Genomic DNA, 144,179 nt, shown 5'->3' with positions numbered 1-144,179 from the left:
AGAGGAGGACTCCTCTCCTGTCAGTCAGCGGGTTTACGTTGAGGAGGGGAGGGGCCACCCAGACCTCCCCCTGGGAGTACGGGTGCATGTGTAAGGTGCACGTGGGTAAATTATTTTTGTATGCATGTATGGATTGTATGTATGTCAGCGTTTGTTTTTGTGAATGGGTGCAAGCAAGGAGTTGCATGAATGATGTGTGGGTGAAAGCTTTGGTTTGTGTGTCATTCCCCACCCTTAACCCCGTAAGTGCCAAGTGTGATTATGCTCGTTGTTTTTGCATAGACTTGCATAATAGCCTGGCACTTAAAGTTTAGGGCAAGTAGCCCTTACCTAAGTCACTTGCCTCCTTTAGGCAATACCCAGTACAATTTGGCTGCACCCCATTTCCAGTCCCTCCTAATTTCCGATCTCACTTAAATCACTGCAGTAAATCACTTTCAGTATCTGCCGCAACTGCGTGCCTCTACGCACTACATTTTAATGACAATGTCACCTCTGCATGCTGAATGTGTATGTGATGTTTTTAAACATCACATACACATTCAGCATGCAGAGGTGACATTGTCATTCTTCAAAGGTTATCTTTTAAATGCTTCTGTTGGATGTAGGTTTTATTGAGGAAGGCACTGATCATGTTTGGTTGGAATGGTGAGTAGACATGAATTTGTCTTAACTTTCTTCTGCCTAGTGAAATATGGGGTGGTGGGATTTCCCTTGTTCATGTTCGCCTGGAAAGCCACTAACAGGGTAAGGGTGGTCTGGATGGAGAGTACAGCAATTACCGTATTCCTAAACCCCTATGAAACTTCACACCTAAATTACCTAGTTATCTAGCTAGTAAGTAGTAGTCCCACCACTGCTGTGCACCAGCCACTTAATTTAGTTACATTTGCTGTTGTGTCCCCATTTTAGGCATTCATATGTATCCCAAAACCTAGGTGTTACTGCATTTACTGTTGTGTCCATTGGTCGAAGTGGGGGAAAAATAGTAGTGGAGTTATGGATTTTGTTTACAAACAGATTTCTAGAGTAAGGGCCTGATCATGACTTTGGCGGTAACACCAGCGGTATTACCGCCAGCGGTATTAGCCCTACCGCCGAACTCCCCTGCGCTAATAGCGCCGGATCACGAGTTTGGTGGTAATGTTAATCCCCATTCCCCATTGAGCCCATTCGGGAATGCCCCATTCCCCATTGGGATCAATGGGGAATTTTCACGCTCTTACCGCCGGCGGATTTCCCACCGGCGGTAATAGCACGAATTTTCGGCAGATTTCCCCCCAGCTCAGAGCTGGGCAAAATCCGCCGAAGTCCTGATTTGGCAGACACTTAAATCCGGCAGTAATAGCGCGACCACCGGATTTAAGGGTTACCGCTAAAGTCGTGATGAGGCCCTAAGTCATGAAAAATCAATCTGATGCTGAGTCACCAACAGTGCACAATAGCATTTCCCAACACATTTTCATGACGCCTTTTCCCACTAAAATGCAATTTTATACCATTGTAAAAAAAAGTTCTTTCATGCTGAGTGCGCCCATACATGTCCAGGCTGGTTAAACCAATACATGCTCGTTTTTTCACGTAAGAATGTACCAGTGTTTGCTTTGACCATATTACCAGTAAAGGTACTTTAGGAAAATATGTCCATAATGGTAATTGAAACATGTCTTGACTGGCTGCATAGTGTTGGCTGAGGAGGCCACGTAGAAAACGGTCATCATGTTGGCTCTGCCCTTAACGTTAGTTTAAAGTGGCATGTCACAGTAATTAAACATGTCCATGCTGGAAGAACAAATTACAAATGCCCACACCACCCACATTATGAATACACTTAAAGATGGCGTTGCCCTCTCAACACAGTTCAAAATGCCATGCCATGCCATAGTAAGAAAACCTTTCCAGATTTGCCACGTACGAACACTTAATTTGGCTTTGCGCCAGTATAAAATGCAATTCATAAGAAATGTTTCATCTTGATGCATAAATCTTATTTGCTTTGCCCGCCATGCCACCTGAGAAAACATTTCAGTGCACCAATACCGCCTTAAGCCCCAACCTTCCACGCAAACACATATTCATCCACATTCACACTAGCAGGCATGTGCACATTTTAAGCGCTAGAATGAAAATAGCATAATGAATATATTGCAGTGTTACAAAACTGATGACTGGAAACATGGGGGCTGTTGCTGGGGGCCCACTTGATACAAAAGGGTTGAAAGGCCCTGACGCTGTCCCTGTCACAGCTCAATGCATTTTATTTAGGAACTCCAATGTGCAACCACAAATATTTCCCTCCACTAAACTTTGTTTTTCTGCATTAGGGTAGGAAACTGGTGAAATACCAACAAATGACTGCTTCAAAAGCTCAGCAACTTGAAAAGAAATATGTTTTAAGGTAACAAAAATAATACTGCTTTTTTATAGACTGTTGAAACCTAGGGTGTTTCCAGATCCTACAATAATGGATGACATTAATATTACTGTACTCAAAAATACTCATTAGTTTTAACTTTAGAAGGATATAAGTGTGTGCAGGTCATATTGGGAAGCTATCCTTTGATTACAAAACATTATCTGCAGTCGCCACATTACCCTCTTTTGACCTTTTGTCAATTCAGATTGCATCGCCCATCCAATACATTCTCTCCCAAATAATCAACCCCAGAAACTCTCCCTTCTCCCAGCAATCCACTCTGGAGCAACACAATGCATGAAGTGTGTTACAAAAAAACGAATAAATAAATGAAATAAGCATCAGCTGAAATCCCATATCTAAATTGTACATGTAAATTACTTTCGACTGTGCAGGTCCCAATAAAGTACCAAGAAGTTCTGGATAAAAGAGGGTGCCCATTAGCTTCCAGTTTGGGGTAGCTCTTAAGTAATGGGCTGCCCTGCTGCAATGGGGACGATGCAACATATTCTGCTTGCACGTTGATGAGACTCACATTGGCACATCACGACAGTCATCCATTTTCAATGATGGGTTCTTTCATTATTTAGGCAAGTACTCAGTTTTGTAGGCTGCTGTCCTTTTAGAATGGGTTGTGTGAGAGTGCTATAGGGGTGCAACTGGACTAACATCTCGGGCAGGGCTAACCCTTCAAATGTTGGATTATATTCCCAGGATCACACACTTACGCTAAACAGTGAAGCAGGGATTTTAACCCACTCTGCAATTTGGGCACGGCCACCTTCTTCCATGCTTTACTTGGAACAAATATGGAACAAATATGTATGTTTTGGGTGTCAAGACCTACAATAATACCATCCTATAGAGTTTACTTGCAAAATACACAAAGTGCATAGTAAATCATCACACAAGCATGTAAATGCTTTTAGCAGCAGATTGGGACAAAATAATATCAGTGTATCTTTTATTTTCCATATCCTGAATGAAAAAGGAAAAATATCTATTTACCCACTTTATTTTCAGCGCTTTAAGACACACTCACAATAAACTCCCTTAGGTTTGGGGATTCGTCACAAACCTCCAGCGTGTTATGATGTATAGTTTTAAGAACATTCAACTAAGGACATCAAAGCAAACTTTACTTTTTAGCATATCAAGCTATTAGAATTTATGGGTGTGAAGGCACATTTTCAAAGGGTGCTTTATTGTGTTGCTCACTTTAAAATGTCAGTCACAGATTTGCAAGGTAACTGGTGGTCTTGCAGTTGGAAATTGACCATCATGCATAAGGCTTTGCTGCTGATGACAAAGTTCCCTAAGGCACTGGCTGCAGAGCGTGTCTCAGGGTGACTGTGAGTGTGACTCTGGGAAACAGAGCAATGAAAGGCAGCCACAGCCAGGCTGATATTATAAATTGTTCTTTTGACTTGCAAAGTCAAGAATAACTAGAACATTGTTGGTGCCAATAACAAGGCGAGGGCCTGTCTTCCGTTTTTTAGTGCAGAAGACAGGCCCTAATTACTGCCATGTGTGGTAGTTGGGGAGGACCATGTCTGTATTCTGACAGCTACTAAACCGGAGAAAGATTTACAAGAAATGCTGTTACAAAATTCAGAATGGGTTATGCATGACGAATGAAACAAGAGAATTAAAATCCATGTATACATCGTGCACCACATTTGAAGCAATAGCACATGGACAATTGCCAAAGGTCTTATCAGCAAAAGTGGCTGAACTAGTTACAAAAACACGAATGTACTACAGCAGAAGACAGGCGGGTAAACATTTCTACACTTTCCCGCGATGCATTTGAGGTAGTATATAATAGTTGAAGGCCTGGGGAGGGGGAGAGGTTTTCTGAGAGCACCAGTGGGGCCAATCTGTAAATGCCAACTAGGATCAATAACACTGCCTAAGGAAATAGCAATAACAAAGTGCAGTGCTGCACTGCAATCCCCCAGAGGTGACGTCTGGAAAGGGATTGGACTCAGAAATGAAACTGAAAAGGAACAGCCTTTCCCTTGACAGAGAAAATGATGCAACACAAGCAAGTGTAGTGTGAAAATCCACCATATGATGCACTCCAACAGTTAAGAGACATACAGGAGCAGGCTCCAAGTGCAGGAAAGAATGTATGCAGCAGAGCAGGATGTTCCTTCTTTAGAGCAATACGCATTGGGGATTGTGTGAAGGAAGGCCAGTCAGTGGTTTCCAACAAGGTGCACCAATAATGCACTAATGCTGCACGGCACAGCACTGTGATATGCTCAGGTTTTTTTTTTACATATGATAGCAGAATAGTTAGTCTGCCAGACAGTGTTTGATTTGTAACAGTAAAATGTAGGAAAATCAGTGAATCGTGGAGCAAGGGGCATACCCCGGCAGCATATGGCACCATTTACACCACTCCAGAGCAATTTCTTTGCAGATGTGGTAGGTGGCAGGTCTGCAGTGTGTTTTGGTTTTGGCAATGTGTTCTGAAAATGGATCGAAGCTTGTCCAACCCATAAGGCAGGATGTGGCAGAGGTGCAAATATTTAATTTTAATTATCATTACGTTCGGGCGCCAGTGAGCCTTATTGCTCGAGGTTGGGAGAAAGGGACGGTTTAGTGGACTGAATAGTCAACTGAACCATCCCTCTCAGTCCCTGACCTTGGAAAATCTGCGGCAGTCCGCATTCATAGCTCTCAACCTTTTTTGTCAGCAAGGCGGGTGAAAACCCCCGATTTTCTTTTTGGCGGGTGAGAGGCCCATAGAAGTGAATGGGCGTATGAGGGACTTGGCGGGTGATTCCACTGCTTTCAAGGCGGGTGACACCCGCCAAAAGCGGGTGAGTTGAGAGCTATGCCGCATTCCCTGCAAAAATGAAATGCTCTGGTTGGGATAAAGGGACGCATTGAACCGTCCCTCTCTCCCGACCCACACTAGTCACTTGGCTCCCTTACCGGGCTCCCGCCTGCATTCATCCCGGCCTGCCCTGCAGAATAAATATGCTCGCTCGGGGTCGGGAGAGAAGGGCGGCACTGAACTATCCCTCTGTCCCGAGCCACTCCGCCTCGCACCACTCGTCGGACCACCTCATTACCTACCTGCTGGCAGCGGCGGCAGGAGGTAACAAAGAAATGCCTGGAGTCCAACAAGACTCGAGAGCCTGGCTGGTCACTGCACTGCTTGGCGGGCGCTTGCGCATACTGAGGGCACGTGCAGAAATGAACAGCACTGCTGCTCAATGCGCAGGCGTGGGCCAAGGCTCTGCCTGCCTTCCAGTCTGCCATCTAGTTTACTGCAGCAGCAGCCTGCGTGCAGACCACCTGTCCTGTGATCGATTGACTTCTCCCTACGCAGCCGTACCTACACTTTTAATATAAAAAAAGAGCGCTCCGGAGCGGTTACTTTTTAAAATAAAAGTTCAGGAATGGTAAGAGGCAAAAAAAAGTAGAGGAGCACTGCTCCCATCCGCCTCCCCTCTCTTCGATCACTGGTTGTGTACCCGTTTTAGGCATTTCTTCCTCTATCCTGGTATCTCAAACCTAGGTGTTACTGCATTCACTGTTGTGTCCCTGTTTAGATGTTTCTCCCTCCATCCAGGTATCACAGACCTGGGTGTCTCTGCATTAGCTATTCTGTGTCTCAAACTGTAGGGGTTTCTCCCACCTGCCAGCTGTCTCAATCCTAGGTGTTTTTACTTTCAGCTGTGTCCTAATCTTAGACGTTCCTATTCAAACCTAGCTGCACCACCCCCACTGACTAGTGATAGAAGTGTAGCAGAAAAGTAGTGGAACTGTGACTCAGGTGGTTGACAGAGTAGGAAGGAAAGGAGCAACATGCAACACATTTTACAAGGACTGCAGTCATGCTGGTCGACAGCCGATTGAGTTGAAATAGATTTCAGTTTAGCTGTAACTGATATCAGGTGGAAAAATGGGGAAGTGTGCTTAAACTTCATAAAGAACAGTTCCGGAATGGGGAAAATGGTTGCAAAAAGTAGTGGAGCTGTTAACAGTAAAAAATAAAAGTTGTGGATCACTGCTCCCGACTGTTCCTGCTCACTCTGACCACTGCCACTAACCCTTGAGCCCAAAGTACTTGAGCCCAGTAGAGCCCTAGTCATCAGGCCGCTCCCCTTGCTACCTCGCCACTCCAGCTGCACCATCCATACATGTGTGATCGCTCAATTGAGGGTGCATCCTACACACCGGATAGACACCATGCCCCACATCCCCCAAATCAGATCTGCACACTGGCGCGCCAGTATGCCAGTGATACCCACCACACCCAACCCTCTCCCATTCACAGCCCATCCCTCAACCCCCTACCTTGTCACGCAGTCCCCTCCTCCCCCGCCAAAACCTTGAATGCCCCACCCTTGTCCAATCCCTCCTCTAGCCCCAAGCTCCCACCTCCACGTAGATCTTGCTCCGGCCAAGCCAGAGCGACATGTTGGATTGCTAGAGTTGAAAACAGTGACCCCCTTAGGGTCCTGCTACATCCACCAACCCAGTCCCACCAACCCTTCTACTCCACCCCCACCGTGGGCACTTCACCTGCACCAGCACGTTTCACCTCTCCCAAATGACATTACCCTACACCCACTTCCCTTCTCTGAGTGCAGCAAAGGCAGCCCTGGCCAAAACTCCAACCTCAACAGACCCCCGCCCCCCACTCTCACCCGCACCCCATTGGCCGAACAAAAGACACAAAAAGGCCTAGGCCTTTAGGTATCTAGGTTTAATAGATATCTAGTTTTTTCTATGACCCTGGAACATTCATTGTCATAATCAGAAGAAATACATATTAGAAACAAGAAATCTCCAATGAATGAGGATTTTCTTTTGAAGTTTGGGTAGCCCTTTAGCCCCTCCTGTTTCCAATTGTTTCGAATTTTTCAATTTTGGATTGTTTTTACAAAAAACATTCACAGTTCTATAAGGACTTACATACTGTCTTACAACAATGGAATTGTTGAACTCTACCTGTATACTCAACATGTAGGTCTCCATTCTCACCAAGTTGTACATATTACATTTTTTCTGTTATTTAATGTCATTCTGTAATATTATTGCTTTTGCATCTGTATGTTGTATTTCACAGTATTGTTTTATAATTTATGCACTATATGTTAGTCTGTATGAGCAAATAAATCTTTGCTTTTGAATTTTGTGAATTTTTTGTACATAATTCCTTTGAACACAGTGAGCACTTTGTACATTTCTTTGACTCCTTGTTTGGACCTGCCAGTAAGCAGACCGACCTCCTTTATTGAACCGTTTGGACCAGCCCAAATACCTGAACTGGTCCAATCATGTATTTGTCTTTGAGCATTGTTCTCTAGCAAGGGTATTCTAATTTTTGCCCAGGCCTCAGCCACGTCAGGCCCAACTTAGCATCACCTGTGCTCCACCCTAGATCCCAATTCTTGTCCCCTTGCTATATAGCGTCCAAATGTCCCATCCGGCTCCCAACCCGGTTGTAGTACTATCTCACTTCCCCTCCATCCCCCGCTATTGACCTCCCTGGTCTCCCCATCCCTCACCCCGCCGCCACCACTCTCCCCACCATCCCACCCCTTCAACAATCCCCACCATGACCCGGGCAAGCTCATGCCACTCAACACATTCCACCAAATCCCACCAAATCACTTGTATTGTCATCAACGCTGGGTCAGTCTCTAGAAACAAATGTAACATCTTCGACCTTATCTCAGATGAAAACACAGACATCCTTTTCATGGCAGAGAACTAGTTTGCTGATGACTATGAACCCATTGCACCCAAGGCCTTCCCCCATGGCTACAACCTGACAGTTCAGAATAGATCAAGAAGAGGTGGGAGACTAGCAGTCCTACACAAGCACCAATTTCCCCTGCTGATCAAGGACACCTTACCAACACCACAGATTATGAATCCCTCCTTGTAAAATTCCAACACTCACCCACCATCCCCGCAGCTTACTACTTGTTTATAGACCCACTAGCTACAACACAAACTTTGCAGACACACTCAGCAACACTCTATCAACTACCTTCAACCTACATCCAGCACTCACCATTCTAGGCGACTTCAATATCTGGTTTGACGCCCCTTGAACCCATGACTCTCACAAATAACCTAGACGCCTTCAATCTGACGCAACACATTTCACTGCCCACCCACACTGCAGGCCACACCCGTGATGCAGTCTTTAGTGCCACAAACATCATATCCACTTTATCCCCACGCTCCCTAACATGGACAGATCAGTGGGCAGTCTTCTTCTCCATACCATCTTCACCACCGCCCCCCAGCCCAAGACCCTGCCTAGCCAACAACAACCTATGCACCTCTCATCCGACTCTGGAACAAAGTAATTGTCACCCAAGATCTAGCCAACTCCCTCCTCAACTCACAGCACTTTCCCACCAGGACGGTCCCCAACATCAAACTCTTTGACCACTGGCTCTCCAACACCCCCACACCCCTCACCCAACAAAACAGACCTCTCAGAGATCAGGCCCCACGCCCAAGTGGTACACCATCCAGCTCAAATCTCGGAAAACCTTCAAGCACAGTCTGAAACGGACCTGGAGAACCAACCTGACCCACCAAAAAAAAAAACCTGTGGTAAGACTAACAAGGGCCTGCAGATCGGAAATCATTAAAAGCAAAAAAAGCATTCTATGGGAACAGAATCTTGCACTCTGGCAACCCAAGCAAGGAACTGCATAGAATCATCTCTGAATTCAAATCACCAGGTTGCTCAACCCCTCCTCTACCTAACTCCAAATCCCTATGCGCAATGCCTTATCAGAACACTTTCATAACATTGCTATCGACAGACATTCTACCATCATCTCTAAAATACAAATAATGCCCCAGACTGTTGACCACCCACTTCCCATGCCCTGTTCCAACTCCCTGCCATTGTAAACCTTCACCTCTTTGTACTCGATCTCACACCAGGAGTTCCTCCCGCTCCTAGCACAAAGTCACCCGTCAGGATCCCCTGAGGACACTTGCCCGCCCACCCTCCTCAAAAACATCCTAACGTCAACATGTGCAGACAGTATTAGATGGTCAATCCTTAACCAACCCCTTGCATTAGCGATCTTCCCGGAAGCCTTAAAAACCTTTCACATCAAACCCCTCCCCAAAAAAACCTACTCTCGACCCACTCCTTCTGCAGAAATACCGGTCCATCTACAACACCCACTTAATGGCCAAACTCATGGACCTCAGAGTATACAAGCAACTTGGTCATTTCACTGAAGCCAACAACCTTCTTGACTGTGCCCAATCCGGCTTCAGACCACTCACAGGAACGGAGTTCTCCCTGGTGTCCATTTGGGACAATCTAAAAAGAATTGTGGATGTGGAAGGATGCACTGTACTCATTCTCCTTGAACTCTGCTGCCTTCAATACCATTGACCACACCATCCTACTAGACAGGCTACATTCTCTAGGAATCAAAGATATTGCCCTCACTTAGATCTCCTCCTTCATCTCTAATAGCTCACAAATCATGCTGCTCCACTGTTTCCCCTTTGCATCCTGCCCAGTGCCAAAAGGGGCCCCAAAGGGAGCATCCCTAGCTCCCGTCCTCTTCAATATCTATCTGTGTCCACTTCCCACAGTCAACCGCTCCCACAATCTCACATGCTACAACTACACAGACGATACGCAGATAATCCTTAAAATACCATAATCGATAGGCTCGACCCATCCTGATTTGTCATGACTCTTGGATATTAACCACCTCATCCTCAACCCTGGAAAAACAGAAATCCTAGTCTGCAGAAAAACCGTGCTCCTTCCCCAACCTATCCCCTGGCCTCACTCTCTAGCCCCCCCCCCCAGCAACCTCCAACTCAGTGAAAAATCCCACTCCCAACACATCAACTCTGTATCAAGAGCATTTTTCTTCCACCTATGCATCCTCAGGGGTATCTTCCCCCACCTCACTGAAATCTATGCAATCCTCACTGTCATCCTCTCTCGCCGAGATAACATAAACTGCCTTTATCTAGGCGTACCAGCGTTCCAACTTAGGAAAATACAAAGAGTCCAAAATGCTGTGGCCTGCCTTGTAATTGGCCCCTCTCCCAGAGAACACATCAGCCCCTCACTGAGAGTCTGCTACTGGCTCCCCATTGGATGACAAACTACCTTTAAAGCCATGTGTATCACGCACTGTGTCATCCACAACGCAGGCACGGAATTCCTCCAAGACAAACTAACACTTTTCTGACCCTCCAGAACACTCAGATCTGGTGCAGCCTTTCTCCTAGTTATCCCCCTAATATAACTACACTGGACTGGGCGGATTCTCTTTCGCCATCCAAGCTCCCACCATCTGGAACTCTATGCCCCTTCGTATCCGCAGCATTGACATTCATCTCGCATTCAGAAAGGCCCTCAAAACCTGCCTTTTTCTTTCCTCCTCTTGAAACTCGCCCACTCTATACTGTGATTGTCGAGCACACCTGTACTGACCCAGACCCAACTAAATACCTACTTTCCAAACAACTGCGGGTGCTGGCAGCGTTCACAATGGAACTCTGTGGAAACATGCACATAAGTACTGTCCGAGACCGAACTAAACACCTACTTTCCAAACCATTGCAGTTGCCAGCAGCGTTTGTGACGGCACACTGTGAGAAACTTGCACTCTCTCCCTGCCCCACACACACAAGTACTAGTCTAGACGCAACGAAACACCTACTCTTCCAAACCATTGGGGAGGCCGGCAGCGTTCATAGCAGCACACCGCAAGATACCTGCACTCTCTTCTTCCTCCCCCCAACACCCACGGACGATCATATTTCACCCCGTTCCTCAGGGCTCTCCCCATCCATTGCCGGTACCACCAACACTATAATCGGTGCAATCTGATCAGTAAACAACACTGATAAACCTGATGCAATTTCGATGTGGCAACTTAAAGATTGAGAGACAGACCACTTGAGCCAGTAATGGTAGCAGGAGCAGTTGAAACAGAGGACAGGTATGATTTGCACACTCAACTGGAGGCAGTGGCGTAATACAAAATGTGGGGGCCCCCCTGCGAGCCATGTTGAGGGCCCCCCAACTTGGCAACAAATCACAGGTTGTGCCAAACTCTGGGCGGCCTAGATTATCACGCTTGCACAATACGCACAAACGTGCTGCTGAAGGGGTATGACGCACACTGTACTAGGAGAAAGATATAAATATGTGTTTTAATGCAATATACAGCACACTTTCTGAGATAAATTGGCTAAAAAAGCCAGAGTGTTTGCAATTGTTTTGAAGGGTAACACCAATCCAATACATGCAAGTCACCAACAGTGCACAGGAACATTAAAGTTTTGCTATTAAAGATACCATGTCACATTGAAAACATGTTCCACTGGCTGCACAATGTAGACCGGTGTAGACACGTGATACCATTACAGTAAAGCATGCCAAGCCACATTTAGGATTACCTAGACTAGTTGCACCAAAATCCCAGTCGAAGCAATTACACTCATCAAGAAGAGAGCACACATTCAAGCCCGGGTCTCTCCGGCCTCTAACAACACGGCTGAACTCTTTAAAATTTTAAAATCTGCAAGGAACTGGTCAATCCTATTGCGGTCTCTACCTCTCCTGTTCCCTCCCAGACCCTCTCTATGGCTCTGGCCTCTCACTTCTCTGTTAAAACTCAGGACATCCTGTCCTCTATCTCCTCTTCCTCTCTTGGCCCACCTTTGCCCATCTCTACCTCTCCTCCTCCTTTCTCTCTGACAACACCTGACAAGGTTTCTAGACAAGTCTGATCTATGAAAGTGTCATCCAAACATATTGACACCCTCGCTCCAGCCTTGGCCGATTTCTGTAATCACTCTTTCGCCACTGGAATGTTCCCCTCTCCTCTTAAGTACTCCCTTGTGCACCCCCTCCTCAAGAAGCCGTCTGCCGATCATACCTGCCCGGCAAACTATCGCCCAATCTCCATCACCCCTTTCCTAGGCAAACTCTTGGAAAAGCTGGCCATCTCCCAGCTTACTCTCCACACTGAATCTGTTGGTTGTCTCCATGACCATCAGTCTGGCTTCAGAGGTGCCAGAGGCATGGAAAGTACTCTCCTGAACACCCGTGAAGATCAACTCCCTAACCTTGATTCCAGCATTCCTTCTGTACTAATCTTCCTTGATCTCTCCTCTACTTTTGACACAGTCAACCACGCCATCCTGATCAATCGACTATGTGAGAACCTGGGCATCACGGATCAGGCCCTGGAGCGGCTGAACTCCTTTCTCTTGGACTGCCCCTCCCAAGTCCAACTTGGTCCCTTTCTGTCCACCACCTCTCTACATGTGGCGATCCCCAGGGCTCCATCATCTCACCCCGGTTTTTTACCTCTACTTGGCCCATTTGGCCAATCTGTTCTCTACCTTCTCCTCTAACTTTCAGTGTTATGCAGATGACACTCAGCTTTCCTTCAGGCTCCTCCCCTTTCACGCGGTCTATCCATGATTCAGGATCTGTGCACCTCCAACAATCTCTACATTAATGCCAGTACAACAGTGATCCTTCTCATTGGGACCCCTGCTTTCCCTCTCTCACACTGGCCACTTACCTTAGGCCCTCTTCCTTCGCCTTCCTGCGAGGCAAAAAACCTTGGTTTCATCTTCGACTTCACTCTCTCTTTCTCTCCTCACTTCTCGGACGTCACCAAGAAGTCCCAGTACCAGCTGCAGGGACACTGGTTTTTAATTACAGTACATATATTCAACCAATTTTAAAAGGTCTAAAAGTAGCACAGCTAGACAAGAGCACAATAGCATGGACAGCTGAGATGACTGAGGGGTTTGAAGAATTAAATAGAGCAATCAGTACAGCCCCTGTGTTGGGAATCCCAGAATGCAATGAAGAGTTCTATTTATTCTCCCATTCAAATGGAGAAGTCATAACTGCAGTTCTTACACTGCAGACGACATTAGGACATGGACATACACCATTGGCATATTATAGTGGGATTCTAGATCCAGTAATGAAGGGACACTATCCCTGTGAGCAATCCTTAACTGCTGCATTTGCAATAGAAAAAGCTTCAATTATAATGATGGGGTGCCCATTGATGTTGTTTGTAGAGCATGCATTATTTGCAATTTATAGAAATCCAAAAGTACATTGACCACACAAAGGGGATCCGTGTATGAGGTAATTATTTCTAAACCATCTGTTAACATTGTTAGATGTAAAACAGTTCATCCTGCAACATTTATAGCAGACCCATTGAGAGTGGATGATTATGTACATGATTGTACAATGTATGTTGAGAATTATAATGAAATGCCCCAAGTTAGACAGAATGCCATTGGTAGGGGAGAAGTTGTTTTTATTGATGGGTCTTCCAAAATTTACCAGACGACTGGTGAAAGCTATTTGGGATCTGTACTAGTGAAACTGAATAGAGATGGTGAATTTGAGGTTGTAACAAGTCTGAGGTTGACTATGAGCTATTCAGCACAGGCTGCAGAATTAGTGGCACTTGCCGAAGCCTTGCAAAGCTTTGAGGATGAGGAAGTGACGTGGTACTCTGACTCTGCCTATTTGACATCAACTGTGCATGCAGGCCTGTCATGCTGGAAAAGGAGGGGCTTCCTCTGCACAGACGGAACTCCAGTGCAACATGCAGCCCTATTGGATAGGCTTATTGAAGCATTGAGTCTCCCATTAATCCTAGCAGTCATAAAATTTCAGCACATTCTAATCGAGCAGATTTAATTTACAGCAGATATGAATCCGCAGACCTAGAGGCCAAAAAAGCAGCCTATTACCCATTCACATCTAGCTTAGAAGAAGGAGATGTTAAATAAATGACAGGATGATGCATGTTGGTAAAGGAGGGCTTTAACATGCTGTCTATTGGTCAGTTAATTGAAATACAAGGTTGAGCTTCACAAGAAGAACAGGATGTGTGGAGGAAACTTTATCCCCCAAGTTGCAATTTGGATGCAGGATAGCACTGGAAAGCCAGTTATTCCTCTAGCATTATTAAGGGTAGTGCTCAAGCAGCTTCACTACCCAGCACACATGGCTTGAGAGAGTCTAGCTGCAGCAATCGCAGAAGAAGGGTTCTCACCCAATCTCCTGGAACATGTGGCACAGTTCCTTGTCAATTGCATAGTGTGCCAGAAATGTACTGCGGGGCACACTTTGTGAATAGTGAGAGGAGCAATCCCTAGACTCAATGGCCCATTTCAGCATCTGCATATAGATTATCTACATATGCTACAGGTATGCAACGGCTACAGATATATGCTGGTTGCAGTATGCCCGTTTTCTAGATGGATTGAGGCGGGTCCATGCACACACGCTGATGCCTCGTGTGCTGCCAAGTTCTTGGTACGCAAGGCGCTCCTCAGGTGGGGGGTGGGCGAGGTCTTGCGGTCTGACAATGGAACGCATTTTCTAAATGCTCGTTTTGAACAGATATCACTTCTATTAGGTATAAAACACTTATTTATGTCTGCTTACCATCCACAGGCCAATGGCATCTGCGAGAGGCTAAACAGACTTCCTAAAGAGAGAATAGCCATGAGCAAAATCACTCTAAAGAAGGGGTGGCTGCATTGTCTGGCCCTAACATTGTATGCCCTGAGAAATCAGCCTGGTTCAGATCACCATTTGACTCCTTATGAGTTGGTGACTGGACCCTAGATGAGAGCACCATGGAATCCCCAAACTAGAGTAAGAACTGATGTAGACAGTATAGCAAGGGTGTTAGGTAACAAGGTGCATGATTATTTAACAACAATTATTACAAGTGTTTCCTTTGTGTCTCAACAGATCAGAAAAAGAAGGGAGGAATCAAAAGAAGAAATAAAGACAATTCATTTCATGAAACAGAAGATCTGCTAAAACCTCCAAAACTGTATCCAGGAGACCAGGTGCTAGTGTGAAAATGCATACATACCTGGAGCATACCCGTTTTGAGGGTCACCATGAGGTCGAGGAAGCTAGCCCCACCGCAGTAAAATTGAAGGGGTGAAGAGCGTGGCTGCATCTGTACAATGTCAAACTATATACAGGTGAAATATCGCCATCTTCCCAAAGACATCCCAAGGGAAGCAAGAGATGTAGTTCTGCATGTGCAGATCCATCCAAACGAAGCAAAATAAGTAGTTCCACACATGCAGACCCACCAAATGGCTAGGAACGTAAATAAGGAGAATGAAGTGCACTTAAGCACTATAGGATTTAACATTTTTTCAAATCAATTGAAGATTTTTGTTTTTCAAATTTCACAAAGAAAAAAGAAACATAGACTTGCAGTGACTTTGAAACATTGGTTCTTAGACAAATAACAAGGGACAATAAGAAAAGAGTCCAGACTTTAAAATGGAAAGAAGAGTGTCAACCATCGTTTATGATACCTACAACCACACTAGCACATACATTCCTATCTGTTCTTTTTACCTATATACTGCAGACTGATCCAGCTTTAATTCAGAGAGGAATAAATATCATCACCTTCTTGGAAGACCCTAAAAACAACTGTATTGTCTGGAGAGTGATAATTTCAATAATATTCCAGTTTCCCAAATAGAAGTGATTATAACGAAGATAATACAGTTGCATATTAAAAGTGAACATAAAATTCAGAGAGTTCAACATTGTAGAGGTTCATTGCCATCCAGAAGGTTAATAGGCTTTCATGGAGTATCAATGATGATTTCAATCGGCCTTATGATTTGTATTTTTCCTCATTATTATGGCAATTTCGAAATGTGCTAAAAGGTAATGCTGAGGGTATTAATGAAACATCCATTATTGTCCATACTAGAGGCACAGACAGCCTGTTTTCTAATACAACTAGGGGGTTATTTCGATTTAAAAGAGATATTGAGGAAGATCATGATTATATAAAAACATACCTTGATAATGGGTCATTTAAAAAATAATCTACGGTGCCAGCTCATGAAGGAGGTGGGAGAGAGGACGTCAGATGAAAGCTGCTATGTCTGTTCCTTAATACCTTATGCTATGATAACAGCCAGGACATGTGATGCAAAAGAAATACCTGAACAAGATGCAAGATGTCTCAGTCACTTAGCAGCATGTACAAGAGGACAATTTGAAGGGAAGTGGGCAACTCTGAGATGGAGGTCAAAAAACACATTTCCATATGAAGATGAATATATTAAAATGCAGCAAATGGAAAAGGACACAGTCTGGAAGAATAGGATGCTCCTATATTCCCTTAGTGGTATGACTGGAAACCAAATAAGAGTTGTCGAGCAGAAGAGACTAGGATGTGCCGACACATGGGAAACACCAGGATTGCCAGGATGCTGGGAAATACCTCAGCTATTGGTGTATGGACGAGTAACAACCAGCAGAGGATGGGAAGATGGAATGCTGGCCTGTAGCGCACATTTATTAATGACAGTCCAGTATGGGTAGTACAAGTGGTGAATGACGAATGCCTGAAATCAAGGGCCAAGTATGCAAAATTACTAACATGTGTAAAAAATGAAGCTGTACATGTGTCCATATTTCCAATGACGAATGCCACATTGCGCTTCAGAAATAGAGGATTGATTAAAGTGGGAGATAATAAGAAATGTAAACAGATAATTGAGGTCCAGGAATGAATGGAGGGGCTGCTGTGCTGATGGATCAATGTTGTGCTTTTGGATCCAGAGCTTATATGCAGCTGCCTAAAGATTGGGGAGGAATATGTTCAATCGTGATCATGCATGTTCCAGCATTAGTGATACCCTGAAGTGACCTCCATATTGATGAATTTATCAAAAATGGATAGACACATGAGGAAGAAGAGGTTGCTTAACCTCTACTGCGAGAATAGAGAGAATTATTTTTCAGCAAAATCAGAAGATGCATATTATGACATTCCAGATAAAATTAAGCTGTTTAGAAAGACAGCGGTGATATTTACATCTATACTTCTGCCAGGACTTCAGGTTGCAATGAATGCCAAGTGGTTGCAGATTGCAGGATGGGAGCTGTTGCAAACAATAAACACGACAATAAAAGGATTTAATGCAATTCGAGAAGAAATGAGGGCGATCGGGCTGATGACCCTCCAGAACAGGTACCTTCTGGACTGGATTACAGCAATGGAAGGACTTATATGCACCAGTATCCGGACATCTTCTGTACATTTATACCATCCCATGATGAAGAAAATGGAACCCTGACAGATGCAATAACCCTGTTGTCAACTTTGCACACAAAGATGGTCGAGGAAGTAGACAAAATTGAAGATGACAGTTGGCTTACCTCTTTGTTTTCATGGGTTCCAACCTGGCTAGCAAATGCTTTCAAAATGCTTGGAGCAATAATAGTGTTTGTGTTGCTGGGATTCAGTCTCATGAGGATCATCATGGAGCAATGCAAGAAAACAGCCAAGAAAGCTATTGAGATGAAGATAATGATTGATATTGATACTGGGACAGGTGAGCAAATGCATAAATAAGCCAGTACCTGTGAGAATATAAAGAAGTATCCATGCACATTCAGGAACCAAGTTCCATTACCCTAAGGATCAGAAAAGATATGTAGGATGATGGAAATTCTATTCACCATCTGGAGAGTGCTGTCAAGTGACCTGGAGTGTGGAGGAACACAAAGAATGCAGGACAAATGAGAGGGATGACAAAGATTTGGATCCCAAAAAGAAGCAGGATGAAGACAAAATGCTGACAAATGATGATGAAGAGATAGGGATCATGGAAGAAGAGAATCTGGTCAAACATTCGACATAGGGGGAATGTAGAGGAGCAGGTAGATGTCATCCCGCCAGTCCCCACTCCCTCGACACTGTCATTTTTTTTAATAGTCAAAGAAAAGCCATAATGGGACCCCCTGCATCATTCCTATACCGCATCGAGTGTATGAGAGACAGTGTGGAAGGATGGGAGGATGTCGCATGGAAGGATGCCACATGCCAGGGTGTCAAAATGCATTGATGGAAATCGTGGACGGACATTAAAATTAAATCTGAAAAAGATAAAGTGATTTCACAAAGAAGATATATGCACCTATGTTGAAATGATATGAAACACTATGCATACGAAGTAACTGAAGCATTAGGAGTAACATGAATCATGGTAGAAAGAAAATGTATAGAAGCTTGCTATACTACTTTCTGATCTTTTCTGATCGATTGGGAATCTAACAGCCTTATGGCCGGTGGTCGGGGATTGGTTGGTACTTTGGAATTCTGAGGCCTTGGGTTGGTGGCACCTGAGTGCTATTACTTAGAGCTGGGACCGGAGAGGGTCAGAGGCTTGTGCCCTCCATCTCATGGGATCACTTTTTACAGGGAGCTCTTAACTCCCTTGTGGCCTTGCAGGGTGCATTCCTCCTAGGATACGAATGCTGGCAACATGAAACAATGAAAGGTTTATGAATCTCTGTGACTTTGGCATTTCTCATCAGTGCCCATGATACAACCCATTCCCACATGCATACGTTTAGTTTCATGCTCGTGGCTTGGGCCTGCGATTGTGACTGAGTTAGACCTCGATTTCAATATGGCTGCTATATCTAATAGGGCGTTTGATTCCCAGTACACTCTACACCCAAAGCATGCACTGGCCTCCCCATACTGTGGCCCCTATCAACACCCCACTCCCCATGATACTCACTGTGAGCCCCTACAGCACACTTCCAGGCTTCTGTCTCATCCCACCTTCCCAACATTCCCCCTTTCTGTAAGAGTACATTAACAAACTCCCATATGAGCCTTTCCTTTTCTAAGGCAGTGATCCTTCCTTTGGTACCCATGCTCTAACCACGGACTATCAACTTTCCCCTGCATATGCATATTGCTCAGGGATATATGTCATGTTTATACATCCTCCATCCCCTGCAAAGTCTACCCAGTGTTCTATGTAATTCTCAGGGTTTGGTGGGAGAATTATGGTGGTGCCTGGGGGGTGAAGGTGTTGCTCTATCGCAACCATGCGTGGCTTATTAGGGTAATCTGTTTGGACTGCACTATCTTTTGTACCACGAGGTGCATCCTGTACCCAATTGAGACCATCATCATTGCGTTGCTAGGCACTGCTTTGGCACAGCACCGGAGCCCCAGCTGGCAGGTGCAGAAGATCACCAATACAAACACCATCACAGGAACCAGTATCTTCACGATCACACCCATCCAGGAAGGTGCCCAAGAATAAAGGTTGTCGAACCAGTTGCTCTTGTGTATGCCAGCTTCTGTTGGCATATAGGTACCAATAGTGTGCAGGGCCCCTATTATTTGTGGCAGGGAGCCATTTCCAGCATCGTTCAGAGGTATAAATGTGCAGCAAGAATCGCCAATCTTGCGGCAAACGTCTCTCTCCATTGTGGGTAGTAAGTCTAACACATAACGATTCTGCAATGTCATTAATCTGATTTTGTGCATTTCAGCTTTGATAGCATTAAGACCCTGCTCAGTGTCGTTTGCCAAGTGTATCACCTCCCAACAGACAATCTGGAGCCATTTGGCATTTGCAGCTGCTTGTATTCCAGGCACCAAAAGTGGCACAAAGAATGTCTCCCCCTTGTTATAAAGTCTACATTGATCTGGTATTTCCTTGAGCAATTGTGATTAGTCTTGAGCTTGGTAGTTGGACTTCCGCCTTCTGCACAACTTATCTTTCTTTTTTTGTTCTGGTAGGATATGGAATATGGGGGCAGCACGGGAATCATTGTGGGGGGGGCATCTGTCACTGTTGCTGTTGATGGGGCGAGCAAGCCCCGGGATCCCACTATTAGATGTTTTTCAGGGATCACAAGGAGAGTTGAGTGCAACATGGTCAGCAAGCAAGTGCCCCTGCATGATGGCAGGAGGTGCAGGAATGCCTTCTGACCACAGACCCAGTAATTGTCCATCACGACTACTGTGCCTTTATTGAGACCTTGAATGTACAGCGTTTTGTTGCACTTGCTGTTCTCCCCCACAAAAACGCTCCCTTTGTCATAAAAACAGAATTCATATTTTGCACTTTCACTGGTTTTTCCATTGCCTCCACCCATGTGAGTTTTGCCACATGCTCATACCAGTACTGACAACATACATCATTTACCCTTGCGAGAACTTCTTCCCCAAATTCCACAAGTCCTCCTGCCATGCAGATCATTGTAGTCTCCTGCCATCTGTTTGCCACAAACTTCATGCCTTCCAGCTTTAGGTACGGCTTTTGCAAACGCTGCACGCTTTTGGGGTTTTGGGCACATTGCAGTTGATCTGGATCTATTATCTTGAGTCGCACGCTTCGTGTCTGGAAAGTGCTTTGCAATCTGCATACGGTCAGATGAACTAAATTGGAGTTTCTTGTGGGATTAATACTTTGGGGACTCCCGGCGTGTTTGGTATCAAGGAACAGACATAACAGCTCTCATTAACCCTCCTTTTCACCCACTGAGCTCATGTCTGCATACCAACTATTGCTTGATTCTGGATGGTGCACATATTCTATTGTATCTAACCCGAGCCATCTGTACTCATCGTACTTTGCTCTTCTAACTTGTCTTTTAGAACGTTTCAAAACAGTAACATGTGGGACACTAGAAGAAAAACTAAAATGTGCACTAATGTCGGAGAACCCATTAGGAAATAATGCTAACGTAAGTAAATTAGCAAGGAAATAATGCTAACGTAAGTAAATTAGCAAGCTTCCCCATATGTTGCTTGGTGACAAATGTATCGTTAGAAGTTGCATAAGTCTTTGTATCAAGGGACGCGGCCGCAGTATTGTTCATTTCAGTTATTTTGCTTAGTACATTTTACATTTGTAGCATTGGCATATGTTAAAGAACCATTAGTAATGTTTACATTTCTATGTTCCCCCTTTTATACGACCACGCCATATAAAACTATACCCTAAATATATACCTAGTTCAAACATAAAAATAGCGAATAAACTAGCAACACAGTGCATAACACAGGTATATGTAGAGGAAAATACTGTTATAAGAGAATATTAATGGAAACGAAAATATTGCTTTTTATAAATGGAGTAGTTATGCCTGTATACATCCATTGCAAAAGAGGAGAGAGAGAGTACACCTTTTGTGTAAATAATGCGTAGCAGCGTTTGTGCATCGTGGAGGTAGATCAGTTGCAGGGTACTTCAAAAATAAAATTAAAAACACACCAGGGAAGAACCAGTACTCAAGGAGCAGTTGTCCAAGTTTCTTCAGGAATATGAATGAGATCAAAGGGTCAGGGTGCGTTGCTTGTTTTGCCCCTTAAATGTTTACTGAACTTGGGTGGGGGGTGCAGGCTGGGGTGCTTTGTGAACATCAGACAGATGCACCCAATACAGCAACTCTCGAACTTTCACCACAAGGGGAGTGGCATAAACAACCTGAAAGGGTCCGTTATATCCAGGCTCACTACACCAGTTATTCATATACACAAAGTCGCTGGGATATATTGGAGAGGAGGTAACGTTGCTGGTGTGTCAGACGCAGTGCTGGTTGTGGCTTCTGTCCTTGGTGGCGCGATCTGTTGAGAGATACATTTTATTGCTTTTGTTAATGCAAACAAATAGCTTCTGAATTTGTCTCCTAAAATGGACGCAGCCCTTTGAGAATCAGATGCTCTCCGGATAGGAGATAGTGGCGTGTGCATTCTCTGCCCTGTTACCACCTCATAAAGCGATAAATGGTGATCCTTCCAGGGCTGCATGCGCATGTTAAACATCGCAAGGGGCAAGCAGTGCACCCAGTTTTTCCTTAAAGTGTTTCATGGCTTGGACAATTTACTTTTTGATTGTCCGATGATCCTTTCCACAATTCCGTTGGCCTGGGGGTGGTAAATTGTGCACATTCGATGCTTGATGCCCAGCAACGCTGATACTTCCTTAAATAGCTAATTGAAAAAGTGTGTGCCTTTATCAGACCTTAATACATCGAACAGGCCCCAACAAGGGAAAACCTCCCTGACCAAAAACCTGGGTGCACACTTAGCATCTGGATGTGTACAAGGACCTGCCTCCACCCAATGGGAGAAAGGACATACAATCACGATCAAATAATGCAACCCATTACACTTTTCGCCCATGACCGAGTAGTCTATGTGTAATTCGTGGAAGAGCCTAGTAGGGCGGGGAAAGGTACCTCGGATAGTTCTTAAGGTAAGATCAGTGTTATAACTCTGACACTTGATGCAATGAATAACCATTTTAGTTAATACCTTTTGCAGATTGTGGACAAACCAGTCCTCCTGTATTATCACAGCAATATGCTGTTTTGACTAATGGGATGGATGATGCAGCCGGTCAAATGCTACCAGCTGCAATTCATGTCACATAACTGCCTTGCCTGATCTTTCCTCTCACCAGAAAAGCTCTGTGGTGGACTGCTCACATCCCCTCTTCAACCATAGGTCCTAATCTTCCTGTGGGGCACAGCCCTGTAACTCGATATGTTGCGCAATTGGTAGTGCATTATAGGAGGCTGGTAGCTGCTCCCTGCTCTCTGCTGGAACTGACTTCTGAGAAACATTTGGGACAGGGAGATACGCTACTTGCTTGGCTGCCAAGTCTGCTGCAGCGTTACTGAGTGAGACCTCATCCGTATCATTGGTATGGGTGGAGCACTTTACCACCACCGTTATGGATGGTTGAGACAGTGCTCCGATCAGTTTATCTAACAATGCTGCATGTTGTACTGGGGATCCATCAGCCCTTCTAAATCCCCTCCTTTTCCACTGTGCAAGCCATGGTTGTGACATAGGCCAAGTCGGAGTAGATTGTCACATGACACCCCTGAGATGCTTAAAGCACCCCAATAAGCGTTATGAGTTCTGCCGCTTGGGCCCAATAATGCATGGGAAACCTTTTCTGCACTAACACCAGGGAGTGTTGGCCATTGGAATGAGAAAACAGGTAAAACTCCTGTGTGTAATCAGGGGTGGCTAATACTGGGGCAGCGGAAATGACCTCTTTCAGGTCATTAAAACTGGTGAGCATGTCCTCTCTCCATGCAATCTTGTGGGCGTTCTTTTGTGCTTCTTTAAGGCCCTGCAACAGGGGCCTGGTGTAAGCCTGTCACGGTTCCAGGAGGCTGGAGGTTATGGAACCTCTGGAAAAGCAGACTCCATTGAATGTGCCATCATGTTCAGCCACGTTGTTTCATGCGCAGTCTAGTCTTTTTACAACATGGCCACCGCCGGGAACCTTTAATTCAGTACGTTCCCCGGCGGTCGGCCTGCTGCAACTTGTTAGGTGTTTTCGCTAAGCTTTGTTGCGCTCGCTCACTTTGTGTTTTCCTCTTGGTGGTGATCTGCCCCATTGCTATCCCTTCCTGTCCTTTGCCCCTCTTGCTTCTATTTCTGCCTTCCTATCCTCTTTCCCCCTTGCCTGCTGTCACCTGCGCTCTCCCCTCCGCTAGCTTGTTGTCTCTCGCAGTGTCTCTCCGCTGCCATCCAATTCCAGATTCCACTTCCTTTTTTTTTCCTACTGCTTACCTGCGCTTATTGCTGTGTCATTCTCTGCGGTACCCGGATTTACTCCTTTAGGTCCAGTGGCCCCGCAGCTTGTCTTTCTGCTGCTTGCTGAACTTCCAGTGGATCGCTTATGGGCGGTTTTGCCATGTTCCTAACCTGGTACTTATCTTTCCTCTTCTTCCTGTCCCTCTATGTTTGACCGGCACCTTTTGTTCCTTGTTCTCTTCTCATAGGAGTTCTATTTTGAGTAAACTCTTTACTCCACTGGTATTCAGACACAAGAGATCTTATTATTACAACCAGCCTCCCTCTCTGATTATTGAAGACTATCTCTCACTACGGTTTCTTTTATGCCTAACATCTTTTTCCCCTCTAAATCGGCTGCTCCAGGAACTGAGCCCCTGTCCTGCCTTTTAGGCAGTCAAGGTGGCTTCCTTTCGTGGCAGACCCTATCTCATGAAAAAAAGAGAGATACCAGTTTGGAGAAAGAAGAAGGAGCTTTCAGCAGAGCCCAGCTCATCAGGGGAGGAGGAGGAGGAGGAGGAGGAGGAGGAGGAGGAGGAGGAGGAGGAGGAGGAGGAGGGGAAATTCCTAACTGAATCTACCACTTCAGAAGAAGGGGAATTCGACTATAGTGACAAAGTCACATAATCTAAGATCCATGCTTTGCACACCCTTGGAATATTTGCATTTCCTTGACAGTCTTAGGCTGGGGTGCACTGGCACAGACGCAGCGCAGTCAGGTATACATTTTCTTTCCATTGACATATATCAAATACCCCAGATAGAGTACTTATTGGAGGCAGATTTCATCTTTGCCTTGTGTACCTTGTACCCATTGTACGCTAGTAGCTGCAAAAGGGTGACAGAGACCTTCCTGTACTGTTGCTTACTGCAACTAAACACTAGCAGATCATCTACATACCGAATGATGGTGCTGGACACATAAAAGCTCCCTAGGTCAGCTTGCAGTATTCTGTTGAAGATACTGGGGATTCGCAGTGCCCCTGGGACAATCTCATGTGCTCGAACTGCATTACCCCATGCATAAACACAGTGAGGTACTGCAAGTTGGGGTGCAAGGGTATGGAGAAGAACACATTCTTGAGATCTACCACAGTGAAGTGGGTCACCTCTTTTAGGGATGCTGCACAGAATCATCTCAGGGTTTGGAACTGCAAGAAATTCTGCTGTACAATGTCATTCAGAGGGCAGAGATCCTGTATTATCCCCCAACTCCCTCCTTTTGCCTTTCTTATCGGATAGATAGCCGTTTTGCATGTGGTGGTGGAAGGTATAATTATTCCCTGATTTATCAGCGCAAAATGGTGTCTCGTATTCCTTCCTCTGCCTCTTTGGACAGCGGATACTGTCTTGCTCGAGGCAATACTGCGCCTGGTTTGAGTGTAATCCAAACCAGGGCCATTCCCTGTAAGAGCCCTACATCATGGGCATTAGTTGTCCATATTCTCTCTGGGATCTGTTCTAAGTCTGTTACAGTGAAGGGAGGTGGGGCGACAAGGGCCATCAAGGAACATTGAACTTTGTCGACCATAAAGATTAATTGCTTATTACCTATCTAAGCACCCAGCAAGGGTACCTCATCAGGGTGGGTAATCATGGGCACACAAAAGCTTTCTTTGGGCTGTCCCAATCAGGGTATGTATTGGTGCCTGGGAATGTGAAAGGGTTGCCCCCCATGATGCTGACCCCCCCGCCCCACGGTATGGCGCTACTGTTCCATTTGGAACTGCATTAGTTGTGGGCATTTAACCTCCTTACACAGAGTTCTGCTGAGGCGCTTGTGGTTGGGCTTGGTCTATGCCTGCACGTGTGGGGGTCTCACTGGTAATTGGGTATAATCATGTTGTATCTCATTGGGTATGGAGGTGGCCATTGGGGGTGGGAAGGAATAGGGATGTGGCGGTGCAGGGCCAGGGTGATTGGATGGGTTGTATTCTGCCCCATGCCTTCTACATTCTCTTGTGAAATGCCCCCACTTCCCACAAATCCAACAATGGGAGGATCTCATACCACATTGGCGTCCAATTCCACCAAAGTCCTCCCACCCCCTTGAAACTCATCTACCCTGCTGCTGACCTCCTTGTTGCTATTCAGGATACAGTCTGCGATCCCACTGGCCCTGTCCTCCACCTGACCAAAACGCCACTATTATCACATCTGTGCACACTGCAGCCTGCTCCGCAGAATCTGTCTGTGTGTTTGTCGTTACCGCTCCTTCAACTGCTATTTTAGCAGGTCTTTTTAACGCCAGGTTTGCTTCCTCAGCCTGCAATCTCTGAGCCATTTTTCCTTTTTCTCATTCTTTAATCCTCTTACAAATGGTGTATAATTATAGTCTGAATTTCGGCCTACCCCTTTGCCTCTATGCCTCTATGCCCACTATCTTCTCGAGTGCTTGCTGAATTTCCTTGGACAATCCCCTTTTGATAACAAAATAGAAACCCCTTTTGATAACAAAATAGAAAAGAGGAACTGATTGGCCCCACTGGTCTCCTGTCTCCGCTCGCCACATCTCCTGCACTTTTAAAATGTACTGAGCATGGTCTTCATCATCCCCCATGGTGTACTGCACTATGGACTGCAAGTCCGGTGTGTCAGGGTACGCCCACCACATCGCATCCCACACTTGTGCTCTACTGTTGAAGGGTGCCGATCATGCGCATCACCATCTAACTTTACTCCTGGATACCCTGCCTTAACCCACACATCCCCAGCTCGATCTCCCACAATTGCAATAAGCAAACTTTTCATATCTCCTACTGCCAAAGGAAACCCAGCTGTCTTTTTTTCAAAAGCATATATCCATTTCCTAGCCCCTGCAGTGAGGGGTAGCAGCATTTTAATCAAATTATTCTTATCCATCTGGCCCAATAAGATAATGCGACCACCCAAGACCTTTATGCAGTAATGGCAGCTTTGTGCCCAACCCTCGCCTCTCTTTCCGTCCATCACTTCCCTTTTTCCTTGCCACTACTACCCGCCCAAATCTGCTCCTAAATCACGGTCCTTACAAGCTCACTACTCTCGGTGAAACTTCTGGTGCCTCCTGAGCGTACCCCTCCTCATCCTCAAACTGGTCCATGGTGTCCCATTTTCCTTCCCGCAAGTCTCTGTTTGCATCCCTGTCCGGCCTCATTGTCCCATTACCTACACTTTCCATGCCTCAATCAGCACCAGTCCCCTTCTCAATATGCACATCCTCTATTGCGGTGCTATCCAGTCTAAACAAAATGTCTCCATCCCTCCACTCGTCCACACCACACCCCAATTTGCTCCGCCCTTCCTTTACTGCTCTCAATCGGGCCAACTCTGCTTGTGTTGCCTCCAATGCCTCCTCTTACTCCTTCTGTGACTTGTTGTCCCGCGGCGTAATAATGTTGGGTGTCAGACGATATGGTGGTGGGGCAGTGGCGGGTGTGGGAACATATGTTGGGTTTGTGTATTCCGTGGCTGGACGGGTGGTGAGCGGGTACATCCCCCCTCTAGGTGAGGGCTGCAGCACTTCCTCTGGTGCTGTTGCATGCACTATGAATGGGGCTTGCATCTATCAGTGTCTTTTAGATCCTCTGCCATTTTCCACAGCTCTAAAATGTCCTTCCTTTTTTGAAGTGTTTACCTTTGTATTTGGCGGTTAGACACATGCTCATGTGTTCCAGTATCCTTCTGTTATTTGTGCCCTGCCCTGGCCAGGGGCGGGGCATTCCCCATAATGTCTCTGCCACCCACTGCTTGTGGTATTTCTCTAGTTTATCCAGAGGTCAAGTCCTAAAAATTAAAGTGGGGGGACTCATCAACAAACGCACTGGGATGCAACGTCAGCCAAAGTTATCATACCAAGGTGAAATATTCACATTTCATTAAATTGGCTTTGCATAACCACCCAAATTGCGCAGGACGAATGGCATTTGCCTTTCATAAAATTGGCACACACACAAAACCAAGAGAGGATATATTCTACTAATAGTGTTTTTGAAAATGTTAACAGCAGTCCATGCTTTTAACTCCAAAAACCAATACAAATGTTTTTCCTGGGACTTGCAGTACCGAAATGCGACATTTCATCTTTAGTTGTTTGATATTTTTCTTCAGGTTGTATAGTGCAGTGGTGAAGTGTCCGGCCTACAAACCTGACGACTGTGGTTTGATCCCGAGGTCATCTTTAATTCATAAATTCAAAGAGTAAATTCAATGTTTCTCATTTTAGCTGGGGGGGGGGCTGAGTCCACCCTCTGAATAAAGTGGGGGGACTACGTCCCCCCGCGTGTACGCTCGACTTGAACCTATCCCTATACAATGGCAATGTGCTATACATATACTCCAACTGAGTCATTACCCCCATATTGACAATCATCATATTCACAGAAAACCCTTTTTAATTATGTGCTGTGCACAATTTTCTTATGAGTGCCACTACCAGTCCTCCGTTGCCACCTCCCAGTTTTCCCCTGTCAACACCCCCACCCCTGCACACACTCGTACTCCTCTGTCAACACCCACACTACTTCTGCAGACCCCTCTTGGCCTCCCCCTATCACACAGTAATATTTCAACACAGGAAAACAACAAACTAAAACAATAAGCCAAAATAACAACCACTACCTTGTCTCATTCCCCCACCCAAAATATTTTGGACACAGGAATCCAAGCTCTATAATTATACAGAGCTCCTTCTTTTATATCCTCTTTTCACAATACAAATATGGCGCCACCTTCTCCCCTAACTCGGAGAGGATCCCACACTAATGTTTTCCTCCAAGTTATCCTCTTAGCAATAATAATAAGAACAAATACCATAACCGCCATGTGGTCTTTTACACTCTCCTTTCATCCACGCATACTACATCTCCCCTTTCACTCCTGCCCTCGTTGTCACCAGCAAGAGGTGTACTTACATCTGCATGTTCGCCCAAGCTCCTCCATCACAGGGTACCAATAACGGCCTGCAACCTCCTAGGAGCCGTGCCCTGCTCCAAAGAGCAGACAGGAATTCTGTAAAAACGGCTCCTATACACCGCTGTGGGTTACACGCTTGGGACTGGTTTATGCAGGTGGACGCATCCCATCTGGAGATGCGGCCTGGAAGCCTCTGTGTTCGCGGGGGTCACTGGGATCACGTTGGGGTCACCAAAAATGTAGAGAAGCCCCTCAACGCTCACACCAGAAAAAATGCAACCCACTGGGAAAAAAGGCACAGCACCCCTCTTGCAAGGAGAACAAAGTTTATTCCAACAAAAATGAAGGTGCACCAGCAAAGAACTCTGTTGCCATGGAACGTTCTGGCAAAATCAGCGCAAACAACACATTAAAAACACATACTGCATCATCAGTGACGTAAGTTACATAAGTTACAAATCCAAATGGCTAGTTGGTGCAACCCTATACATAGGCTATCTGCTCCATAGGGGATGCCAGGCCATTGGTCCTAGGCCCTTCTGTCCATCGTCTTGCACGTCATCAGGAATGAAGCTACAGTTAATTGCTCATTTTACAAAGAGAAATGCATTCTCTATCTCTAACCTAATGTGCACCTGGTATTGCAGACAAGGGCTAAGAGGATACTTTGAGGTCACCGTAACTCACAAATCCCAGCTCAATTCCTGACACATCACCTCCCTTCCAGAGCTCCCCACCCTCGTTTTAGGTTTGTTGTTTTGCCCCTCCCGGGACCTCGCAGCACAAATCACGTGCCCTATAGGTGAAGGCAGCATGTTCCCTACTTTCTGATCTTTTCTGATTGATTGGGGGTCTACCAGCTTTATGGCTGGTCGCCTGGGTTTGGCTGGTACCATGGAATGCTGGGGTCTTGGGACGGGGGCATCTGAGTGCTATTATTTAGTGCTGGGACTGGTGGGGGTCGGAGGCTCGTGCCCTCCTTCTCGTGCCCTCCTTCTTGTGGGATTGCTTTTTACAGGGAGCTCTCAACCCCCTCATGGCCTTGCAGGGCGCATTAGTCCTAGGATACGAATGCTGGCAACAGGAAACAATGAAAGGTTTATGAATCTCTGCGGCTCTGGCCTTTCTCATTAGTGCCCATGATCCAGCCCATTCCCGCTCAGAGTTAGGCCTCAATTTCAATATGGCTGCTGTTATATAAGAGGGCATTTGATTCCCAGTGTACTCTAAACCCAAAGTATGCACTGGCCTCATCATACTGCGGCCCTGACTGACATCCGCCTCCCCCTATACCCTTCTGAGCCCCTACAGCACACTTGCAGGCCTCTGCCTCATCGGAAACGGCTTGGTGGTCTGCAACGATCGTCCCCCCTTCCCAACACAACCATAGAACATCATGTCAAATTGTCCCATTTTGGGTGTAAATAAGCATCCAGTCCTCACATTTAGGCTCTGACCTCCCACTCTCCATTCCTCTGACCATTCCTCTCCTGGAGCGATCACTCCCTCCTCTCATCTCATCTCTCCCTCTCTTCCCCCCAAGCCAAGCCTACCCCTGCACTGCCACCTACCTTCTCGGACATCTGGCCCATGGTGTGAGTTGAGGCTTTTGCCACCACTTTCTCTCCCCCCTCCACCTTTGGCTGTCTCACATCCTGACAGAGCCCTGTCTCTGCTCTACTCTTCAATTTCTGATACGCTTGATGCTCTTGACCCTGTCATGAGGATCCGTTTGAAGTCCAAAGCCAAGTGCAATTCCTGGTATGACTCTGACCTAGCTACACTTAAACGTAAGTGTAGGGCAGCTGAGAGGCAACGGATAAGGCTGGCTCGTTGCGCACTTGCAATCCCATGGGTACTAAATTTGCTCTAAGGTATTCCCTTAGGAAGTGCCCATGCACTTCAGTTCTAAAGCAGCGTTTTTTGAGGTTGAGTAAGTCCTTACTCACCCTCAAAAAACGCTGCTTTAGAACTGAAGGGAATACCTTAGAGCAAATTTAGTACCCATGGGATTGCAAGTACGCAACGAGCCAGCCTTATTCTTAGAGGATAAAGACTATATACTTGGCTTTAGCAAAATTGCAACTAAATGCAGCAGGGATCTGATGGTTCTAACGATTACCACTGCCAGGAGGATACACCAAGACATCTCCAAAGAACTAAAAATACAAGAGGATAAATTCCTCAATGATGAAAGCCTAGACAACGCTAGAGACAAACTGAAAGAAAGAAATAAAACAATGGATACCTTTATGAGTGGCACGCTGGAAAAAAAGCACAAAAACTAGCCAAAGATATTAAAAATGTCCAACTAGAACTCGTATATCCTTATCTATCAGTTGACTACAAGGACAAAAAGGAAAAAGAAAGACTTCTTAACCAAGCGGGCCCAGCTAGAAATAGACGCAAAACAGTCTCTTTCTGGAACACATCAAGCTCGGGTTCATCCCACGATGACTTAGCCAATACCAGCGGTAGACTAAGCAACCATGGTGACCGCCAGCAACCACAGATGTTGCCTTTTTTAGGCCTAGGGGGGGTCCCAGGGGAGGCTACTGGGGCCCGCCCCAATTCCAGCCTATGCCTCCATACAACTACCCACGATGGAGGACACCGAACCCCAACAGGAGACGGAGGAGATATTAGAGACCATACCGATTTTTAACCTCTCAGGAAGTGCACTTACCAAAGAGGAGAAATCCGTATTATCCAAAGGACTGTCATTTGTCCCCACTAATCACACTGATTGGTTCAGACTCGACCAGGAACTTTCCTACTTTTACAGAACCATCAGAAGAAAAGTCTTCTTTCAAGACAAAGAAAGTCCCCTAGAACCTGAAGACTCAGGATTAAGGAAAAAATCGGACTTCCTTCCCAATGACAACGAAATGCCAGCATCTGTCCTTGCATTTGAAAAATGCATCAAGCAAGAAATGAAAAAAGCTCAGCGTACCCCCTCGCATAAAAGAAATAATCTCACGCAGGGGGAACAACAAGCCCTTAAAGCACTGTCAGAAAATCCTTCTATCGTTATTAAAGCGGCGGACAAAGGAGGAGGAGTTGTTGTCCAGAGCAAGAACCAATATAAAGCAATGGTAATGTCATTACTTAATGAAGAGGGCAATTATAAAAAAACGTGCAAAGATCCCACATCAGAAATCAAAAAGAAGATTAAAGATACAACCGACTTTGCCATGGAGAACAACTGGATATCGGAGAAAGAGGAAATCTTTCTCAATAACTCCGAGGGACGCATTCCAGCATTCTATGCTTTACCCAAAATCCACAAGAACCAGTTTACACCCCCAGGAAGACCTATCGTATCAGGGTGCGGTTCAGTGCTTGAACCCGTCTGCAAATGTATTGATTTTTTCCTAAAACCTTTAAGTCAGAAAACTCTGACATACCTGCGAGATACCATGGCGACTATAAACAGATTTGAACATCAACCTTTCAACCCTTCTGAAGATATACTAGTCACCATGGATATCAACAGTCTCTACACGAGCATCCCCCAAGAAGCAGCGGTCGAATGCGTCAGACACCATCTTACCCACCAAATGTCACAAACCAGAGTTCCGATCAACCTAATAGTTGAACTGCTGGAACTAGCTCTCACTAACAACTTTTTTCAATTCGAAGAAACTTTTTACCTACAAATTCGTGGTACTGCCATAGGGGCGGCTTTTTACCCGAGCATGGCAATCATATTCATGGCAGAATATGAATACAATCATGTCCTCAATTTATGTAATCCATTCCTCGACAACATTGTACTCTGGCACAGATATATCGATGGCATTATCTTTATCTGGAAAGGAGAAAACAGTACCCTGACAGACTTCTTTGGATGGATCAATAATCGTACGGATGAGATTAAATTTACGATCAACAGCAGCAACATCAGCATTAATTTTCTGGATCTCACCATCAGACCTAAGAATAACATCTTGGAATGTACCATGTTTAAAAAAGAGACAGATCACAACACAGTGCTTCATTATAAAAGCAATCACCCGCGGAACTTAAGAAATAACCTTCCTTAAGGTCAGTTTCTCAGAGTACGGAGAAATTGTACAGACACAGAAGAGTACAAAGTGAATGTGGCAGCCCTTGAAACCAAATTGAAAGCTCGTGGTTACCCCAGAAAGCTCCTTAGAGACACACAGAAGAGAGCGAGATTTACCCCTAGAGAAGTACTCCTCACACCCAAAATTCAGGACACCCAACAAGAAACCATCATGGCATGTGTAACCACTTTTGGCCCTAACACCACTAAACTCAGAGGGGCCATAAGAAAATTCTGGCCACTGATACAGCTCAGCCTACCCCAGGAACCGTTACCAAGGATGTCACTTAAAAGATCTAAGAACCTTAGAGACATGCTCACGCATGCAAGAATGATCAAAACTAGCACAAGATCTGCCTTGTGGAACCTGAGAGAGATCAACGGCCACCATCCGTGCGGTAATTGCACTGCATGTAAACAAACCAAGAAAATAAACTCCTTCATGATTGGTGACAAGGAATGGAAACTAAAGCACTTTACTAACTGTAAGACCTGCAACGTAATTTACATTATAGAATGCCCCTGCAAATTACGCTATGTGGGACAAACATCCAGGCCAGTTCACAAAAGAATTGGGGAACATCGTTCCAGAATCCGTTGCAAAACTCTGACAGCCCCACTCGTGGCACATTTCCTTGAACTGCAGCATGGCCCTGACAGTTTTACTTGGTGGGTGGCTGACAAAGTTCTTAATACCTATAACATCACCAACTCCCTCAATTTCAAAGAGAGTTGGTGGGTGTACAAACTTCAATCTACCTCTTTGGGGCTTAATGAAATAGAACCACATCACTATTTTTAGAACTGCCCCCCCCAACATTCGATTGCACTTAAAGTGCGGGGCATGTGCTCATTTGACTTTAACCCCAAGCCCACCAGTACAGCCCATTATTTGACGGTGTACTCTGGTGGCTCCAGTACTCCTGAGCCCTAGCGCTCGAGCATTTTCCAAGTTCTTGTCCATCCACATTTTTGCTGCATGTATACTAACATCTCCAGCAATTGCTGAGGTCCGCCGCCGTTGCGGAGTTATGGGTATTATTCTGCCCTCCTTACAATTAGCACTGGGTTGCTATGACGCCGTTTTTTCTCCTTTTCCCTTCCCGCGCATGCGCCGGGAAGCGGCGTCTCTTGTTTCTGTACATGCGCATTTCACCACTGTGCATACACCTTCATTCCGTACTGCTCTTCACTCACGAACGCACACGTCTGCTGCGGCTCGCGTTTACAAGGTAACAGCAGCTCATGTCCTGCATTTTTAAGCCCCTGCTTATGCTCGCAGCTTCCTCACACCTTTTTATCTATTGGGGTGTTTTTTTTTGTTTTTGTTTTTGTTTCTTTAGACTCGAGTCATTCCGGTCTTCCACTGGCTATTTCAGACCGCTTTCCATTTCCATTCGAAACCTCAAGTTACCTATCCGCGGGGAGATCAGCTCTCTTGCCAAGGTAATCAGCTCCTGCATTCCCTGGTGTTTTACCACAATTGGCTTTCACCTATTTTCCATATGATATATCACCAGGGGCATTTACCCACTTGTGCCTTACTCACTTTCCTGTTTCTTCCAGCTACCTGTTGTTAGAAGCTTCCAACTTACCTCCATGAAAGTTTTCCGTCGGAATTCTTTAAAGTCAGCCGCCTGGCTAGCACCCAGGTTCCAGTCCTGTGTAAGGTCAGTTCATGACCATCAATATGAGTTTACCAGAGCCTTTCTAATTTGTTTATCCTTTAGTATTGTGTCAATGGAATATTTGATTGTATTATACACTGCACATTGACATCACATATGGTGTATTAACCATAGTTCCCCTTCATCTTTCACAGGGGATTTCATACCTTGGCTCCATGAAGAAGGCTGTGACCCACTGTTTAGCCGAAACGTCCAGGGACCCTTCCACCTTCTGTTGTTAGCCCCCCCCCCCTTTACAATCTTGGGTTCGATTTATGTCAGGGACGTCGATCCACTTTGGTCACCCTCTAGCCTGGCTTTTGTCAGACCTATCCAAGGTCCTGTGTTTAGAGCAATAATTGTTTATGTTGCTTCTATCCGTTTGAGGTAAATGTGTAACTTACCTGGTGTTGATATTAGGTGAATCATGAGAAGAACAAGTAATGTATTAAACACAAGAAAAATCTACCTGTACATGGGTCCTTCTCAAAGAATGTCAGCATACGGCATATTCATGTATCCATTCATTCAGGTTCTGTTTTATACATGCCGCAAAAGTCTCCATGATTCATGTTTTTGAATATGCGGAACAATTGTATCAATGTATAAATGCAATTTCTGTCTTTCATATTGGAAGTGACAATCCAAGTTTTGTTTCCTTTTTAAAAAAAGTGATTTAACGACTGGGGAGAGAAAATAAAAACCACCCCCAGTTTTAATTTAATTTACACGAGTGCATGTGTATTATTACTCCTTTATTTGTACACCTATCCTTTGGATATGCATAAATAAGGCTACAATAGAGGATCAGATACACCTCAAATTTCTTTTGCATATAATCAAATTGCAATGAGCTTTGACTCCATAGACAGGACACTCCCTTGTGTTTTCCATCTCTCAGCTTAACCTTCATTCCAATTCTGTTGGCTGTCTCGATGACCACCAATCTGGCTTCAGAGCTGCCAGAAGCACGGGAACTGCTCTCCTGATTATCCGTGAAGATCTGCTCTCCAACTTTGACTCTAACATTCCCTCTGTCCTCATCCTCCTCGATCTCTCTTCTGCCTTCGACACGGTGAACCATACCATCCTGCTCAACCGTCTCTGTGAAAACCTGGGTATCACTGATGAGGCTCTGGCCTGGCTGACCTCTTTCCTCTCAGATCGACCCTCCCAGGTCCAACTTGGGTCCTTCCTTTCATCTATCTTCCTCTCTACCTGTGGTGTTCCCCAAGGGTCTAACCTCTCGCCCTGGCTTTTCAACCAATACCTGGCAACTCTCGCCCACTGCATTGCCATTTTCTGCTCAAATTTCCAGTGCTACGCTGATGACACTCAACTCATTTTCAGGCTGCCCTCTGCCACCTCCTCTCCCTCTCTCATCTCTGATTGCCTAACTGCCATTCAAGATTGGTGTGCCGCCAATGATCTTGGTCTGAATGCCAGCAAGACGGAGATCCTCCTCATCGGCACACCTTCACCATCCTTTCCCCTCACTCTCTGGCCGGCCTCCCTTGACCCTCCTCCTACCCCCACCTGCGAGGCTAAGAACCTTGGGGTCATCTTTGACTCCACCCTTTCCTTCTCTGCCCACATCTCTGAGGTCTCTAAAAAGTCAAATTTCCGACTGCACCTCCTCAGAGGTACTCTGCCTTTCCTCTCCTTCCCCCAGAAGCTCATGGTATCCCAAGCTCTGGTTCTCTCTAGCTTGGACTATTGTAACAGCCTCTTTCTAAATCTACCTGCCTCTACTCTCCGCCCTCTGCAACTAATCACAGAACAGGACTGCAAGACTTGTCCTTGGCCTCAAGCCCTGGGATCGTATCTCTCCAGCTCTGAAATCTCTCCACTGGCTCCCAGTGGATGCAAGGATTAAATTCAAAACCCCCTGCATTGTCCACAAGGCTTTCTGGGGCCTAGGTCCAAAATACCTTCAGCTATCCCTCCGCAAATACCTCCGCTCTCGAGCTCTTCGCTCCTCTACCTCCAACTCCCTAAGGGTCAGTCGTTTTTCTAAGAAACGAGCTGGAGATAGATCTCTGTCTTCAGCTGGGACCTCCCTCTGGAACAGCCTCCCTGCCACTCTAAAACTTGAGGAGAACCATCTCCGGTTCCGGAAGCACCTCAAGACCTTCCTCTTTTCTTCTACCTTCGCTCCCCCTCTCCCCTGCTGATCTGTTCTCTCTTGGCACCGTGCACCTGGCCACCCTCTGTCCTTCGGGCCCAGGTACCTGCTCATCCTGCCACCCTCCCGCACTGCCTCCGGGCCCCCCCTTGCACTGGGGTCTGTATATGTACCCATACAGCCCCCCTTTTTCTTCCTACACTTATCAGACCTACCCTGTCTGCTGCCTTAAACCTAGCACTTGCAAATTGCTGGCTGCATTACCACTGTTTGTTGCCTTTATTATTTATTTATTGTTATTTATCTGTTTCTCCTCTGCTTCGCACTTTCCACTTCTCCCCCTTCCATGCACTCCCCCCCATGCACTTGCGCGTTCTCAATGTCACTGGGCCTAGTAAGATCGCTGTTTTGTTCTCCCCTGTTCCCCTCCCTTGCCTTGTCGCGCTCTGAAACACTTGTGTACGAGCGAGATAGAAATAAAATATCAATAAAAAAAACTGATTGCATTCTGCCACTTGTAAACTTGTATTTATAATCCATACAGGAACACAAAATGACATGCACTAGAATTGCCAGGACCTATAGCACATAATTAGAGCATTGTGTTTCAGCATATGTTTAAGAGAAAAGACTGTGGTCCGATTCATGGAAAAGTGTGCAGAAATCCTGCAAAGCCCACGCTCCGAGAACATCACTGCGCCAGCCTGTGCACAGAAGTTGTTCTGCGTGCTCTGCGTATTCATGGAATTGTTTGCGCAAAGTAACTGTGTATGCAAGTTGCGGCTGGAACGCCCTTGATACGCCCCCACGCAAATCAAAAACAGCCATAAACAGCCACCTTTGTGTGGTTCCCGGGCACAAATACATGTACCCTCAAACAGTGCGTGTGGACCCTCGCAAGTAGGCCTGCATCTAGGGGACCCTGCACGGGGTCCCCCGTAACAGTATCCGGCACCCCGACAATATGCGTACAATTTATTGTAACTCAAGTATAACTCAGAAAATCTGCGTGCGAACCCCCGTAAGCCATTCCTGTACCCCGCTACACTGCGTAAGAGCACACCTAAGTTAGATCGGAACCCCGGCTGTGTTCACGCACCCCTAAATCCAACACCCAATCTTAACTCTCCGCTGTGATTCCTCTGCGCAAGTGTCTGTATGCCTGCCTTCAGGTGGTGGATAGTATGAGGGCTTTGCTTGGCCATTTCCCTGCCAGGAGGTTGCGCAGTCAGATCCCTGAATATGTATTGTGCCGCACAATAGTGGATGTGTGATGGACTACCTGCGGGCTGTCCCTCATAATGCTCACTTTTTCACATGTTCTTCCCCATTTTCGGTGTTCCGCCCTCTTCCCTGCCCTCTGCGCAAGCCACGCCCAGGCTCCGCGTGGTGTCTTGCGCAAGGCACTCGGCCGTACGCAATAGCGTGCCGGGCTGCCGCGAAATCCACGCAGGTCCAAGGAAAATTCTGTGCAATCGATTCCATGGATCAACTAACAGGATTACGTACACAGTTTGATGCGCAAGTTCCTTATTTTCGGGGTGAATAATTCCATGAATCGGGCCCTGTGAGTGCAGAAGTTATTGCGAGAATTGGGCATTGATGTGTCTGCATCACCAGCTTTACAATATTCATACTTACCAGTTGCTTAGAATGCAGATTTGTGCTATGAAGCCGAACAGAAAGCATGTATTTATGCCTATGATGCCGGGTCACGTAAGGGGCCGGGTAAATATGCATGTAAATCTCAAGAGATCTTTGCACGACCTGAATGCCTGTGTGAGTACAATGTAGTCTGATCATCATATTATCTATCATTAACAATGCAATAAAGGTATCTTATAAAAGATCAAACTTTGGTCTGGTCCATGGGACGTGCAAAAAGGTAACCAGTCTGATAAAATAATATAGGCTGTAGGTCCCTTGGTTTATGTAGAACCCTTGCACCAGGCCAGGTGTACAAGAGTACTGGTCCACTCGATGAGATATCCTAGCTCCAGCGCTGCTGCTACGGGACGACACCTCCTGAAGCTTTCTGCATTTCAGGGGTGCCAGATGAACGGATTCTGCATGAAAGAGGCGTCTGACAAACAGCCTGGCCATAAAACCTTGCGTGCTTACAAATGCAAATTGATTCGTAATAAAAGAAGACACTTTTTGCTACAAAAATGACTAGAAGATGTGTTGTAAAAAGAAGTGATTGTCCAAAAAAAGAATTATTTTTTTCCTACGAAACTATTGAAACTTTGCTTTCATTTGAATCGGAGTCGCAATCTGTGGAAATAAAACAATTCTTTCGACCGGCCATGTTTAAACCAACAGCCCTTTTCAAGCTAATTATTGTAGTGTGGCTTGTCCCATTAGCCTGGGTCTCCATTTCCCACCACACAACGTAATTCTGGCCAAAAAGCCAGTCAAGATGAAAATGTCAAGCATGACATGTGAACACCTGGCAGCGATTCAGTTCTCACTTTGCACAGCATACCTACGCCTCAGGGGCTAACACCATAGACCGCAAAGTTATTCTCTTTGTAAGCCTCTGTTTGCTGTCAGGCTCTGAGCCTCCTACACTTTATTTTCAATGTGGGGACCTGTGTACGCAGATCCGTGGCCGCTCTCTGACCAAACAAGGGAAAGTAAAGAGAGAGAAAGCAACAATGACTCTTCTTGGAAATGTTCGAGTAATCCACACACTGCAGGAAGTAGGTTTGAAAAACGTCGCACTGTAAGTAGCTGAATGTGTAATGCCCACCAGACAACGTCCTCGAGTTAAGAGTGTCCTTCTAAGTAAGGAGACGTTATCTTATCAGCCGCTGTTCTGAAACCCTTCGCACTGTGGATCATCTCAGCACACACCACTCCTTGCACAGATGAGAAGGTGGAGGAGGGCATGCTTAGTGTAGGGCTCCACTCTTGTTGTCTTTTCTTCGCTCCAGCCAAGTGTTTCACTTACTGTGGTGGTGCTCTGTAGGCAACGTTGCCTCCTCTTTCTGATTTGTTTTCTTTTGTTTTCAAATCATGGCCGATTGCAAGTGAACAGTAGACTAGAGAACTTTAGGAAAACAACCAGTTTTGAAGCCTGAAACCCTTGCTTCTTCACTTCCCCAGCACTGGTTTGAAGCCCTGAGAACATTAATCTTTTGGCATCTAAGAAGTCCCCAAAGCACAGCCTTTTTCTCCACCCCTGTCTCCATCCTGGTACAACACACATGCAACGGGTGCTGCCCTGCCACAATACTTTCCATTATATTCAGATGACATCAAAGTGGCCAAGCAGCTAGGCTTTGGTGACAAAGGGCTTGGAAAGAGGGTTGTTTGGGGCGCATACAGCAGCAAAACGCAGCACAAAATGTAGCCTGTTTTGCCTATGTAGACATCGCTGGTGAGGTCCCACCTGGTGTATTTTGCACAGTTCTGGGGGGGACACCTTTGGAATATTTGGTACACATCTTGAGTTCTATGCCGAGAGTATTTTAGCAGCTGCACCAGCCCAGGCACAGGGCGCTAGATGTGCAGCTCACATAGTGGGCCGCCCCTCTGGCCGCCCCCTCCTTGGGCTCACCTCCTAGAGGTGGGCATAATGCAAGTTACCTAGGGGGTCCGGCCGGCAACGGCCGGCACCTCTAGGGGCATAAATAGCCTGGGCTGAGAGAGCAAGGTCTCCTTTCCAGCCCAGGCAGCAGCAAGCACCCTCCCACCCAAGCTCTAAGGAAGACAAGGACAGGAATGGAAAAGAGAGGGTTCTCAGAGTGTAGAGAGAGTGTAAATATGGTACTTGTTTTGATGAAGTGTAAATATTGTACTTGTTTGGATGCATTACTTTCTCGTACTAACCCATTTCCTTCTCATAGGTGATGGCAACAAAAAATGTTCTAACTATTCTTTCTGTCGCAGGTGGAGTTACAGGGCGGTCCCAGAGAAGGAGGCACGCTGCGGTTGGTCCGTGAGCTACAACCACTGATGCTTCAGTCATGATGGGGTGACACGGGCACTGATTCCACTAGGGACGGTTGGGACTCCTCAACAACCGATGCAGTGACCTTGGGTTCGCTCAATTGTCCAAATTGGAGTGACTGAACTGGCAGTCAGATACCAGGACGGGCCGTTCTCGCCAGAACGGAATTGGTGTGAGAAGGCCCACAGATTTTGAACATGGGACTTTGTAAGATGGGATTGACTGAGTCACCTGGGAAAGGACTATGGCCCTCATTACGACCCTGGCGGAAAGTGACTGACCTGACCGCCATAGCGTAAATTGCGTTTCCGCCATTGCACGACGGAGCAAAGTGCGGCTAATTCCGACCCATCGGGCACAAGTGCAAAGTCCGCGATGGCGGAAATGTCCCCAAAACGGCCCTCACCGCCGCCGTACGGCGTCCTAGGTGCAATTCCACCACCCATCTTAGCGGTCACCGCAATGAGCGGCAATCGGAAAGTACGGTGCCCGGAAATATACGGAAACGGAAGCAAAAACATGGACCCGGAACGGGAAACAGCACGCCGTACACCTATAAAAACACAATTTCCACACAACCATTAAAAATACTACCCTGAGACTCATCCCAACCCGTCATCCACCCTAGTGAAACCAATAAAAATGGGAAAAGTAGCGAAAAAAGCGTGCGACCGCAAGCGGCAGGTCCACTTCTCCCGTGAGGAACTCACCGTGCTCACAGAGACCCTCCAGGAGAATGCTGCCGTCGTCTTCTCGACGCAAATGACCAGGACGGCACTTGCGAACAAGAAGGCCACATGGGCCCTGGTGGCACAGCGGGTAAGTGCGGTGGGGACCGCACCCCGCAACCCACAGCAATGCAGAAAGCGATGGGACGACTTGCGGATACGCGTATGGAGCATACTATCCGCCAACCGTAACATTGCCACAGCTACCGGGGGAGGATCGGAATCACCCATCAAGTTGACCGCCTGGGAAGAAATCTGTGCCTCCACCATTGGAATGGAGAGTATAGAGGGAGTCGGAGGGATGGAGAAAGGAGTGCAGACATCCGAAGAATCAGGTAGGTGTCCCAAATAAAACAATGCCAAATCCACAATGTCCAATCATGTGAAGCACCATGTGTCCACATAGTGCAACAGTAACACATGTCCAGGAGAACGTCCACATACATAGGCCTGATAGCACACTTTAAAAGTCACATTAAATACATAAATAATTAAAAATCCTAAAAACACCCTCTACACGTGCAGCAGGCACACCCTAACTGCAGGCTGCAAAACAACTGCATCCTCAATCCACACAAAAATGAAACCACCTCCAAGGCCCCGACCCAAATCACCCTCAGGTACCACCCCAATGCATGTGATACATTGCCATTCCAATTTCCACAGACCCATTAATAACGCTCGCCCTCCTTTACTCCACCACAGGGTCCGATTCAAACGACGAGCTCCAGGACACCCCTACCAGCACACCTGCAAAGAGGACCAAGACCAACGGCCAAAGACCTGCCACCTCAGCTGCACGCATCAAGACACAGCAGCAGCACAAATCAAGTGGCAGCACACAGGAGGGAACTTCAACAGGCACCCCAGCAGCCAGCATGCCCACAACAGCACCACCACAGGTCCCCCCAATGGATGCCACAGAAGGCACTGCTTCTGGTGACAGCAGCACCATAGGTGACACTGCATTAATGGCAGCATGCTCCGACACAGAAAACGGGGATGTCGAAGTAAGATCCATCCATGACCTGTCTCAATCCCCCTGTCTGTTCCATCCCGTACACCATGAGGATACCACGCAGGGGCACCCACAAGACGACGACTGGCCATCCCCCAGAAGCCCTGTGGCAAGGCAACATGAGGTGACCAGCCCCTCTGTGACACCACCGCAAATGGCCATGGCACAGCAGAGGCAACAGTCCCTCGACCAGGTGATCGTGCAACAGCAGCAACTGGCCACGCTCCTCAAGGACCATGCTGATGAATGTGGGGGTACTAAGGCAGCCATAGAAACATCAACTGAGACACTTAGGGCAGAAATGGAGAGAAGTACAGAGACACTAAGGGCACAAATGGAGAGAAGCACCGAGAGCCTGAGAGTACAAATGGAGAGAAGCACCGAGAGTCTGAGAGTACAAATGGAGAGAAGCACCGAGAGCCTGAGGGGGGAACTGCATGCGACTTCCAAAGACGTATGTGCTGAACTTGCCGCTGTGCGCCGTGTGCTCACTGAGCTCTCACAAACCCTTAGGGACATGCATGGACGTGAGCAGGCAGAGACATCATCCGTTGCAAGTTCCGTCCAGGGCAGCCCCCAACGTAGATCTGGGAGGAACCTGCGCTCCACAGGCAGGGGTGCCCCTGATACCCGGAGAGGGGGCTTGCAATAGCGACTGCCCACTGACAATGAGCATCTTTGGACACTGGTGTTCGGGGGGGAGGTAGGAGGGTGGAGGGGGTGTGTTGGGCTCACTTGGGTGGCGGGTCGATGGGGTGTGTAACATAATTTCACATATGCCATAAACAATGCACGATCATCCAATGAGATGTGTGGACATTGATCTTTGTGTACGAGGCCACTATAGGCGTACAGTCCATATTATGCATGTTCCAGACACACACAGTGCCACAAGTCCCGTGTCCATGCATCAGCCACCAGGCGTGAGTGCTAGAAGCATGCATCTATGATATGCTGACGAATGTCACGGCCCTCCTGTGCCTCGCAGACTCCTTGAGGTGCTGCCACATCCCCACCCTCATCATGACCATCTTCAGGTGCTTGCAGTTCTGCGTCAGGGGGCATGGGCACATTTCTACGTACGCACATGTTGTGTAGCATGACACATGCCATGACCATCTTTGCAACCTTCTCATGGCGGTACAGGAGTGCCCCGCCAGACCTGCTGAGGCAGCGGAAACGAGTCTTCAGTAGGCCGAATGCCTGTTCTATGACTACACGGGTACATGAGTGGGCATCGTTGTAGTCCTCCTCATGCTGGTCCTGTGGGTTCCGGAGTGGTGTAAGGAGCCATCTCTTCAGTGGATACCCGGCATCACCTGTATGTGGACAATAAAGGATGTTTGTGGAATGACATTGCTATGTACGCACCCCCCCCCTTCCTGCCAGGTCATTGCCGCATCACATACCCCACATTATCATGCTTGAAATGAGACTCACCGAGTAGCCAGGATCTGTTCCCTGCGTGTCGCTCCATGTAGCGTGGTATTGTAGAGTTCCTCAAGACCATAGAATCATGGGTTGATCCAGGAAATCGGGCACAACAATGTGTAATGATCCTGTTGGAGTCACACACCATTTGTACATTCAGAGAATGAAATTGTTTTCGGTTGCGGTACTGGGCCTCCATGGCATGTGGGACGACCAATTCCACATGGGTGCAGTCGATGGCACCAATGCAACCCGGTATGCCGCCAAGGGCATGGAATCCCACTTTTGTGTTCGTAATTTCCTGCTCCGAGCGTGGTAGAGAGATGTAGTCGTCTGCGTGCCTCAGGAGTGCATCGAGCACTTGCAATAGTGTCCGTGAGAACACTGGCTGTGAAATGCCATGCAACTGTCCGACTGTGTGCTGGTAGGTGCCTGTGGCCAGGAAGTGGAGTACAGACACCACCTTCAGTAGGGGTGGGATGGCGGTTGGGCTATCTATCATGCTGACAAGGTCAGCCTGTGTCATGTCCACAATGGCGGTTATGGTGTCCCGGTCCAAACGGTAGAGGGTGTGGATCTGCTCATCAGTGAGGTTGAACGGATGTGCTCGGAGGCGTGGGATTGTGGGCTGCCTGCGTGGTGGTAGTGGCTGTGCTGGCGGCCCTTGCTGGCCCTGCCTTGCCCTCCTCCTCCTCCTGCGTCTCCTCTGTGCGGCCGGTTGTTGTAGTAGTTGGTGTTCGTCTTCTTCTTGAAGTTGGAGTACTTGCAGTGCTATCAGGTCCCCCAGGGCCAACATCGCTAGTCCTGCCGGTAGCATTTCGGAGTGGGTGTGGTTGTGGGAGGGGGTTGGGCGTGCAATTTATGTGTTTTCAGGCTGTATAGCCTCCACCTGTGGTGATTCATTCCACCTGTGCAAGCTGCTATCCCCTTTGGGCGAGCACGTCCCGCACACAACGCTGCAATACGACGCATGGCATCTTGCTATTGCAATCACGTATTTAATCCCGATGGCAGTGAAATATTGGTTCATATGTTCATTCTGCTATGGTCCCATTGTTTCACATACTATCTTTGCAGTCGCGAACAGACTTGTGAAGGGTCAGTGGAATGTAGTACTCGATTAACGGTGGACCCTCATGCAACACTGTACTGAGGTTCACCGACGGGCGGGGTGTCCCATTTGTGAGTGAAGCCAGTTGCCATTTTCACACACTGCCGCACTAGATGGATGAATTTGTGATTTCAAGCGGTCACAGATGCCTTTTCGACGTGATGTTGCAAATGAGGAATTCGAAGGACAGCGCTTTCGGTTTTCAGCTAGCGGCGAGGAGATGCCCACAGGTCTGACTGCAAATATAACGTTCTATTGTTCAATGTCCTTGGGACAGGGGCCATGGCGAGAATGCAATGATTGATATGAATAGTATGGGATGCGCAATAGCGTAGTGGACGGTGAGGCCGGACGTTCCCAAATACATGTTACTTCACAACACTGGAATTACGGGCTGGAGCACAGTGGATTTTGCAGACTGCATAACGCACATACTCAATGGAAATTTCACATGTTATGTGAGTATGAAATCAGGCGTTTTCATTACGGGATGAGGGAATGATGTATGGATGCATGGACAGATGATTTTATACGGAGTTTGCCATGTACAGGGCTTTTTGGAATCTATCCACCTCCCCTGCGCTATGTGATGCAGAGCTGCCATAGTGGGACCATAGTCTATCTGCCCTTGTTGAACCCTCCCTGTCTCGACGCGCCTTCAAACACTTGTGTCTATGCACGTTACTAATCCCATCTAATGGATTCTGTTTTAACAGACGCATGCACAAAAACACTCGTTTGTAATAGTGTTTTCACCTCGATATATATAGTTATGATTTGCAAGTGGTTTTTGCGTGGAAATAATCCTTTGGAGTGGGCTAGCATGCATATGGCTGTGGATTTAGTGTGATCATTGAAGTGAGTAATTCAAATGAAGTTCGGATGTCCATACTATTCTTTTTCATTTCATTTGGGTGACAGGTATCTCCTCCCCTTTTGCCACTGCCATCTGTATGCCACTCCTGCAGATGGATTTTACTCCCGACACCTGCTGCTTCGTGTTAATCAGTGGAGCACCATTACGATCTTATGGGACGATCGCCAATGGGCCACATGCCCTTACGCAGTACTAGTGGCTAGGAGCAACATTTCGGCCTTTCAGCTGGACTAGTGCCTACCTAATGGGACGGCCCTGCGGTTCTAGGCGCTTCCATGTTGCCTTTTTCAACGTGAATGTAGCCCCTGTGTACCATGAAGGAACAGGGCGTCACACAAGAAGAAGCTGGTCATTTATTGCGGATGCAGCCCACAATGATGAAATATATTTTGGAGTTCATGACCTAATGGCTGTATGGGCTTGGTGATTTTGTTGTGCATTAAATTTCTATTCCGATATGAACCGTGTAGCGTTCTTCTTTGCAAGTGATGTGGCATATTCCTATTTGTGGAGCGATGTATTGTGAGGAGATCTGCATTGGGTTCCGGCTTCTGAGTATAGTTGCGTGGTACTGTGCTGGGCGCGTTTGCCTACGAAGCCCAGTGAGGTCAGGGATAGGGGCTGCCATTATGACTGTTTTAATGATGTCATGCTCAGGGGCGGGGGATTAGCTTTTGTGTAACAGATGCCGGTCAGCCAGGTGGATTGGTGGAATGATGTGATTATTAGAATATGGCTGGTCACAGGTGCCTGTGTTTGCGTGCGTTTCTTGGAGGGAGACTGAGGTCATGTCCATTTGAATGGCTTCTGTATTCGTGCCATCTGTGCCCTGCAGCTCCCATTGGCCCCTCTTGAGATGAGCCTGGCTGCTCAGTCACTCTGCCAACTTGTGTGGTACATGCTTATGCTGATGGTTGGTTTGTTTACTGGCAGGAGTACAGGGCTGGTGCAGTGTCACTCAGGATACTGCTTTGAATGTTGCCTTACACTGGTGTCAGTCGATGGGGGGGGCCTGTTTTTGTTTGTCTCATTTTTCTGTTCATGTTGCTGGACTTGACCCTTCACATGCCTGTGCTGCATCAGTGCGGCAATGGTGCCATGGCAAATATGGATGGCCACTCACAAGGCACTTGGAGCCCCTAGATTCATTTGTTCGTTGGCATGCATGGGTGACTTGTACATTTCACTGGTTGCATTGTGTGACTTCATTGCACCTACGAGGAGTTGTGCAATGTGGCCAGGGAGTGGTGTACAGGCACTCAGTAGGGCCGTTTACGGTTGGTTCGCGATGCCGTACTTCTCACCATGGCGGAATGGTACTTTCCGCCATGCTTGATGGCATTAGGTGCATGTCCGCTAGGGTCAGAATTCGCGTACCGTTGCGCCATGGTGGTAATTACGGTTTGGCATGGCGCGCGTGCGCGTACTTGGTGCAGTTAGCGTTGGCGTTCACTACGGTGTCGCTAATGGCATCGTACTTTACGGTGACGGGTCATGATCGCACCGAGCGCTATTCGATGGCGGTATTGCATTTCCGCCATCGTTTTTCGATTTCCGCCAGGGTCGTAATGAGGGCCTATGTGTTGGGCCAGGCATGCATAAGACCTGAGCGGGGCTGGCGCCGCCCGATAGGATGACTCTACTAATGCAACCAATATGTTTCCAATAAAGTGTAATATGTTTCCAACTTTCAGAAAGTCTCTGGCTCTTATCATTGGGGGTAAGCAGGGTATGGGAATTTATGCATGTTATTGTTATTATGCAAGGGGCCATAGTAGGGGTTAGCCCAGCTATGTATCCACTTCTTCAATCCATGCCTTGAGAATTGACTCTGGCATGTGGGAGGCTGCATCTTCAGAAGGATGCCGTGGAAGGTGTACATTTGAACCACCATGTAATAAAGGTGTTAGGTAGGAAGCCATGTTTGCTGGAACAGTGAAGCGGGAAAGGCCACCAGGTATTGTGATTGGAAAGCGACTGGGCCCCTAAGGCACTCAGAAGACAGGATCGAGTTTATAGGAACTCGTAATAAAGGTGTTAGGTAGGAAGCCATGTTTGCTGGCACAGTGAAGCGGGAAAGGCCACCAGGTATTGTGATTGGAAAGCGACTGGGCCCCTAAGGCACTCAGAAGACAGGATCGAGTTTATAGGCACTCGTAACACATGACCAGATGGAGCAAGGATTTTTAAGCGAGAGATGATACGCTTGACTAAATGAAGCAGAGATGTGCTAACGGAGGACTGCACCCATGTTCCTGGTGCAAGGTCATGAGAACCGCTGGCTGAGATAACAAAAAATACGTCTTGTTTGCTACAGTAATTAAAACGCTTTATGAACGGTCTGCATTATTTGCTCAGGCGTTGACTTTTTCTGTCGAGAATACTGTGGCAGTATCCTTGCATTGCAATGAAAATGAACTGACTATGTTACCTGTTGCAAAAATGACATTGCAGCGTCGAGTTTTGACTTCGATAATTTGGTGCCATGACTTGAATAGTGGCTCCCAGCAGAGACGATGGGACTTCGGACCACTCCTTTCTGAAACCTTGGTGCCACCCCAAGAGGTAAGAGACCTTTTAACATTTCTAATGGGTTATCATTAAGGTGACCAGATTTAAAAAGTAAAAAACCGGGACAGGGTAACTAACATACAAGTAGGACTAACTCTTGAAAGTGGCTGCCAAAGCACTTCACTTCAATAGCGTTTGGGAGAGAAGGGGGATAAATGTTACTGTTCAGGGAAACACATATTATAATTAATCACAAACTAACACTATCTTAAGTATTAAAATGAAGCATTTCTTCTGTGCGAGCTGTGCCTGCCAGCTATGAAGACCTACTACAAAAAACTGGGACCTCTGCAGTTTCCAATGGGAACATAATCTTGAGAAAGGGGGACAGGGTATCAAATACCAGGACAGTCTCGGCAAAACCGGGACGTCTGGGCGCCCTATTATCAGAGAGGGGCTTCTTGTAATTTGGGGCCTCTTTTTGGGCTAATGCTATACCTGATTTTTATTCAGCAACAAGGGCAGAAGCAGATGTTGGCAGAGAAAGATGCTACCACTTAAACTGGTAAAAAGACAGGTGAGCTCAGAGCAGTACTTAGTGTGCAGAGTTTCAGGAAACAGTGTGTTAAGATACATCCTGAAACTATGATGAATCAATTCAGTAAATCAGAAATAAACTCCATAGAGCAGGGTTGTCCAACTGCAGGCCACGAGGTACAGATCCATGTTGGGTTTTCAGGATACCCCTCATTAATATTCATGAGATAAATTTGCATGAACGATTCTAAATGTATGCACATATTTACTCATGAATATGAATGAGGGATATCCTGAAAACCCATCAGGATTCTGGCGCTCGATGCCCGGGGTTGGACAACCCTGCCATAGAGGGATGAACGGGTGGGGATGATGATGACTGTGTGTATAGGTTGCTCACCGGGTCTCACGCATAAACTGACTTAGGCTGCACCCGGATCTTCCCATGTGAGAAGGTTCTGAAATCATGGGGTGCCAGTGGAACTTCATAACCGAGCAATTGACTGGCAACTTTGCGACCTCGTGCCGCATCTGGCAGAGATTCCCTTTTGTGTGTCTGAAAACCTTTTCTTCTACTTCAGGTCACACTATCAGCACAGTTCCCCTTTAGTGTGAGCAAGAAATGGGGGCAGGAGAATCACACAAAGTGACAATTCCATCAAAAAGCAAACCAGCCCGTTATGTACACTTATTATAATCACGATACTTGCAGGTGTGTACATAAATAGAGCTCTTTTACGCATAATACTGGGTCTCAATAATTTCCAATTGTAGGTATATTTGCTATGAATACATTAATAAACTTAAAAGCAGTGCTCAAGTCCAAAAAGGTCAATCTTTGTCCAGAACAATCAAGATGTTATATTAAAGGGTATTGCGAAGCTAAGGGGCCTGAAATATTCTACCAACAAATTAAAATGTCAGGCTCAAAATTAAAAATCGAAATGTCAGAGTCATCTGCCTTTCTCCAGTTCATTATTGTACCCATTATATCCCAAGCTAATCCAAGAGAAAGAGGAGGAGGAAACAGAGGAAGACAATATTGACTTTATCTGCAATGATCAGGTGCCTCCTCACCAAACCCGTCCACCGCAACGGTCGGTTCTGCACGTGAGCGGTTTTACACCTCCCCGCTCCTAGTCAGTGTGCAAGAGGCTGCAGCCTTTTGCCGCACCTTTTAGGCTCTTCCTCTGCTAGAAGTGACATGCAATATGGCCCAACAGTGCTCCAACTCCAATCACCTTTAAGACAGCTACTGATGACCACTGCAGATCTAGTTACTGTGCATGGCCAATGGACACCAGGAGACCTTAGAAATCTGGCAAAAGATTTTGTAAATATAAGAGAAGAACCAGAAAGATTTATAGTGGCACTGCAGACTGTTATTCAGTGCTACAGTCCATCTTGGGCAGATATGAACCAGGATATGCATGTAATCTTGACCACTCTACAGAGAACTCCAGCAGAATGAGTGTCTTCCAGAAGTAAGCCATCAATGTCTTAAAATTAGTCACAGCTCTGCCGTGTCAGTTCAATATCACTCGAACTGTGTGAGCCGCACATCAGGAACTTGCCGGGCATAGTTTGCCCCAGCACTGTGAGCTTCCCCCAAGAGTACCCTGCCAGTACTATAGGACTATAGGACTAGAGGCCTGCCCTATACATTCTGTCGACATCCTGAAGCATGGATGTGCCTTGGCTATGGACCCATAGCAGTGTGAACCTCCTTAAGAAGTAAAGAGAAAAGATCCCAAGTTGAGACTGCGCCTTTTTCAACAAGTGTTTTATTATATTGATGCCCTTTGTGATGACACGTCTTTCGGTCCCTCTTGGACCTTTCTCAAATCAGGGCTAATTTTATATATCAATCAAAAGAGAAGGTCACAAAATTATACAGATATTTACAAATTACAGGTTTCTGGAAAGAGGTTATTCAGAACAATGTGTCAAAAGAGCATTAGAAAAAAGCTTAACACTAACTCAAGAGCATACGCTAACACCAAAGACTAAAGGGATGGAGCAACCAACGATAGGCTTTATCACCAGATACACTAGTGACCACAGAAATTTGTACAAAATACTAGCAAAACACTGGCACCTTCTTAAACTGGACGAGAACATTGCAAATAATGTGGATGACAAACCAAGGATTATATACAAAAAGGCACCAACCATAAAGAACAAATTGAGTCCATCAAATCTACCAGACCTGACTAGGGAAGAACCAATGAACTGGCTTAAAACATCTACAAATGGCTTTAGAAAGTGTGGTACATGCACAATGTGCAAATTTGCACACAACAAAACGGACACATTTACTGGTACCAATAATAAAACACAAGATTTTACAACCAATCAACTGCAGATCAAACTATGTTGTGTACGGAATTATATGTGTTTGCAATTTGGTCTGCATTGGTAGTACAATCAGAGAATTTAGGATACGAGTCAGAGAACATCTAGCCAAAATTGGTAGCCAAGATCTGAGACTACCATTGGCCTGCCATTGGCAGGAAAAACATCAGATGGCTAACAAAGCTGAATTACGATTTATTGGCTTTGAGAAGATCTCAAAAGGCAAAAGAGGTGGAAATAAAGAAAAGAAACTAAGACAAGCAGAAGCGAGAATAATTTGCAAACTGAACTCTACAGTACATGGATTAAACACGGACAATGAAACGGTGTCCTTTCTTTAGAGGACCCATTTCTCTTGCATAACTTTATTTGTCACAATGAACTATCATGAATATTTTGTAATGTATATACTTGTACTTATCTCTCTGGACAGGTTTCAGTACGGCATTCTACAATATATTTTCATATGAGAATTGTAATGCTCCTACTGGCACTCATAGGTAATGATAACAGTTGATATAATTTTATACAACTGACCTTAAGCGGTTACTTGTCTAAATAATAACCCATATAATGAGACTAGAACCCATTATTGACAAGCATGCAACCATTACATAATTGTAAAGAATACGGGCTTCTTAAAAAGTTTTGTGAGTATTTAACATTGTTAATCTATCTTCGGAATGATGTAGTACATGGCATAGTAAGTTTTAGTAATTTCAGAAAACATATTAAAAGATATGACGAATGAAATTTAATACGAAACATGTCCGAAATACACCAGAGTAACGTTATAAACACTAGCTTAAAATGGCCGCCACGAGAACATAAGAGAAGTGCTGTCATTCAATTAGAAAACGGACCAGGGCTAGGATTCGTTTCCATGACAACACAAACACAATAATGAGGGATTAGGCACTGGTAGCTGCCCTCTCAGGCGAATCTACGGCACGCGATTAGACGCGAGAATAAGGCTGTCAGGTAAGAGACCGTCCTGCAAGTGCAGCACATGCTGCGCTTGATAGAAATGCCTGCCGTCGCTTCGGGACTAAGTTATAAACGCTCGGCAGCACTACTATTGTCTTGCCGTGCGCGGCGCTATCGCGCGCACAGGTTTTACTATCAGAGCATTTATAAAAGCCAGAATACATGGTCAGTTAAGAATGATTTGTAAACCTTAACTAATACTTCTATGGAAGGAATAAGATATGGAAAGGAAATGAAAGGGCATTATTTTCTCAAAAATGTATGCATGAAATTGATGGATAACGCACAGGATTCACAATATTTTAACGCTTAAGAATTAAAAGAAACACATTTACCTTGGGGAGTTACAGAATTACTATCTTGCAATATTAGGTGATAATGATGGTGAGCCAGCACACACAATTGGAGGTGACATCTTTGATTTGTATTTTTTCGAAGGGATCTAACCCGAGACTCGAAGAGAGACTACTATTTGCTTTAACCCATAAGGGGCAGTAGATGAAAATAAGGTAAAAGAGACAACTTGAATCCTACTTTCCTTGATTTTCGATGTGACACTACATGCAGCATTGACTAACAAAAATGTGGTTTTGTCTACGTCTTGACCCCCGACATTCCTCCCTATTCCCCACTTCATTTTTTGTCTGGCATTTTGGTTTACTTTGATTTAATAACCGTTGTTATTTATTATGGTTTGCTTTAACCCATCTAATACTGTAATAATTGGTTAAACATGTGAATGAACACTTCTATTATTATTTTTTATTTTTTATATGTTAATTTGGCTTTCATATTATTTTGTAAATATCTGTATAATTTTGTGACCTTCTCTTTTGATTGATATATAAAATTAGCCCTGACTTGAGAAAGGTCCAAAAGGGACCGAAACACGTGTCATCACAAAGGGCATCAATATAATAAAACACTTGTTGAAAAAACTGGGCACAGTCTCAACTTGGGATCTTTTCTCTTTACTTAACCATTTATATGTCGTTTTCACTTGGCTAAACCACCACCCAAGGGGACGCGACCGCAGGGAATCTGTTGCAGAGAAAAGAGCATTTTTTACTCATTAAAGATGCCGCCATGTTAGACCTGACCAACATAGCCAATCTCTTCTAAAACTATATTTTTGGGTTTTTGGTCTACGGCAGACATAAAACAGCGCAACATGGCTGAATATCTTCAGAATAGGCAGGAGGAAACTGCCAATCTTTTCACACCAAAAGGGAATATGAAACATGCCTTCTTCAACCCTATTCAAAAACAGGATGACTTGGAGCACTATTCTGCAAACTAGAGAGACCATCAAAAAAGGAAATAGACAAATACTGGGAAATAGTATCCCTCGAAAACTATCTTAAGAATGAATTAATTCCGAGAGGCTTGAGGATTTTGATTTTCCTGAACTTCAGCAACGATTTGGATAATGACCTAGCAGACTAGTCGGAGAAGAATCTTAATGGAAGTTCAAACAAAATGGTGGAACTCCTGGTAGAACATGCAACACGAGAGCACAAAAGAACAATTGAACTGATAGACAAAATCAAAAAAAGAGATTGTGGAAAAAAATTCACAAGAAACAACGGAAGAAAAGAACTATAACATTATGCACAACATTCTTAAGATTTACCAGGACAAAGTGAATCTTAGAAAACTAAGAAAACACTACAGAGACGAGAGAGATTATCAGGAAGACAGGGTCTACACCTTCCAGACTAAATCTAACCAAAACACAAAATTTGGATCAAAAACAAGTACACCGAACACATCATCCGCAAGTTCGGAAACAGATTCGGAAGGAGAAGCACTTACTGCGGATGATACAACAGAGAAGACAAATGTAAGTGGGAAAACAACCTCAGGCTTCATGAATCAAATAAAAAGATACAAGAAAGGTAATAGGAACTTTCCACCCAAACAGGTCCGTTTTCAGTTACCTGGGAACACAGGAGCAACTATCCGTACACCAGGAGGAGAGGAAGGAGGGGGGGCACAAGATCTAACGAATCCAGGATTACAAGGAAACACAAACAAAAGGCTTACCAGAGCGGACACAAAAGAACTAAACAGAACCAAATAACACCAAATCTTGTCCTGGACCTATCCAGAAGAGAGATAACACCTGAAGAAAAACAGTTACTCAATAAAGGATTGTCATTCGCCCCTAAGGCGAAACATAATGAAACAGACTTACATATAGAGCTATTCAAGTTTGTACGTAAATTGAAATTGAAGAAATTCTTTGCCACCAAAGCACCAGGGAATTACCAATCACAACCTAAAATACAACGGAGCGATTTGAGTATTAAGGAAATAGAGGAGATACACCTACTCAGATCCATTGCAGAGCCCACGAACTATGATATTAATGAAGTACTAAGAGACCTTAATGTGGAATCAGATACGCTATCAACTAAAGAGCTTAGACCTGTCTCCAAATTTGTACCACAATTTGCAGCGGATAACATCATAGACACCTTCTACAAGGCGGTATCACAAGAATTGTATCAGGCGGATTGGAAAAGACAACAAACGAGAACCAAACATAACTTGACCATACAGGAACAAGAAGCTCTTCGGACTCTAGAGACTGACAGCTCAATTGTGATAAAAGAAGCAGACAAGAGGGGAAACATTGTCATTATGAATAGAGAAGACTACTTGGAAATGGCAAGAAAGCATTTGAGTACCCCAGATTGTTATGAAGTACTACTGTCTAATCCAACGAAAAAAATAGTACTTAACTTGGAGCAACAAATTAAGATCTGGCACCACAAAGGTCTACTTACGGACAATGAAAGTAGCTATCTCACAATTAAAGAACCCACGATACCAATCATGTATTTTTTGCCCAAGATACATAAGAGATACGAACATATACCAGAAGGACGACCTATCCTCAGCGTAATAGGTTGGTCAACAGAGAACATCTCTGAATATTTGGATAACATCCTAAGACCCAGAGCAATGAGATTGAAGTCATATATAAAGGACACTACTGATGTCATTCTAAAGTTGAGAAGCATAACTTGGGAAAGCAATTATCAACTTGCGACTTTGGATGTATGTGCACTTTATACATCGATCCAGCATACATGGGCCTTTAAAGCAATTGATCACACCTTTAAGGAGGATTCTGCATCGATATACCTACAAATCCAAATGGTGAAAGAAATGTTGGAATTGTCCTTTAAAAGTAATATCTTCAACTTCGACAATAACTTTTTTAGACAAACAAAGGGCGTAGCTATGGGCACTAAATATGTCCCGGCCCTAGCTAATATCTTCATGGGCCTGTTTGAAGATACAATCATCTACAAAGACAATGCATATGAGAGAGAACTTGTGCATTGGTTGAGATACATTGACGATGTATTAATAATATGGAAAGGTAAAACCTCAGACTTCATAGACTTTAAAGACAGAATCAATCAAAATCAAATGGCAATACAATTTACGGGCAAATGCAATGAGACAAGCATAGATTTTCTCGATCTCACAATATACATTGACCACAATCAGATCAGAACCTGTACATACCGGAAACCAACGGAAGTGAATTCAACTCTACATGCAGGGAGCTGCCACTATAGACCAACAATCTTGAACATACCCACAGGTGAATTTATAAGAGCAAGAAGAAATTGCCAAACAAATGAACACTTCGAGAAGGAATGCACTCTATTATCATCTAGGTTTCTTGAAAGAGGTTATTCAGAACAATGTGTCAAAAGAGCATTAGAAAAAAGCTTAACACTAACTCAAGAGCATACACTAACACCAAAGACTAAAGGGATGGAGCAACCAACGATAGGCTTTATCACCAGATGCACTAGTGACCACAGAAATGTGTACAAAATACTAGCAAAACACTGGCACCTTCTTAAACTGGACGAGAACATCGTAAATAATGTGGACGAAAAACCAAGGATTATATACAAAAAGACACCAAACATAAAGAACAAATTGAGTCCATCAAATCTACCAGATAGACTAGGGAAGAACCAACAAACTGGCTTAAAACATCTACAAATGGCTTTAGAAAGTGGGGTACATGCACAATGTGCAAATTTTCACACAACAAAACGGACACATTTACTGGTACCAATAATAAAACACAAGATTTTACAACCAATCAACTGCAGATCAAACTATGTAGTGTACGGAATTATATGTGTTTGCAATTTGGTCTGCATTGGTAGTACAATCAGAGAATTTAGGATACGAGTCAGAGAACATCTAGCCAGAATTGGTAGCCAAGATCTGAGACTACCCATTGGCAGGAAAAATATCAGATGGCTAACAAAGCTGAATTACGATTTATTGGCCTTGAGAAGATCTCAATAGGCAAAAGAGGTGGAAATAAAGAAAAGAAACTAAGACAAGCAGAAGCGAGAATAATTTGCAAACTGAACTCTACAGTACTTGGACTAAACACAGACAATGAAATGGTGTCCTTTCTTTAGAGGACCCATTTCTCTTGCATAACTTTATTTGTCACAATGAACTATCATGAATATTTTGTAATGTGTATACTTGTACTTATCTCTCTGGACAGGTTTCAGTACGGCATTCTACAATATATTTTCATATGAGAATTGTAATGCTCCTACTGGCACTCATAGGTAATGATAACAGTTAATATAAAATTATACAACTGACCTTAAGCGGTTACTTGTCTAAATAATAACCCGTATAATGAGACTAGAACCCATTATTGACAAGCATGCAACCATTATGTAATTGTAAAGAATACGGGCTTCTTAAAAGGTTTCGTGAGTGTTTAACATTGTTAATCTATCTTCGGAATGATGCAGTACATGGCGTAGTAAGTTTTAGTCATTTCAGAAAACATAATAAAAGATATGGCGAATGAAATTTAATACGAAACATGTCCGAAATACACCAGAGTAACGTTATAAACACTAGCTTAAAATGGCCGCCACGAGAACATAGGAGAAGGGCTGTCATTCAATTAGAAAACGGACCAGTGCTAGGATCCATTTCCATGACAACACGAACACAATAATGAGGGATTAGGTGCCGGTCGCTGCCCCCTCAGAAGAATTTATGGCACCCGATTAGACGCGAGAATAAGGCTGTCAGGTAAGAGACCGTCCTGCAAGTGCAGCACACGCTGCGCTTGATAGAAATGCCTGCCGTCCCTTCGGGACTAAGTTATAAACGCTCGGCAGCACTACTATTGTCTTGCCGTGCGCGGCGCTATCGCGTGCACAGGTTTTACTATCAGAGCATTTATAAAAGCCAGAATACATAGTCAGTTAAGAATGATTTGTAAACCTTAACTAATACCTCTATGGAAGGAATAAGATATGGAAAGGAAATGAAAGGGCATTATTTTCTCAAAAATGTATGCATGAAATTGATGGATAACGCACAGGATTCACAATATTTTAACGCTTAAGAGTTAAAAGAAACACATTTACCTTCGGGAGTTACAGAATTACTATCTTGCAATATTAGGTGATAATGATGGTGAGCCAGCACACACAATTGGAGGTGACATCTTTGATTTGTATTTTTTCGAAGTGATCTAACCTGAGACTCGAAGAGAGACTACTATTTGCTTTAAACCATAAGGGGTGTAGATGAAAATAAGGTAAAAGAGACAACTTGAATCCAACTTTCCTTGATTTTTGATGTGACACTACATGTAGCATTGACTAACAAAAATGTGGTTTTGTCTACCTCTTCACCCCCGACATTCCTCCCTATTCTCCACTCCATTTCTTGTCTGGCATTTTGGTTTACTTTGATTTAATAACTGTTGTTATTTATTATGGTTTGCTTTAACCCATCAAATACTGTAATAATTGGTTAAACATGTGAATGAACACTTCTATTATTATTTTTATTTTTTATATGTTAATTTGGCTTTCATATTATTTTGTAAATATCTGTATAATTGTGTGACTTTCTTTTTTGATTGATATATAAAATTAGCCCTGATTTGAGAAAGGTCCAAGAGGGACCGAAACACGTGTCATCACAAAGGGCATCAATATAATAAAACACTTGTTGAAAAAACTGGCCGCAGTCTCAACTTGGGATCTTTTCTCTTTACTTAACCGTTTATATGTGGTTTTCACTTGGCTAAACCACCACCCAAGGGGACGCGACCACAGGGAATCTGTTGCAGAGAAAAGAGCATTTTTTACTCATTAAAGATGTCGCCATGTTAGACCTGACCAACATAGCCAAGCTCTTCTAAAACTCCTTAATAAGTACACAGGGAATGCTTTCATACTCTGGCAATGTGCACATTCCTGTAGAAACACACCACCAGTCCACTATCTGTGCCCTGCCAGTTAAACAGCTGGACAGCTGTGTGAGCTTCTTCTAGCAGGTGATCGTCCAGCATGAATGCCTCCCGCAGTGCGAATTTACTCCAACAGTGTCCTGCCAGTTCCCTAAAACCAAAGCAATAATAAATATTAAAGTTGGGATGTTTTTGCTTTCTTCATTTTTATCTTCCTTATTTTCAGTTTAACTTTTCATTTGCAATTTATTTCATATTTCCAGGATCATTTGTGTCTCTATGCTGTAGGAAATTTAGTAGAACTGGCCTTCTGCAGTAGCACCCATCTTTGCTTCCATCCTGCAGACGTGCCTGCCAGCATAAGGCCTGTCACTGCCGCAACACTCTAGCAACGTGAGCTTCCCCCAGCACCGCCCTGGCACTACAGGACCTCCATCCGTCTGAGCTTCCTCCAGATGGAAACTGAGAGAGCTATAGGACCCTCACATACCCATGGACGTGCTATAGGATTCTACCAGTGTGAGGTTCCTGCGCTGTTAGTGTTACAGGATTGCATCCATGGGTTCCTCCTCAAGCAGTGCCAGTGCTATGTGGCTCAAGCCACGCGGGCATCCTCAGCATGCGTTGTCAGGGATACAGCAGCCCAGGTCTTTGAGATTCATCCACTAGCGCCCTGTAAGTTGTCTTCAGCAGTCTCCAATATGGGCTGTAGGACCGTAGCATTGCCATTCTCCCACAGCTGTGCTTTGCAATGACTGCAGGGCCCCACCACTTAGACCTTCCTCGAGTGGTGCTGTCAGTTCCACAGGACTCCAGCAGTTTGACCCTTTTCCACAGTACACCCAAAAATACATATACATTTATTAAAGGCCTTTTAAAACAAACACAAAGAAAATCTCAACAGTATTAACAAAACCAACACAACACTAACGATGAAACCTATATACAGTCTCCAATGGCCTAAAGGAATATTACACAGTACAGATCCACAACCTCCAAAGAAAGAGGCCACACAGTGTGAATATCATTTAGGCAGTCCTTCACAATTCAAACCCTAGCTAAGAGGCTGTCTAGACCCCAAGATGAATGGAACCTTGAGCTCAAAAGTACATTTGGTGCTGATCCAGGAACACTTCCGAAAAGGCTTGCTTACAGGTTAAGCAGGAGGTGCCGAGAATAGTTGGTCCCGCTATTCCAATGGGTCGAAGCGCCCTTGCAGTCCTTCTAGGTTCGATCAGAAACAGCGGGTCTGACGGGACAACAGCGAGCTTAGGGTGCCAAACCTTCCAGCAGGTCACCAGCAGTTCCACAGATCTGTTTCTTCGGTTGAGGATACTTGGCTCCTTTACTAAGTTCATTGTGAACTCAGACGATTGACCTGGAATGGGTGTAAGATGGCTTCTCTTATCCAAAATCTCCTTCGTGCCAAAACAAACAGAAACCGATGAGAGATTTGCTCCCATATGAACATACCAGACGTAGACCAATCAAGGACCACAGTGGTCCCAGTCATCCCAGAACACAAGACACCCTGGCACCCAGGATGTGTATTGGAACTAGACAGCCCCAGCCCACATCCTGGAGGCACACACACAAGGCATGCAGAAGCCCGCGAAAGCTTCGGTTTGCGTGGGGGTCTGCATGACCAAATAAGGAATGTCCTAGGTCTGCTCGAACTGGGGAAGGCAAAGGGACAAGATGGCCAAAGGACAGAACAATGGACCTTGTGGAATGGCCCTTTTAGGCACTGGCCACTGTGCTGGGCCAAATGCGGTAAACGCGGTCAACGCAGTTTGGACCATAGAAAAGAGTTGAAAACACGTAAAAAGTAACAGCTGCCACCAGCTCTGTCCAGGGCACACTTGTACATTCACAACAAATCCTTCAATTGTGTCTAGGGCCTTAAAAATGAAAAAGAGACCCCAGCACACTGTACTGGAAGGTATATTGTGCACTGATAAAATGCTACTAAAGACTAGCAACAAAGTGAAAGACTAAGGGATACAAAGTCTCCCAGTACTGACAGTCTTAAGGGCATGTCAGTTTCCCCATAACAAAATGAGCAAAGGCCCCAGTGGAGTACAGCACAAAGATGGGCTCCACAGCAAAAGTCAGGCTAGTATGGTCAGACAACAGCAAAAAGTTCACAACTGGAGGGAAAATAACACATAAATAGAAATCTTTCCTAACACTCGCCCCTCCCAGACCAAGGACAGGGGGAACTAATCCACCACTGGAAGAGCTTCAGGTCTGTTAAACATTCTGGACAACCCATCAGCATTGCTATGTTGGACACCTAGCCTATGCTCAATGGTGAAGTCAAACCCTTGCAGGTTTATGGACCACCTGAGCAACTTAGGATTCTCTCCCTTCATGTTCATGAGCCACTTTAAGGGCTTATGATCAGTTTGCACAGTGAAGTGGGTCCCATAGAGGTAGGGCCTCCGCTTCCTTAGGGCCCAAACAACAGAGAAACATTTGTCCTCTACTGTGGACCACCTGAGCTCTCTGTCCTTAAGCTGACGACATATGAATCCAATCGGGTGTTCCTTGCCTTTCTCATCTACCTGTGACAGTACAGCACCTATCCCAGTATCAGAGGCATATGTCTGCACAATAAAAGGTATTTTATAGTCAGGGGCCCTGAGAACAGGGGCTTGGCACAAGGAGTCTTTTAAGCCATTGAAGGCCATCCCACAATCCTCAAACCAAGAGACCTTCTTGGGTTTCTTAGGAGTTGTGAGAGCAGTCAGAGGGGCAGCTGTGGTGCCATAGTCTGCCATGAAGTTTCTGTAGTACCCAGTGAGACCTAAAAAGGCTCTCACTTGGGTTTGAGTAGTGGGGTAGGCCAGTCTTGTACTGATTGTACTTTACTGGGTAGAGGCTGATTCCTCCCTCCACCTATTTCATGCCCAAGGTAGACCACTGAACCATGACCAGTCTGGCACTTGCTGGCCTTTATGGTCAAGTGGGCCTTCTGAAGAGCCTGAAACACAATTCTAAGGTCTTTCACATGATCCTCCAAGGTGGCACTGAAAACTGCTATATCATCCAAATATGCATGACAGACTTCATCCAACCCATTAAGGGCATGGTTCTCAAGCTTCTGAAAAGTGGCAGGAGCATTTTTCAACCGAAATGGCATTACCCTGAACTGGTAAAGGCTTTCGGGAGTTGAAAATGCTGTCTTCTCCCTGGCATGTTCTGCTAGGGCTATTTGCCAATACCCTGCAGTGAGGTCAAATGTTCTGAGGTACTTGGAGGGACCCAAGTTATCCACCAGCTCATTGGTTCCAGGCAAAGGGTGTGCATGTGCATCTGTCTTGGTGACAGCATTCAGAGCCCTGTAGTCCAAAGAGACCCTCAACTCAAAGGAACCTGCTTTTGAAACCAGACCCACAGGACTGGCCCAGGAACTACTGGAGGGTTCAATCAACCCAGGATCTAACATCTTGTTGACCTCTGTCTTGATGTATGATCTCACCTTATCTGACATCCTGCATCCCCTACTTTTGGTAGGTGCACTCTCTCCTGTGTCAATATCATGTTTGCACCAATGTGTCATACTAGGAGCTAGGGCAAACAAGGGGGAGAATTGCCTCAGCAAACTTCTCACCTCATCTTGCTGAACAGAAGTCAGGTGAGGGGCCACTTTGACACCCTCAAAGGCGCTGTCTGAAGGACTGCCCTGGAACAGATCAGGAAGAGGTTCTGGCTCTTCCTCCTCTATTTCTGATGCCAAGACCAGTGCAGCCATTTCAACCCTAGAGATCAAAGCATTAAGCCTATTCACATGGAACACTTTTGGAGCCTTTCCAGCCATTCCAAAGTCCACTAAATAGTTTACCTCATCCAGTGGCTCCACTACTGAGTAAGGGCCTGACCATTTATCCTGTAAAGCTCTAGGCCTTATAGTGTTCTTGATCAGGACTTGCTGGCCTGGTTTAAAGTTGATAAAGGGAAGCCTTCAGGTCATACCAGTTTTTCACCAGAGGTTTCTCAGCCTTCAAATTATCACTAGCCTGAGCCATCAGGTGGACCCTCTTGAGGTACTTCTCTGTAGGCAAACAATAAGCATGGAAGAAGGTGATTGCATTCTCTCCTTTGGCTCACTGTAGAGGAGCCCACCTTCACAATAAATCCTGTGCTTCCCAGGAGGTTCATCCTCAAGCTCGGAGCAGGCCTGTCTCCTTAGGACTTCCAAAGATGGTCACTCATGTTGGTCCTTACTACATGCAACCCTATCAGGACCACCTTCAACCAATAAACTTTGGAGTTCAGAATGGTCATGTGAACAATGAGGCAACTCTGTACAATAATGAGAAAGGGGGTGGCAGACTGGTATTGCACAAAAATATTGTTTAAAAAAAACAAATGGTTGAAATGATTGGATTTCGGTTGTACCAAAATTACGTGAAGCCGGAAATGCTGAACATTTTAACAATTTGGTTTTCATTATAGTGTACAAGGGAAGCGGGGGTTGCGGGGATGTCCCCCTGCACCATGTTTGCTATAATGGAATAAGGGGTGGTGGGGGGGCCCCCAAACCAAAAACAATAATGTTTCAGGAAAAAAAAAGAAAAGGACCCTGCAGTGCCGGTTCCCATCAACTGAAAGTGAAGAGAACTGGTGCTGCAGGGACTCGGTGGCACACAGCGAAGTGTGCCGCCAAAAAGTAAGTAAGGGGGTGGGAGGAGTGGGGTCTAGAAAGGCTATTTGTCTGTGGGGTGCTTATTTCGAATACAAACATTTGCAATTCAACATTTTCATCTTAGAAATTTTCGTATTCGAAATAATCACGTACATCCAGGCAGACTGGAGGTGCCCAGATGTAGATCTGCTGTCAAATGTTATGTTATAAAGTTTCAAGCGTTCTTTAAATTTCATATGTTCACAGACCTGATCTGCTCATTCCTTGCCCCCCTATGCTGTCCCAGTGTCTTCCTTGGTTTGAAAACAAGCAAACCATTAAAGTTGAATATCAGTCATGTTGTAGACACCTGTAACACCTGTGTGAACCTGCAGTTCATCCTTCCCATATTTTTAAGATTTCCTGCAAACTGGTGCTTAATAATTCTGAGATAACTCACTGCGCTAATACGAACAAGTAAAATTACCAGTACATTTTCATATCAAATTTAAAATCAAGACATTTTAGATACTAAAACAAGTAAAATATACCAAAAAGTTATATTAGTCTGAATGCCATATTCCATGGCAATCCACTGATCCCAGAATTACAAATGATTTATAGTATCTATTAGTCAATATAAACTTGACTAACATGTGTTTCACCTTCTCTAGTTGCGATAAAGTATGTGCTTCTTCAGGACCTATAATTAGGAAGTGTCTACAAAACAACAATAAAAACCAAGAAACAGACAGATTTATGTCTTTACTTCTTCTGCATTGAGCTTGCCATACATTCACTTTGTCACCTTTACCTCTTTTTACCTTTACTTCTTCTTTCTTTCACTTCTCCTAGCTTTGACTTTGTCATTACAGGGGGACACCCCCTGTACTCCTCTTTCTTTTCTAAGCCATATTCTTCGCAGGAACCCCACCCTTGACTCCATCCCTAACCTTGCAGCTAACCTATATCCATTTCCAGCTTGACGATGTGAAATTGCAGACGAAGTACATGCAAGAAGAAACAGATGTAAACAAAGTTTCTGGGCGGAGTAAAGCGGAGATATCGAAAAGGACAATAACATAATTATTGCAATAAATGAACTGAAGAAAATGAATGACATTGGTATGCCTGAATCACGTTTCAAACTCTAATTTATACCAGCTTCGAATTAAACATCAAACTTGTTTTCGTGTGGTAGATTTTGAGAATGCCCAATGATGGTCCAGTCACAGACGTCCTTTGTTCCATTAACAACCTTGAACAACAAAATAGCTTTTCCCTTTCTCACCAGCATAATCAACCAGAAGTACATATTCATACTATCAGTACATACAGACAATTAGTTTTCAAATGGGACAGTAACTGCTCCCAAAGACGCTGTTCCAATTCTGGGACCACAACAAAAGGAGACTGGCTTCCCAATCGGTCGAAAACAACTGGTAATACTAATAGAGACTTATATAACTACTTTGCATATTTTACTTGTTGCAGTATCTCAAATTTCTTGATTGTGAATTCAATTAAAACATATACTGGTTATATAACTTGTTGGTTTTAGCACAGTGATTTATTTCAGAATTGTTAGCATTCACTTGCAGTATTTATTCAGGTGTGATAGTTTCTGGGATTCACTAGCAGAAGATGCCCAGTTAGTTTCCAGGATTGCATGTGCTGGACCCCTAGGGACAGCTGCATTTCAGGGATTCACTTCCTGGAAACTGTGCTGGAGTGGCCTTTGGCAGCCTTCCTATTAAGAAGGGCTCTGATCTTCTCCAGTGGCGAACCATGGAGATAACCTTCCTCCAGGACGTTGGTCACTTCATATGGTGCATTCCTTGGGCAGGAGAGCTTCTTATTTTGCCCACTGCTGTAACATACTGTGAAGGCAACCACATAACTCATATTTAAAGACCACCTATGTACACAGGTCAATAATCTAGGCTCATCCTGCCCATATTGTAATTGGGCCCTGAATCCTCGTTTCTGTTTGGTTTTAGCTGAATCAAGCGCAGCAGGGCCTTAGTGGGGAGCTGATAATATAAATAAGGCTTTGGACGCTAGATAGTACAGTTCAATAGGTTCTGTGCCTTTAAGGGCGAGTATGAAATGGGAGCAAACCATTAAACCCAAATTAGGAAGCTCTTCAGTCAGCGATAATCTGCAAAATGCTTCTAATGAGCCGTAGTGTGACGTAAATAAGGCGTTTCTGCAATGCTGCTGACATGGACGTTCCTTAGGAGAAGGCGTGCTCCTCGATATGTAGGTTACCGTTGAACAAGGCAAGCGAGCGGCTGCTTGAGTTCGTTGGACGCCCTGCATGATACACCGATTCCTAACAAGTCTGCTTCAGGAAGCCCTTCCCTGCTCGAAAAGTGCCCCGGGCAACAGCATGCAAGTCCCAACAACAGCCTCCGAAGCGCGAAGAGGACTAGTGGGAGAACTCAATACACACGTTTTCCTGAATGGAAAAGTACAGAGGGATTTTCACGTTGGTGTAGGCCCAGACTTATTGATTTAATTCAGCAACAAACAAGGCTTGGAGGGAAACCCCCCAGCGTTTAACTCTTTCTTCCACACAATTCAAAAACATTAGTGTAGTGCCTACATCACATTCATTTCAACATAAAAAGTATTTATGAAAAGGAGGGGTCAAGTCCTAAAAATTAAAGTGGGGGGACTCATCAACAAACGCAAAGGGATGTGACATCGACAGAAATTGGCATATCAACGTGAAATAAGCACACTTCATTAAATTGGCTTTGCATAACCACTCAAATTGAACAGGACGAATGGCGTTTGCCTTTCATAAAATCAACACACACACAAAACAAAATAGTGTTTTTGAAAACGTTAAAAGGTGTGCATGTTTTAAACTCTAAGAACCAATACAAATGTTTTCCCCTGGAATTTGCAGTACTGAAATGGGATATTTTACCTTTAGTTTATTTTACATCAGGTTATATAGTGCAGTGGTGAAGTGTCTGGCCTACAAACATGACTACTGCAGTTTGATCCCTGAGGTCGGCTTTAATTCATAAATTCAAGTTGACATCCAATGTTTCTCTTTTGGCTGGGGGGGGGGGGGCGGAATCCACCCACTGAATAAAGTGGGTGGACTCTGTCCCCCCGCGTGTACCCTCGACTTGAGCCCTGAAAAAGAAACTTGCGTGGAGCCAGTCTCAAACACATCAGGCCTTTTTGTCAGTACATTCGGGGTGATGTCCTCTGCACTGTATGGAGGAGTGGGGAAGGGACCACTAAAGAAGTAGACAAGTTTTCCGAAATAAATCACTGTATAAAGAGGTTTGTTCTAGTTCAACAAGCCAGTAGTATGGAAGGAAGGATTCTCGGCAGCGATGTCGCAGTGACCTCATATCACACGCCCAGTGACATCACAGGAACTGGTATCAGTTAGCGTACATAGCATAACATGAAATACTCAAATAACAAATAATTTCTCAAGAAAACCAAATCCTGAGGTGCAAGAGAGGCTGCCTTGCCCAACCACACAGTAGTTCAAGGCTGTCGCTGGACAAAGTTCATGAAGCAACAAGATTTGCTTCTGCCTTGAGTTAGAAGTTAAGGAAAACAATGTTTGTATCAATTTACATATTCGCATCTTCAATGATTAGGGTTTAGAAACAGTGCTTTTATTCTTAGTGTATCACATTTTGGTAGTTCCATTTTATGAGGCTTTTTTCAGTTCTTTGTGCAACATTAATATTTCAGAAGGTGTTAATTCTGTTTCAGTATTCAAATAACTGTAGAATTCAAGCTATGCTTCTTGATACATTTGACAGAGTTTTGATAGGTTTCTGCTCCTTGTAATTTCAACAGTGTTGGCCTGGTTTTGGCTGCATTTAGGTTGTGTCTTTTGGTGGTTTTGGCCTTGACTGAGTGAATGAAGACCTTCGAATTTCCATACAAATGCTATTTTAGCAAACAACCATATATTAATCTGGATGTTGGTGGGCTGTGCCACATGGCCAGTTGTTATCTACTGAGGCACCTCCAGAAGCACCGGCATAGAGCCCGGGCTCTGCCTTCGTATGCCGGTACAGCCTACCATGGACAGCTAGGGACCTTGTCAGCGATGGGCTGTCATCAGGTGTAGTCAACCTGTGAAAGGTACAGACTGCCATCCAATACCAAGTACATCCTGATAGTGCCAAGTGTAGCTTCATTTGCCAAGCTAGAGAGTCACCTCCACCCTCACTACTTCCAATCTTAAGGGATGGCGTCTCCCTCTCATGGATCCTGGGGAGGTTACCACACCCAGTGTTCGTCATTAGATAATGGTAACACAAGGTCAACCTGGGACGCTGAACATAATAAAACATTTAATTAAAACACTAAATTGTTGCTTTCTGTATGGCAGCCATGCCATTATTAAGGGCATGGCTACCTCCAAACTCATAATGAGGCCTTTTGTGTCTTGGCGATGATGACCAAGGATTGAATTGTGCCAATATAGCCCATAGTCCTACCGGACTGGCATCTACCGTTAGTTACATTTCTAAATATGGATCGAAGCAAGCCATGCTGGTTGCTGACTAAATTTGTGACTATTTCTCTAAAGGCATCTTCACACTCGGGAGATCATGCAAACACTTGACCGTTGCCAGTGTGTGATTGTAGTGGCATGCTGACCGAGGCAACGCACGTAATATACCTTGTGCAATAACTGACCATTCCTAGGAATGTAGTTTCTGTGCAACTTGGCGTGATGGACGAGAGCATGGAAGGGGAAATCACAGAGGACTCACCGTCAGACATGGCTAGATGTAGCGTGCTCATCAGGGAGAAGAGGGGTGGGCACTACTATATTAAATATTTCTAGTGTTTATACTTAGATAGTTCTAGAGCCCTCCAGTGAAAACCAACAAACATTTAGTTGGTATGAGAAACTATCAAAAAGATTCTGGTGTGTCTACACCAGATCTGGAGACCCTTCCTGTGTAGCTAAAACTACTAGTGTTGATCAATCAATTACAGTAATAACAGACACATAAAGACAGATATTTTCTGATGTCTGACGCATCTTTTTATTTCTCTTCTTTAGTGGCAGAGGAGAAGTGACTGTTGCCAATGCATTTTGGACCCATGTACTCTATCGTCAGGGCAAATTTGTCTTCTGCTGACTTCTAGAGCATGTGCCAGGCTGTCAGCACCTGTCAAATGGGGGGTAGGGCCCACCTCTTGGTAACAGAAATATGCCACAACCATCCTCAGCAGACAGATCCATAAAGTAAATAATGTACATCACTTGTAATGCTGTCTACCAACGATGGTGATGCTTGTGGTCACTTTCTTTCTTATCTGTTCCCTTCTTATCTTTTTTTTATCTCTTCATCTCTGCTATTTATTTTGCCCTCTTCTCTTGTAGCTTGTCATATTTTTATTTTTTTATTTTTCCTTATTATTTCTTTTTTGTTTATTTCTTCTTCTGTAGCGGACAGCTGCATACTCTTGTGATAGTGCTGGGCCAGCCGATCACTCTCGTCAGCTCTGCGTCCACCAAAGCAGAGTCTGCAATGATGCCGCGGTCTATGCCCAGACACGTGCCCTGATCTGGCGAGACGTCGGGGCGCTTGCAGCGTTACAGTGTGCCACCAGTCCTCAGGGTGAACAGGCTGGTGGGTCGTCTGGGAAACTGTTCTTGGTTTCTCATGCCCTCCTGTTAATTAGTGCTATGATTCCTGTGTGGCAGGCCACGCCAGGCATACGATGTTGGAGTCCACTCAGTCGAAACGCCACATAGTGTCGTCACCGTCCTTCATCTCCAATGTTGCGTTCTGTATTACATGCAGAACATACACCAAGTAAGGTGTGGAAAACACCACGCAATGAGAGGCCACATTTGGAGCTGAGATAGGGAGTTCTTTATTGCTGTTCTCCGTGCTCGTAGGAACAGTCTTCTGAGCGTTAATGACTTTATTAAAGATGTAAAGCTGCTACTTGGATAATAAAAATATCTTAACTAGGTCTGCCTTCAAACACTCGATTTATAAGCATTATGCATGTACTTCACTGAAGTCCTGTTAAACACAAGCACTGACAAAGCCAACAGTTTGGGCTTGTGTATAAGTATTATGCATTTGCCAGGCATAACACTTTATGTATTTGCAAAAGCAAAGAGGTGATGGCTGGAAGGTTTAGAATTAATCTTAACCACTGGTATTGCTCTGGGCAACCCTCCAGACCATCGTTCTTTGCCTGCCAAGCCACTACAGAAGGGGAAAGATCATATGCAAATCAGGCTTGGCCCCATCCCAAAAGGGGCAGTCCAGCCCGAACTGCTAGGTCACAACCTTTCTGCACCAGACCACAAGCATCCCCAAACATGTTTCGGCCTTGTTGGACCTCATCAGTGCGGAGTAGCTTGGGTCTCTAGGCCCAGCAGGCACGGGACCCACGACTGGGTATACCCGCCCCACTCGGGGTGACAAAGCAAAAACAAAGAGGGGATGGCTGGAAGGTTTAGAATGAATCTTAACCACTGGCATTGCTCTGACCAACCCTCCAGACCATCGTTCTTCACCTGCCAAGCCATTACAGAAGGGGAAAGACCATATGTAAATCAGGCTTGGCCCCACCCGAAAGGGGCAGTCCAGCCCAAACTGCTAGGTTACATCGCTTCTGCACGAGACCACAAGCATCCCCAAAAATGTTTCGGCCTTGTTGGACCTCATTAGTGAGGAGTAGCTTGGGTCTCTAGGCCCAACAATCAAGGGACCCACGACTGGGTATACCCGTCCCACTCGGGGTGACAAAGCAAAAACAAAGAGGGGATGGCTGGAAGGTTTAGAATTAATCTTAACCACTGGCATTGCTCTGGGCAACCCTCCAGACCATCGTTCTGTGCCTGCCAAGCCATTAAAGAAGGGGAAAGATTATATGCAAATCAGGCTTGGCCCCATCCCAAAAGGGGCAGTCCAGCCCGAACTGCTAGGTCACATCCCTTCTGCACCAGGCCACAAGCATCCCCAAACATGTTTCGGCCTTGTTGGACCTCATCAGTCCGGAGTAGCTTGGGTCTCTAGACCCAGCAGGCACAGGACCCACATCTGGGTATACCCATCCCATTCGGGGTCACAAAGCAAAAACAAAGAGGTGATGGCGGGAAGGTTTAGAATTAATCTTAACCACTGGCATTGCTCTGGGCAACCCTCCAGACCATTGTTCTTTGCCTGCCAAGCCATTAAAGAAGGGGAAAGATCATATGCAAATCAGGCTTGGCCCCATCCCAAAAGGGGCAGTCCAGCCCGAACTGCTAGGTCACATCCCTTCTGCACCAGACCACAAGCATCCCCAAACATGTTTTGGCCTTGTTGGGCCTCATCAGTGAGGAGTAGCTTAGGTCTCTAGGCCCAGCAGGCACAGGACCCACATCTGGGTATACCCGTCCCACTCAGGGTGACAAAGCAAAAACAAAAAGGTGATGGCTGGAAGTTTTAGAATTAATCTTAACCACTGGCATTGCTCTGGGCAACCCTCCAAACCATTGTTCTTCGCCTGCCAAGCCATTACAGAAGGGGAAAGATCATATGCAAATCAGGCTTGGCCCCACCCTAAAAGGGGCAGTCCAGCCCGAACTGTTAGGTCACATCCCTTCTGCACGAGACCACAAGCTTCCCCAAACATGTTTCGGCCTTGTTGGGCCTCATCAGTGAGGAGTAGCTTAGGTCTCTAGGCCCAGCAGGCACAGGACCCACATCTGGGTATACCCGTCCCTCTCAGGGTGACAAAGCAAAAACAAAAAGGTGATGGCTGGAAGTTTTAGAATGAATCTTAACCACTGGCATTGCTCTGGGAAACCCTCCAGACCATTGTTCTTCGCCTGCCAAGCCATTACAGAAGGGGAAAGACCATATGCAAATAAAGGCTTGGAACCACCCCATAAGTGGCAGTCCAGCACAAACTGCCAGGTCACATCCCTTTTGCATGAGACCCCAAGCATCCCAAACATGTATCAGACCCCAAGCATCCCCAAACATGTATCAGCCTTGTTGGGCGTCATCAGTGAGGAGTGGTTTGGGTCTCTAGGCCCAGCAGGCACAGGACCCACGACTGGGTATACCCGTCCCACTCGGGGTGACAAAGCAAAAACAACGAGGGGGTTGCTGGAAGGTTTAGAATGAATCTTAACGACTGGCATTGCTCTGGGCAACCCTCCAGACCATCGTTCTTCACCTGCCAAGCCATTACAGAAGGGGAAAGATCATATGCAAATTAGGCTTGGCCCCACCCTAAAAGGGGCAGTCCAGCCCGAACTGTTAGGTCACATCCCTTCTGCACGAGACCACAAGCTTCCCCAAACATGTTTTGGCCTTGTTGGGCCTCATCAGTGAGGAGTAGCTTAGGTCTCTAGGCCCAGCAGGCACAGGACCCACATCTGGGTATACCCGTCCCACTCAGGGTGACAAAGCAAAAACAAAAAGGTGATGGCTGGAAGTTTTAGAATTAATCTTAACCACTGGCATTGCTCTGGGCAACCCTCCAAACCATTGTTCTTCGCCTGCCAAGCCATTACAGAAGGGGAAAGATCATATGCAAATCAGGCTTGGCCCCACCCTAAAAGGGGCAGTCCAGCCCGAACTGTTAGGTCACATCCCTTCTGCACGAGACCACAAGCTTCCCCAAACATGTTTCGGCCTTGTTGGGCCTCATCAGTGAGGAGTAGCTTAGGTCTCTAGGCCCAGCAGGCACAGGACCCACATCTGGGTATACCCGTCCCTCTCAGGGTGACAAAGCAAAAACAAAAAGGTGATGGCTGGAAGTTTTAGAATGAATCTTAACCACTGGCATTGCTCTGGGAAACCCTCCAGACCATTGTTCTTCGCCTGCCAAGCCATTACAGAAGGGGAAAGACCATATGCAAATAAAGGCTTGGAACCACCCCATAAGTGGCAGTCCAGCACAAACTGCCAGGTCACATCCCTTCTGCATGAGACCCCAAGCATCCCCAAACATGTATCAGACCCCAAGCATCCCCAAAGATGTATCAGCCTTGTTGGGCCTCATCAGTGAGGAGTAGCTTGGGTCTCTGGGCCAAGGAGGCACGGGACCCACGTCTGGGTATACCCGTCCCACTCGGGGTGACAAAGCAAAAATGAAGAGGTTATGGCTGGAAGGTTTAGAATGAATCTTAACCACTGACATTGCTCTGGGCAACCCTCCAGACCATCGTTCCATGCCTGCCAAGCCATTACAGAAGGGGAAAGACCATATCAAATCAGGCTTGGCCCCACCCCAAAAGGGGCAGTCCAGCCTGAACTGCTAGGTCACATCCCTTCTGCACGAGACCACAAGCATCCCCAAACATGTTTCGGCCTTGTTGGGCGTCATCAGTGAGGAGTAGCTTGGGTCTCTAGGCCCAGCAGGCACTGGACCCACTTCTGGATCTACGTCTATGTGTACATTGGACCTGAGAAGCTGAATCAGCTCTTGTTAAGGTGCAAGGAAAGAACACTATGAGTGCCAAGTTTATTAATTCAAGACAATTAATATGCTGAAAAGCAGGCCAAAATACGGTCACCAATCACGCGAGCTGAGGATGAAAATAGAGTGGATGTGCAGACCTGAACTACGATAACAATGTGCCTATGCTCCTTTTTATTCTCAGGAGCAATGATAGTTTGCAAGGCTGAGTTCAAAGACAATCTGAATGGCAGACGGCATGAGTCATGAGAGATGTTGGGCTAATTAGGTCGGGAGACATGGTCAAGTCCAACCACCAGCATCTGGGGTACAAGCTTACGTGCTGCTAGTGAGCCGAATGTTCCAGAAGGCATGAGCGTCCCAACCAATTACAGAAGGCCATATAACGAAGAGCCTTATAGTTTAAGAGCCAATGGTGTATCGTGTATCTAGCAACTGATGAGGATGACTTGCACTAGGGGTGGACATAAATTGTCCACCTGAGTGAAGAGACCCAATCACAATCCAATCCCTTATAGAAAGTATATCTAGATGTTCCACTTGAGCCAAACACAATCCCATGTAGGTTTTCTTAGCTTCCCACGTTGTATGATGTCACGTATGACACATTTTTTGTACTTAAGTGTGTTTTTTATGCAAAATGATTGAGAGCACGATTGAACGTCCGTTGATGTCTATTGTAACTCCCTGTTTTAGCCAGTTGAAAATAAAGCAGTCAGAGGAGACATTTTGCCAACTTCCTGATTTGGTCTCGTTATTTGGTGTAAGCGTTATTCTGCATCCCCTCCATCGTGCAATGTGTTACCTCAATTAAAAGGACTGTACGGGTTCACATATGAACAAAGACTTCTATTTGGATCTGTTTTTATGAAACTACAAAGGGTTTGTCACGATACACTTTGTCATTACACCCATTGATACATTGTAACTTACTGGAAACTGCCATTGTGACATTGAGCACTAGTCATTACTTACTCTTTTATCACGTTTATTTACACTCTGTATGGAATGGTTACTTCTAATTGACTACCAGTTCAGTAGTACAAATCACAAATTGTATCACATGTAACCTTGGGCCCATTATGTGGCAACATAACCATTGCCACAATAGTGGGAAAGGTCCACATTGCATTAGACAAATTCTAACTGGTTGCACTCTGCTGATTAACATCTATTAACATGAAATATGGAAATGTTATATTGGGTGGTATGTCATTCTAACTATCCGGTATTTAATGCATATGGAAATGTGATTTCAGGTTGACTGTCGTTCAAGCTACTATTGATTAGAAAATATGACTAGGTAACCAATGAGAATGTTAGTCAAATCGCATGTATTACTATATGTACTTTACATTAGATCATCCCGTTGGATCCAGATTTATAACTACTTTGACACTATATGCTTGTTCAATGACCTTGGAATTACTAGTCATACTGGTCTAACATTAATACTCCATTTTGAGCAAAATACATCACACTTAATCTCTTAAGGATATTGGAGCATTTGTTTGCTCTAAGAAAAATAAAAGCGAATCGGAGCCGGTTTTGACTTCACGTTATGTACACCATTTTGGACATAACCTTTTTTGGATCTTTTACCTAGTTTACAGGGAGATATACACTCTGTAGGAAATCATTCGGATTTCAAGTAACACAGCTTCCCATGGAATTATACTGCCGTTTTTTTTAACACATAGGGGTATTCCTGCAGTTTGACCAAACGCACTCGCATTTAGTGATTTCTTACATTCTGATGGCCTGTTGATGTTAGATAGATGGCTATAAACCTTTTTAGCTGGAAATCGGTTGAAACAAACAGCCGCAGTTTTAATTTTTTTTGTTTTAGATTGTTATCATAATGCACTGTGTGACACAATTATGTCATCGTGTAACGTTGTACGCTTCAACAAAATGGTGACCATTTCGCGGCACATCCCGATCAGAGATGCTCGTGAAAGGATACATTATCTAGTTCCTGCTAGGATTCTAGTAAGAGGGGGACATTACAACTATGAAGGATCACTTTTGATGTTATTCCTTGAATACAGTAGATGGTATGCAGTCTATAGTGGTGGCCCATAAACATTATTTAGATCTAGGCTCTCTCGAGGATTCTGAACTTTGGAGAATCATTGGGGAGAACACATTTTGACATTTACTACATTGATGAAACTTGGGTAAGGAGACTCTTCAGTCTTCTTATTCTTTTTATTCGTTTCAGACATTTTTCACATTATTATTTATTGTTGGGCTCCAGCAGCCCAGGGACATGTTTTGACATTTTTGCCCTCTCGTTTTGGGTGCTGTGTCTTTAGCTTATTTAAACAGAAGTTAAAGATCGAGGTCCTAATTCCACCACGCAGTCTGTCCAGATATTTATTTTCAACATGCAGACACTCCGGGTGAGAGTTTGTCTTCCTGGACATTTGATATGGTAGCTATGGGACTATATATTTTTTTCAGTTAATTATTCATTTTATGTTCACTTCTTCTTAATTATTTAGGGTTAAATGCCATGGCGAAATTCTATGTTGATAAGGAAGACCGTTTCTTTACATAATATGGTCTGAGGATCAGTAATTAGGTAAGAAGACTTTGGCTTTGGCTTACTAAGCATATTATGTGGAGACTATTTGGTTGTGAATACAGTGGAAAACCACTTTTACAAAAGTCGTTCATATATTCACAGATTGGTTTCAATCCCTTTCAAGTGTCTGAGACATACTAAGGTGAAGAGTGTTCCGGTTTCGACCCAAGAGGTGATTTACCAAGCCTATATTGAGTTAGACAAAGATTACAATTTTTGGAAGTTCTCTGTTCATAATCTTTTTGTGATTATTTTCAGAACCTGTAAATGATTATACCACTGATGAAGAGAATTGTTTCTCAAAACGCGTTGGGTTCAGCTGTTTTTGCTTTAAAGTACAAAACATCAGTTTGGATGCCAACTACATTTTTTTTTTCTAACATTGTATGATTATTTAATACACCATATTAATGTAAACCATTTAATAATTGTTATTATTATTCATTAAAGAAAAACATGTTTTGGATTGTTTAGTCTACAGATAGAGTGCGGGGGATGGGAGTTCCTAAATTGGGAACTTTTTCCTTTTTCATATTGATGTATAGTTTATGTGCTAGGACTGTTGTTTCTCCCCTGCACCTTGACGCACTAATGAGACTGCTTTACCTGAATTCATGTACACTGTCAGAGGTTTTTACCCACATTTTAGATAGAGAGGTGTGCTCTGTGCTCTTTCTGTTCTACAAACTCATGGACCGCACGGCATACAAGCAGCTTGGCCTTTGCACTGAAGCCAACAACCTCCTGGACCCTGCACAATCTGGCTTCAGTCCGCTCTGAGGAATAGAATCCTCCCTAGTGTCCATCTGGGATGACCTAAAAAGAACAGCTGATGCAGAAGGCTGCGCTGTACTCAATCTTCTTGACCTCTCTGCCACCTTCGATACCATTGAACACACCCTCCTCCTAGACAGGCTACACTCATTAGGAACCAAAGACACAGCCCTCTCTTGGATCTCCTCTTTCATCTCTAATTGCTCACAAATCATGCTACTACACCTGTTCACCTCCACCTCACGACCTGTAACAAAAGGGGTCCCACAAGGAGCATCCCTCTCTGCCCTGCTCTTCAACATCTATCTAAACCCTCTGCCTGCACTCATGTGCGCCCAAAATCTTACCTGCTACAACTACACAGACGACACCCAGATCATCCTTAAAATCCCCAACCATCCAGTTCTGTCATCATACCTCTCGGATATTGACTACTGGATGACGACCAACCACCTCATCTTCAATCCTGCGAAAACTGAAATCCTAGTCTGCAAGAAAATATCGCTCCTTCCCCAACGTATTCCCTGGCTGCATTCCCTAGGCCACCACCGGCAACCTCCACCTCGGTGAAAAACATCGGATGCACACTGGACACAGATTTATCCCTCTCCCAACAAGTCAACTCTGTTTCCAGAACCTGTTTCTTCCATCTACACATCCTCAGATGTATCTTCCCTTACTTCATCTACCCTCACTGTTTTGCTGCCATCATCTCCATCATCCTCTCCCACTTAGATTACGTAAACTGCCTTTACCTACGTGCACCAGCGTTTCAGCTAAGGAAACTGCAAAGAGTCCAAAACGTTGCAGCCTGCCTGCTCATTAACCTACCTCTGAGAGAACACATCAGCCCTACACTGAGCGTCCTCCATTGACTCCTTATGGTCAACACACTAGATTTAAAGCCATGTGCATCACCCACCAGGCCATCCACAACACAGGGCCAGAATTCCTTCAAGACAAAGTCACCCACTACCACCCATCAAGGACACTCAGATCTGGCAGAGCACCGCTCCTAATAGTCCCACAGTACATCTCCTCCAGACTCAGTGGATCCTCTTTACCTGTCCAAGTGCCAATGATCTGGAACTCCCTAGGCCTGTACATTTGCAATATTGACAATCACCTGGCATTCAGAAAGGCCCTCAAAATCTGGCGTTTCCAACCCTCCTCTTGAAACCACTCCCCCACTCTACACTCTTGATAGGCACACAGAAATGCTGACCCTAAAACAACAACACTCCGATCCACCAATAACCCACAGATGCCGGCAGCATTCGCAGCGACACTCCATGACAAACTATCATCCTTCTCAAACACAACAACACACCTACCCACCAATACCCCACGGATGCCATCAGTGTTGATAGAGGCACATCATAACAAATTATCGTGCTCCAATCCACCCATTCCTCATCATCCCTCTGGGCCCCTCTCCCACTGCGCAGGCTTTCGTTACAGGGAGACAACGAATAGAGAGACCAGCCAATCACAATGGATGAAGATAAAAATAATTCTGCAGTCGAACTTCACCCAGGCCTATGGTAGGTATACCTTAAACCATGTGTGTGGACACAGGCCACCCATCCACACACCCTTGAATGCAGCTATGGCTATGCTGTTCTGGTCTAGCAGCAAACATAGCCATCCACACTGAAGATCCTGACATACCTGAATACCTCTGCCATTAGTATACAGCGACAACCAATGAAAACAATTAGGTCTATCTGGGCACACATTGAATCTTTAGCACTAGAACTCTATCCTAAACCACCAACAGCACCCACCCACATGCCTGAGCTCTGGGCTGCTTACGGGCGCCTAACCAGCCCACTTAAGTCCTAACTCAGTAAAAATACACACAAGCATCTTTTAATTTAAACTCTTAGAAACTCCTGAAAATGGGCTGCAGTCACCAAGGGCATTCCAACCACAAAGCACATTGAGGCCATTCAAATGGGCAAAGGGCGCTATATAAATGATGACTACAATACAATTTTGTTGCAAATAAATGGTACACGTTAGTGTGTCATATGCCATAGCATCTGCCGGGACGAGCCTATCCCTTTGAGATGGAAAAATAATTTTCATAGATAAGTATCAATAAGTTATAAGCCAAAAGCTGTAAGTAATTAACCATTGGTCCTATCAATGCAAAAATTACATTAATTGATTTGTACCAAAGAGTGGAACCCGGTGAGCAAATTAGCAAAGTGGTACTATGTGTAGAATTCATTACATGAAAATGTTACAATATTTAATGCAAGAAATCCCTGAGATGACATCACATTAAAAGGGAGGGAATCTGGGTGTAGAAGTTACTCTCACCAGACTGCCTCCTTCATTAATATGCCCAATAAATGTTGAGGGGTATGTCTACTATGATGTCACTTTTGGAACACTGCTCAATCACATACATTGACCAATTACATTGGGGAAAGTAGACACACCTAAAAAAAATGTCGTTACTGTTCTATATAAGATTCAAAATACACTCACTCAGGGACAGACACTGACAGACTCACTCACTGATGGAGAGAAAGAAGAATTGATAACAGGAAGGAGAAGGAATAGAATGCTCTCCTTTTGGACCCATTGATAGATTGTTAGCCTCTGCTAATAATGAGTAATTCTAGTAGTCTTCTAGTAAGTGAGGCCTAGAATTAGTTAAAGCACCAGGCCTTCTTCAGTGAAAGAGACAGCAGATAGGCAGTGGAGGAAAGCTGATCCCATCTTGCTTACTGATGCCAAACTGCTCCTAGTGGGTGCCTACCTGCTTGTGATAAAGAAATTCATATGTGAGTATGATCTAAAGGGGAAATAATCCTGAGGGGGAGTAATACCATAAGGAGAATTAGATTAACCCTAGCGCTGCTATTTGTAAGTGATGAGGGGCAGGAGTATAGCAATTGACTGTACATTCTGGGAAATAAGTAAATATTTCATATGCGTATGTTCTTCTGGAATAATAGATCAATTAAATAGTACCTATGGTCTGTATACGTGGAGATCCTTTGACACCTTTTCTATGCAATGTACACGCACAGAAGGGCATATGACATCTAACTGTGTGCATACCTAGACAAATACAGTAATTAAAGCCAGTTCTTGAATACATCATTGAGTTGAATACTGTTTTAATGCTAAGTTGTTCGAAACAAAGGGAGAGGGTGATTATTCACCACCTATTTTCTCCCTATTTAAAGTTTGCCATTGAAAGTTAGAAAGGTATGCTTTTACACAATAATTAAACTGAAACATCACAGAAGGGAATCTAGCCTATATACATGTTGAACATTTATTTTCCTATTTACAAGCCATTTACATATCTGAAGGTCCAGTAGTTTGTTGCAATTGAGTTTAAAAGGCTGTTGAAATTCTCACATGTCTATTCAGAAAGGGTGGTGGTATTCTGAGTAAAGGGGAAGTGGCGAGAATTGGATATGCAGGGATATTTCAGGCTAATTTGTTGTTTTTCACAAATTAAAGATTCCTCCTGGACTCTCATGCATTCAAATCAATGGTGCCTGCATGCACAGTGTGAATTAAATGCATAGAGACCCATGGTGATGTGTGTTACAAAAGTCTCTGTTTTCATAACTGTAGCATTGAAAACTGAAGTGACTAGTGTGTTGATTATTTCTTATCATTAGCCCTTTATGAAGAAACATTTTGTTGATCTTTAATCTGATTCAATTATTTCTATTTTGTTAATAAATAGACCTTCTGTGCAACTCTGTGTGTTTCTTGTCCCAGAAGGCAAGAGAAGCTGTAAAGAATCAAATGTCATTACATTGAGGATCTCAGATTCATAATAGGCAGTGATTTTATTTTTTAGGATTGAGGTGCACTGCATAGTTGATCTTACACCATAATATCTATCACTACCTGTGTTAGGGTCTACACACATTCCCACTGGCTAAGGAGCGACGTAACCATATGGTAATGCTCTGAGTTTCCATAACGTCCTCTGAAGTCATTTCTCTCTCCTTCGGTACCCATGTCTGTTGCTCGGCCCTGTGGCTCCTGCCTCTACAGTCCTCCTCCAACCACTGCTGCTCTCCTTCGCCCATACCACTGACTCCTCTAGGTCATCCAGATTAGCTCTCCCTTCTCCATCCTGTCATGCTGACATCACTGGGAGCCTCCTCTCTGTGCAACTCTGGCTTCACTTCTTGGATTGTTCGCACGCAATTCCTTTCTCTTTTCACACACGTTCTTGCATCTTTCATGCGTGCAACAGCATGCCCCCGATCTTACTCACCTCACCATATTAGTACACAGGGATCTTCAGTAGTGCACCAACTGTCCTGGGGAAATACCCCAGCTATATGCCCTGCCTTCATTGAGGGGCTTTGGCAAGTCGTGGCACTGGGTACCGTGTTAAGGCCCTCAACTAATTTGTGCCTGTAGCGTGATCTCTGGGCCGCTACCGGCCGGTAAAGCCCCTGCTTGATTAGCAGCAGGAAAATAACGTCACAATCCTGAGGGCCAATAAGGGTCTAGGCCTTCAGACATCAGTGGCCGTTCAGACATGAAGGCCTTTGCAGTGGCCGTTTCTTTTATCTGTTGGTCTCTGCTGCACCGCCTGACCCACCATGTCAAACTAAGAAAGGACTTTCGCTCGTAGGCCACCAAGCATAGGGTGACCAGACGTCCCCATTTTACCGGGACTGTCTGGGAACTGGGGGCTCATTTTGTTTACAAAAGTAGCGCATTACTAAAACCCCCTGGCTGCTAGTTCGTTGTCCTTGGAGTGTCCCAGGCTCCCTACCCCCTGAGAGCCACCAACCTTGGGTGCTGTTTTATAACAAATGAAAGACGCAGACAGAACAATAACTGTGTGAGTCAACTGAGAGATGAATGCACTCATGCTCCATTCAGAGGGAGGCTTTGAAAATGTAGCTCTGACAAATCAGAGAATCAGGGGGGCAAAGAAGCACTGCACATCTCAGCTCCCTCTTCATGGGTTTACGGTTGCCACCAGAAATGTTGCCAGCAGCTAACCTGCCAACCTGTCCCAACTCCATGCCTCGTGTGCTATTCCCTGGTCAACCAAACCCTGTGAACTCATAGGCCACATACGACCCACAGAAGTCTTTTTACCGCCTGTTCTGAACGTCTGTTTCTTGCACTAGTGATATTAACGCGTGCAGCTCCAAGGTATAATATTAACAACCAGTGTTTGTGGGTAAAGGGCTGGCATAAAGTCTCTATTTCAGAGCCAGAGTCAAATGATAAGGTGCTTGTGGCAGTATGGAGTTCCAGGCCTTTGCTTGGACACAGGGTTCTGCAACCTTTAGCTCTGCAGATGTGTTGGACTACAATGCTCATCAGCCCCAGCCAGCATAGTCAATGGTGATGGATCATAGGAGTCGTAGTCCAAAACATCTGGAGAGCCACATGTTTAAGACCCCCGGCTTTAAGGAACAGAAAGTAAAATAATCCATGAAAGTAACAGGAGAATGACGTTCCTGGATATACATGGGTAGAATAAAAGTAGACTAGAAGAACAGCCTGGGGCCATCAAGTTTATGTAGGTTGGAATGGTGGGGGTCTGAGTCACCTGAGGAGACAGGGGTATTTTGCAGGTCTGAAACCTGGTAATCCACTTTACAATAAAAGACAACATGGAGAGGGGTGATGTCTCTGTGTGGCCTGTAAATCTGCCGAGATACCACCAAACTGTACTACCATTACTGCCATTTGGTCTGGCGGTATTACTGCCGGATTACAAGTGGTGGTAGGCAGTGTTAGTCCCCATTAATTGGAGTCCATAGGACTCCATGGTGGATCTCAGCGGTATTACTGCTAGTAGTAATTTTGCTGGTGGTAATGCCCCAAATTGTTCTATTTTGGGCGGTATGGTGGAGGAAATACCTCCAGCTTCTTGCTGAAGGATTTTCCTCCACCTTTGCCCTCAAACTCATAGTTGGGCGGTGCGATAATGTGGTCCTATACGGTATTACCAGTGTTGCCAGTCAGAACTCATTTACCTCAGCAATGTATTCAGTTCTCTGTTTTTTGTCCTGATGCTTAAAATGTGCGATTTGCATTACAAGCTGTGTGCCGCAGACTGCTTCCACTCCAAGCGGGGGAGAAGTTAGGACTGTGGGGACTGAGACGGCAGGACTTTTCAACCTTTTGACACGAGGGGCCTTCATTGAGTCTTGGGGGGCATCACCTCCCACGGGATATGGTACAGTATAATTACCTCATTGCTTACTAACACTGGTTCCTCTACATCAGCCTCTTGCTGACATAGAAGGGTTTATAGCTGTTCAGTGGGCATTCAGTGGTTAGGATCTGTGCTGGCCTCCCATCTTGTGATAAACAGCAGCTATTAACCTTAAATTTGTCGCCATCGCAAGTCTCACTTCTTCCACAGCAACAGCAGAGCCCGCTTGCCAGTGCCTGATAATCCCAAAATTCTCTGTAATTTTATGCAAAGCTGCATTTTATTTTTACAAGGATATTTTACTCACTGAATGCTGATCAAGTGTTTTAAGTCTGGACTTTATTAACTGGGTGCTTGTAATTGCAGCACAAGCACTTTTTACAATCTAAACTAGAGGTGTGTTTACAATGTTGATTGTTCTAAAATACATCTCCTAGTGTGCTGCTTTGGGTCAGGTGCCCCCCTTTAAGCTGTACACAATGATACATTGTCTGGTTGACATACTATGTGATTTGTGTATTTTATAAAGGAAACTAAGACCACTATAACTCACACCCAAGAAACTCCCAATCCCACCTTTGGGGGCATTCCTTGGACATGGGAACACAGAGGAAAGAATGAATAAAAAAGTATTTGCCTTCAAGAGGAAGCTAGACCTTTGCAAAAGAACAGTTGGAGCTGGGCAAGCCACCTAGCAACATAAAGCTTTGATGAATACTTCCCTGAAGAAAATGCTGGCATTAATGACTGGGTGATGCAGACTTTTCTGGCAGAGGAGGTGGTGCATCTTCCATTTGATGCCCAGGAAGAGCTGATTTAGGTTCAGTGAGACACTAGTCTGCAATCTGAATTTAGGAACATTGCAGTGGGTGAATTTTGACTGAAGGTTTCTTGGAAGGTAAGACGTTATTAAGCATAAGTGGGCTATACTTTTTTTTTTACTAACTCCTTCATTTTTTTAATAAGGGGTGTTTCAAATGAATGTTGAAAACCCGGAAAGTGGGAGTTTTTAAAACATGCAGACAACCATGGCTACAACATTTAGACGCGAGTGCTTCCATCAGTCCCAAACATCACCTGGGTGCAGGGTGAGCCTGGGTAATTGCTTTTTAACATTGTACACTACTTTACCAGAATTTCTGGTAAACTACAATGTTAAAAGCAGTTAACACTCTTCCCGCCAAGTCTGAAACCACACTTGATTGCATTATACTTCAGCCAGGATTGCATTATACTTCAGCAGCACATCTTATCTGTCCAATGAAAGGTTTAAGATTAAGCTACATCCCTAACTCTATCTGGTTACCCAGAGGTAACATCTTAGCAAATGTCACTTGTGGCTGGCCAATCTACAGCAGCACTATTGTAAGTTTGAATTGTTGATGTTTTGCTGAACTATGGCACCACAAACGTCTTTCTTGGTAGTTTTTAATCGGGAAACGTCTTTACTTCTCGTTTCCCTTGAATTGGGAACTTTTTTTTGGTGGTGGTGGTGGTATTCCACCTTGCAGCTGTACCTTCTGTTTAGCAAGCATTTCATTCTCCCATCCTAGTTGTGTTCCTGAACGATTATAGAGCGATGGGGTTGGGGCAGTGATGTCTTACTGGAATGCAACTTGAAGGCTTAAATCTCCTTCTTTCTTGACTTTAGTATATGCAGTGCATACTAGCCAATGTTTCCACTGTTCTGCGCTGTGCGCGCCAAAACCCGCCCCCCGCGCGCCGTTGCACCAAGTTGGCGACTACATGCAAATTTGCAGTCATATAGCTGCCAGTGATGTCACTTCCTGTATTTGCCCCCTCCACCCCCCGGAAATTCATAAGTCGGCTCCCCTGCAGAAGCACCAGCCACAGCGTCAAGCAAACTGCAACTTTCTCTTTCGATCCGCAAGAGGAAGTTGCAGTTTGCGCGACGCTATGGCTGGCACTTCTACAGTCACAGCTTCAGAAAGTGTGTCAGCCACATAGCGTCCCCAAACTGTAACTTCTTCTCACGACCACTCGCGGGGTTTACAAAGCTTGCCTGGGGTCACGAGAGGAAGTTGCATTCCCAAGCAGCCAGGTCTTCTCTGATAAAAGGGGCCACTCTTTTGGTCTGCCTCACTCACCTGCTGCACCAGAGTCCGAGCTCATGCCTGCTGCGACGAACGCCAAGACGACACACCACGCCCAACGAGAAGCCATATCTACAACCACAGCAAGGTAAGTGACTTCCAGGCTGCCACTGACTTTGCTGTTGCAGTTTCAACTGGTCGAGGCAAACCTCTTACTAATTTAAGCGTTCGCCTCGACCAGCTGAAACTGCAGCAGACATTTACATCTGTTGCTCTCCCTCTTCTTTTCTATGGACCTTCCTTTCATCTGTCTCCCTCTGCATCCTGTCCCTGTGCCTCCATTTTTCTCTCCCCTTCTGGTGTTTCACCGCCTCTGTGCCCCACGTTCTCTCTCTCTCACTCTCTACACATGTTTTCTTTCTCTTTGTTGCCTGTGGCACAAGCATATCGGGTAGAAGCCCCTGCGAAAATGTAAGGGCTATGTTCACTGAGCCTGGCTGCCCTTCTGAGCAGGGGCTGGACAGAAGCGTCCTGTTCTGCCCGGCCCTGTCTCTGCAGGTCAGCCAGGTCGCCTCTGTACCATCTGCGAAAAGGGTTGGAAAGTACCATCTATCAGCTTGGAGTACTGTAATGCAGCGCTCTGTATACATGGCTGGAGGGCAATCTATAAGTTAATTGCAAGTGCCCATTTAGTGAGCGCAGGGTGACCTATTTGGTGTTTTCATCACGTGCTTCATTGTGCAAGATAACAGTAATACCTGAGACCCCAGTAAACTATCATGTCCAGTAATAAGCAACCTAAGCCCCGTCTAACTGCTAGCCTGACGCCGGCCCCTGCGTTTCATTAATGGGACAAGATCAGATCAATACCTGGAAATGTAATCGAATGCCGTGTTCTGCTAGCAATGCACAGTCTTCAGCACTGCACTTTTGCACTCCATCAAAATGGATGATACATGATTCATAAAATGATGCAGTGCATGGCGCCACTGGTGGTCAGTCATAATGTAGAATGCAATAATGTCGAAAGTCAAAATGTCGAAATTTTTTTTAGAAAACAAGGTCGAAAACCAATAATGTCGAATTTTTTCTACATTTTTTCGAATTTTTTGGAAAAAATAAATAAATATATATATAATAAAAATGTGTTGAGTATGAGGGGTGAGAGGATGGTGGGGGGGGTGGGGGGTTGGCCGGGGGGGTGTTGGGTGAGGGGGGTTGGGGGGACCCCTCCTAGCAAATGATACTCTTCTTGTTTATGTATTTATTGATAGTGCTAATTGACATTTCTTTTTCGACATTTTTTTTTCTAAAAATTGACTCTTTTCATTATATGTATAGGTTTTCGACATTATTGTTTTCTACATTTTTGTAAGTCGACATTTTTTTTTCTACATTATGACTATAAACCGGCGCCACTGCTTTTGCTGCGCTAGGCCCCATCACAATTGGGGCCAAAGTGGTCAATAGTATTACAAGCAGTAATCTCTAGCCAACCAGCTACAAACCGATTCTAAAACAGTGCAGAGACACCCAGCAACGCCATGCCCGGGCTTAAGCAGAGGTAGTGGGTGTTGTTGCACAACACATCCCTTCATCAGTAAAAGATCTGTGGTGCAGCGGCAACGCAAATATTGATTCATGCCTTGACTGGCACAACTAGGCCCTCATTGGTATGCCAGCTGCTTCTGTTGCTGGGCTGCTCCTTGCATACTAAGCTGGCAGCGATTCATCAGCCCTTGATATCTCGCCCACATGTACAAGCACTTATGACATGTACTTGGTGGTGCATAGGCAAGCCAGGTCACATTAAGAACACTAGTCACAGATAAAAAAAACGAATGACTTTCGCTTTGTGTAATTCTGCATGCATTGAAGGGAGAGAGGGGGGGGATTAATGAGCATTTCTGAGAGACTGGTCTTCACTGAAGTCCTGTTTAAAACAAGCACTGGCAAAGCCAATGGTTTTGGCTTGTGTATACGTTTTCTGTCCCTGTTTTGGTTTTGAGGTCACAAGCTGAGGGTACATGTGGGTGGGTAGTGCCTGATTTATTTATTTATTTGAAATTATAAAGTGCACAACGGCCCGTGGGCATCGTGGCGCTGTTACAGAATAATGCTTAATACCCAAGCTAACTTCTGTTACATGAAATTTGCTTAATACATGAATACATTGGGCAGGCATGCATAGATGAGAAGCAACTTAAAATATTTTATGCTTGTTCAGTTGGTTACATAGGAACAGCATTGTGGCAGAAGCTTAGAGCTGTGGGCAGGGCGTTCCAGTTTTTGGGTGCCAAGTGTTGAAAGCTGGAGCCTCCAGCTTTGGTTCTTTTGAAGGTTGGTACATAGATCTGGTTGGCCAAGTGGGATCTGGTGGGTCTGGCGGATGTGTTGAGGGTGATCCCCCTCTGATAGGTAAAGTGGGGCGTTGGAGGAGAGACATCTGTGTGTGATGGCCAAGGTTTTAAAAAGGATGCGTTCTTTCACCGGCAGACAGTGTGCGCCCTTCCTAGCCTGAGAGATGTGCTCCCTTTTGGGAATGCTGAGTGCTGCTCTAAGGGCGTTGTTCTGTGTGACTTGGCACTGCAGTAGTCAAGTTTGGTGCTGACTGTGGCTCTGGCAATCACAACGCAGTTTTTTTCCGAGATGAAGGGCTTCACTGCGTTGATAACCTTGGAGGTGAGTGCAGCGGATGAGGCTATGCCACTGACCTGTCGTGCCATAGACAGGGAGGAGTCAAGATAGACACCTAGTGTTTTCACTGCTGAGGAGATTGTGATGGTGGAATTGTCAATCTTAAAGGTATTGTATTGAGGTGGGAGTTTATTGAGTGTTTCTTTGGTGCCTAGTATGAGGATAACTGTTTTATCTCCATTTAAACAGAGGCCGTTGACAGCCATCCAGGTTTGGATGGCTGTGAAGATGTTGGTTAGAGCGGCGGTGTCTTTTTCGTAGATGCCAGATAGTGGGAGTAGGACTTGAGTGTCGTCGACGTTGGTTGTTATGTGCTATATCGCGATGATCCAAATCATTAAAGAGCGGGAGGGTGAAAATGTTGTACAGCGTGGGAACGGTACATAAACCCTGAGGGTCTCCACAGTGGATGGTGGTGGGGGAGGCACGTGCAGAGTCAGAAAAGACTCTCATGAGATGGCCCTTTAAGAAGGAAGCAACCCAATCGATGGCTTGTGGTGAGAAGTGGGCATCGTTTTTTAGTTGCATACCGAGGATATCATGGTTGACAAGATCAAAGGCTCTGACAGATCTAAGAGGAGGATGAGTGCTGGTTTGCTTTTATCCATAATGTCACCCAGTTGAATTTTGAGGTCGAGTAAGGCGGATTCTGTCCCGTGTCCTGGGCAGAAACCAGATTGTCTTTTTGCAAGGATGTGATTTTCATCCAAGTATTGCTGGATTTGCGTATAGGCAACTTTGTCCAGTATCTTGAGCAGGAAAGGGACAGTGGTGATAGGCCTATAGTTGTTCGCAATTTCTGGGTCCAGTGTGTTTCTTTTTAGTAGAGGGCGTACACAGAATCGTTTTAGAAATGGTGCAAGAGTTGTTACACATTCTTTGATTGATTTGGCGGGGCATGCATCGCCTTTGCAGTTGGAGGGCCTTATTTTGTTGACAACCTCAATCTCTATTACTTTGGGCTCCTTAACTTCTCTGAATTTGAAGGGTATTACTGGTTCTTTTATGACCTTTTTCTCAGAATTGGAGGTTAGCATGATATGCTGGGTGAGATTTTTATGGTGCTCTGAATTTTCTTTTGCAGGAGCTCAATTTTGTTTAGCAGGGCAGTTTGTATGGTGTTACACCAAGTTTCATCTTTTACAATTTCTTGTGATTTGGTAGCTGTGGTGGATAGCTCTTTAAAGATGGCGAAGAGCTCTTTGGATTCAGATGTAGCATTTGTAATTCTGTTATTAGAGGAGGCGGATTTGGCTGTGACGATGGCTTTTTTGTATTGTGTGGAGAGTGTTTTGTAGGAGGATAGCGTGGCTACATTTGGCGAGCCTTGCCATGTGTTTAAGTATTTGCATTTTAGAGCCCTGAGTTGTTTTAATTCTGCATAGAACCAGGTGTTGGAGTGTTTTACATGTTTTGCTTTTTTGTTCTGAAGTGGTGCGATGGAATCAACCACTGTGGAGATAGCCGTTTTGTAGATATCCGCCAGTACCGATGGGTCTGAGGAGTTGGGGAGGTTGATAGTGAGCGGGTCGAGGTGCGGGAGAATTCTTTTGTTTGTGAGGTTTCTGGCGCTTCTAGCTGGAGCGGGAGGGATGGGACTGTGGTTTTTTGGCGTGGTGTTAACGGTCTTCTTTAGAGGGCGCACAATACCCCGCCCCTCCCCATCCCCATTAGTTAATGTACATCTTTTAGTTATGCTGATTTGTGAGGTTTTCTTTGTCTCAGTTGTGGCAGCCCCTGATTTAGGAAGGGAATCTATGATGCTGATGCTGATTTTTGAATTGTCAGTTGTTACAAAATGTGAGTTTAACTATTGGAACTCTTGTTTTTGTTTACTATTAAAGTCACCTCCTACTTTATGCATGGCTCTGCAGTGTGACTTTGGAGGGTTGTCTTGCCCGACCTATGTACTGGGATGCTAATGAACCTGCTAATGTACGTCAACACCTAACATTTTGTCAATGGCCCCAGTTAAGGGTGCAATAAATATTGACATTGAGCTGTGATTTGTGATACTTTAAGGAATGTACCAAGCACACTGTGTCACGATATGCACTTAGTTATGTAAGTCAGCGCATTTTTACATGTTGTTCTTTACGCCACGCCCTTCAAGTCTTGAACCACGCCCATCATGCAAACCACGCCCCCACATGAGACCCACACCCCTCTCCATTTTTACCGCACTTCAAGCACTGATTAGCATCATGACCTGCAGCTGCTGGCATTTTGGGCAGTGAGTAATTATGAGCTTTTGCTTGGCTCAGGCCCATATGTGGGCTTCTGGGCACATAACTTCCCATAATAATGGCTAAATTGGGACTCAGGCCAGGAGTAAGGTGTAGTGTCAGGGTAGCACTGCCCAGCATCGCGATACCACACGGCGCCCGAGATCAGGATCCAAGGGCCTCGTTACCGAACAGGAGATGAGATCAGAGGCTAATCGCTGGTTTACGTGGGTCTCAGGCCTGCTATAAATACAGTGAGCATAATCAGAGGCTCGCTGCCAGGGGCGGCTGGACAGGGGTCACAACACGGCCCGGTGCATCTTGACTTGTGATTCTATATTCAGTTCTGCGCTGACCTCTGCATTCTCGGGTAATGGGGACAAGAAAGGATTAGCCCTCTTATCCCGTAAGGGTGGCTGTTTCAGGGCTACGACTGTTCCCCTACTTAGCGTCTGTCTCAAGGTGAAGCAGCGCCAGACAAAAACGCACTCGCACGGCATAACGACATAACGTATTCTTCTAGCTTCAGCAGAGAATCTGCTTTGAGGTGGCCTCTATATAGACGATTACTATAATATTGAAGGGAGTCAGCGTGTGGAAAGTCGAGGGGGAGGTTACCACATCTCTAGCTGGCTCCATTAGAGTGATCAATTCTAGAGAAAGTGTGAAATTTGCCAAACATTGAGCCATGCTCAAATGTGGATCCTGGGCAAAGTTGGCTTGCACATCTTGACTGCTTAATTTGAAAATGTGACAGCAATCATAAGATTAGCAATTGGTTTCCATATAACTGTTAACCCGGGCCGGACAAACACGCATGCAATGCAATGTGAATTTGGAACTCAAGGTTTTCCATGTATTGTGCACATGATGGTGTGCATGTGGGTGCTGCATGGAAAAACGGCTGTGGCCGCTTGCTCTGAGGGTTGGTGGATGCACACGTATGCGCTGCCCTCTGCATCTTTCGGCACAGAAACCAACGTTGGATAACTGGATTCCGCAGTCAAGCGCTTGCTGATGTGGCGGGCCACCAGGCGTAGCGCGCCCGATACATGGAACCGCCAGTGCGGGGTTGCTGTTCTGGTCAGCTCTGCTGGGGATTTGTCATTTGCCTTTAGTCATGGATGTGTGGTTGCATGCAGTGTAGGGAACCGTTTCATGTGTGCTCGGACTGCGGTTCGCCGAGCTACTAAGTCGTGTCGGAAGCCTGGATTACATGTCGGTGGTATTTGGGCACTGTGCAGACACATGACACAACATATTAAGTTTGTAGAGATTCCTATTAGGGGATATGGATAATCAATAGCAGGGTTGACACTCCCGTTTAGACCTCATTTGAAGGGAATATATGCACCCTTTTAAGGTACCCCAACAGATGCTGATGTCTCATGTCACACCTTGAAAACCATCACTTGGGCGCTGACATGTAGCAATAAAGGAACCCTAGAAACATGCATGGATATCCAGTCTAGTGTGATGGACAAGGCCACACATTACAGTCTTTTTGGATTGCTAGACATCCTAAATAGCTATAGTTACTTATTGCTATTGGGTCCTTGTGTGCCAAGCTGTACCACTCTAGCGGGGTTACTACATCCCACTACATTTAGAAAGCCTGGAGATCTCCTGTTCTTGCTTGAGGGGCGGTACAAAGCCTTTGAGCGTCGCTTATAACCTTCTGACATTTTGTTTCCTGGGCCTACTTTCAGTTCCCTACTCTTGTTTTAAACCTGCAGCATAAGAACACACTTTCAGGGCAGACACACTAACATAAAGGTGCCCTCCTGGGCTATTTGTATGAGGTTTCTAGGCTGCCTATACTTTGCGCAGTCCAGTAGCGTCATCTGCGATTTAGGCCATTGAGTAATCTTGAGCATTACAAATAAATCCTACCAGACATATCCATGGAACGGAAACCTCACAGTATGGGTGTACGGGTGAATTATTTCAGGCTGTGCTAATCCCGCTCTACCCTTTCTTCTCCACCAACATTCACACCTCAGTATTTGACCGAGCCACGCTCGCCTCATGCTTGGCTGCCCCAAAACAAATATTTTGGAGTTCAACCTACAATGAAATTTAGAATGTAGATTGGGGTAAAAAAGCCACCAAACTTCAAAAGTTGACCCATATATGCCATCCTTGAGGAGAACATCTCCGGTTCCGGAAGCACCTCAAAACCTTCCTCTTTGCTTCTGCCTTCGCTCCCCTTCTCCCCAGATGATCTGGTCTCTTGGCTCTGTGCACCTGGCCACCCTCTGTCCCCTGGGCCCAGGTACCTGCTCGACCTGCCACCTTCCTGCACTGCCTCCTGGCCACCCCTTGCACTGGGGACTGTATCTGTACCCATACTGCCCCCCGCCCCATTTTTCTTCTTTTTCTGCACTTATTCAGACTTACCCAGACCCTTCAGGATATTGCGGCATGAAATGGTAAAGTTTGCAGCATGAAAAAGCAAATTTTGCAGCACAAACTCATTTATTGCCGCATTATTTGGCACATTTTTTATTGATTGGCACATTGCAGGAAAGAGGCAGTGTGCGACACTAAAAGAGACCCTGTTTATTCCTTGTACCTTTTTGTATCAATTTAATAGGAAGAGTCCCAGATGTCCCCGACTTGACAGAACAGTGTTTGTTTTCCGCTGAATTTGTGGTTTAATGTGCATGCCTATTTAATATTATTAGCTATATTGATCATTGGCAGTTCTAATGGTGAACATATTCCCCCTCTATGTTCGCCAATGCCCCAAACATCTACATACCTCTCTCACCAACACCCCTCATACTTATCAATATCAATTTCCTATCACAACGTACACTCCTGAACCTCTCACTCTCAGTCATGCACATACTCGCGTACTATGTCACACTGCCAAGTCACAATTTGCACTCCTCAGTACCTGCCACAATCAAAATCATACTTGCACATTACGCTCCCCAATTCCGCCCGCAGTCTACAGTCTTTCATGGTTTCTTGCAACTTCTTCATCTTGCAAGCTTTCTCCCATTCTATTGCACCCATTCTTTATTCCAATCTGCGTCTTACTATCTCTTTCCGGGCAACCACTACCTCTCTGAGTTTTGGCCCACCTCTCCCCTGGTAGCCCGTGCTCCCTCTGCTTTCTGGCGCACCGCTTCCTCTCTGATCTCTTTCCCACCACTTCCCCCTCTAACCCACTGCTCTCCCTCTGCATTCTTGCCTATCACTTGTCATCTGACCCATCATTCTCTCTCTCTCTCTCTCTCTCTCTCTCTCTCTCTCTCTCTCCTTTCCCTTATTATATTTTCGCAGCACTGCAAAATCGCTAGAAGCTGGATGGTCTGCTTACCCAGTCTGCTGCCTTAAACACAGCACTTGCCACTTTCTGGCTGCACTACCACAGTTTGCCTCAATTTTCTATTTATTTTATTTATCTGCGCTCCTTGGCTTCTGCATCCCCCTTCCATGCACTTTTTCCCTTTTACCTTTCCCATGCACTTGCGCGTTCTCAATGTCACTGGGCCTAGTAAGATCGTTTTTATGTTGTGCTATGTTCTCCCTTGTTCCCCTCCATTGCCTAGTCGTGCTCTGAAACACTTGTGTACGAGCGCGATACAAATAAAATATCATATCATCAAACTTCAAGGGTTTGCCTGAGCACATCTCGAGCCCATCCTACATCCAAACATTACATTGTGTACAAAACTCCTGTTCTCCTAAGCTGCCTCACAAAGAAAAAAAATGCAGTTGATTCCAAACACTTGAGGATACAAACACCCCATTACAGGACTGACGGGCACCCATGCTATCACAGAACATTCTTCTTCAAGCCCCGCTCCCACCCCAGCTTCCATCACTCCTTCTCCCTTTTGTCTGTGTCACCTATCCCTCTTTTCCATCCTCTAATCCTCTGAAGTCTGTATAGTCACACTGGGGACCCAATAGGCCAATTAGCCGGACAAGCCTAGGTGCTGAGAGACTTTTACAATGGTGACTTGGCAAGAGATACAAGCTTCATAGCATTTAGAGGTGATAGGCTTTTCCCGTTTAAGGGCCTTTGCATATGTCACTCACTATCCATCTTTGAATAAAGATCTTACCTACCATTTCGGAAAGCTTTAACGCCAATCTTTTCCAATAAACATCTCACTATCATTTTGCACACATCATTGCCTTTTCTGGTAAGATCAGTGGCCAGATCCAGTTTAGTCTGTCCAGTCTCTCTCTCTCATATATGTTGATAATATGCGCATGACAAATTCAAATTAAATAAATAAATTCAAATAACATTACAAATACTCACCAGCGGCTGGGAGGCCAAGCCAAGGTTGAGAGGAGCTGGAGTCAGGAATTAAAAGCTCTAAATAGTGCTATGTTGACAGAAATATGCATGCCAAGTATCCCACAATTTCTTATGTTTATATAAAACCTGAAACATTTCTGTTTCTGAAACCAGCAAAACAAAAGAGGTGATGGCTAGAAGGCTTAGAATGAATCTTACCCTCTGGTATCACTCTGGTCAACCCTCCAGACCATCATTCACCTGCCAATCCATTACAAAAGGGGAAAGACCATTTGCAAATCAGGCTTAGTCGCACCCCAAGAGGTGCAGTCCAACATGGAGTGCTTGGCCACATCCCTTCTGCATGAGACCACAAGCATCCCCAAACATGTTTCGGCCTCATTGGGCGTCATTAGTGAGGAGTAGCTTGGCCAAGCAGGCACAGAATCCACGTCTGGGCATACCTTTCCCACTTGCAAAACAAAAGAGCTGATGGCTGGAATATTTAGAAATAATGTTGGGGAGGGCGCTAGTGAGCCGACCAGGAATGGCAGAATCCCTGTGATCTCTGCTTGTCGGCTCCCCTTAATCCTGAATTCGTATGTCCCTGAGCGCTCCGAAAGCTACTAAACTCGTGCCCGCAGTGTGCCATTAGGTTTCGGAGTACATTGGTGGGGTCAGAAGGGACCGTGGAGCGGAGCATCGCTGTGGACTGCCTGCCGAGGTCGAGCAGTGTCAGGACCTGGTGGCTGTGGAGGCGGGCCGCGGCCGAGCGGGCTGAACGAGCACTCTGGCGACCGCGAGGCGAGAGAAGCAGCTGCCTTGACCTGCTGACCTGTTGGTAGGTGTGAAGAGGATCCGGCGACCCCTGTGGGGGTTGGGGAGCAAGGTGCTCCCCTCCCAGCCTGAAGGTGGCCCGGCCACGGATGAAGAGTTTGGTGGCGGTGGAGGGCTCTGTCTCCCCCAGTAAGTCGACAGTGTCAGGAGGAAGTGGGGTGCTGGTACGGAAGACAGCGGCAGTTGGGACATTGCCCCCCATTGCTACCATATACCAGGCCACCCTCCGCCCGGTTCGCTGCGATTGTGCTGTGAGCCTGAGGTACTGTGGAGAGTGGGGAGCCAGTGGGGCTGTGGATGGAGGCAGTCTGGAGCCCATCGGACGGCTTTGCACCTGGAGTGCCATGGCTCTCGTTGGTGTGGAGCTGGACCCTGCAGGGCCTTTGGGGAGCAGGGAGCAGCAGGTGGAGGCAGTCTGGAGCCCGCCTGCTGCCACCACGACATAGTCCTTCATCAGAGGCCGAGGAGACAATAAGGCCCGCAGGCTGTGAGGCAGAGGAGGCAATAGGGCCTGCAGGCTGAGAGGCAGAGGAGGCAATTGGGCCCGCAGGCTGACTGGCGGAGGCAGTTGGAGGTCTGCCTGTTGCAGCACTTACCAGGTTTCTGCCCGTGGCAGGGGTTAGGGCCTTTCCGTCCCACAAGACTGTTCTGACCCAGCAGTGGAGAGTGGCTGGAGCCCATTTATGACTTCCCCCATTGCGCAGTGAGGAGAGGCCCCCACCCAGGCTGAGTGGTCAAAGGGCCCGACTGGGACTGGAAAGTGTAAGAGTTCTACCGGGTGTCCCTGGCCTGGACCTCTCCTCTGATGGTGCTCTGGGTCCCCCTGGAACGATTTAAAAGGTGAGCCATTTGTGGGGTCTGGGCTGTGAGGAGCACCTCCCTGATTCCCAGATCCGAAGAAGCTGGCGGGGGTAGAGACAGGTGGGTGACCCACTTTGTGACATCTTGGGGGCGCCGTATTGGTGTAAGGGACTCACCCCTGCCTCAGAGTCCCATTAGGAATCCCAGAGGGGTTGTCATTGGTACTTCTCGTCCCACTCCTCCTTTGCGAGGGTGGTGGCCATATTAATTTCAAAAGGAACCAGATTTCAGCTGGACTCGATCGCAAGGGACAATGAAGGGAGGACCCTGCGGATTCATGGCAGGGGGTGGCGGTGGCTCTCATTTGTTCCTATGGGCCGAATGTGAATAGTGCCGACTCCATCGACTGGGTGATGGTCCAGCTAGCCGGGCGCCGGAGTGAGATGATAATATAGTCTGGGGTCCTCAATCTGGTAATGGACCGCTCACTGGACAGGTCCGGTCGGCGCTCTGTCTCCAGGGCGAGTCAGCAGGTACGAGAGATCTGTAAGACATACAACTTGGTTGACGCATGGAGGAGACTATCTGATGTTGTACCGGGACAGGGGTTTGTCTTGGGCGACTGTCATACTGTCCGACCTTTCACTGGTGATCCTGGAGTGCATACTAGGTGGGGGAGGTACGGGTGGCCGACTCCTGGTGTTTTAAGCTAGCAGTCTTGCAGGACCCAGCTTTCTCACAGGAAATGAGTGACGAAATTGGGCCTCGGTCTCCTCTTCGAGGGTGCTATGGGAGAGCTTCAAGTGTTTCATAAGGGGGATTTCTATGGCCAAGGAAAGCGGTATCGTCCGGCAGATCAGGAGAGAATTGGAGGCTAGCGAGATGCGATTGGAGAGCGACTATGAATTCGCAGCGGATCCAAAGGTGCTGGCTGAGCTGCAGCGGGAGCTAGACATGTTCTGGATGGGGGTGGACAGGGAGAAAGCGTTTCTGAATCGAAGCCAGGTCAGAATCCTGGGGCCTTGTTGGCCCGACTGCTGATGGCAGATAGGCGATCCCCACAGGTTGATTGCATCAGGGACCCCCATGGAGCTCGGCTGTGCACAGAGGAGGATATTGCAGCAGCATTTTGTGCCTTTTACTGGTGCCTCTATGGGTCCCGGAACACCCAGGGTGCGGAAGATCTCCAGCGCTACCGAACGGGGTGGAGCAGCATTGGTTGGACCCCCCAGTTCATGAAAAAACTTAATTGTGAACACTCCCTGGAGGAGATTCTATCAGTGATTTGGGAGCTTCCGGGGTCCACGCCCCCCGCCCAATGGCCTATCGTGGGAATTTTATAAGGTGTATGCCTCCATCGTGGCCCCCGTCTTGCTCTGGGTATACGAGTCCCTGGTTTTGGGGGCCCTCCCCACTGCCTGTGGGAGGCTAATATTATTGGGAACAAAGCGAACAGTTCCACCAGTAGCTACCCTGTCTCCTACTACACCGGTTGTAGATAGACAACTCTACACATAAATCACAAAAGGCTCTTTATGTCCCATTTGTGTAAACCACTAACCATAAACAGAATAAAACACATATTTTAATTAATATCACACCATTTTATAAAAGCATTTCAACACAGAAAAAATACATAATACAAAACCACTTGGCTGGGTTAATTCTCTGTTGCATTTGAAAAAGACACAAACATTCCACCAGGGTAGCTAGTGGTGGAACTGTTCACTTTGTTCATAAATACATATATGTTCATATGTACACCTTCTCAACCATCACAGTCCCTATACAAAAAAGAGGAGGACACCTTTGCTCATACACTTTTGAATTAATATTATTGGGATACACAGGACGGGGAAGCCGGCCGATGAGTGTGCCTCCTATCAACCAATCTTTTTAATCAACGTTGATAATAAGATTTTCACCACAGTGTTTGCCAACCGACTTCTTCCACTGATGCTGGGCCTTGTGCTGGGGGATCAGGCTGGTTTCGTGCCCGGGTGGAAAACAATATATGGTTTATGTCGTTTCTTCTCGGATTTGGCAGCACTGGAACCATAGGCACAGGCGGTTGTGATTTTTTGGAATGCTGAAAAAGGCATTTGACTCTGTTGAATGGCCCTTCCTGTTTGATGTTTTACAGAAGTTCAGACTTGGGGCACAATATAGATCCCTGGTCTTCCTTCTTTACGCCAAGCCATCAGCCAGAATAGTGGTGGGGCGGCGCTGGTCCAATAGCTTTGACATGGAGCGGGGGACGAGGCAGGGCTGCCGACTGTCCCCGCCCCTCTTTGCCCTGGTGATGGAACTGCCAGCTGCCATTCTGCGGGAGCGGCACATGCAGGGGGGGCTGCAACTGGGACTGTATAATTGATAATCTCTCTATACGCAGATGATATGGCCCTGTTTCTGAGTGACCCAGAATGGTCCCAGTGATGTGGGGGGTCATTGGATTTGGGGATTTTTCGGCCTGAGGATTAATCACAGTAAATCAGTGATCTTCCCACTCACAGGCAGGACCAGGGAGTTCGCAGACGAGTTTGGCTTGCAGCAGGAGTCATCCGGGGTCCGGTACCTGGGGTTGAGGTGAGGAATTGTTCAGGGATAACTATGGCTGAGTGGTTGGGTTCCTCCAAGAACTTTGAATAGGCATATCTCGATAATAAAAATGATTATACTTTCTAAGCTCCTTTACCTATTTCTCCAGATCCTGCTGCTTCTCCCGACAGGGGATCTGGCTTTACCGGATCTGGAGTGCTACTACTGGGCAGCACAGGCTCCCTATTTGGTACACTGGTATTTTACTGACTTCATTTTGCCACATGTGCAGGTGGAGAGGCATCTGGCTGCCTCCAATCTGCTGCGCTCAGTGATTCTTAGGCCTCCAAGGGCGACACCGGCTTCCTGAACATTGTAAAGGTCACCTGTGAGATTTGGAGGAGGGTGGCATGTAGGATGGGCATTGACACATTATATTCGTCTCTCTTACCGTCAAGCATGTCGCCGGGGTGGATATTACTTGGCAGAAGGTATACCTCAATTGGGTGGAGAAACTGGGTGTACTCACCTTTGGTGACTTTTTTGTAGAAGGTGAATTCCTCTCACTACTGAAGGCAAAGGATAGGGGGGGGAGGCTACCCCATTGGATATCTTCATTTATTTCCGGAAAGCAGAGTTTCCATCGTTTCCCTGACAGCTCCCCATCTGGGCATTACTACACAGGGTGATTCAATCACAGGGGGAGGGCTGTTTGGTCTTGCAACTCTATAGTGGACTCATGACTGATCTCCCATGGGAAAGGGACCTACTAAGACGGTGGTGTGAACGAGCCCCTCAGTAGGGCCATCGCAGATGAGGGCTGTTGGTATGTGTTGCGTCTCACCCAAAAAGTATCCCTGAACTCCAGGTTAAAGTTTATCTATTTCAATTTTTGTACACCAAGTCTATCACACCCTGGCCCGTATTCATAGGCACTTTCTGTCCATCCCGGACTCATGTGCTTGATGTGGGGATGGTCAAGCCGGGTTTTTGCCCTGGCATGGGAGTGTGTGGGGGTGTCCCGGTTTTGGGAGGATGTCATTAGCAGGGTTTCTACGATTATTGGTGAACGGATAGCACCTGATCCGTTGTAGGTCAAATGACCTTTTTAAGAAAAGCCAAAGAAAAACAGATTGATTTAGGAAGACCTCAAAGAGCAGCCTTTCTAAATCGATCTGTCAGCTTATGCGACGAACACGAGTGCGCGCAGGGGCTGACAGACTCCCCGGAATCTGGAAAGAGCCGTCTTGGGAGTGTAAGGTAAGTGTGTGTGTGTGTGTTATGCTGGGAAGGGGGCAGTGGGTAGGGAAAGGGGAGTTTTGGGGGGTTAAACCCCCCTGATTAAGGATACACCTCTGGGAGAAGGGGGGTGGGGGCAACCTCTGGGAAAGGGGAGGTTTGGGGGGTGAGGAGGAAATTCTTTTACAGGGATGGGGATGAGCCTGTACCCACACAACGACAGCTCAGAGGGTGACTTGATGTGTTCAGTACTATCTGTGACACCAGACCCCCCAAGAGGAACCAAGGGTTGATTTGACAATAGCATGCAAATCTTTTTCTTTTTTAATAGACACTGGATCTACTCATTCATGTGTACAAGAGGGAAAATATCCAATGTCAGGAATTGGCATGAATTCTCAAGGGTTCTCTGGAACTACGAGTCAAGTTCCTTTTACTGATGAATTACCAGTCTCTTTATGAGAGTGGGACATCTCTGTTCCTGTCTTATATTCATAGCAGACACTGGCTAACATTTTAGGAAGAGTTTTGATGACAAAACCTAACAGGATAATTTCATTCACTGATCAAGGAATAGTGTGCTCCACTCCAGGAATACACTATTTACATGTGGGCAAATTTATATTGGCATTTACAGGGCAAGTGGCTCTGTGAGGGATTCCAGTAGATCCAGAGATTTTTCTATATGGAGTGAGCATTCTACTGACATCGCTACCTTGCTAATTGGGAAAAAATTTGAGAATACCTGATGAGTTTTTGTTTAGACCACAAATACTTATGGACGAAGAGGGGGGACAGACTATCCCCATAGAACTAGAAGCAGCCATAGTATGAAGGGAAATGGCAATGCTCAAAGGAGTAGATGAAGAGGGTAGACCATGGAGGACAGTAATAGCTCTCGAGGAAAGTTACAGATTGACTGACTTAACTGATGACGACATGTTTAGGGAAGACCAAACAGATGATGAAGTTTCTTTATGAGCATCACATACTGGATAAGAATAGAAAAGAGGGAAGTCCCACATCGAATGGCGATAATGGGGCAGTGTCCAACATTTTTTCAGGAAAACTTGGAGAAGGTGCCAAGCGTCCTTTGGACCACAGGCCCGCATGACGTAGGTTTATTAAAGGGAAAAGGGGAAGTTAAAATAAAGCTTATCCCAGGAGCGAATTTACCTGGAGCAAAACAGTACCCAATGTCTCGAGAGGCTGATGAATGCATATTTCAGACCATTTCAGCACTGACAAAACAAGGGATTCTGGTGCCATCGGAATGATTGTGTAACACTGCGGTGTATCCGATCAAAACATCTAAAGGAGGGTCATGGAGATTTATACAAGATATGAGACTGATTAACTAGATTGTAGATGCAGAGTTTCCTCTAGTTCCGAATCCAACGACGATACTATGCAGTATCCTGGTGGAAGCTCGATATTTCACGGTGATCGATTTGAAAAATGCATTTTCTCGATCCCGTTGCACATAGACTCACAAGACTTAACTTCCTTTACGTTCTGCCGAACTCAACTGAAACATACTCGTTTGCCTCAGGGGTACTGTGAGTCCCCATCGACCTTTAACAGAGTCCTACAGATGGATCTATGCAATATGGATTTTACAAGTGCAGTGATACAATATGTCAATGACATTTTGATTTGTAGCACTACCGAAGATGAGTGCAGACAGGATTCTATTCAGTTGATGACTATCCTAGCTGACAAGGGATATAAGGTAAACAAGAAGAAGTTACAATACTGCCAAGAAGAGGTGTTATACATAAAGCAGCTGATTTCACATGAAGGAAAGAAGATGACACATGAAAGTGCTGAGGCAATTATGAAACCTTAAAGCCAAATACAGTCAAACAGATGCAACAGTTTTTGGGGTTATGCAAGTATGTTAGAGCCTGGGTGTTTGATTATAGTACATACACAAGACCCCTTTTGCAAGATTTAAAGAAGGCACAAGTGGATAAAGTAAAAAATAAAATGGACTGAGGAAGTGGAGGAAGGGTTTGGGGAACTGAAAAAAGCAATTTGTACAGCCCCAGTTTTAGGAATTCCCAATTATGCTGAGGAATTTTATTTATTTTCGCACACGAATGGGACAGTCGTGACAGCAGTGCTTACGCAGAGAACTACATTGGGGTACAAGCCTCTAGCATTTTACAGTGGAATTTAAGACCCAGTTATGAGAGGACATTTTCCTTGCGAACAGTCATTGGATGCTGCTGCATTCGCAAATTGTCAAGCCTACAAGTATTGTCACGGACTGTTCAATGACTCTCTTCATGGAGCATCCTCTGTTTGCCATTTTAGAGAAACCCAAAGGCACATTGACATCCCAAAGAGCTTCAGTTTATGAGGTAATGAATTCAAATCCAACGATTAAGATTGAAAGATGTAAACTTGTGAATCCTGCTATATTTGTAGCCGAGCCAGTTGAATAAGGCGATCATGTACGCGACTGTGCTAATTATGTTGAATTTTATGATGATATACCCCAAGTGAAAGAGAATGCTTGGCGGGAGGGGAAATTCTTTGTATTGATGGTACTTCGAAAATCAATCAGTGTAGTGGGGAAAGGCATTCAGGAGCAGCTGTAGTGAGACACAGATTAAATGGATAATTTGAAGTTGTAGCAAGCGCAAGGCTACCATCTCACTTCTCAGCGCAAGCAGCAGAATAAATAGTGCTTATTGTCACCCTTGAGAAACACAAAGGACAGGAAGTGATGGTGTACAGTGACTCAGACTATGTGACATCAACCGTACATGCAAGATTATCGTGTTGGAAAAGGAGGGGCTACCTCCGTGCAGGCGGCACTTCAGCGCAGTGTGCATTCTTATTGGACAGGCTTATTCAGGCACTACAACTCCCAGTAGCCATAGCGGTCGTTAAATGCACACACTAAGCAAACAGATTTTATCTCTTGCGGGAATGAAGCCGCAGACGATGAAGCCAAAAGGGATGCATATTCCCCAGATATTTTGAGTTTTGATACTGAGAGCATTAAAAAGAAAGTAGTCACAACTATGTCAATGCAAGAAGGGTTTAATAATTTGTCGATCACCCAACTAATGGAGATTCAAGGAAGTGCACTGCAGGAAGAGCAGGAATTATGGAAGCAAAGGGGGTGTTCTTTATCCCCCACAGAAGTATTAGGCGACAAGACAGCACTAGAAAGCTGGTGATGCCCGTAGTGTTATTAAAGGGTGTGCTTGGACAGCTGCATTATCCCGTGGATGTAACTAGGGAGAGTCGTGCTGCTACAATTACGGAATACTGGTTCATTCCAAATGTATTGGAACATGTTGCCCTATTTATGGTAAACTGCATTGTGTGTCAAAAGTTTACTGCTGGGCATACACTGAGAACAATTAGAGGGGTAATACCTCGACTGAATGGTCAGTTTCAGCATTGACATATCAACTATGTCGATATGCTGCAAGTATGTCATGGATATAGGTATCTATTAGTGGTGATGTGTCCCTTCTCAAGGTGGATTGAGGCAGGTCTGTGTACAGACCCTGATGCCACTTGCACAGGGGAAGTCTTTAGTGGGAGAAGTCTTTCCGAGATGGGGTGTGTGTAAAGTGCTGAGATCCGACAATGGGCACATTTTGTTAATTAACTAGTTGAGCAAATAGGGCTCCTATTGAATATTTAACACAAGCTTTCTTCTGCTTATCACCTGCAATGGAAGGGGATATATGAGAGACTGAATGGCCTCCTTAAGGAAAGGATTGCCAAGATTAAATTGACTTTGAAGAAGGGATGGCTACATACCCTTAGCTTTATATGCCTTTCGGAATCAGCCAGGATCAGACCACCACCTCACCCCTCATGAACCAGTGACTGGGTGGCGTATGAGAACACCCCTTACTCCTCCATCTAGAAGTAAAAGTGATGCCCAGAGTGTAGCTAAAACCTTAAGTGATGAATTGCATGATTATTTGACATGTATGACCTCTGGCATCTCCCTCATTTCAGATCAAGTCAAGCGCAAGGGGGATTGGTCTCAGAACACAGAAGAAGACAATTCAGCAACCGACCCATTACAACTATTATCAGCACCTAAGTTATATGCTGGAGACCTAGTTGTCATAAAAAAGTTTACTAGAATGTGGCATGAGCCACAATTCAATGGTCCCTTTTGCGTTGAGAATATAACCCCTTCAGCTGTAAAGGTCAAGGGAGATGAGCTTGGCTTCACCTAGGGGATGTAAAAGCCTATAAAGCCTATAAAGTTGAGACCCGCCCTCCCATCATTGCTGATCCAGAAGCAAGACAAGAAGAAGAATTTCAGCGTGTGCAGATTCGAACGATGAGGAAGAAGGACGATAAAGCAACTGCCAGTGGATGATATAGATTTTGCATTTGCATTTGAACTAAAATTCAGTGGCACTCCTTATAGATATTCTAGCAGGAATGCAAGGAATTGCCGAGAATCTTAAGAATTTTGAAGAATAACTTTAGAAAGAATTGAATTGTCAAAGGTATGCCTAAACGTCAGTTCTTGATCAGAAATTGAAAATGAGATCAGTATCCAGATTCATTTTGAAGTAACTACCTGTTTTAAGCAGTTAAGCATATGGTACTCACTGACAGTGATGTTCATCGGCTTTTGCTTGATGTTTTTGTGTTTATACTTCAAGTTTATCCTGCTCTTGTTAGAAGAAACATTGATATTCTCACTTTTATAAAGGATCCTAAAAATTGCCCTGTGATAAGAAGGCTTCTCATAATTGAGCAAATTTTACATTTGCAGGTATAAAGAAATTTGATGATTGTATTGAAGGTGAGAAACATAGAAACTGGCACAGTTCTAGAAAATGAACAAGTGCAACAAGTACCGGGCTGGTGCGAAAAGCGTATGTGTATGTTTTTGTGCCTAATATATGCCTGTACGATTACTCTCTTTATCTTTCTGTTGCTGATTTTTCACAGTCTCTATCATGATAGTACTTCCACTGAGGTAGAGGCCCCTATGGTTCTTCCTACTATGGCAACTTCCTTTGACATACTTCATGAATGACACAAGGCTTCCATAAGACACAGGAGAAATGCAGAGGAAGATAATGAGAGGATAAATATGTCACAACTATCGCCCAAAATCCCCTCTGGCAAACCCATTGGCCAGGTGGAGTCAGGACTCGGGCCTCTAGAGCCAGGCATCCTTTTTCAAAACCCTCTTGGGCCACTCCTGGCACCTATGGCGCCAGGCTCATACACCATGAGAAACATGTGCTTGGGAACTACTTATTGTGTTGCCAGCCAACATGGAGGCATCCACATAGCTTGGTTCCCAAGAACCAAGCCATGCGGTCTAGTGTTTTGGGTGTGGTAGCCTAGGGACTACTTTTCCTGGACTATTTTGTTGGGGCTATTTAAACCACACCTGAGCAAGACAACACGCTTCGCGTTACTTTGCAGCTTGCAGCGTGACGCTCACTGTGTCCCTATTCCCTCGAAGAAGCAGAACCTGCAAGGAGACAAAAGGAACATCATTAACAGCAGCATCTTACCTGCAGTCTTCACCTTTAACCACTCACAGCTTCTGAGAACAGCTTCCTTGAATCAGCATGTTTCCCGAACAGTACGACCTGAAAGAGGAAGATAGAGGCAACATTAAAGAAAGCAGTAGAGACATTTGTAAATTACAAACTGCTCAAAAGGCTTACCTGGCTGGTCGCCTCACGGCAGGCACCATTCCGGACATTCTACTCGCGCTGAAGAACACCGCGACCTACAAGGAAGGAAAACACAGGTTAGCAAAGGCAAGACTTCGCAGCGCTGCGCATAGCGCTTACTTACCGCATCATAGCGCTCTTAAGGCGCCATCATTTACCAGCGGGGCTCTACCAAGCCATTTCGCTACGCTGAATCTCTGCATTCCTAAGGGAGGAAAAAGAGACATTCTAAACAAAGAAAGGCAGGCAGGATAGCAACAACACTAAAGAACAGCAATAAGACCTACCTGAACAATATCAAACGGGCTGGTGTCAGTGAAGTAACTGGACCGCACACGCCCATGAAAGACAACGCGCCCCTGCAAAGAAGGCAGAACGGAGAGCACGCCTAATTCTACCATCAGGTAAGGAGAGGGCCTAGAGGGGCTGAAATCATACGGGGGTAGAGGGAGGATACTTGCCCCGGTCGTTCAGTCTTGAACACAGTCCTCATGTATTTTCAGGCAGAACCTTCCCCGCAGACCACATCTGGGCAAAGCTGAGAAGCATACCAGCGAGTAACCCGGCTGGGTGGCGTCCCTGTGGATACCAGGTGTGCGTAACAGAACACGAAGCCTACCATAACAAATCCACCTGGGCGCCATGGAGACATCAGAAATGGACCAATTGGCCCAATTACTAGGAGAGCTTCGTGCTGAGGTTCATTCTGCCTGAAAAAAAGACTAATGCCCTACGAGAGACCTAATAGTGACCAAAGAACGCACTGAAGAGATTAGCAGGCAATACCTGCAATCACAGGCAGGACAGACACCTCTACCAGTAAGCAATCCAATGATGCAAAACCCCACCATATCATCCACTCTGGTACAGATCACGTTACCGGGAACAGTTCCCTTGGCACCACCAGAAAGGTTCTCAGGCAACCCACGGAAGTATGCGGCATTCATCAATCAGTGTCGCCTTCATTTTCTTTGTAGGCCTGGAGCATTTCCAAACGACCAAGCTCGGGTAGCTTTTGTCTTATCATACCTGAGTGGTAGCGTAGCAGATTGGTCGGTGCCGTTGGTAACCCATGACGATCCTCTATTTCATGACTTTGGGGGGTGCCAGAGAGAAATGGAAAAACTTTTTGCTCGCCATAACCAGGAACAAGCAGTAGACAATGAACTCTTGTCCCTCCGACAGGGGAATCAGGACTTGTTAACGTACATTGTGAAGGCGAGCGTCCCCTAGATAGCACGATCCTCCCCACAATGAGAGACAATAATGGACTCTCCCAAGATGGGAATAAGGCTAAGACAAAGTGCGGGTGAGCTTAAATGGGAGTTTATCAATCAGAATAGGGCATGCAAAGGACTCTGAAAACTCTGAGAGCGCTCTGTCTGACAATAGCAAAGACAGGCGTATATATTTACAAAAAACGTCATAAGAACCTACATAGTATAGTGGGCACAAGTTCGTGGGCATTGGGTGGCGACGACTAACTATAGGTGCCGCTGTGATGTGGTTTTCCGTGGTTGGTGGACGTCACTGGTTACCCTTGTGGGCCGGGCCGGGCCGGGCCAGGCAGGTCTGCTGGGTTCATCCAGACAGTGTTGTTGTGCCAGCCGTGACCAGTGTCAGTGATGAACGTCTTTCCTGGCTTTCTACCCTAAGGCCACGCACACCGCATTCATTCAATATTGCAATATTATCTTCCCCGGTAAATCTTCCAATAGGTTATTCTACAGGTTAATGCAGCACAGGAGGAATGCACCTAGAGTGGGGTCTTTTGGTGATACATCAATACATGGTTACCATCGTCCTGTTGACCAGGTATCATAGGTCGCGAGGTTGGGTCTCAGGGCAAGGGACGAGCTGTCCGAGTTATCATGTCCCGTTAGAAGTCATTATGAATGTGTTCCTGCAGTGTTGCTATAATATTGGGTGTCCTCATTTTACAGGGGCCATTAACCTAGGGTGAGCCGGTGGGTCGTGGAGCCTAAGAAAGGGCGTCTTCGGGCCTGCGTTTATGGCCGGGGTTTACTGCTGGGTTGTAAATAATTCAGGTGGCAGGCCGCGGCCCTGGGAGCTGCGGGGGAACGTGGATGTTTGAAGCGGCTCCAGCCGAATTGGGGGAGGTGAAGCAGAGCAGCACAGGCCTCTGCTTTCCGTCTGGCAGGCTTCAATGGGGAGGAAGGGGGAATGGCCTTGGATATGCCCACAATGGTGTTTTCCTCGTGCGTTGCAGGTTAAGTGGCAGAGGCATAAACATTCATATAATATACAATACTCATTGAGTGTTTTCAAAGCTTATGTTTTCTACATTGTTAGTGCCTTTTACATGACCATTTCAAATGCGTTACCTATATGTTAAGTATTTAACAACCACAACATTTTGTTACATTTCTATACATGCGCGGTAAGCGAGGTAGTAGTAAGGTTGGTGGAGCACGCAGGAACAACCGGCTAATGAGACTGATGGCAGTGACACATGGTGAGCTTGGACATACATATTGTGCATTTTCGTGCACCATTTACATGAGCTCCCAATGGGGTTGTATTTGTCTCCCTTTGCACTCTAGCAGCATTAGTTTAGTTATGGCATGGGACCTTGGGGTGCAGTCTTCTCGGCGAAACATATAACATGAAAACCCCGAGACACTTTTACCATTTGTGCATAGCTACGGGGATGTGGGTACTTCAACCAGAATGCCATATAAACACACATTCTGCCATCTTCATGGAGGTTACATGTTTTTAGTCAGAAAGGTCATGGAGAGAAGAGTTTCATCACATGTAGTTTGCTCATTAGTATTTGGGGGCTCTACTTTTGTCAGGGGACCATTTTACAGTTCTTTTCCACCCCGTCCTTGCTGGCCTGGTTATACTGGGAACAGTGATACACTGCGGAAGGTGAAATGTTACAGTGTTTGCATCTAGCACTAGCTCATGTCCGTCTGTTCGTGGGAACGGGCTCTCAGCGGATCTGCCAGGGAGCTGCGGCCGCAGGGACAAGTGAGACTCTCCAGGGGTGGGGGCTGCGCTGTGGTGCACAGGGCTCATGCCATTTTGATTTCACAAAATGGTTTCCAGGGCCTAGCTAAATACAGCATGTTTGGTCAATGTCTTCAGCCAGTGGTCCACCCGCCACCTGGGCCCTGGTGGCAGGGGGAACCCCTTAGGAGCCATGGACTTCACAGGGGGGAGAGGCTGCAGGGGAGGGGGGTCTCTTGGACCAATCCTCCAATACAATTGCTACCTTCAACAGACTGGTTGCCGAAGCTAGGTGGCCAGAAAACAAAAGAACCACGTTATTCCATCGAGGCTTACGAGGCAAATTAAAGGACGTCTTAGCCCAGGTAGCTGATCCACCCAGAGACTGTGCCGAATTCATAAATCTGGTCGTGCAGTTAGACCACCGGCTGCAGGATCGAAAAGCAGACCGGTCTATGACGGGCCCTCGGACCGTGTATGTTCGACCAAGGGAAAACACACCCCGTGTACCTGAAAATGCTGTAGAACCCATGCAGATTGCAGGGATACGGCCTCTATTAACAAAACAAGAGCGGGGCAAAAGAAGACAACAACAACTTTGTTTGCATTGTGGGAAACCAGGACATTTCCTAAAGGACTGTCCAGTAAAACCCCCAAGAAGAATAGTCGGGCCGCAGAGAAGGATGAAGCTAAGGAATCGGAAAACTACCAAGCTCGACAAACGTAGAGGTCAGTTTGTCGAGTGAAAAGAAAGAGTTGCTGACTTCGCACTTTGCAATACCAGTGATCTTAATTAATCACCAACAGTCGTCAAGAATGCATGTCGTTGAAGCATACATCGATAGTGGAGCAGTTGGAAATGATATTGATCAAGAACTGGCAGCAGAGATGGGGCTTCCTTTATGTTCTAGGCCGACTATGGACAAGGTAAGCACCGTGGATGGGACAGAAATCGCTTCCGGACCAGTAACCCAGTGCACAGCCACGGTAACCTTGCTGTGTCAGGACGGACAGCGGGAGTCTATTTCATTTGATCTCATCAGGGCACCTCAATTCAGGCTAACACTAGAGATGCCATGGTTGGTGGCTCACAACCCTTTGATAGACTGGCGGGCACGAAAATTAACCTTCCCCGGTGACTGCTCCCCTGCCTGCTATTACCAAGAGGAGAAACCCGACGTCTGTATCCCCATGACTCCCGGAGCGACAGTATCAACCCTGGGAGCAACTAATACCTTGCTAGGTGAATACCATGCTTTCCAGGAGGTTTTTCGAAAGGATCAAGCCAATACATTGCCGCCGCACAGGCCCTATGACTGTCAGATCGACCTTGTTCCTGGTGCACAAATCCCTTGCAGCAGGATCTATGCTATCACAGAACCAGAAAACCTTCATTTGAAATCCTGTTTAGACCAGTACCTTGCAAATGGATTTATCCGTCCTTCGAAGTCCCCACAGCCAGTCCTTTGTTCTTCGTACCGAAAAAGGAAGGAGACTTGAGAACCTGTATTGACAACCGTGCATTGAACCAGATCACTGTGAAGAACCGCTACCCTTTGCCACTTATCCCTGAGATGCTAGACCAAGTTAAAGATGCCCAGATGTATACCAAATCGGACCTTCGAGGAGCGTACCACCTGGTCCGAGTCAGAAAAGGAGATGAATGGAAAACCGCCTTCTGTACTAAGTACGGCTTGTTTGAATATCAAGTCATGCCCTTCGGGTTATGCAACGCTCCTGCGGCATTCCAATATTTCATGAAAGACGTCTTAAGGGAGTTAATTGATGTGTGCGCCTTAGTGTACATAGATGGCATCCTAGTATACTCTGCCTCGAAACAAGATAATGTCAACCACGTTCGTTCAGTCCTCACCAAGCTCCATCAACATCGCTTGGTTGCAAAGCATGAAAAATGCTTTCTTCATGTCACGGAAGTAGAGTTTCTTGGTTTTAACCTTACTCCAAGAGGCATCAGAATGGACGTGCACAAGGTAGATGCCATTCTGAAATGGCCTTCACCGACATCTCTGAAAGGGGTACAAAGCATGCTGGGCTTTGCAAACTTCTACCGCCGTTTCATCCCAGACTTCTCTCAGGTTGTGCACCCAATCACAGTTGTAACGCTCACCTGGTATCCACAGGGACGTCACTCAGCCTGTTCTGACCTCTTACAACCTCGAACCCTTCCTGGAGTCTACTCGACGGGAGACTGGGCCTTGTTTTCTTGGAAAGTGTGCTCTCCGTCCTGCTTTCGGCGCAGGGGCGCGTTGATTGATGCAGGCTTGTTGCTGCCTAGTTACTTCACTGGCAAGAGTCCGACAGGTAACTATAATGAGTCTTTTGAACAGTTCTCTAACTTCATTCCTTTCCTTCCTTAGAGGATGGTTGGCGTCCGGGGATGGCGACGTGCTACTGAGATGAGTAGCGCTGAAGGTGAGTGAGAGCGCAATGCACCCCTTTCGTATTTGTATTGAACTGAGTTGTTTTTCTGTCTTTTAGGTGCAGCAACGTTTTCAGCGTGGATGCCGGTTATGAAGAAGAAATGCGGTGAGTAAGCCCGGTACGCGGCGCCTCTAGTTGTTTCCACACTAACCTGGAGTGTCTTTTCCCTCTTGCAGATGGATGAGAACTTCCGGAGACAGAGTTCCCCCAGAGTGGCTGGGATTCAGGTAAGCGTTTGAAGCTCATACAGTCTTTAAAAATAAGCAAAGATTTGCTGAATGCTTATTAATGCCTTTTTTCTGTTCTTTTCCCTTTTCCTTAGGAAGCGGCGTGCCGGGATGGGAATGATACCGCCGAAGATGCCTGCAGAACAGAAGGAGCGATGAATGATGGGCAGAAGCACCGCAAGGTAAGGCTGTTCCTAACTGTGTATTTGTTCTTGCAGGAGCTGAGCGGAGAAGAAAGATGCAGGCCTACTGGAGACCAATCCGAACACGGTGAGTGTCACGCTGCAGGTGCAGAAAACACAAAGCATGTTTCTCAGCCTGGGAGTGGGTTAAATAGTCTTTGGGTATCCCAGGTGTCTCTGGGCTGAACGACACCCAAAAGACAAGACTGCACATGCAGTTCTGGGAACTGAAATATGTGGGGGCATCCATCTTGTCCCCATCAATGCACTACAAGTCCAATACCCAATGTTATCCTATGGGAGTGAGTGAGTCTGGTGCCACAACCGCCAAGTATGACTCCAAGTGGGTCTTTGGAGGGATGGAGAGGCCCTTGAGGGCCATGTGGGTGATCGTGGCCTGGCTCCAGCCTAACATCTTGGAAGGCTGGGGACATGAGAGGCAGGAATCATGACAGCACTCCCCCCCAAGGCCCTTCTCAAGGTGGCTCTTCTGTCTGGTCCTGGTTTGTTTGGATGGTTTTGATGAAATCGTCTAAGCAAGCGAGGTGCATGGATGTACTCACAAGGCTCCCATGTCCTGTCTTGTGGACCATACCCCTTCCAGTCTACTAAGTAGTATAATTTGGATCTGACGTACTTTGAATCCAGGATGTCCTTGACTTTGTATTCTGGCTCCCCGGCGACTCCTACTGGCTGCGGTGACATTGCTACCCGGGTCCCAGGTTGAACAGGTTTAAGGAGAGACACTGGAACACAGGATGAATCTGCATGTTTGATGGCAAAGCTAGTCTGACCGCCACAGGATTTATCACGGAGGTGACGGGGAATGGACCCAGGTATCTTGGACGGAAAGTTCGGGTTCCTTTAATGGAAACGTGTTTAGACGCCAGCCAGACTTTATCTCCCACTTGGTAGTTGGGGGCCTTGCCTTTGCTCGGTGTTGATCAGCAAACTTCTTTTGGCAATTCTTAGCTTGAAGTAGGTGTTCAGCTGCCCTTTTAAAGGTTTGAGAAATGGTCGTGTGCAAGGTTTTGACTGCTGTCATTTCCAGGGTTATAGGAACATCCAACTCAGAAGTACGTGGGTGCCTGCCATACATGGTATAAAAGGGTGTCTGCCCAGTGCTGGTGTGTAGGGAATTATTATAAGCATATTTAGCTATCCATAATAGGTGGAACCAGCTTCCTTCAGCTTGGTGTAACATGCAACGCAGATACTGCTCGTGTGTCTGATTTGTTTTCTCAGTTTGACCATCCGTTTGGGGATGGTGACTGGTGGATAACCGGATGTCGATCTGGGCCATAGAGCAGCATTTTCTCCAGAAGTTAGATATGAATTGAGTACCTCGGTCTAAGACCAAAAATGAAGGAAACCCATGGAGCCGTACGATGCCTTCAAGAAATACCTTTGCCAGAGTGGAAGCATTTGGGAGCCCCTTAAGAGGAATGAAATGTGCCATTTTTGAAAATAGGTCCACGACTACAAGAATAGTGTTAAACCCTTGACTGGGTAGTAAGTCAGTAATAAAATTGAGGGACAACGTTGGCCAGGGTGCTGGTGGGATTTCCAATGGTTGTAATAGCCCAGCCGTTTTCTGCATGGATAACTTGTTTTGAGCACACACTCCACAAGATAGGATGAATTGGATAATGTCTTTACGCCACGTGGGCCACCAATAATTTCGTTTTACCTTGGCTAGGGTTTTAGCGATTCCGGGGTGGCCCTCGATCAAGGAATCATGATAACCGGACATGACTTGTTCTCATAGTTCTTGGTTTGGTAAGAATAATCGATTCCTGAAGTAGGGCAACTGATCTTTTATCATGTAATGTTCTCCTTGTGCACTCCACGCTTGTAATTGCTCCGGACTCATCAGGTTTTGGATTTCTTCATGTAATTCTTTCTGAGTTATGGTTGCTGTGATTCCTAGGAGCTTGTCACTCGGGATGCTTGCTATTGGGTCAGGGGTCTGATACCCTTTCTCTTCCACCCCCACACGGGAAAGGGCATCGACCTTTCCGTTTTTCACCCATGGTCGAAATGTAATCACGTAGTCATATTCAGCAAAAAAAAAGAGCCCAACGTAGTAGTTGTGAGGAGTGGGCCTTTGCCGTTTTTAGGTACTGGAGGTTCCAGTGGTCAGTTATTACGGTGATTGTGTGTCTGGCGCCTAAGAGGTAGTGCCACCATGCCTTAAAGGCTGACTTAATGGCCAGGAGTTCTTTGTCTGTGATAGAGTAATTGAGTTCAGGGGGTGTGAATTTACGCGACCAGAAGGCAACAGGGTGTAACTGGCCCGTTTTGGGGTCCTTTTGTGAGAGGACGGCTCCCATAGCCATGCTTGAGGCGTCCGTTTCCACCAGGTATGGGAGATCAGGGCGAGGGTGGCGTAAGATTGGGGCAGATGTGAATCTTGCTTTGAGTTCCTGAAAAGCTTCCTCGGCTTCTGTTGTCCACTGGAAATTTTTGTTGCTTTTCCTTAGCAATGACTTGATGGGATGCACGATTTGCGAAAACCTGGGATGAACCGGCAATAGAAGTTTGCAAAACCCAGCATACTTTGAACCCCCTTGAATGAATTTGGGGATGACCACTTCAGGATAGCATCTACCTTGTGTACAACCATTTGGATTCTATTTGGGCTAAGAATAAAGCCCAGGAATTCCACCTCGGAGACATGGAATGAGCACTTTTCGAGCTTGGCTTAGAGCTGGTGTTGACAGAGTTTCTCCAATACGGATCGGACGTGTTTAACGTGGTCCTGCTTTGATGCGGAATATACTAGAATATCATTGATGTACACTAGAGCACAGACATCAATCAATTCCCATAGGACATTGTTCATGAAGCATTGAAATGCTGCAGGCGCGTTGCAAAGTCCAAAGAGCATTACTTGATATTCGTACAAGCCGCATTTGGTGCAAAAAGCGGTTTTCCATTCATCCCTCTGTTTTACGCGAACAAGGTGATATGCCCGCCTCAGGTCTAGTTTTGTGTAGATTTGGGCATCTTTGACTTGATCAAGCAATTCAGGGATCAGTGGCAGGGGATAGCGTTTTTTTACGGTAATCTCGTTCAGTGCGCGATAGTCGATGCACGTTCTCAAGTCCCCCTCCTTTTTCGGTACGAAAAATAGAGGACTGGCTGCTGGAGACTTCGAGGGACGGATGAACCCGTTGGCCAGGTATTGGTTAAGGTAGGCCTTCAGGTGATGGTTTTCTGGTTCCGTGAGTGCGTAAATTCGCCCACAAGGGATTTGTGCACCGGGTATCAGGTTGATTTGGCAATCATATGGTCTATGCGGTGGCAGGGTATTAGCCTGTTCTTTCTGAAAGACATCTTGAAAGTCCTGGTATTCACTTGGTAGGGTGCCAATTGCCACAGTCGCAAGCTAGGAGGTTCTGGTGTCTATTGGTTGTTTCTCTTGGCGATAACATGTGTGGGTGCAAGTCTCAGGAAAGGCCAATTCTTTTGCTCGCCAATCGATTCGAGGATTGTGAGCTACCAACCATGGCATTCCCAAAATCAACCGGAACTGTGGTGCCTTAATGAGGTCGAAAACGATAGATTCCTGGTGTCCATCCTGGCACAGAAGGGTTAAAGCTGCAGTGCATTGGGATACTGGACCAGAAGCTATTTCCGTGCCGTCAACAGTGGTAACAGTGTCGGTGGTTGATTTAGGGCGTAACGGGAGCCCCATCTTTGCCGCAAGATCCTGGTCGATATAATTCCCAACGGCTCCACTGTCAATGTAACCTCTTACTGCGTGCATCCGAGATGGTTGTTGGTGATTGATCAAGACCACAGATAGTGTAAAATGGGAGGTCTGTAGTTCACTTTCTTTGCTCGACAAGTGGACCCCTACACTTGCCGGGCTGGGGAGTTTTCCGATTCCTTGATGGTATCTTCCTTGTCCGTGGCCCCTACCGTCCTCCTCAGTGGCTTCACAGGGCACTCTTTAAGGAAATGACCTGACCTTCCACAGTACAGACATAACTGCTGCTGTCTCCTTTTATCCCTTTCCGCTTTAGTCAAGGGGGATCTGACCCCTCCGATTTGCATTGGTTATACTGAACCTTCCGTTGTGCGGGCAATATTGTCCTTTGAACGCACACTCATAGAGCGAGGGTCTGGTCTGATTCGATCTGCTCTTCGGTCCTGCAAACTATGATCCAGTTGAACAACAAGGTCAATGAATTCTGAGCAGTCTTTCGAGGGTTCACTACTTGTGCAAGAACATCCTTGAGCTCCCCCCGCAACTCCCAATGAAATAACGTGGTTCCCTTCTCCACTGGCCATTCTGCTTCAACTACGAGTCTATTGAACATGGCTACGTATGTTAATAGGTCTTGATTCCCTTGGCGTAGGGACAGAAGTTCGTTGTCTAATGCCTGCCCATGAGTATGACGGGCGAACAGCTTTTCCATCTCCTGCTGAAAGCCCCTGAAGTCATGCAACAAAGGATCGTCTTGGGCCACAAACGGTACAGACCAGTCCACGGCGCTACCACTCAGGTAGGATAGCACAAAAGTGACCCGTGATGGGTCATTCGGAAAGGCCCCTGGTCTACAAAGGAAGTGCAGGCGGCTCTGGTTCATGAACGTTGCAAACCTCTTGGGATCCCCTGTAAATCGTTCGAGCGGGGCCAAGAGAACTGCCCCAGGAAGGGTGATTTGAACGGGATTGGCTGATGGTGCTGTCATCGAGGGCACGCTTCCCGGCAATGGTGCATGCCCTGCTTGTGACTGGAGAAGTTGCCGGCTTAAATCATCAGTGCGTTCTTTGGCTACTATTAGCTCTCTCCTCAGGGTGTTGGTCTCCTGCCTGGCTGCATGTACTTCGGAACGTAGCTGCCCCAACATGTGGGCTAACTGGCCGGTTTCTGACGTTTCCATGACGCCCAGGTGGATTTCGATGTGAGGCTTTGTGTTCTGTAACGCTCACCTGGTATCCACGGGGACGTCACTCAGCCTGTTCTGACCTCTTACGACCTCGAACCCTTCCCTGGAGTCTACTCGACGGGAGACTGGGCCTTGTTTTCTTGGAAAGTGTGCTCTCTGTCCTGCTTTCAGCGCAGGGGCGCGTTGATTGATGCGGGCTTGTTGCTGCCTAGTTACTTCACTGGCAAGAGTCCGACAGATAAGTATTATGAGTCTTTTGAACAGTTCTCTAACTTCGTTCCTTTCCTTCCTTAGATGATGGCCGGCGTCCAGGGAATGGCGACGTGCTGCTGAGATGAGTAGTGCTGAAGGTGAGTGAGAGCACGATGCGCGATGCAACCCTTTCGTATTTGTATTGAACTGAGTTCTTTTTCTGTATCTTTTAGGTGCCGCGACATTTTCAGCGTGGATGCCGGTTATGAAGAAGAAATGCGGTGAGTAAGTGTGGTATGCGGTGCCTCTAGATGTTTCCACGCTAACCTGGAGTGTCCTTTCCTTCTTGCAGATGGATGAGAAGTTCCGGAGACAGAGTTTCCCAGAGCGGCTTGGATTCAGGTAAGCGTTTGAAGCTCGTACAGTCTTTAAAAATAAGCGTAGATTTGCTGAATGCTTACTAATGCCTTTTTTCTGTTCTTTTCCCTTTTCCTTAGGAAGCGGCGTGCCGGAATGGGAATGAAACCACCGAAGATGCCCACAGAATAGAAGAAGTGATGAATGATGGGCAGAAGCGCCGCAAGATAAGGCTGTTCCTAACGGTGTTCTTGTTCTTGCAGGACCTGAGCGCAGAAGAAAGATGCAGGCCTACTGGAGACCAATCCAAACACGGTGAGTGTCACGCTGCAGGTGCAGAAAACACAAAGCATGTTTCTCAGCCTGGGCGTGGCTTAAATAGTCTCTGGGTATCCCAGGTGTCTGTGGGCTGAACACACCCAAAAGACTAGACTGCACATGCAGTTCTGGAAACCAAAATATGTGGGGGCATCCATCTTGTCCCCATCAATGCACTACAAGTCCAATCCCCAATGTTATCCTATGGGAGTGAGTGAGTCTGGTGCCACAAGCGCCAAGTCTGACTCCAAGTGGGTCTTTGGAGGGATGGAGAGGCCCTTGAGGGCCATGTAGGTGATCATGGCCTGTCTCCAGCCTGACATCTTGGAGGGCTGGGGACATGAGGGGGCAGGAATCATGACAACAATACTATTACAAAAAAACAATAAAAAGTTTGCTTTGACCGAAGAAGCAGAAGAAGCCTTTCAGGAACTTAAACAAAGGTTTACCTCCACTCCAATCCTTCGACATCGTCGTCCAGACCTCCCTTAGGTCGTTGAAACTGATGCGTCCAGTCTCGCAATGGGGCTGTCCTTTCACAGAGAGACCCGTAAACCACCCAGCTGCATCCTGTGGCATTTTGGTCGAAAAAGTTCTCACCTCCAGAGATTAATTATGCCATCACGGACAAGGAACTCCTGGCTATCAAATCCGCCTTTAAAGCCTGGAGGCACTACCTTCTGGGGGCCAGATACATCATTACAGTCATCACAGACCATTGAAATCTGCAATATCTCAAAACAGCCAAGGCCCAGTCCTCGCGGCAATTACGGTGGGCCCTTTTCTTCGCCGAATATGATTATGTAATCACATTTCGACCAGGAGTCAGGAACGGAAAGACGGATGCCTTATCTCGCATGGGCATAGATGAAATGGTAAATACAACTCCAGACCCAGTACCAATTATACCTGAAGACAAAATCTTGAGTATCACAACAGCCTTAACACAAGCAGAACTACGAAAAGAAATCCAACAGACAATGAATCCTGATGCTTTCCTCGCATGGCAATCTCAAGGAGAACAATATACCATCAAGGACCATCTACCCTTTTTAAGGGATCGCCTATATGTACCCAAGAAGGAATTACAACAGCATATTATTTCAAACCATCACAATTCACTGATCGAAGGGCATCCTGGGATCGCCAAAACCCTGGCTAAGGTGAAAGAGAACTTTTGGTGGCCTACCTGGCGTAAGTACATCATTCAGTATATTCTGTCCTGCGGTGTCTGCGCACAAAATGAATCACAGAAACAAAAACCTTCTGGTCTCCTACAACCATTGGACATTCCTCCAGTTCCATGGCACACTCTTTCCGTTGAGTTCATCACTGATCTACCTTCAAGCCAAGGGTTCAACACCATCCTTGTAATTGTGGACTTATTCTCGAAGATGGCCCATTTTATTCCTCACAAAGGCCTCCCAGACGCAGCCACTTTAGCGAAAGTGTTCCTGGAGGGCATGGTTAAGCTACATGGCTTCCCTTCGGTTCTGGTCTCTGATCGAGGCAGCCAGTTTGTTTCAAACTTCTGGAAAAAATGTTGTGCAATGGCGCTGATTGACGTTCGGCTATCTACCAGTCACCATCCTCAAACGGAGAGTCCAACCCGAGAGAACCAATTAGACACTCGAGCAATATTTACGGTGCATGCTGCACCACAAACAAAGGAATTGGAAAGACCGACTATGGATAGCCGAATATGCATATAACAATTCTTTGCATTCAAGCACCGGACAAACGCCCTTCTATGCCCTTTATGGCAGACATCCACATACCTCTAAACTAGACCTTCTAGCCAGCTTGGAAATGCCAGCGGTAAAGACTCTACACACAACCATTACCCAAGCTTTCAAAAGGGCAAAGGAACGCCTTATTCATGCCAAAGAAAAACAAAAGAGGTTCGCCGACCAACACCCAAAAAAGGCCCCTGATCATCAAGTAGGAGACAAAGTTTGGTTAGCCGCTAAATTCATACCCATCAAGGGAACCCGGACCTTTCATCCCAGATTCTTAGGACCCTATACCATTAAGGCAATTATCAACCCAGTAGCCGTGAAACTGGATTTACCACCTAATCTACAAATCCACCCGGTATTTCATGTGTCCCTCCTGAAACCAATGCAACCCGGCACGCAAATTGGGACACCACCTAAGCCCATACCTTTTGACGGAGAACCAGAATTCGAAGTCAAAGATATCTTGGACTCTAAATATTCTAGGACCAAACTATATTATCCCGTCGATTGCAAAGGATTTGGACCACAAGATAGATCCTGGGAGCCCATTGAGAATATCCACGCACCACGTCTAATCAGGAAATTCCATCGGAACTTCCCAACCAAACCTGGGCCAGACAGAAGGAAAACCTTGGGAGGGGCTTTAGGGGGGAGATCTGTCACAACCCTGCCCAAAACCCCCTCTGTCAAACCTGTTGGCCAGGTGGAGTCAGGACTCGGGCCTCTAGAGCCAGGCATCCTTTTTCAAAACCCTCTTGGGGCCACTCCTGGCACCTTTGGCACCAGGCTCAAACACCATGAGAAACATGTGCTTGGGAACTACTTATTGTGTTGCCAGCCAACATGGAGGCATCCACATAGCTTGGTTCCCAAGAACCAAGCTACGCGGTCTAGTGTTTTGGGTGTGGTAGCCTAGGGACTACTTTTCCTGGACTATTTTGTTGGGGCTATTTAAACCACACCCGAGCAAGACAATACTCTTCGCGTTACTTTGCAGCATGCAGCGTGACGCTCACCATGTCCAGATATTCCCTCGAAGAAGCAGAACCTGCAAGGAGACAAAAGGAACATCATTAGCAGCAGCATCTTACCTGCAGTGTTCATATTTAACCATTCGCAGCTTCTGAGAGCAGCTTCCTTGAATCAGCAAGCCTCCCGGACAGTACGACCTGAAAGAGGAAGATAGAGGCAACATTAAAGAAAGCAGTAGACACATTTGTAAATTATGAACTGCTCAAAAGGCTTACCTGGCTGGTCGCCTCACGGCTGGCACCATTCCGGACATTCTACTCGCGCTGAAGAACACTACAAGGAAGGAAAACACAGGTTAGCAAAGGCAAGACTTCGCAGCGCTGCGCATCGCGCTTACCGCATCATAGCACTCTTAAGGCACCATCATTTACCAGCAGGGCTCAACCAAGCCAGTTCGCCGCGCTGAAGCTCTGCATTCCTAAGGGAGGAAAAAGAGACATTCTAAACAAAGAAAGGTAGGCAGGATAGCAACAAAACTAAAGAACAGCAATAAGACCTACCTGAGCAATATCAAACGGGCCGGCGTCAGTGAAGTAACGACCGCACACGCCCATGAAAGACAAGGCACCCCTGCAAAGAAGGCAGGATGGCGAGCACGCCTAATTCTACCAACAGGTGAGGAGAGGGCCCAGAGGGGCTGAAATCATACGGGGGTAGAGGGAGGATACTTACCCCGGTCGGTCAGTCTTGAACAGAGTCCTCCTGTATTTTCAGGCAGAACCTTCCCCACCGACCACATCTGGGCAAAGCTGAGAAGCATACCAGCCAGTAACCCGGCTGGGTGGCGTCCCTGTGGATACCAGGTGAGCATAACAAAATACCTATGTAGACAGTGCAGCACACTTGGGTAATAACATGTGGTACCAGCACATGAGGTAAGTAGGGGAAACACCTCTAAGGAGAGTTGCTACGTCTGTGCTCTCATATCCTATGCCAGGAATACAGTGTGAACTTTCATTTCCAGAGAAGTCCAGGAACATGATGCCAGATGCCTCTTTCTTCTTGCAGCATGTATGACCAGAGGAAAATTTCTGGTAAATTGGGCCACTTTGCGATGGAGATCGAAATGGTTGTTTCCATATCAGAATGATTTTATCAAGACCACCCAGATGGAAAAGGAACCCGGATGGAAGAGATGATTGTGAACCCTGCAGCAGGACAGGACAAGGTGGTCATTGAAGAGATGAAAAAAACTGATTGGCCTGATATAACAGAACTAGCTGGATCGCCTGGATGTTGGGAGTGAACTCAAGTCTTAGTCTATGGACAAGTGTAGTCCAAGTAGGGATGGGAAGAAGGACTGGTGTGCTGTGCAGCTCATCTATTGAAGCCAGAATATGTGCAAGAGGTGCAGCAAGTGAACGATGGATGTTTGAAGTCAATGGTTAAGCATGCCAAATTATTGACATGGGTATTATAAGATGAATCAGGTCCAATGGTTGTGATCCCATTGGCGAATGTGGCATTGACCTTCCGAAGACATGGAAAGAATCATGTGGGAGACAACAAGGACTGCAGAACTACAGTCGACATTTCCAGGATGGGAGCAGGGACAGCCACCCTCATGAATCAATATTGGGCTTGTGGGCCTAGGGCCTACATGAAGCTGGCCAAGGATTGGGGAGGAACATGTTCCTTGGTGTTTATTCATGTTCCAGCATTAGTGATTTCTCAGAGGGACCTGAACATTGGAAAATGTCCAAAAGTAGATGCTCATTTGAGAAAATGATGTTCGCTTGAATTTCTCAATTGAACCAGAAGAGGGAATTACTTCTCAGCCAAATCAATAGAAGCATATGATGCCATTCCTTGTGAACACAGGTTGTTCAGCAAGACTGCTTCAATATTTATGACTATATTCATGTATGGGAACCAGACGATGGCCAATGCCTAGTGGTTGCAGATCACGAGTGGGAGCTTCTGCAGACAATCAACACCACCACAAAGGGATTCAATGCTATCAAAGAAGAGCTGAGGGCCATACGACTAATGACCCCGCAGAACAGATATGTCATTGAGAAGATCCCAGCAATGGAAGGAGGAGTTTGCGCCAAAATTGGGCCACATTCATACCTTTTCACGATAGCGAGAATGGGACATTGACAGAGGACATAAAGTTGCTGACGAACCTGCATAACAAGATGAAAGACGAGACAGAGGACATTATAGATGACAGTTGGTTTGCTTCCATATTCTCATGGATTCTGCAGTAGACGGCAAACATCTTCAAGTTTCATGGGGCAATACTGGTGATGGTGATGTTTGGATTCTGTGTAATCAGGATAATAATTGCCCAGTGTAAGAAGACGGCAAAGAAAGCAGTAGGAAGGAAGATCCTGATCGATGTCGAATCAGGGTTTGGACCCAAGGAATTGACTGATGAAGATGTCAGAAAATACATAGAGTCCAGAATCGTAGCACGTAAAGGAACAAAGTTACTGGCCAATTATTCATAAGAAGTACGTGGGATGATGGGTCTATTGTAATCTGAATGGACAGTGAAACTATATGACCTGGAGTGTGGATGAACATGTTAAATCGTCCAGCACCCTGAGGGGGGGTGATGAAGATCTGGACTCCGAAGAAGCACTTCTTCAAAAGAAAATATCAAGATGGGGAAACCGGTGAGGAGGTGGTCGATGACTTGACCAGAGGGGGGAATGTAGAGGAGCAGTTACATGCCTCCGCAGGAAATCCCACCCCCTACTTCCTATATGTTGGAACTGAGATTGTGCCATGCTTAGCACCAGCAGTTGTGATCATACCAATGCGAGTGTTCGAAAGAAGGTACCCACTGAGAAAACCCTATCAAATGTATCCCTGAAGAGATGACAATCTGAGGGAGGAAATCCCTGAAGGAATATGAAAAAGGAGCAAAAAGAGGAGGTGGTGATGTCACAAAAGACGAGTGTCACACCCTGAGAATACTGGCTGAAGAGAATGCATGGAAATTACAGAAAGTGAATACAAAGTTAAGAATCGAGTAAACCTTCATATGTAAAAAGAAGATTGCACATGTGTGAAGCACTGCAGCAAATGCAAGCCCTTCAATAACTGTACAAATGATGTAACACAAGTAGATTAAGTAATCTTAGAAGCTGGCTATATGTAGTGAATAGACGGCAGGCGAAGCCGCCATTGTATAGAAGCTGGACATTGTTGTCATGAATTTTATTAAGCCAGGACCCATGTAGAGGTAAGGCCGAGAATTGTGTCGCAGCATGAATAAGCTGAGATCGTGGAAATGAATGGCGAGGCTGTCTGGCCTGGTGTCAATGCTGAAGCAGCCTAGGCTGGTTATCTATTCTTGAAGGTGATCATGCGATTTAAGACATTTAAATGCTGCAAAATGGACCAAATCGTGGTCTCCTGTCAAGTGAGCTGAGGATGGAAATAGAGCTGAGCGTGGAGTTCTAGAACAGTTATAGTGAAAGTCTGTACTCCCATAAATTCCCGGGTCTATTTCTTGTCCCAGTCCGACCCTGGAGAGGACTAAAAAAACAGACATGATCCTTTTCAAGTCATGTCCTTGCAATCACACATATGGAGTACCCCAATGATCCAATCTTTCACCCCTCCTTTTCTACCTCTATATGAACAAGCTCCTGAGCTTCTGAACAACTAAGACCTCATATGTTTCAATGATGCAGATGATATCGAATTCATCTGCAAGCTCAAAAATGAGTCTACACTGAACACTGTAAGTGATTTCATGCCGGCACTTCGCCTAAGTCAACGCCTAGGTTGTAATGCACAACTGAAATCCTTATTTGAGCATAATTGGTTAATACATCCCGCAACATGGTGGATCTAAGCGGACAGGCCTCATGCACCTGAACCCTGGATGACAGCAAACAGACTGAATCTTAACCCAACCAAAGGAGAAGGTATGCTTGTGGCACCATACCACCAAGTCCAACATAAATTCCCTGGCCAGCAGAAATGGGAACTTTCCCTCTGCCTGCGACAATGGTCAGAAACCTCAGACTCGTGAGAAACAGAAACCTCACACTTCACCTGCAGCTTAAAGCTCTAGCTCTTGTAGAGGGCTGCTTCTTTCAGCTCCAAAGGGCCCAATGCATCATGCCATACCCAACCTTCATGCACAGGACCAGAACAGCAATCGCTCTACTAGTCTCAAGGTTGGATTAGACCAACAGCCTTACCTTGAGGTTCCCAGGTTACCTACTCAACAGGCTGTAAAGAGTTCATATTGCAGCAGTTGGATTTCTCCTGAGAATTAAAAGATAAAAGAGCCAACTGCAGCACTCCAGCAATTCCACTGGCTCTAGATCAAATGGAGGATTAACCTTAAAACTCTGTGCATGCCCCACCCGCATTCCATGGCAGAGTCCTAGAATCCATCAAAAGTAAATTAATTTGCTATCAACAATCAAGAGAGCTCCAATCTAGAAGCAGTACCTTGGTAAAAGTGCCAACCTTCAACTGGATATGTCATTGAGGATCCTCCTTCTACGTCCTTTCAACCAAACAGTGGAATTCTCTGCTCAAATATCTGCTCACAGAGGATGACCGCCTGACAGCCAGAAAACAGATGAAAACCTGGATAATTAACTAACACATGAGAAAGACACTTAAATATCACCTGAGATGCTGGCTAATGTTAATGCCGAATTGAAGGAATGATCTTCAAGAAGTTTAAACAATCATACCACAAACTACTATACATCTAGTTAAGAAAGGGCTAAGGGAGAACAGACTCATTAAGTGCAGGCTCCTCCAGATCTTAAATGAAATTGAATCAACACTTGTGCACACATGTTATTGTCCAGCACACAACATGTGGTTCAAGAGGTACGGTAGATCAAAATCATTGAGGCCAATCTCTCAACACCATTCTGCTAATTCAGGGTATGAGCAGCCTGAGCCAATAAGCTCTAGAACAAAATAAGCAACACCTGACTAGATATCTCAATTGACATCTGTACAATCCTGGACAAAATCTGAACCAATAGGCACCCAATCACAAGGAACCTCTTCTAGTTAGTTTACATGAAAATATCACAAACCAACATACAACTCACCAGTAAAGAACTTTGGGAGATTGACTCAATTGGGCCACAAAACCCCAGCCCAGGAATACGGGAGATCAGACTCATTCAAGCCTATCTCTCCATACCCCTTCTACCCAAAACATAGACAGAAAGAAACATTGCCAGCAGGGTACTAAGCAAAAGGTTTGGGTGCCCTAGTGGACAGGCAGCAGAATGGGCATTATTAGTACATAAAACATAAAGCAAAAATCTGCTTGGCTATTAATTTAAAACCTTCTTGTATCACCTAGTGAGGCAATGATTCAATCAAAAACATAATAATTGCATCCAAAGAATCACACTGACCACACCAATGTATTCATAGAACATGAGGTTAGTTTACTTAACCAATCAACATAAAACAGTGGCACAATTGTTGCTCGTTAGGGAAAAACAAAACAGAAAGCTCCAATACAATACGAATATCTTGTACATGGTTAACAAAACACTATATTATGGGTACATTGTACTTTTAAAAGTAACCAAAGGCAGTGTGAAAAAGTTTGTAGTTTGTGAAGAGGACCCAGTGCTGATAGTGTGCAGGATCAAAGCTGATAGTCAGAGAAACAGAAACACTGACAGAAGCAGATAAAGGTATTTACCGTAGCACATTTTGTAAAAAAAAACAAGAGAACAATTCTAGTAAGCAATGTACAAATCAAAAGCAAAGTTCATATGCGGTTCAGCCCATACCCTTACTTAAAAGGTAAGGTCCTTAGTTCCTCCAGATTGAACACAAGCAGTTATTGCTGATTTCGCAATGAGATCAATGGGTGCTACCTAGTCAAGGATATAAAATGCAAAGGACAATGTTCAAACACATCTAGACACTTGTTAATCTTGTGGTTGGATTTTGAAGAGCCAAATTGCTCCAGTTAATACACACCCTTCCTTCGTTGTAGTGAGGTGATGTTTAGCCAACCGTGGAGGTAAACACTAAAAACAATAGGGTCTGCCTACGTGGCAGGGGTGACCAAATGAAAAATTGGTGTCCAATGATTGTGAGACTGGTCAGATGGATGGAGGACTGAACACTCCCCAGGTCGTATTGCGTTTCGACGACGTGTAGGTGTAGGGGCTGCCTTCATCAGGGTGTAACTGGAAGACCCTGTTGAAGATGTACATAATTAAGTCCCAAAATGAAAGAAATTAGGGCTATATGTTTTTTCGGATGCAATAAGGGACATAAAACTCAATGTGCATTGCCAACAGAGAGCACAACCAAATACCCAAACACCAGATCGACCATCAAGAACCAAATGGTTTCCTCTCATCTTCCCATCCACTCCCCTTCTAACCTACTTACATCCTCCAGTCTCTTCACTTTAGACTTCTCACACATTTAATCCCCTCACCGAGCAGCAAGCTGCCAATTTACAAACCAAACAAAGGGAGTAGCATCACTGCTCACCTCTGTAGCTCTCTCACACCCCACCACACAATTAGCCAACCAAATCTATGTGGTGCTGATCAAGTAATCAATTTGGGGATCTTCTTTCTGGATGAAATGCACAAACAAGGTTCTTTGCCAGGCCTCTCCCCTGCGTAGAATCACATTGACACTCAGGATTCAACAACATCTGGCATGCAACCATCCACACAACACAATTCCCACCTGCCTTTCCCTCTATCGCACTTAAGGCCCCACCATTCTTCTTTTCTTGCAGAGCCACATGCAACAAGGCCATTAAAAAGGCAGAAGTGGTCTATCAATGACCCCTTTACATTACATACATTATATTATTGTAAACTGCACTGCCTAGAAATTACTATGCAATGACTATGCAAATGAGCATTTTTCGCAAATCTTATCCAACAGGCTTAAACGGCCCTTCTGCAACAGGTATAGGCCACAAGGAAATTAACAGGAAAATCTGGAAGTAAACACTACGTATTGGGACTCATTACAACTTGGCCGGTGCGGAAATAATGTGCCGGTATTACTGTATACCGAGACATTTCTGCACAGGCAAAGTAAAAATTTTGCCTGTGGGGTGGAGGAATGACCTCCTTGGGGACTCCATGGGGATTTTCCACCCTTACTGGCACTCATAATCTGGCGTTAATTCCAGCCGGACTGAGAGACGGTAACAGTAATATGCAAAACAAAGGGGGGGTCTGGGTGTCTCTCCACCAGCACGAACACAGCCTAATGACGTGTTCTTGGGTGAATAACCCCTGGGAGAGACTCTACCAAGTCTTTAGTTCACTCTCCATTTCACAGAGAAGAACTGTCCCGGCATATCAGCCTTTGTCCTGCCCAGGGGCAGTCCAGCGCCGAAATGCTAGGCAATTCTCCTCTGAACAAGAGTACCAACAGTAACCCCATACACGTGTTTCAGCCTTGTGGGGCATCATCAGTGAGGTGAAACTGTGCCTCTCTAAGAACAGTGAGCAAGGGGTCCACGTCTGGATCGCCCTGTTAACTTAGGGTGAGACCCAAAGTTAATTTATGTAAAACAAAGGGGTGGTCTGGGAGTCTCTCTACCAGCACGAACACATCCCAATGACCTGTTCTTGGGTGAATAACCCCTGGGAGAGACTCTACCAAGTCTTTAGGTCACTGTCCCTTTCACAGAGAAGAAATGTCCCTGCATATCAGCCTTTGTCCTACCCAGGGGCAGTCCAGTGCCAAAATGCTAGGCAATTCTCCTCTGAACAAGAGTACCAACAGTAACCCCATACACGTGTTTCAGCCTTGTTGGGCATCATCAGTGAGGTGAAACTGTGCCTCTCTAAGAACAGTGAGCTAGGGGTCCACGTCTGGATCGCCCTGTTACCTTAGGGTGAGACCCAAAGTTAATTTATGCAGAACAAAGGGGGGGTCTGGGAGTCTCTCTACCAGCACGAACACAGCCCAATGACCTGTTCTTGGGTGAATAACCCCTGGGAGAGACTCTACCAAGTCTTTAGCTCACTGTCCCTTTCACAGAGAAGAAATGTCCCTGCATATCAGCCTTTGTTCTGCCCAGGGGCAGTCCAGCGCCGAAATGCTAGGCAATTCTCCCCTGAACAAGAGTACCAACAGTAACCCCGTACACATGTGTCAGCCTTGTTGGGCATCATCAGTGAGGTGAAACTGTTCCTCTCTAAGAATAGTGAGCAAGGGGTCCACGTCTGGATCGCCCTGTTAACTTAGGGTGAGACTCAATGTTAATTTATGCAAAACAAAGGGGGGGTCTGGGAGTCTCTCTACCAGCACGAACACAGCCCAATGACCTTTTCTTGGGTGAAAAATCCCTGGGAGACACTCTACCAAGTCTTTAGCTCACTGTCCCTTTCACAGAGAAGAAATGTCCCTGCATATCAGCCTTTGTCCTGCCCAGGGGTAGTCCAGCACCGAAATGCTAGGAAATTCTCCTCTGAACAAGAGTACCAACAGTAACCCCATACACGTGTTTCAGCCTTGTTGGGCATCATCAGTGAGATGAAACTGTGCCTCTCTAAGAACAGTGAGCAAGGGGTCCACGTCTGGATCGCCCTGTTAACTTAGGGTGAGACCCAAAGTTAATTTATTCAAAACAAAGGGGGTTCTGGGAGTCTCTCTACCAGCACAAACACAGCCCAGTGACCTGTTCTTGGGTGAATAACCCCTGGGAGAGACTCTACCAAGTCCTTAGCTCACTGTCCCTTTCACAGAGAAGAAATGTCCCTGCATATCAGCCTTTGTCCTGCACTGGGGCAATCCAGCGCCGAAACAGTAATATGGTATTACCATTGCCATTTGTCAGTATCTTGGCAGATTTACCGCCAGAATACTGGCAAAGTTGTAATGACCCCCATTGTGTGCATGCAGCACTACCTATATGAACTGCAGGAAAAGCATGTTCTTTTTTATTCAATCGAAGTCTGGACAGTTAAGGGTGGAACACGGAAATGGGATCAGAATAAAAACCAAAAACCGCTGCTGTCCCTGTAGCAAGAGTGACTCCAGGATAGCAACACCTTTCACAAGAGTGGTCACACCTGCATTGTATAACCATGCTAAAACTACCAAAAGCTACTTTTTTTACTAAATAGCAACACCTTACACAATAATGATAGCACCTTCATTGCATACCTTTTTACTGCATAGCAACTCCGTACACAATGTTATGTTATAGGAATTTGTAGAGCGCTGCGTTCACCCGAGGGCATCTTGGCACTGACCAGAAAGGGGAGCAGAAAGGGAACAGACTAAGTAGCAGAAACATTAGAAAGATAGGTTTTTTAAAAAAAGAGAAATGATCCTCCCTTTTGCGTAAAACATAGGGTAGGACGTGCCAAGCTTTTGATGCAGCCACAGAGAAGGCACGTCCACCAACACGGGAGAGCTTCATCTGGGGAATTTGGATGGTTAGAGAGGTTTGAGAGCAGAGTGCTCTAGATTATAGCGGAAACATTTTGCCTGAAGATATTGAGCCCCCTGTTTGTAGAAGGCTTTATGCACAATATAGAGAGACTTGAACAACACCCTCTTCTCAACCAGAAGCCAGTGCAGTTGATGAAGAATAGGAGACATGTGCGCACCATAGGGACAGTGATTGACAGTTCTAGTACCCATGTTTTGTAGTAACTGAAGTCGGTGTGATAGATAGGCAGGTTGTGCCAAATAGAGCGCATTGCAGTAGTCAATGCCTCTCATTACCAAAGACGAGACTACAGGGGCATGAAAATGTGCAGGGATATAAGGAAGAACATTACGGAGGATCATGAGCTTGAAATGATGAGATTCGCAAATTGCAGATATCTGGTCGGACATTGATAAAGTGTTAGAAATGTTTACACCTAGAACCTTCACCAAGGAGGGAGACAGGAGAAGGAAAAGGGCCCAAAATAGATTTCCAAAACTCAGAAGTCCAGTGCTGTGAGTGATCCGTTGTACCCACAACCAGTAGCTCAGTTTTATCAGCGTTTAACTTCAGCTAATTCTTGGACATCCATTCGCCTACATCCTCCAAGCAGCCCCTAAGCCAAGCGGAAGTGTCGGAGCAGGGGAGATCGAGCCAGAGGGGAATCTGTGTGTCGTCGGCGTAGGAGTAGCATAGGAAGCTGGGAGACTGGATGATACCAAGAAGAGGCTGAATGTAAATGCTGATAAGAATAGGGGAACTACGGAGCCTTGAGGGATTCCAGACGACAGAGGGGTAGGTTTGGATTTGAAATGGGGCAAGGATACCGATTGGGCTCATCCTGAGAGGAAGGAGGTGAACCACTTGAGCACTGTACCAGATAGGCCAGCAGAGGAGATGCGGGCAACCAGGGTGGGGTGGTCAACAGTGCCAAAGGCAGCTGATAGATCTAAAAGAATCTGTGCTCCAAGTCCAGCCTGGTCCACCAGCCGTGTAAGATCATCCACCACCACCACCACAAGCACTGACTCAGATTCCTCTACCAGGGCGGACCCAGAATGAAAAGGATGAAAAAGTGAGACGATTCTAGATAATCGCCAAGAAGTGGGGAAATGAGATTCAAGCACCTTCATAATAAACGGGAGAAGAGAAATGGGATGGAAATTCGAGAAGACTCCGGGGTCCACAGATGTCTTCTTCAGTAGGGGAAACACCAAACCGTGTTTTAGATCATTAGGGATATGACGCGAGGCAAGGGAGTCATTAATTGCCAATGTGATAAAAGGGCCAAAGTTGGCAGAGATATCCTTCAGAATTGAAAGAGGAATAGCGTCCAAGGGGGAAGCAGATTTAAACCTGTTTATGGCAGATAGTACATCTTGTACAGAGAAAGTGGAAAATGAAGCCTAGCCTACTGAAGAACCTGTGTAAACAGAAGACACCTTCGGTCGGTCAACAGAAGAGCCTACACTGTCGAGATTTTTGCAAATAGAAAGAATCTTTTCCTCAAGTCGCAGAGGGCTTGCGAGGATACCACTTTGGCAGAGTTCTTAGCCGGTGAGGATAGCGACTTTACCAGCTGAAGGAGAGCTTTAGGCTGGTTTATAGCAGCTGAAACTTTCTTGCTGAAGGATTGTTTGGCCAGGAAAGTAGCTTCCTGGTAATTACTGGAGGCTTGACAGAACACATTTTTATGGGCTGGATTAAAATGAAGTCTCCATCTTCTTTCAGCCTGCCTACAGAGTAGCTTTAATGTCTTCAGGTCCTCAGTGTACCAGGGTTCAGACGGATGAGCCCTAGCTGTACAGCCCTTCAACGGGGCAGTGGAGTCAGCCACATTGCAAAAGGTTTGGGCTAAGGTGGTTAGCGTGCAGAGAGATGACCTAGCACAAAGTGGCTCAATTGAGTACATAGTTGTTGACAAGCGGTAGAGCGCCAAGTATGTTTCCAGAAAAACTGTGTTGGCTGAGTTTCAAGGGAGGGCATAGTAGGGATAGAGAATGGAACTGCAAGTGATCGAACCAAGTCAATACTTAGGCGATCTTCATTTTGAAAGGATATTCTGTTCTTAGTTTCAATTAAAAGTAGCTACTGTTCATAGCTTCAATTGGTAAGACCTTGGCTTCTCTGGCACTAGCTGCCTCTGCTGGGTTTCGATTCAGCCATCTCTCCTTGTGTTACTAGAATATGAATCTTCTTGCGTTTGGCCTTTAGTAACCTGGGTTGGTTCTGCTTTTGTGCAATGTAGAAATTATCTTATAATGAAGTGGTTCGTTTGAGGTAGATTATGTTTAATGGCGCTTGCCGCACTATTCTTCTACTAAGCATAGCAAGCCACACTCTTTTCTTTGCTTTCTTGCGGTTCCAAGCATTTTTACAGGTGTAAACTAGTTGAATGTCTTCATCTTGCTTACAGCTTGAACTTCTTTGTATTTCAACATCGTTCTCCCCCTTGAGGGTCAAGATATCTTTATCCATGGCGTTTTGTCCCTGTGTGTCATTCTTTGGTTGACATTTCATCTATCTGCACGTCAGTCCGGGTCCTTGTGACGTCACCATTCATCTTCCACTAAGACCTTTTTAGTTTCTCCCAGGACAATACCTAGGCGATCTTCATTTCGTTTCATTTGTTGATAGGGTTTTCTTAATGGATACCTTACTGTCCATGGTTTTCTATGTATCGGTACTTCAATAGGTGTTGCACTTCTAATAGGCACAGGGCAGAGCCCCAGTGTGGCTCTCTGCTGGTTTATTTGCTCATCATACGTCACATATCTTGGTGTGAACGTTCCTGGTCCTTCAAAATGGACGATTTGAGTGCAGGCTTTATTTGGGACCTCCTCTACAAATGTTTTGATAGGAGTTCAGAAACAAAGGCGGTCATAGCCAGGTGGGCAATAAACCAGCAGCACAGTGAGACATGGAGGCAGAAACTGGCAGGCGCAACAGTAAAGATTCCATTTTGAGGCTGTGGTCAGCTTGTATGTAGGACATATTAAATATAGACTTATACATAACTGCAATCCCTCCACCAGAGTGAGTCGACACTTGGTCCAAACAGAGGATGCTGTAATTGGGAGGGAATGCTGACAATACAGAGAGACCAGGGTCCTCACGTAGCCCTGTTTCTGCAACAAATAGAAGATCGTGATACCACCTTAATTTCATAACAGTGGTAAAACTAATAAAAATATTTTTTTTACTACATCCAGGAACTTGATCTCTGCAATTTAGCTCAGCCCATCAATACATTTTGTACACATTTACTGTGTTGTAGTTTTGTTCTGTGAGATTTAATGAATTATTCCACTTTGTGCTTTTAGTAAAGATGATTTGTATCCAAGACTCTGAGAATGCATTTCTGTTTCTACAAAGAGCTGTCCTCCCAAATCGTGTACAATTCTGCCCTTCTAGTATGCCTATGTAACATTTCCCTGCCCCTCACTTCTTCTCTTGGCAGCAACTTGGTCAAAAGCCTTATCATAGCATTGCATTTCCCAAATGTGTGTGCTAATTTCAACGATTCTTAACGTTGTCATGACCAATATATGCAATGTACACCTTTTGTATTTGCACAAAGCATCAGTGTATTTTTTTAAATTATTTAACAATAAATCAAAAACTTTATTCAGCTATAGGGCCATGAAAGTACATCCTATCACAATTTACAGATACACCAAACATGATACTACACATCATAAAACTGCGACATAAAGAGAAAAGGAGGCCATCAAGAGAGCCATCCCCTTTCAAGGTAACTCCTTCACAAAGGGCCCAACCACATTAAACCCTGCTAAGCCCCCACCCAAGGGAGTGAGGTTTGCGCCAGTTAGGGGAGTGGTCCTCCAAATGTGCCTAGTTAGGCCATCTAGACCAGTGCAGGGGTATGGGCTGACTCGGATCCCACTCTTGGGCAACTGACGACCCCCCACCTTTTTCCTCCAAAGACTTCAACAACTATCCAGTCCGAAAAAGTAAATTCAACAGTGTTGTTGGCGTTCTGGCCTTTGCTAGGGGTTATATGCCATCCCGCCATGGTTTCCCTGGAGACAAGATTACAACATCTGGCTGTCAACAGCCAGTTCAGGCTTTTGTTTAACAGGGCATCCCTTGGTTCTAATTTATTCATCGTTAATTTTGGTACAGCATGGAGATGAATTGTAGCACATTGGGGGATTCCTTGGACATTGGGCTTATTCCCGCCCCTTCTTTGCCATGTGGCTTGACCTCTAGGTGCCCCTAGACTTGTGCTTTTTATAGCCGCCGGACTTGATGCGTAAACCACCAGGGGAGTAGACTTTGTCTTAGATTTAAGCACCCCTTTGGACACCTCAGGCTTAGCAATGTTTTTACAAGGGGCTTTTGTGTTGGCGAGGCATGTTTCCTAGGATCCGAGTTGTGGCGCCCATAGTTCACAACGGTAGGCTCTAGGCTCGTGGACATCTGTGCAATGGGGCATTCCATGAGTCAACTGAAAGTCCCCTTACTAACAATGGAAGTTGTAAAGGGCTCCCCCTCTCCCTGCAACCTCCCTCCTATTCTCCCCAGCGCCTCCATCAGGGCTGCAAACATTTTCTTAATTATTACCAACATAGCAAGTGCTTGATTGCACTTGCACCCTCTGGTAGAGAAGTCGCCCCCAGGGGATGGATCAGTGTCCATCCCAACACCCAAGTTAGTTGCATGTGGTGGGCGTTGGGGGCCCTGAGTGGAGTTAGGCGGAGAAAAGAGGTGTCCCCTGAGAAAGTTGACAGGTGCTCACTCCAGGCACTACTGGAGGAGCCAGAGGACTTTTCGTTAACCAAGAATTGATAAAGAGGCAGTATCCTGGACGTTTGCAGGGATGGAGGCAGGGTCCGGGTTGGGGATTGCCGGGATGGAGCTTGGGACCATGCAATTGCTCGTGGGTGCAGCTGGGATGGCATCCTCCCTTGTAACCTCCTTTTTGGCGGTTGCCAGCATCGTTAATTCTGGGTATCGTTGTTCTGATAGACGCTCTACCAGGGTGGTAAAGGGGGGACTCTTGAACCCAGGGGGGGTCAGGAGAGAATGCAGGAGTGACAATCATACCGTCCGGGTCATAGCCTTATTGATATCTGTGACACTGCTTGTGATGTTCCTTCTGAACTGTGGCATACTTCCTGTGATGTCTAAGGTGATGCCTGGGACTTCTTGGTTTGAGTCACTGCAGCCCACCTCAGAGCATGTGACAAACAGGCTATCTAGGCTGCAGTACTTTGCTCAATAAGCAACTGGTGAGGGATCTATGGGTGTCCTTCCGGGGGCCTCTCCAAGAGCATCTATGCCCCCCCAGGAATTGGTGAATTTCTTCAATCAGCAGGTAAACCTCCCTGTGGGGTCGGTTAGCTTTTTAGGTGGTGGCATAAGTTGCCTGTTCCACCCTAGGACAGGATCACTAGTGGTGGTTTGGGACGAGCCTCCCTGTTGCCGCAGCCTTCTTATTGCCAACATCCTGCACTGAGACTTGGGTGCAGGGTGAGGTTTCCATATGCGGAGCTTAAGGAGGTCAATTAAGCGTAGCGCTTTGCCAATGTACAAGAGTGCAGTTCAACAGTTCCAACAGCACCCAGACAATGTCCCTCCTACTCCAACAGCAAGATTTCCAACCAGGTCCTACCTTACTTCACCTCACAGCCTCAGCTCCCTCTGCAATACAGAGCCCTCACTTGCCTCCACCATTCAGCGACAAACACATACAGCGCCAAATACTGCGCGCTTCACCGCTGCAGGGTCGGCGGCGTGACTTTATGTGCGGGTCGTGGCCAAGAGCGATAGGAATCAAAGAAAGACCCAAGAAGGGTCCCTGTGGCGCTGTCCCATGTGGGACGCGCATGCGGCGGCGTGACGTTGCAAGCCGCCGCGTGCTGCATAAATAAACGGGGCATTCCCGGCCGCAGCAGAGCGACCGGGAAGCCCGAACTGGAAGGACGTGTGAGCTGTGTGGTCCTTTTAGGGTGGGGGCTTGCGGGCGACGAGTGTCAACTGATGCCCGGGCCCGGCGGTGAAGGCATTCCAGAATTTTTTCCTGAAACGGAACATTCGGATGTTTCGTTTCACACCGTGGCTGCGGATCGTACACGCGGCTGGTGGCCATTTTGTCTCTGAGGCCGGGGAACTTCATCAGGCTACGGTTTGGAGGGTGAAGGTGATCCAGGTCTAATTTTTTGATATTCTGCTTGCAGGCAGGCTAACCTGCACGCCCATGCCTGGTTTGTGAATTTTACTCCAGTTTTGGGACTCCTACGTCGAGTGAAAGCTAGGGGAAGGACTAACATGTCACGGCCTGTCTAGTCCACTCCACAATTGTAGCTTAATGTTTGGAACATCCACACCCCTGTGGACTACGGCAAGGGGGAAACACAGCGTTTTTCTTTGTCCCCTTCATCATCAGGACGCTGTGGCTTCTTCTTTGTCCCCTTCATCATCACGAGGATGGCTGCAGTGGGTGTCTTCTTCTCCTCCATGGGTCTTGTGGCTGGAAGCTGTGCCAGGTGAGCGAGGGACAAGTCACCACCGCCTCTCCCCCAGGTTGGACTGTTGCTGTGCCTGGAAGAGGGGGGGAGGCTTTTGTCTGCATGGTGGTGGTGGGTGGTTGAGTTGCGGTACTCAGGACACTAGGTGGGGGTGCCTGTGCGCTCAAGCCCATGAGTGACATTGATGATCAGGCCACTGTAGCTGCACAGCTTCCTTAGGACGGTGGCCAAGTGGCGCAACATCAGCAGGCTTTACAGCCCCCAGTGCTTCCAGTTCAACAACCAGCGGCGGCTCTACAGCTGCCCCCGCAAGTAGGTGTTCAGGCTCCTGCACCCCAGGTGCTGCCGGTGGCACAGCCAGGTGCTCAGCAAGGACTCCCTGTCATGGCTCAGGCACGAGCCCAAGCTGCCCTGCAGGCCATCCCCGAATTTGATGCATCGGGCCTACCTTCCAGCATGGGGCCCCGGCGGAGGAGGTGGGTTGGCCGCCTGGACATGTATTTCAGGGCTGCTCAGGTGACAGATGACGACAGCATGGTGGCCACTATGCTGTACTCGGCGGGGCCTGCGGTCCAGGAAATTTTTGAGTCGCTTACTCCGGTGGACCAATCCTATGATGCGGTCAAGGCGGTGCTCCTTGCGCACTTTCTGCCCCTTGCCAACGTGGACTATGAAAGATTTGTCATGCTGTCGGCCAAACAAAAGGACGATGAGACACTGGACACCTTTTATGGTCGCCTGCGCCGCCTCTCCCTGAGCTGTGCATGGGGGGACACGGAGGACATGATGCGCACAATGCTGATTCAGGCCTGTTCCTCCGGCAAGCTCAGGAGGCAGGTGCTGAGAGAGCCGGGCATCACTCTGCCCCGCATATTGGAACTGGGCCGATGTCATGAGGTGGCAGAGGCTCGCGCAAGCAAGATGGAGGCAGGGTCCCGCTCAATAAAGTCGGAGGAGGTGTGTGCTGTGTGGCGAGGCGGCAGAGGTATGAGAAGGCCTGGCAGAGGACCCAGGGACAGAGCAGGAAGATCAGGGGAGTCGTGCCAGAAGTGTGGCTATGACCTTCCCCACCCGACGGAGTGTCCGGCAGAGGGAAGAACATGTGGCAGGTGCGGCCTGCCTGACCACTTCTCTAGAGTGTGCAAGGCGGCCCTGCCCGTGATGGTACCGAGAGGTCCGGCCCGGACATGGACTCCGTGCCAGAGCCGACCACCAAATGTGGCCCAGGTAGAGCAAGGTGAAGAGGAGGCCCAGGTGGACGAGGCAGATGAGGAAGAGAACATCTTCTTTGTTTCGAGTGTGGAAGTCCTGAAGGGGAAGAGCAGGAGGCACCCGAGGTGTGGGGTGGAGGTTAACCACTCTCCGGTCCCGGTGCTGGTGGACACAGGGGCGTCGGTCAATGTAATGGCCAGGGGACACTATGACGCCCTTGATCCGCCCCCGGACTCGACTATGCCGAGAGCCCGCATATTCGCTTTTGGAGGACTACAACCAATACCGCTTGACGGTGCCTTCGTGGCAAGTGTGGAGCATGAGGGCTCCCGGATCAGGGCTCGGTTCTATGGGACCCCTGTGAGTAACAACACTCTCCTAAGCTGTGCTGCTGCCGAGGCTCTCGGAATTGTCAATTTCGCGTACTCGGTGTACTTGGAAGACATCAATGACCTCCTTGATAAGTACGCTGCCCTCTTCAACGGCATTGGAAAGATGACTAGTGACCCGGTCAGGCTGCACATTGATGACTCCGTACAGCCCATTGCCCTGAAGCACCGCAGGGTACCGTTCCATCTGAGGGAGCAGGTGGACAAGGAGTTAGACAACCTGGTGAGTCTGGACATTATCGAGAAGGTCGAGGGCCCGACGCCCTGGGTGTCCCCCATTGTGGTGGCTAGAAAACCTAAACAACCTGGCTCTGTCCGGATTTGTGTGGACATGAGGCTACCCAACAAGGCCATTAAGAGGGAGCGGCATCTCACCCCTACCATCGCAGACATTACCGCTGAAGTACAAGGGGCCCGTTTCTTCTCCAAGTTAGACCTTCGAGCAGGATATCATCAGGTTGTCTCCACCCCGAGTCCCGGTACATAACAACGTTTACCACCCACCGTGGGCTATACAGGTACAAGAGGTTGAGTTTTGGGGTGTCATCGGCTGCAGAAGTATTTCAGAACATTATACAGGGCACCCTAGCAGATCTGGAGGGTGTCCTTAATATCAGCGATGATATTTTGGTGTTCGCTAGGACAGAGGTGGACCATCCGAGGAGGCTTGGAAAGACTTTTGAGAGGCTGCAGTCACTGGGCATCACCCTTCATAGGGATAAATGTGAGTTCCTGCGCCCCTCCATCAAATTCTTCGGGTTCGTGTTCAAGGAGGGGGGGGGGGTTGACGCCCGATCCGAGGAAGGTTCAGGACATTAAGAAGGCACAGCCCCCGAGTCGGTGTCCGACGTGAGGAGCTTCCTTGGTATGGTGACATACTGTGGGCGCTACATTCAAAATCTCCCGTCAAGGTCCGAGCCGCTCAGGGCGTTGACGAAGAAGGAGTCGATCTGGCAGTGGGGCCCACTTGAGCAGTTGGCTTTTGAGGACATTAAGAGCGCCTTAACAGCAGAGGACACCATGGCATTCTTCGACCCGGTGCTGGCGTCCGAGATCATTGTGGACGCTAGCCCGTTCGGCCTGGGGGCTGTACTGACTCAGGTGGACCGGGACGGGAGCATCCGCCCAGTGGCATACGCCAGCAAGGCGCTCTCGGAGACGGAGCAACGATACTCCCAGATCGAGCGGGAGGCACTGGCGGTCCTCTGGGGTTGCAGACATTTTCGACTCTATGTCTTGGGGCGTCCAGTGACCGTGGTAACAGACCACAAGCCATTGCTTCCCATTCTGGCTGGGTCATCCTCGAAGCCCCCAGCTAGGATTGAGAGGTGGATGCTTGCCTTGCTTCAGTATGGAGTTACCCTGGTGTATCGGCCCGGGGACAATAACGCAGCAGACTACCTCTCCCGGCATCCTGGAGTGCGCAGGGCAGAGGAGTACGACACCTGTGCGGAGGAGGCCGATAACCATGTTCGAATGGTGGTGGAGGGAGCCACGCCGAATGCAATGCCCCTGTCGGACCTGGAGGCGGCCGCGGCCGAGGATGAGTGCTTCCAGATCCTAAAGCACTCAATGCAGCATGGCTCCTGGAAATCCATCTTGGAGGCTCTGGCGGGGCGGACCCAGGAGGCGAGGACAGGGCTCGAGCAATTGTGGAAGGTCAAGGACGAGCTGTCCTTCTCGGAATCGGGTCTCCTACTCCGAGGTGATCGCATAGTGGCTCCCAATCCAAGATAACGGAGGTAATCACCTTGGCCCACCATGGACATCAGGGTGCCGCCAAGACCAAGGCGAGACTGCGGCTGAAGGTCTGGTTCCCGGAACTGGAGAGAAGGGTGGATGACTTTGTGGCGGCCTGTGTGTGGTGCCAGGTGGCTTCTCCCGTGCAACGAGAGCCGACCATTGAGGCGATGCCCCGGGGGACCCGGCCCTGGGAGGTCGTCCATGCAGACTTTGGGTCGACGTCCGTAGGCACCCATTTTCTCGTAATCATTGATGAGTACTCACGATACCCGGAGGTGGAGTTTGTGGAGTCAGTGGCCTTCGAGCACATGGTTGTGGCCGCGGAGAAGGTGTTTGTGGCCCATGGCTTCCCCATCACTGTGTGCTCAGACAATGGGTCGCCATTCTAAAGTGAGCGGTTCTCGGAATTCCTGGAGAGCTGCGGGATTCAGCACAGGAAGATATCCCCGCTGTGGCCTCGAGCTAATGGTGACGCTGGAAGACTGATGCGGACACACAATAAGACCTTCAGGATTGCCCAGGGACAAGGGCAGCCACTCCAACAAGCCCTCTACCAATTCCTGCAAGTGTACCGCACCACCCCACATGCCTCCACAGGGGTAGCTCCGGCGGAGGCTCTGTTCAGGCGATGTCCCCGGGACCTACTGCCCGAGGTCCGGGAGAAGGAGCCGGGAGTAATTGACAACCAGCAGGTTGAGGCCGACAGGTGGGTCAGGATTGACCAGGAGAACTTGCGAAGGGGTCTTCGCCCCCAGTGGCTGGAACTGGGAGACGAGGTGCTCATTCGAAACCGACACCCCCATGGGAAGCTCTGCTCCCCTATGAGCCGGAGCCATTGGACATGGTAGCCGTAAAGGGGTCCATGGTGACAGCCTCGGATGGAAAATCTGCCGTCACCCGAAACGTCAGTTTCTTTAAGAAGCTGGGCGATCCACGAACTGAACCACCACTGGACCCGGATGTGGCGGAGGTGCCGGAGGACGCCGGAGGTCCCTTGGGCACACCGCATTCCCCTGTCCGGGGAACTGCTGCGGAAGGACTTCCCGTGCTGGAGGTAAGCGGGAGGTACCCCCAGAGGGCTGGGCGAGGGAAACCCACTTACCTCAGCGAATACGTGCTGGGACATGTGGACAGTATGCCCGAATAAGGGGGACCCGGGCGCCTGACATTAAAGGGGTATGGGCGTAAAATGTTGCTGTTATTGTGTTGTGTGGTTTGTAGTGTTTAGTAATAAAAGCAGTTGTGTGTCCTCCCGAAAAAGGAGGAGTGTGGCGCTGCCCCGTGGGGGACGCGCACGCGGCGGCGTGATGTTGCACGCCGCCGCGTGCTGCATAAATAAACTGGGCGTTCCCGGCCGCAGCAGAGTGACTGGGAAGCCCGAACTGGAAGGACGTGTGAGCTGTGTGGTCCTTTTAGGGTGGGGGCTTGCGGGCACGCATGGGGCCAAGGACAAACAGTCCCCAGGCTGCCAAACACTGTGCCCTTGCCCTGCCGGGGCAATTAGGAATGTATTACTTCTTTGTATACTTTATCTTCACATTACTGTATTTTCTAATGCCAGCTGTGCTGTCTTTCATATTTTAATACAATGAGGTAACTTGCCCTCGTGGCCAACCATTTGTGACCAATGGCCTGTCGCTAATCTGACTGATGTTCTTGTATGTTTGTTAGGCTCAATGTTTGACTCAGTGCAGAGAAGTCTGTTATGAAGCGCTAAATGAGGACCTCGAGACCCCTATTCCTCTTCAGGGGGCATGTATCATTGGCCCCAGTTGCGCGTGTGTCCTCTCCGCCCTCGCTTCATGCATCCAGGCTCAGGCTGAGCAGCTGGCATATCACTACAATTACAGGTATCAGGTGACGGTCTATTGTACGCTCCCATGGGCTCGGGCTGTAAAATGAGCCCCAGACAATAGAGTTCAGAGGGAGCTGCTGTGCGTCAGGAGAGTCGGATTCCTGGGATCTCTCTTCCGGCCTCTCAGTCATCCCTGCTCTGTAGACCTCGGCCTGCCCTGCCCTGCCTTTGTTTATCATTACCCTGCGGGTGTATCCTGGGAAACGGAGTGGGGAAGTAGAAAGAGTTTAACACCGAGCCACTGTGAGAGGTAGGGTTATCAGACAATGCTATGTAACACGGGCAACACATTCCAATCCTGGGCTTTCATTAATAACATAATGCATTACGGAAAGCGCAGGCTTGTCCCGTCTACTTCACTTGAACCAATTGGGCTAATGCACTCAATTGCAATGGTGGGTGATAGGAAAGGCCAGCTGGAATCATGGTTCCCTCTATGACTTGGAGTCATCAGTTTACCCCAGAGAGGTTGGGAGGTGATGGGGATGGCTTACCACAGCAAGAAGAATCAGTTTTAAGAATAGGAGCTCCAGTCACTGCCTTGAGGACTGAATCAGAGGGTACACGAGTAGCATTTGTGTGAGTAGCTGCATCACAAGTTGGACGGAGCGGTAAAATGTGGTGGTAACGCTATTACTGCCGCATTTATTGCTCTGGCCAATCTCGAGTTGGGCAGAAAATGGGAGTTTTAGTACCAAAAAACCTTGCCACTGCAACTCAGGATCTGGCGCAAATTGCGCCAGATAGAGTTGCGGTAACGCTAATAGCATTGGGCAGTATCCTGGTGCAATTAGCGCCGGGATACCGGCCAACTCATGATGAGGCCCAATGTAATTTTTACCTGCTCTTAATGTGGAAATCCTCTTTATTTGATAACACTTATTGCCATGTGCTTTTGCTTGTTATGTTTGGCAAATAATACAGTAAACTAACTCGACATATGCACTGTCTTCCTCTATATAGTGTCCCACAGACAAGCAAGATACAAGAAATTGAACTATGAAGAGCAAGACAACCATGTCGCCAGACAAGCACAGACAGCATTTGAAATTAGTACCAGGCGAGGGAAAATCAAATTGTTACAATCAATCTGAATGGCACTCGCCAAGTCGGTACATGGCCGGGTAAGACTTACCTCTGCGTCCCTTGCTGTTGCTTTGCTTTCTCCATCTGGTCATCATGGAAAGAGAGAAGGGACTCCGTGTAGACCCTTCGTCCGGATTCATGGCGGGCATTTTCTTTATTTACTTTTCTCGATTTTTTACATTTTTGTAGAGGCCGCCATGGAAAGGGAGAATGCACTACATTTAATCGCTTCTCCCAGACTGCTGGTGGCCATTTCTTTTAAGTTTTTTCTCCAGTTGAGAAACAGTTGCAACGCCATTTCTCAACTCGAGAAAAATTGCTCTTCGTACCCCGATACAAACATGCCAGGGTACTAATAGCAATAGAACCCACTGAGGGGGTGAATTAGTGGTCGGGTAATGCCCCGGGGCTACGTTACCCTACTGGTAATGCCCCTCCTCCTCAGGTTCTATTGCTTCAGAAGAAACAAACCTGTCCCCATAGGGGTCCACTGGGGCCTAGTGCCTTCCAGAGTCTTGGAGTACATCCGATTATTTCCCCACTGGACCTGGCATGAATAGTAGATCTTTGGATCTGTAGGAAAAGCTGCGTGCTACGGGCAGCACAGGCCACGAGGTGGAGGGAAGAAGCACACATGCGCATTTTTCTTGGAAAACATTGGACCTGATTTATTAGAAAAATGCAACAATGACTATCTCTTATAGAAATGGGTAAAACGTTCAATAAACAGTCATAACACATTTTAAAACAATTGATAAAACACTTGTACATAAAACTGCATCCCTGGACCCTTTGTGAAATCACAAATACAATTAAACATATCTGAATTGAGGCATTGGGGTGGGGGAAGAAAGTCGCCATGAACATTCCAACGTCATGGGAGTGGTGCAGGGAAAAATGCAACCCCAGGCCCGCTTCACCATATACTCTGTACCTATTGGATCAGCACCCACTGGTGAGGAGCCCCATGACATACGTACTAGGATGTACTGAGCCTCAGTGCGCTACCATGAGCAAAATGTACCTTTCAAAAGTTACTAAATATTCTGGAGTTCAGCATACTATTTTTAAAAGATCTCAATCACACTGGTGATCCATCATCACCTTAAAATCAGTCCTGAAAACCATGTGGGGGCAAACATTCTCAAAAGCTGGGGGTCAACTCATCGTAGGGGGCCGGATTGTTCTGTCCATAGAGAGCGCTGTTGTAACGCCTTTCTAGTGTGAGGGATAGAGAAGAAACTCAAGACCAATCACCCAGAGTCACAAGAAACAGAGGAAGGGGCTGGTACGAACAGAATGCCCCAAACCAGAAAACGAGAGACATGAGAGAAACAACAATGAAGAGACAACAGGACAATCGCTAGTGGTGAATCTATCTAGTTTAGTGTTAAATTCCGCACATAAGAAGGTATTACAAAAAGGCTCATCCTTTGTTTCAACTACACACCATGACCCCTTCCAGACCAGAATTGAACTGACTCAATTGATGACAAAAATTAGACTAAAACAATGCTTTGAAAATAACCTGTATGAGGGTGAGGACACTACTAATCTACACAACACATCTACTTTCTATCCGCCTCCCCACGCAGTTACAGCAGAATCCATCACCTTTGAGAAAGCCATGATTTAAAAAAATTAAGAAATAGAGGCAGAGAACCACATTCCCTTTTAGTAAAACTGACCATATATTAGATGGTTTCTTAGGTCCGGCCGTAATGCCGTCGAGAAACTACAACACCCGACAAAACCCGGGGAGACGCACGTGGAAGGAGAGAGGGCTTGCATATGTCACTGTAAGATAAGGCTTTGCACATTTATTGGATAGCTGATAATAATAAGGATAAGCGCATAGAAACAAATGAACAGAAAACAGGAATTACGACACAGTGTACTTGGGTATTAGTGAGAATGACTATCAGGATTTTACTAAAAACATCCCGGTGATAGCGCATCACTCACGGACGATACAATTTGATAGATAACATATGTAAATACAAAGAAATATAATTCCTTGTAAAATAAGCAGGCATTTTATTCTGCAGGCATACCAGATGCACAACTCATAACTGTGACCCCAGTTCTAAAGAAAATATTGTCAATGGCCAGAGGACTGCCTACAATCCAAAACCCTTGATGATATAGGACAAGGTAAGACCCTTTCTTATGTGGATTGAGCAACACCGTGCCCCTGGGGAATAGACAGAGACTAAAGAGAGTCACCTTTACTTACAGAGCGTTCCTTGTAACACAGAGAGTCCTTTTTACACCGATTGGCAAAAGAAGAGGGAATACAGACCTAACACACGCGGAATGCACAAAGATACTTCTGCAGAAAGATAGGTAATTGCATTCTTCAATAGTAAACAAGTAAGAGTGCAACTCAGTGTTTAAGGTCTGAATAGTAATATTGGGCTTTTTGGGCTTTTGATTTACAGATTCTGTAGGATCATGGAACAAAATAGTGATTGTACTTACCAATAGAAGACATGTAAGAACTTAGAATAAGTTCTTTATTGCCTGAATGATCGAAAGTCTCGTTTTGAAAAATACATAATGCTAACAAGACTTCACAAGTTGGGACACTGATGCTGTCCCCCCTCTTGTATTTTGTCCTCCTCCCCTTATAGGGTTGTGGAAGAAAACTATGACGTCCGGCACAGAACTGCTGAAATGCTCCCCTAACCTAAAATGTGGAAAAGACAACAAATGAAAATATTGTCCTTTTAATTGATAATTGAGGCTGTATATGACAAAATAATTACATCACAGAAGTCCTGAAGAAAGCAGAAAGGACTCAAGATCCGCTGAAACCGGTTGACAAAAGAAAGGCTTGGGCATGCTGGCCTGAGCCCCGAGACCCACACTAGTTGTGGCTGTGAGCCCGGTGTAAACTTATTACCAGCAAACTGTTTTAGTAATATCATAGGCACACATTAGTAATCATGTGTGTTGTATGTCTAGAGGACAATTGACAAGCAATCTTTCCTCTATGTATTTTTATAGAATTAAGACACACATAGTGGAAGCGATACGAACAAAGCTGAATAATCAACTCCCAGTGAGTGTGCGCATTTTTAGTACATAGTGAAAGTAGTGAGAGAGGCTAGGGTGAGTTTCTTCTCTATCCCTTAAATGAGATAGGGGTTACAACAGCGCTTTCTAGGGACAGATCAATCCTTGAGGGATGGTTAGACTCTTTACAGGGACGTGTACTTAGTTGTAGAGGACTTAGAAGTAGGAATAACTTTTAATAAAATGAATCTGTCTTTTTTGTGA

This window comes from Ambystoma mexicanum, chromosome 3p (assembly GCF_040938575.1).
Source record: "Ambystoma mexicanum isolate Mex_15411 chromosome 3p, UKY_AmexF1_1, whole genome shotgun sequence".
NCBI lineage: Eukaryota > Metazoa > Chordata > Amphibia > Caudata > Ambystomatidae > Ambystoma > Ambystoma mexicanum.
This window is presented reverse-complemented; position numbering follows the sequence as displayed.